Source organism: Argopecten irradians, chromosome 11 (assembly GCF_041381155.1).
Source record: "Argopecten irradians isolate NY chromosome 11, Ai_NY, whole genome shotgun sequence".
NCBI lineage: Eukaryota > Metazoa > Mollusca > Bivalvia > Pectinida > Pectinidae > Argopecten > Argopecten irradians.
In genome coordinates, this window is record NC_091144.1 from 30,803,852 (window position 1) to 30,908,048 (window position 104,197).

Below are 104,197 nucleotides of genomic sequence, written 5' to 3' on the forward strand. Positions count from 1 at the left end.
TTGCATCGCGAAAAAATTCCGTGGCACTATATCCTATATGGAATGAAGTATTGATTGTGCGAGCACCAAAGGCAAAATAAATTATTTATATTATTTTTTGTGTTAATTAGACATGTATTTACACGATTAAACACCAATTATTGTTCAAATGATGTACATCATTTATACTCTGTCGGCGGTGGAGCATCTTTAAGAAATACGTATGAAATAGACATTATGGTACGTTACATTTTATAACAACTAAGGATAGATTATTAAACGATGTAAAACAATGATACTATGTTAATACGTTATAACCGGTTTTTTTATCTAGGATCTCTTGAAAATAACGTAATTTAATTACACTTATGTTAACATTTCTAAAATGGGATAGGCATAGCGAATAGAGGCTACAACTTCACGATTTCAAACCCATTGAAATTAAAGCAAACAAAAATTATGTAAATCGATAGTTAAACAGAGATTCTAATGGCTTGGCCTAATGACGATATAGCGCTGTACTTATTTGCGGAGAGGTGGGATGCAGTTTGTTAGTCAGTAGAGTACAGGCGCTTAGCGCCGGCAAACGCAATAATTAGTTAATTGAAGATGTTTCATTTACGTTATCTGGCCTGGGTTTTACTCTTAACTGGTAAGTTTTATTTTCTATTTTTGAGTTATTTCACAGCAAAATTAATAACGTATATAGATATTTGCATTTCATGATAAACTTATTAGGGTTTTCCACTAGTGTCGGCTGGTATTAAATGTATACTATGTCTTAATCCTGATTTCATACAGTTAAAACATTTAATGAACAATTATAATGTATGTCTTTATATAAACGGTAAAGGTATCAACATTATTAATTATTATATAAAAGAATGTATAACAACTAACTCGGATTACTTTTTTAACAAATATCCGCTTTAGATTGTAACACAGTTTGAGCTGTATGAGATTCCTCAATGCACAGTACGTTTCCTAACCGTCTTTCTTTCCGGTACTGCTGGTCACATTAGAAATATATAAAATTCTTATTTTGTATTACGTATCGCCAAGTCAATACTCTGTCGTGTAGCGTCATTCTGATTAAAGTCAGTGATTTTCGTAGTAGTATACCTTTCTCTCTTTTGTTCCTATGTAAAATTATCTGCGGCCTTTCAATTTGTCGATTGGTTTTAATCTCGAATAAACCTGACGAAGGTGATGATACAATTATTAGAATTTTCAGCGAAAAGGTTGGTTTTTGTACGTTATACTCTATATGTTTTATGATTTAGGAAGTATACAGAAGTCGTACAAAGAAACTCGTATTTCACTTTGGATTTTGAAGACGAGAAGCTAGTTTTGTCACCTTTTGATATCCTGCTATCTTTACATTGCTAATTGCAAATAATTTGATGAAATCCATAGAAAATGGATAATAAATAGCTTAAACAGTTTTTGTTTTAAAATAATAAGATAAAACTTAAAATGCAGATGATACTATAACAGTAGTGTTGGAAGTTGTAAAATATGGAAGGAGGGGTCAAGATATTCTGAAAGCGTTCCGGAAAACCCGATTCCTGAATATTACATCCTAAAACGATTCCAACGCTACTGCGTATAAACAAACAAACAAATGGTTCGTGATCGTTAACGATCAATCCTGGGTTTGGCCCATGAGTTTGATACCTGAACAATAGCAGTTGACATCTAATTTTCACACCGATTTAGAAACTGTTACATTATGTATACTAAACATATATTTGGTATCGATTGCCTATATGTCGGACATGTTGATAATTAAGTGGGTTTTAGTACGTGTCAACAATTGATTAATAAAAATGTATATAAACAATTAAATAGCGTTATAATTTAGTATGCGCTCTAGCCTTACCGATACTGTTTAGTTGAACTCCTAATAACAAACAATTGTCGAATATAAGTGTTGAACATCGGGAAAATGTTCTAACCTGAATTTCAGATCAAGTTTTGATCAGATATACTGGCCAATTTGCCTGCAACTAGCAAACTGGTCCATTCAGGTTAAAAACTAACCTGACATAGAAATTCAGAAAATTATAATAATAAAAAAATCTGGCGAATTTCATGTTAGTCTGTTTCGCCTGACATTCACTAGTCTGCTCATTTCATGTATGTCCAGGTCGATTTCAGGTTAGGAAATTTTGTATTTGTAACCAAAGCCGCAAGGCACGAAATGACGTTTGCATTAAAACCTCATTACCAATCGCATTGATTTTTTAGTATTATACATGTTTCATTGAACAACGATAATTATTTTATGAAATTGCAGCTGTACGCGTGTTGTGCAATAACTAATAATTAAATGCACTAATATTTGGCGTTAATTGGACGTCGACTCGCTCCAGGATGACCCTGGCTGTTTATAGGACGTTAAAATAATCAAACAAATTATCATAATCGGGAAGTGTAAGTCCGACTATGGTTTTTTGATAACAGTATGATTTTTTTATATCTAAATTGTAAATCAATTTATCAGTTGTCACACTATGCATACTAACCATGTATTTGGTATCGATTATTGTAAAATAAGTGAAAATATAGAGTGTAGATGAATACCTGGATATTATTATATGTCGCCCTGTGATAAATGGATATGTCAATACTGTCTAGTTAGTCGATTTCGTGGACGAAAACAACTGGGCGATTTACCTTTTGGAACTTATTCGCGAGGAGTTAATTTCGCAAATTATCTGATTAGAAAGCGTCATGTTTACGACCAGACTATAATACGCATAACCATGATTTCGAAAAATATCGGGTGCTCCATCGGCAATTAAGGTAATTTAGGGCCTAACTACAAGTCATACACTATAGTAGTTCTCAGTGTGATCCCTGGCGGAGGCTGTAATTAACTTTATATAATTCAATTTTGTTTGTTACGAGCATTTTAATTGGCTTAAAAATTTACTTTATCAGCCCATAAAGGAAAAAAATGGCGTCGCCGTTTGTAACGTTGGTTCTGATTTGCTGAGATAACGGCAATGGTAATGATTTCATAGACAAAAGGGTCCCAAATGAACTTTGAATTTTGAAGAGATTATCTTAGTTAATTGAATTATAAGGATTAATTTGAATAGATTTTTTATCCGAGTGTACTCTCATCATAAACCGCTTCGCGGTTTATTTAGAGTACACTCAGATTTTTGTGATATATCTCCATAACATAACAAATATATTCAAGTTAGAATTCTTAAATACAATAATACACTATGTTGCAGAGTCAAAGGCTAGTCTTGTTGAAATGAATCTCCAATAGCAAAAACAAGTTCAAATTACCAAATGTTGTGAAATGCCTAAGGGCAAGGTATTGATGTTAGGAAGGGTATCTTCGTAAACTACAATGAAAATTTAGTTTTGACATTAAGAAAATTTCGTATTAACATCTTGAATTCACTTATTGATTTCCAAATATATTTTTTGTATTTATGAGTTGGTAGTGTCGTAAACATGAGCCCTTCGGATGAAATAATGATTAAAATACCCTCATAAAATACCCATTGAATTTTAGTATATCGTAGAAAACTATTAATGATATAAAAGTGAAATTGTCATTTTGTAAATACAGAACAATGAGAATCAATTTTTGAGCAACATTGTTTACATGCCTGTTATTAGGATTATTATAATCGGGAGTGGCAAATCCAATTGTTCTAGTCTGGTAATTGTTGAATTTAAAATGTCGAATATAGATTTAATACTTCATCGTGTGAGCACACGTTTCCATGTTTAGCCAAAGTGTAAAATACACATGTCATTAATACCAGGGACACAATCAAACATTGAATCGCGCCAATCGATTTCAATTTCGAGCGTCAGTGCTTCCGAACACTTAGCATCTACCTGATACAAAGGATGAGTCTATTTATAGATGGATATAGTATAATTGTAAAATCTTGCACCAAGAATATAATGCATGTACAAAGTGAAAGTTGGGATTTTTGTTTGTACATAAATAAAAAAATTGACACATTTCTCGATGAATTTAGTTGTGAAAAAGACAGATGGCAAATTAAAATTGATAACTTATAATTTTGAATTAATTCTTACATTCGGTAATAGTTTCGTGGTATATGTCCATTTAATTCAACAATGGACAAATAAAAGTATTTATTGTAATGCGATTTTGTAGCGGCTCTGAACTAGATCTTCGCCGACAACCAGGAAGTACAGGGTTCGTATCCCATTCTGGCTAATGCTTACTTGGACCTCTCACATCGCGGTAGTGATTTTTAGGTCATCTGACCCAAAGGGTCAGGATGACCTATAGTCATCATGCACCGTCCGTCGTCGTCCGCCGTCCGCCGTCGTGCGCCGTGCGTAAACTTTTCATTCAAACAACTTCTTCTCAATAACCGTAAGGCCCAAAGTACTCATATTTGGCCTGTAGCATACTGGGATGAAGGGCTACAAAAGTTGTGAAAATTTATGACCTTGACGTTCTTTCAAGGTCACAGGGGTCAAATAGGCTAAACTCTTTGAACGATTTTTGTTAACTAACCCAAAAGTCTAGGATACTCATATTTTGCTGGTGGCATGCTGGGATGAAGGTTTACCATAGTTATAAAAATGAATTACCTTGACTTTCTTTCAAGGTCACAGGGGTCAATTAAGCTAAAATCTTTTAACTACACCTTTTAATTAGCCGAAAGTTCCAGGGTATTCATATTTAGTCAGTAGCATGCTGAGATAAAGGGCTATCAAAGTTGTGGAAATGAATGGCCTTTACCTACTTTCAAGGTCATGAGAGTCAAATATTCCAAAATCTTGAATTTTGAACTTCTTCTCAAGTTCTACCAGTGTGATTGAGCTGAAACCTGCATGAAATGATCCTGACATGGTCCCGACCAAGTGTTGTTATATTTTATGTCGATCCAAAATCCAAGATGGCTGCCACAGATGATCCAAGATGGCTGCCACAGATGCCATCTTGAAAACACATTTTGAACTTCTTCTCAAGTTCTACCAGTGCAATTTAACTGAAACTTGAAACATGAAATGCGTATTGTTATATCTCTGGTTGATCCCATGAAACTTGAAACATGAAATGCGTATTGTTATATCTCTGGTTGATCCCAGATTGAAGATGGCTACCATGGCACCATATCTAATTATTTTCCTATACAGCTATTGCCAAGATAGTCAGATGACCGTTAAGGCCCTTGGGCCTCTTGTTCCTTATGCAGTGTTACGAATTTAAACCTTTTCTTTAAGCAAATACCATAAACAACTTTTTTTTCTTTCTGCAGGATGGTCTCATTTTACCGGTGCTTCAACGACGTAAGTCTACTCCTTTTCACTTAAGTATAGTGTTTCTCAAAACATTATAGCTATACACAAAATAAGCCTCATTCAACCAAAAGTCCCACTTATATTAAAAATAGAAAATGATATTCATTTCAGTCATTAGTCGATGTATTCGCCTTTTTTTTACCCTTTTATCATTTTGTAAAAGTTACATCAGACATCAACACAAATGTCATTCATTATCTTCATTCACTCATTCATCCATCATTATCATTATAATCATCATATCTGTCAAGACAATCATCCCTGCATTTAGTTTAATATCAACATCAATGTTATCATCATCTTGTCATCAAATGTCATCAATGTTTATATATATCATCACCCGCATCAGTATCACCCATATAAATATTGATAATTATGCAAGATCATCACTTTACACGTAAACATCAAAATTGATCTGAATCAGTTAAAATATTTCAATTGAGTTGTGCACGTAACACAGAAAAAACTTACACAGTACCAATGGAAAGAGCGGGGAAGAGAGAGAGACAGACAGTGATGGGTATAGGGGTGAAAATGATAGACAGACATTAACAAAGCAAAATTAGATTGATTGTGGCAATAGTATTCAATGTCAGGAAGATAAATATACAACAGAAGTAGGAGTACTGAGCAAATAATTTATACCTTTACAACACAATCAGTGTTTCCTATTATTTCCAGTTCTTATCAAACTTTTCTTTAGTAGCTTTTACTAGTTTATATATACGTTTGTACCTCATAATTTTCCTTGATAGTGTTAATTAAAGCATTAACATTTAAGGAGCTATGAAGATATCTCATTTTGGAAGTATAATGTTTAAAGTTAAAATGAGAATGTCATTATCTATTTTAATGTTGTTCAGATTTAGAAGTCTTTAGTAGATATGTTTCTTTATTAAAACTGAACGGAATAAATAGGGCTTCTAATAGATTTTCAAAATTATAAAGAAGGTTCTGAACCTTTTGGTATTCCCAAAGGAATGTTACAGAGAATATATAAATGATTGAAATATTAGAGAATTTGTAGGACATAATATGATGATTTACTCTAATGAAACCACTGAAGCTTAGTGTTTTAGCGATAGTGAACGGAAGTTCAAAACAAATTATTCGAAAGAAAAAAAATCAAACATCGATATTCTATTCCATTTTTTGTTTGCCTAGTTTGAATTACAATATTTTTACGAAGAAAGTTGTAAAAGTTTTTAGATCTTTGGACTTCATTAGAAATAATTTCAGGTTCATTGGAATGTAAGGATGTGCGACATTAGCATATGGGAGAGCTGAATTAGGGCAATATTTCTTGTCTGCATATAAAAAAATTTCATCAAAGGTAATGAAAGTACCAGAAACTTTATCCTTCACTAGATCTTGTATAGTATTTATAGTAATTCCATTGTTGTACCAGATACAGTATAGGGGGTCTTCATATAAAATTCATGTTTGTTAACATTTTTCTTAAAGCTGGTATGCTTTAAATGCATCAACCAAAAAACTATTACATTTATTTTGACAAACCCTACCATATTCAAGCCCAAAGTTAGCTAACAAATATATGTTTAAAGAATCACTTTCCATTTAGATGTACTAAGAATAGCTCCCTTATCCAATTGACTTTGAGAGAGTCAATGAGGCCTGACCGGGTGGGGTATGTTACCTGGTGTCTCCGGTGGCATGCTTCAGTGATATAGCACTATAAAAAGGGCAAGAGTTCAACTATACCAGAAGACACAACACGAATATACCGCAGTCTCCCAAAACACACACCGCGCATTGCATACACGCTATGCACCGCATACATTGGAAGAATCCTGACATAACCCTGGCTTTTAATAGACGTAATCTAATCAAACCCGGCCACATTATACTGATAACGCAGGGGTAATTTTTCAACGGAAGGCCAAGAGTGAGGCGGTGTCAAGGGAGACGTTAGGAAGAATGAAGTCAAGATAACATCCAAAATTTAGTTGCCTTTTACGATCATGCAATAGGGGCAGCAGATACAATTTTATCGCCCTATCTGCAAGGCAGCTGGGTTTGACAGAGATGTACCTAAATAAAATGTAATGACTGAATTATATGTATGTTCTTCCTAACTGACTTTGTTTCCAAATGCCTCCCTTGGCACCGCCTCACTTTTGGCCTTGAGATTGCAGTTTTCAGTTTTTTGTCAAAGTTTATCTTATGTAGATTAACATAGAAGTCCATTCCTAGAAGAATCTCTCTTGCTTCCACTGCAGATCTAGTTCTGAGAGAAATGTATCTGAGCTGTATTTCCGCTACCAATCCATACCACTTGAGTTTTTGAAACATTCATTTTCAGTCCTGATGCACTAGCAAAATGTCATGGTTCTTTTATAGATTCCCTCAGTGATCCCTTTTAACCATCTAGCGCCAGTGAGGTATCATCCGCGTATTGCGATAAGAGTATTGGACCGCCGTTAACATCAATTCCTTTTATTCCTTCATTACGTCGTAATTTAACTGCCAACATTTCTACGCATAGAATAAAAATATAAGGAGCGATAGGATCACCTTGACGACAACCTCTTTTAATTAGAAAGAATGAAGATAAGTTTCCACCTTGATAAGTTCTTACCGAATTTTTATACTATTTCCAAAACAAGCAAAAATATTATATTTTTTTCTATAAAAAAACAAGGGACTGAATCGTTTATTGCATGACATCATAGACAAGTCTGGCATTTTTGGCGTTACCACTTAAAAACCCGAGTCTGATCGTTATCAATTATTTCATCCAAAACTGATTGAAGTCTACGAGCTATGGTACCTGACGCTATTTAATAGACAACATTCAAGAGAGTTATTGGCCTCCAATAATTTTATGTCTAGATTAATCTCCCTTGGGAGTTCATGAGATAATACCTTGTCTTTGTGAGATAGATAAAATGTAAGAATGATACCCTGACATTTGATCGAGAGTACGACAAAATAACCTAAATATTTCCAGAAACATGTATAACTCTTCCCCAGCTTCTTCCTGTGTGATTAAACCCTCAATCTTTTGTGAATTAATATTACTTAATTTTTAACATTGAACAGTTCTAAAATGCTATTTAAAGTAAAATCTTCTATTAGATTGCTATTAGAATCATACAGCTTTTTATAATTATTTCATCCTGGTTTTTATTTAATTTCTCATCATTCAGTTGTAACTTTGGTATAGTTTTAGAAGTAAAATTCCGATTTTAGATTTAAAAAAAAATAATTGGTAGGTTTTCCCCCTTCTTTTCATCCATTTACCTCGAGATCTAATATTACTCCCTTTATTTTTATTTTCACTTATCAATTATAACTCTTTCTTTTCAAAATCTGGCTCATCTTGATCCTCTAATGTCCGATTTACCTTCTTAAGATGTTTTCTTCTGCTGTTGTTCCTATACGATGAGTATGAAATAGTGTTTTTCAAGAATTGGAATGAGAAAAATTTCGAGAAATAGCTTGTCATCAATAGTGAACTGTATACCCAGCTAACTATGTTGGATTAATTATAGACTGGAAAGCAGTACTGCATTTTTTCTCAGAAACACATTTTTTACAAGATCTGAATATTCAACGTCATGAAAGCGACTATTAATAAATACATACCCCCTTTCCATGTTTTTAAAAATTGATTTAAAAGGTATTGCAGGAAAAAGAATGATCTGAACGATAACCAGACACTATATCTATTTTATTACAGCATGAAATCAAATTTTCAAAAATAAAAAAATAAAATCATGGCGAGCTCGTCTGAAAGGTTTATTCTTCCTCCAAAAATACCTTCTAATATTGTTTTACCTTTGTCGAGCATATTGAGGGAGCATTATGGCATTTGTAATAATATTTTTTGCAAATGTTTACCGAAATCATGTTTTTATGAAGAGGTTTCATCATTGTGTTGAAGAGAATTAATCAGCAAAACAAACAAAACTCAGTTGAAAGATAGTTGTGAAACCTCGTGAACGGTATAATTTATGGTTTAAATTTCTTCTGCAAAATTATCTTTAAAACTTATAATCTTATTATAATCCTATTATTTTCGACTATGTTTAAACAGATCATCCACAACTACGCATGAGGCCACATCTCCAACAAAACAGTTTAACACAACCTCACCTGAATTACTTCAAACTACTCTAAATACAACCAGTTCAGCAACAGCTGAAGCAACTTCGATATCTACATTAGGGTTGTCAACAACGGGATCTTCAGCACCTACAACCGGAACGTTCATATCATCCGCGAGTACTCCGGCTGCAACCGACACATCAACATCACTTATCATAATGTCATCTATTTCTACAACAGAAAACAGCGGAATGGTCATCTACATTCCCTACAGGTGCCACTAATCAATATCCTTGGTGGCAACAACAAAAACACCACCAACAAGTACAGTTTTCTCAGCGTCACCAACTGCAGACTCTTTGACAACTATAGACTTGGTGGCAACAACAGGGGTATCTACAACTACAGACTTAATGTCAACAACCAGTGGATCTACAACGAAAAACTCAGTGTCAACAACAGATGGGTCTACAATACAACTTAATGTCAACAACAGGTTCTACAACTACAGACTTAATGTCAACCAACAGTGTGTCTACAACTACAGACTTAATGTCAACAACAGGTGTGTCTACAACTACAGACTTAATGTCAACAACAGGTGTGTCTACAACTACAGACTTAATGTCAACAACAGGTGTGTCTACAACAACAGATTCAATAACAACAACAACATATGTGTCTACAACTACAGACATAGTGTCTACAACTACAGACATAGTGTCAACAACAGGTGGGTCTTCAACAACAGGTGGGTCTACAACTACAGGCCCAGTGTCAACCGATGGTTCAACGAACGAGACTTCAACAATTACAGCACCTTCTATGACCATTACCGAAACTCCATCAACTACAGCGTCATCTTTGATCACCACTGATATTTTAACAACAACACAACAATCTTCGATCATCATAGACTCTACAACACAATATGTGTCAACTACAGAATCTACAACCACTCAACCATCTATGACAACAACAGAAACTCCATCAACTACACAACAATATATGACCAATTTATCAAGTACAACACTATCGATGACCACAAACGGAACTCCTACAACTACAACACCATCTATGACCACAACAGAAACTCCCTCAACTACAACACCATCTATGACCACCACTGAGACTCAAACAACTACAACACCATCAGTGACCACCACGGAAACTCCCACAACTACACAACCATTTATGAAAACCACAGATACTCCAACAACTACACAACCATCTATGACAACCACAGAACCTTCAACAACTCCACAACCATCTATGACTACCACAGAAACTCCCAAAACTACAACACCATCTATGACTACCACAGAAACTCCCACAACTACGCAACCATATATGACTACCACAAATACTCCCACAATTACACAACCCTCTATGACTACCACTGAAACTCCCACAACTACGCAACCATATATGACTACCACAAATACTCCCACAATTACACAACCCTCTATGACTACCACTGATACTCCCACAACTACACAACCTTTTATGACCACCACTGAAACTCAAACAACTACAACACCATCTATGACCACCACTGAAACTCAAACAACTACAACACCATCTATGACCACCACTGAAACTCAAACAACTACAACACCATCTATGACTACCACTGAAACTCAAACAACTACAACACCATCTATGACTACCACTGAAACTCAAACAACTACACAACCATCTATGACCACAACTGAGACTCAAACAACTACACAACCATCTATGACCACCACTGAAACTCAAACAACTACCCAACCATCTATGACCACCACTGAAACTCAAACAACTACAACACCATCTATGACCACCATTGAAACTCAAACAACTACAACACCATCTATGACTATCACTGAAACTCAAACAACTACACAACCATCTAAGACCACAACTGAGACTCAAACAACTACACAACCATCTATGACCACCACTGAAACTCAAACAACTACACAACCATCTATGACTACCACAGAAACTCTCACAACTACATTAACTACGACACCATCTTTGTCCACCACAGAACCTTCTACAACTACACAACCATCTATGACTACGACAAATACTCCCACAACTACACAACCATCTATGACCACCACAGAAACTCCCACAAGTACAACCCCATCAATGACCACCACTGAAAATTCCACAACTACAACACCATCATTGACCACCAATGAAACTCAAACAACTACAACACCATCTGTGACAACCACAGAAACTTCAACACCTACACAACCATCTATGACAACCACAGAAACTTCCACAACTAAAACACCATTTATTACCACCACTGAGACTCCTAGAACTACAACACCATCTATGACAACCACTGAGACTCCTACAACTACAACACCATCTATGACTACCACGGAAACTCCAACAACTACACAACCATCTATGACTACCACAAATACTCCCACAATTACACAACCATCTATGACTACCACAGAAACTCTCACAAGTACAACCCCATCAATGACCACCACTGAAAATTCCACAACTACAACACCATCATTGACCACCAATGAAACTCAAACAACTACAACACCATCTGTGACAACCACAGAAACTTCAACACCTACACAACCATCTATGACAACCACAGAAACTTCCACAACTAAAACACCATTTATTACCACCACTGAGACTCCTAGAACTACAACACCATCTATGACAACCACTGAGACTCCTACAACTACAACACCATCTATGACTACCACGGAAACTCCAACAACTACACAACCATCTATGACTACCACAAATACTCCCACAATTACACAACCATCTATGACTACCACAGAAACTCTCACAACTACATTAACTACAACACCATCTATGTCCACCACAGAAACTCCAACAACTACACAACCACCTATGTCCACCACAGGAACTCCCACAACTACACAACCATCTATGACCACCACAGAAACTACAACACTGTCTATGACCACCACTGAAACTCCTACAACTACCACACCATCTATGACTACCAGGGAAACTCCAACAACTACACAACCATCTATGACTACCACAAATACTCCCACAATTACACAACAATCTATGACTACCACAGAAACTCTCACAACTACATTAACTACAACACCATCTATGACTACCACAAATACTCCCACAATTACACAATCCTCTATGTCCACCACAGGAACTCCCACAACTACACAACCACCTATGTCCACCACAGGAACTCCCACAACTACACAACCATCTATGACCACCACAGAAACTACAACACTGTCTATGACCACCACTGAAACTCCCACAACTACACAACTATCTATGACAACTACAGAAACTACAACAACCACAGAACCATCGATGACCACCACTGAAACTCCCACAACAACAACACCATCTTTGACCACCACTGAAACTCCAACAACTACAACACCATCTATGACCACCACTGAAACTCCCACAACTACACAACCATCTATGACAACTACAGAAACTACAACAACCACAGAACCATCGATGACCACCACTGAAACTCCCACAACAAACAACACCATCTATGACCACCACAGAAACTCCCACAACTACACAACCATCTATGACCACCACTGAAACTCCCACAACTACAACACCATCTATGACCACCACTGAAACTCAAACAACTACAACACCATCTATGACCACCACTGAAACTCCCACAACTACAACACCATCTATGACTACCACTGAAACTCAAACAACTACACAACCATCTATGACCACCACTGAAACTCAAACAACTACAACACCATCTATGACCACCACTGAAACTCAAACAACTACAACACCATCTATGACCACCACTGAAACTCAAACAACTACAACACCATCTATGACCACCACTGAAACTCAAACAACTACACAACCATCTATGACCACCACTGAAACTCAAACAACTACACAACCATCTATGACTACCACTGAAACTCAAACAACTACAACACCATCTATGACTATCACTGAAACTCAAACAACTACACAAACCATCTATGACCACCACTGAAACTCAAACAACTACACAACCATCTATGACCACCACTGAAACTCAAACAACTACACAACCATCTATGACTACCACAGAAACTCTCACAACTACATTAACTACGACACCATCTTGTCCACCACAGAACTTCTACAACTACACAACCATCTATGACTACGACAAATACTCCACAACTACAACACCATCTATGACCACCACTGAAACTCAAACAACTACAACACCATCTATGACTACCACTGAAACTCAAACAACTACACAACCATCTATGACCACAACTGAAACTCAAACAACTACACAACCATCTATGACCACCACTGAAACTCAAACAACTACACAACCATCTATGACCACCACTGAAACTTCCACAACTACACAACCATCTATTACTACCACAGAAATTCCCACAACTACACAACCATCTATGACCACCACAGAAACTCCCAACAACTACACAACCATCTATGACCACCACTGAAACTCAAACAACTACACAACCATCTATGACTACCACAAATACTCCCACAACTACACAACCATCTATGACCACCACAGAAACTCACAACAACAACACAACACCACTCAATGACTACCACCACTGAAACTCAAACAACTACAACACCATCTATGACCACCACTGAAACTCAACAACTACACAACCATCTATGACCACCACAGAAACTCCCACAACTACAACCATCTATGACCACCACTACTTCCACAACTACAACACCATCTTGACCACCTGAAACTCAAACAACTACACACCATCTATGACACCACGAACTCACAATTACACAACCAATCTATGACCACCACTGAAACTCAAACAACTACAACAACCATCTATGATACAACCACAGAAACTACAACAACCACAGAACCATCGATGACAACCACAGAAACTACAACAACAACAACACCATCTATGACCACCACTGAAACTCCCACAACTACAACACCATCTATGACCACCACTGAAACTCCCACAACTACAACACCATCTATGACCACCACTGAAACTCCCACAACTACACAACCATCTATGACTACCACAGAAACTCACAACTACAACTACAACACCATCTATGACACCACAGAAACTCCCACAACTACACAACCATCTATGACCACCACATGAAACTCCCACAACTACACAACCATCTATGACCACCACAGAAACTCAAACAACTACACACACCATCTATGACCACCACTGAAACTCAACAACTACACAACCATCTATGACTACCACAGAAACTCCCACAACTACACAACCATCTATGACCACCACTGAAACTCAAACAACTACAACACCATCTATGACCACCACTGAAACTCAAACAACTACAACACCATCTATGACCACCACTGAAACTCAAACAACTACAACACCATCTATGACCACCACTGAAACTCAAACAACTACAACACCATCTATGACCACCACTGAAACTCAAACAACTACAACACCATCTATGACCACCACTGAAACTCAAACAACTACAACACCATCTATGACCACCACTGAAACTCAAACAACTACACAACCATCTATGACCACCACTGAAACTCAAACAACTACACAACCATCTATGACCACCACTGAAACTCAAACAACTACAACACCATCTATGACTACCACTGAATCTCAAACAACTACAACACCATCTATGACCACCACTGAAACTCAAACAACTACAACACCATCTATGACCACCACTGAAACTCCTACAACTACACAACCATCTATTACTACCACAGAAATTCCCACAACTACACAACACCATCTATGACCACCACTGAAACTCAAACAACTACAACACCATCTATTGACCACCACTGAAACTCAAACAACTACACAACCATCTATGACCACAACTGAAACTCAAACAACTACAAAACCATCTATGACCACCACTGAAACTCAAACAACTACAACACCATCTATGACCACCACTGAAACTCAAACAACTACAACACCATCTATGACTACCACTGAAACTCAAACAACTACAACACCATCTATGACCACCACTGAAACTCAAACAACTACACAACCATCTATGACCACCACTGAAACTCAAACAACTACACAACCATCTATTACTACCACAGAAATTTCCACAACTACACAACCATCTATGACCACCACTGAAACTCCCACAACTACACAACCATCTATGACTACCACTGAAACTCCCACAACTACACAACCATCTATGACCACCACTGAAACTCAAACAACTACACAACCATCTATGACCACCACTGAAACTCAAACAACTACACAACCATCTATGACCACCACTGAAACTCAAACAACTACAACACCATCTATGACTACCACTGAAACTCAAACAACTACACAACCATCTATGACCACCACTGAAACTCAAACAACTTACAACACCATCTATGACCACCACTGAAACTCCAAACAACTACAACCCACAACTACCACGAAATGACAACTACCCCACCACTATGACCACCAAAACTCAACACAACTACACAACACCATCTATGACCACCACTGAAACTCAAACAACTACACAACCATCTATGACCACCACTGAAACTCAAACAACTACAACAACCATCTATGACCACCACTGAAAACTCACAACTACACTACAACCATCTATGACCACCACTGAAACTCCAACAACTACAACAACCATCTATGACTACCACTGAAACTCCAACAACTACACAACACTATGACCACCATCTATACACAACCTATGACCACCACTGAAACTTCAAACAACTACACAACACATCTATGACCACCACTGAAACTCAAACAACTACACAACCATCTATGACCTACCACTGAAACTCAAACAACTACACAACCATCTATGACACACTGGAAAAAAAATCTCAACAACTACACAACCATCTATGACCACCACTGAAACTCAAACAACTACAACACCATCTATGACCTACCACTGAAGACTCAAACAACTACACACCATCTATGACTACCACTGAAACTCAAACAACTACACACCATCTATGACCACCACTGAAACTCAAACAACTACAAACCATCTATGACCACCACTGAAACTCAAACAACTACACACACCATCTATGACCACCACTGAAACTCAAACAACTACACAACCATCTATGACTACCACTGAAACTCCCACAACTACACACACCATCTATGACCACCACTGAAACTCAAACAATTCCTACAACACCATCTATGACTACACACTGAAACTAAACACCAACAACTAACACAACACCACTACCACTATGACTACCACTGAAACTCAAACAACTACAACACCATCTATGTACCACCACTGAAACTCCAACAACTACACAACCATCTATGACCACCACTGAAACTCAAACAACTACTACAACACCATCTATGACCACCACTGAAACTCAAACAACTACACAACCATCTATGACTACCACAGAAACTCCAACAACTACAACAACCATCTATGACCACCACTGAAACTCAACAAACACAATACTCGATGACCACCATGAAACTCCCAAACTACACCACTATGAACCACTGAAACTCCCACAACTACAACACCATCTATGTACCACCACTGAAACTCAAACAACTACACAACCATCTATGACCACCACTGAAACTCAAACAACTACACAACCATCTATGACCACCACTGAAACTCAAACAACTACAACCACCCATCTATGACCACCACTGAAACTTCACTTCACCTACAACACCATCTATGACAATCCACACTGAGGGGACTTCAACAACTACACAAACCATTTATGACCACCACTGAAACTCAAACAACTACAACACCTATCAATGACCCAACCACTGAAAAACTCAAACAACTACAACCAACCATCTATGACCACCATGAAACTCAAAAAACTACAACACCATCTATGACCACACTGACAACTAAAACAACTACAAAAACCATCTATGACCACCACTGAAACTCAAACAACTACAACACCATCTATGTGACCACCACTGACAAATCACAAAACAACGACAACACATCTATTGAACTACCACTGACAACTCAAACTACATCGACAACACCATCTATGACTACCACTGCAAACTCAAACAACTACACAACCATCTATTGACCACAACTGAGACTCAAACAAACTTACACAACCACTAAATGACCACATCACATGAAACACCACACAAAACTAAATATCTACACAACCATCTATTCTACCACAGAAAAAACACCATCAACATTACACAACTACCATCTTATCAATGACCACCATGAAACTCCTACAACATATCTACAATCTACAATGTCATCAATGTCCACATCAGAACACCAACAACTACTACATCATCAACAACCATCAGTGTCCCAACGAATCAGAACACAACCATCTACATCATCTACCAATGTCATCAATGTCCACATCAGAAAACATCAACAACATCTGACCAATATCTACAACGTCATCAATGGTCCACACTCAGAAAACAACAACATCTACCATCTTCTACCATCAATGTCCACATCAGAAACACCACAACATCTACAATATCTATACAACGTCATCAATGTCCACATCAGATGAAACTAACCAACATCATCTACAACTGAGATCTACAACGTCATCAATGTCTACATCAGAAAACAACCAACAACATCTACACCTTTCTACAATGTCATCAATTGTCCACATCAACAACACACATCATCTATGACCACCACTTCCTACAATGTCTTCAATGATTACCATCAGAAACCAACCAACAACATCACCACCATCTACAATGTCTTCACCACTGAACTCAAATCAACTACAAACCACCATGACACCACTGAAACTCACATCTTCTACAGACGTCATCAATGTCCACCTCAGAAACTCCAACAATAACTACCATCTATGTCAATCAATGACCACATCAGAATACACCAACAACATCTACAACAATCTACAACGTCATCAATGTCTACATCAGAAACACCAACATCATCACATGACTTCTACTGAATCTCAATCAATGTCTACCATCCATGACCACATCAGAAACTCAACACATCTACACACACCTTCTATGAACACATCAGATGTCCAACATCAGAACACACCAACAACATCAACATACATCAAACAATGGTCCAATCATCTGTCTACATCATAACAACCAACAACATCATCTACATCTTCTACAATGTCATCAATGTCCACATCAGAAACACCAACAACATCTACATCTTCTACAATGTCATCAATGTCCACATCAGAAACACCAACAACATCTACAACCTTCTACAATGTCATCAATGTCCACATCAGAAAACAACACATCAACTTCTACATCAATGTCTGAAACACCAACAATCATCTTCTACAATGTCATCAATGTCCACATCAGAAACACCAACAACATCTACATCTTCTACAATGTCATCAATGTCCACATCAGATAAACACCAACAACATCTACACCTTCTACAATGTCATCAATGTCCACATCAGAAACACCAACAAACATCTACATCTTCTACAATGTCATCAATGTCCACATCAGAAACACCAACAACATCTACATCTTCTACAACGTCATCAATGTCCACATCAGAAACACCAACAACATCTACATCTTCTACAAATGTCATCAATGTCCACATCAGAAACACCAACAACATCTACATCTTCTACAATGTCATCAATGTCCACATCAGAAACACCAACAACATCTACATCTTCTACAACGTCATCAATGTCTACATCAGAAACACCAACAACATCTACATCTTCTACAAGTCATCATCAATGTCCACATCAGAAACACCAACAACATCTACATCTTCTACAATGTCATCAATGTCCACATCAGAAACACCAACAACATCTACATCTCTACAACGTCATCAATGTCCACATCAGAAACACCCAACAACATCTACATCCTTCTACAATGTCATCAATGTCCACATCAGAAACACTCAACAACATCTACAACTTCTACAATGTCATCAATGTCCACATCAGAAACACCAACAACATCTACACTTCTACAACGTCATCAATGTCCACATCAGAAACACCAACAACATCTACAGCTTCTACAACGTCATCAATGTCCACATCAGAAACACCAACAACATCTACAACTTCTACAACGTCATCAATGTCCACATCAGAAACACCAACAACATCTACATCTTCTACAATGTCATCAATGTCCACATCAGAAACACCAACAACATCTACAATATCTACAACGTCATCAATGTCCACATCAGAAACACCAACAACATCTACAATCTTCTACAACGTCATCAATGTCCACATCAGAAACACCAACAACATCTACATCTACAATGTCATCAATGTCTACATCAGAAACACCAACAACATCTACACTTCTACAATGTCATCAATGTCCACATCAGAAACACCAACAACATCTAAATATCTACAATGTCATCAATGTCCACATCAGAAACACCAACAACATCTACATCTTCTACAACGTCATCAATGTCCACATCAGAAACACCAACAACATCTACATCTTCTACAACGTCATCAATGTCCACATCAGAAACACCAACAACATCTACATCTTCTACAACGTCATCAATGTCCACATCAGAAACACCAACAACATCTACAATATCTACAATGTCATCAATGTCCACATCAGAAACACAAATAACATCTACAAAATCTACAATGTCATCAATGTCCACATCAGGGACACCAACAACATCTACAACTTCTACAATGTCATCAATGTCCACATCAGAAACACCAACAACATCTACAACTTCTACAATGTCATCAATGTCCACATCAGAAACACCAACAACATCTACATCTTCTACAACGTCATCAATGTCCACATCAGAAACACCAACAACATCTACATCTTCTACAATGTCATCAATGTCCACATCAGAAACACCAACAACATCTACAGCTTCTACAATGTCATCAATGTCCACATCAGAAACACCAACAACATCTACATCTTCTACAATGTCATCAATGTCCACATCAGAAACACCAACAACATCTACAATATCTACAATGTCATCAATGTCCACATCAGAAACACCAACAACATCTACATCTTCTACAACGTCATCAATGTCTACATCAGAAACACCAACATCATCTACATCTTCTACAACGTCATCAATGTCTACATCAGAAACACCAACAACATCTACAATATCTACAATGTCATCAATGTCCACATCAGAAACACCAACAACATCTCTACATCTTCTACAATGTCATCAATGTCCACATCAGAAACACCAACAACATCTACAACTTCTACAATGTCATCAATGTCTACATCAGAAACACCAACATCATCTACATCTTCTACAACGTCATCAATGTCTACATCAGAAACACCAACAACATCTACATCTTCTACAACGTCATCAATGTCCACATCAGAAACACCAACAACATCTACAATATATCTACAATGTCATCAATGTCTACATCAGAAACACCAACAACATCTACATCTTCTACAACGTCATCAATGTCCACATCAGAAACACCAACAACATCTACATCTTCTACAATGTCATCAATGTCCACATCAGAAACACCAACAACATCTACACTATCTACAATGTCATCAATGTCCACATCAGAAACACCAACAACATCTACATCTTCTACAATGTCATCAATGTCCACATCAGAAACACCAACAACATCTACATCTTCTACAATGTCATCAATGTCCACATCAGAAACACCAACAACATCTACAATTCTACAATGTCATCAATGTCCACATCAGAAACACCAACAACATCTACATCTTCTACAACGTCATCAATGTCCACATCAGAAACACCAACAACATCTACAAAATCTACAATGTCATCAATGTCCACATCAGAAACACCAACAACATCTACATCTTCTACAACGTCATCAATGTCCACATCAGAAACACCAACAACATCTACATCTTCTACAATGTCATCAATGTCCACATCAGAAACACCAACAACATCTACAGCTTCTACAATGTCATCAATGTCCACATCAGAAACACCAACAACATCTACAACTTCTACAATCGTCATCAATGTCCACATCAGAAACACCAACAACATCTACATCTTCTACAATGTCATCAATGTCCACATCAGAAACACCAACAACATCTACATCTTCTACAATGTCATCAATGTCCACATCAGAAACACCAACAACATCTACAACTTCTACAACGTCATCAATGTCCACATCAGAAACACCAACAACATCTACATCTCTACAATGTCATCAATGTCCACATCAGAAACACCAACAACATCTACATCTTCTACAAGTCATCAATGTCCACATCAGAAACACCAACAACATCTACAATCTTCTACAATGTCATCAATGTCCACATCAGAAACACCAACAACATCTACATCTTCTACAATGTCATCAATGTCTACATCAGAAACACCAACAACATCTACATCTTCTACAACGTCATCAATGTCCACATCAGAAACACCAACAACATCTACAAAATCTACAATGTCATCAATGTCCACATCAGAAACACCACAGAAAACACCAACAACATCTACATCTTCTACAATGTCATCAATGTCCACATCAGAAACACCAACAACATCTACATCTTCTACAACGTCATCAATGTCCACATCAGAAACACCAACAACATCTACATCTTCTACAACGTCATCAATGTCCACATCAGAAACACCAACAACATCTACATCTTCTACAATGTCATCAATGTCCACATCAGAAACACCAACAACATCTACATCTTCTACAACGTCATCAATGTCCACATCAGAAACACCAACAACATCTACAACTTCTGCAACGTCATCAGTTTCCACGTCAGAAACAACATCTACACACTTCTACAACGTCATCAATGTCCACATCAGAAACACCAACAACATCTACAACTTCTACAACGTCATCAATGTCCACATCAGAAACACCAACAACATCTACAACTTCTACAATGTCATCAATGTCCACATCAGGGACACCAACAACATCTACAACTTCTACAACGTCATCAATGTCCACATCAGAAACACCAACAACATCTACAACTTCTACAATGTCATCAATGTCCACATCAGAAACACCAACAACATCTACAACTTCTACAACGTCATCAATGTCCACATCAGAAACACCAACAACATCTACAACTTCTACAACGTCATCAATGTCCACATCAGAAACACCAACAACATCTACAGCTTCTACAATGTCATCAATGTCCACATCAGAAACACCAACAACATCTACATCTTCTACAACGTCATCAATGTCCACATCAGAAACACCAACAACATCTACATCTTCTACAACGTCATCAATGTCCACATCAGAAACACCAACAACATCTACAACTTCTACAATGTCATCAATGTCTACCTCAGAAACAACATCTACACCTTCTACAACGTCAACAATATTCACATCAGAAACACCAACAACATCTACAATCATTACAACGTCATCAATGTCCACACCAGAAACACCAACAACATCCACATCTTCTAAAATGTCAACAACAGTGACATCAACAACATCTACAATGTCAACAACAGAGACATCAACAACAACTACAGGAACACATACTACTCCAATTACACTGACGTCAGATGGAACTCCCGTCACAAGTGCTCAGACATCACTAACGTCACTTACTACGACAGCATCTGCCCCGACCAGTCCAAACTTTGACAGTGGTGTGGTGTCATTACATCAGCAGACACATGTGTATGTTATAGTTATTTCTGTTATAGCACTGTTAGGATCCATATATCATTAGATAATTATGGTCTATATATTTTTATACAAGTATTCGATGACTGTGATATTGCTACACGTTTTAGCCGATATGAATTGATCATAATCTGTGCCCAGTTTTAAGAACATACTTTAACTTTAAGGAATTCCACAACTTAAATGTTCCCCACAGGGAAGCATTACAGAAGTTAAGGGACGATCTTAAGTTATTGAGCCTTCCTTAATATATGTAATGCTTGGATGTTCGTGAAATAAAACTAGGGCCTGGTGATAATTTTCTTTGATGCTATGAATACGTAGGTACCACTACAATATTATTTTTGTGACTTTCTTATAGAGTGCTATTTCGACATTTCAGACATAAGTCTGAATATGATATAATTTGGTGGACTAATTAGCATGTTTTTGTATTCAATATTTTATATAAACATTTAATGGTGAATTAGTACATCGTCCCAATTTGGCATCACAACAAAGCTGGTAAGTGCCTTGTATAATTCAAACTGTGATTGATTAATTGTTCAGTAGCTTTCAAATGTGTCATACTTAAAACCAAATCCTGTCACTTTATATTGTTAATAGAGTGAATAATTTTTATTATAAGTAGATAATACGAAAACATTTTACTCCATTAAAGGGGCTGGTCTTCATTTCCTCATAATTATGTTACTCATTTATTTGATGAAAGTAACTGACCGTATGGGAAATGTTCCGCTGAACGTAAAATGCGGTAATCAAATGTATTGTATTCTCTTAATGACTACCATGTTATTGAACATGGTCTAGAGTTAGCATTATTTACTAGAAATTAATGTGACATGTTAGGCTAAAGATGTTATCATAAATTATTACATTGTATATTATATATCAACACTTTGTTTTCCTGAACAATAAGGTATCATGTCTTCATTGTTGTTTTCACAGAAGAAATATTTCACCTTGGGTTCAGTTTCAACAATATTTCTGAACTTTAAGAAATATTTCTGACTGGAAATATTCCATAGAAAAACATTACGTAATAAGTTAAGGAAATTTTTTTAAATCTTAACTTCTGTACTTATTTAAGGCTTTTCTATGGCGAATTTGAGTCAAAGAGTTCCTTAAAGTTTAGGTGCGTTGATGAAACTTGGGCATGAAGGCTTTTTGGTGCTTAATGAATGCTAAAATATAAATGGTACAAAATATATGTACTTATAAAGGAATATTTTAACTGCTGTAAAACATTTATCTAGGCATACCATTATACCTTTGCTACTTTTATAAAACATTCAATAAAAAATGTTTGGAATGATATTACTATTTGTTCTTTCTTAGTTTGATTATTCTTGATCATATGTGGTAAATGATTTTGATCAAACATAAAAGCTTGATCTGGTTTTATCGTTTTAACATCCTGCTAACAGCCTGAATCATTTAAGGACTGCCTCCCGTGTATGCAATGTGTAGTGTGTATGAAGTGCGGGTGTGTGTTTTGGGCGACTGCGGTATATTTCGTATTGTGTCTTCTTGTATAGAGGAACTGTTGCCCTTTTTATAGTGCTATATCACTGAAGTATGCTGCCAAAGACACCAAGGCAAGCAACACACCCCCTCCGGTCACATTATATATTGACAACGGCAGACCATGCCCAGTCTTACTTCCTGTATGCTGAGCGCAAAGCAGGATCATACCTATGTACGTAAACCATACTGCAGATTATGTAATCAATGTAAGCAAAAAGTCAGGTGTATGACCATCACGCATAACCACATGTCAGGAACTACAGCGTTATAAAATAAATCAAAATCCTCTTTGCTTTTCATGAATTTGGTACACAAGCACAAGCGATACAATCATGGAATTCTTCAAATGGCATCCAGCATTAAAGTGTTATATAAACACAAATCTCCAGTTGAGAATATCCCACTGAAGCTTAAATAAATGCTCTGAAAGATATACATTGGTATTTACTGTAGCACCAAATGAACGTTTTAATTGTATATATATGGAATATATGGTATGTTTATGGCAGTATATACTGTAGATATGGAAATTTTCACGCGAGAGAAATGTACGCTATTTACACGAAGGACATTTTAGCATGACCATTTCCCAAGCGTAATGTTTGGTATATGTTGAGACTATATGTTACAAAAAGTTAAAGGGTGTAATTTACGCAAAATTAATAACAAAGCCAAATATTTACTTATGCTAATTACGAAATTAAACTCTCCAGAAATTAAACACTTGCAAAAATATCCATGTTACAGTATGATAATCTGTCACATATATTTCAGAATATTGTCTACTGTAACAGTAAGAAAACAAACAAAACATATAATACTATGAAATAAAAACATGTTCATGATAATCAAAAATAGAAACAAAAATAAAACTTTTCTTTAAAGGTTTTATTTCAACGATAAAAGATTTCCTTTTCAGGTGCATAGATGATTTCAACAAGAACTTACTAATTGTCAGGATAAAAAGATGCTATTTTCTTCAAACATCTAAATGTAATTAATTTATGCAAATCACCCCAGATTTTCCTTAATAATTCAACAATGTAGCAGTTGTCGAACCAACACAAATTTACTATTTTTTTTCTAAAAAAAAAACCCGTCTCTAGCTAGGTCTCTTAGTAACTCACAAGGAGTTGTTTTAAAGATTTTAGCCTATTTGACCCATGTGACCTTGAATGAAGATCAAGGTTATTCATTTGAACAAACTTATTAGCCCTGTATCATAGCTTGCTGCAGGCTCAATATGAGTACCCTGGGCCTTTTGGTTCTTAAGAAGAAGTTGTTTAAAGATTTTAACCTTTTTGACCCCTTTGACTTTGAAAGAAGGTCAAGGTCATTCATTTGAACAAACTTGGTAGTCCTTCATCCCAGCATGCTACATGCCAAATACAGTGCCAGGCCTTTCTGTTATTGAGAAGAAGTCGCTTGAATGAAAAGTTTACGCACTGCACACGGCGCACAATGAAGGAAGATGCATGATGAAAATAGGCCATCCTGACCCTCAGGTCAGATGACCTAAATGTAGCTAATAAGAGGTAATATTTCCATTTTGGAACTTTTTTTTTAAAGTTTCACTTTCAAATTTAGTTTTAATCAATTATTTTATGACATCTGCAGTTACGTTACTGCAAGGTTTTTTAATTCATTAACAAAAAAGACATTGTGTATTTATGGCCAATGTATAACAACAAAGACACATGGTATTTTAAAGTCATGTTGCAATCTTTGGCTTAACAAATATTACACAAAACCATTGCTAAAATCATAACTCCATTATCATACATGGGTAAAAATAAAATAAAAAATGATTCACAAGTATATATTTATAGGGTCAAATCAATGCAAATGGAGGTAATCGGGAGGTTTATACATTTACCTGTAGACAATTTTGAGGTTAATGGTGATTTTTCACAATGACTGAATGCAGGTGAAGCCAAACTAATCAAAGGAGGACAGCAAATGCATGTGTGATAATTTATAATCCATCTTCTTATGAATGTATGTGCATTATATGTATATCTACCATCATTTGATAACTAATTCTATAAGGTAATCACAAAAAACAATACAATGTACACGTAACATTTTCCCCAAACCAATAAAAAATCTACATATCAGGACAAATGTTTCTTGATCACATTTTGTGTATAAACCAGTATAAACACACATACAATGATTTAAAAATGGATTTCATTTTGAGCAACAATTATGCATAGTAATAATTACAAGTTAAAATGAAAGGTATGGAACAAGATAGTCCGTCTTTGCATATTACAGAGTTAGCTCCATTGCAGGTATGTATCCATTGTGACCTCATTATTCTATGGGAACAATTCACATTGCTTTGTCGTTTAATCGTTTATTACCTACCTGTAAGGACAGATTACTCTGTAATATGCAGATTGGAAAAGTTGGAGAGAAGGTTCAATATTTTCCTTGCTTTAGAGCACAGCTAGTTTATAGGTAGTGGAAGCTATCCATAGAATACTAGAAACTAAAAACATGGCCAAGCTGTCTCTATACACTGGATTTTACAATGTTACCATCTTACATGAGTCATTTATGATGATTCTTCAAAAGATATAAAATTTTGTCATTAGAAGAAATTAATGAAATCCTATTGTCACATTCTGCAAACATTGGTCAAGAGGTCTATGGTACAGACTCAGTTATGGGATGAATAAGGTATTACAGTTCATTAATGGAGAGTGTATAGGACTTAGTGGCCAGTCACTGTGGTGGTCAAGATATGGTCAAAACAGTTACCATATACATGTAATATATATAACACATTTACATATTACATGTTTTGTCAGGAATATGTGTCTACCAGCCATCCTATCACCTGTGCTTTTGGTTAAGCATATTAAACAATATACATGTATTAACATCAAGATATAATCTATAAATTGCAGTCAAGGTAAGTTATCTCATATTCAAACGCCAACCTCTCACATCCAAATACCAATTGGAGAAAAAAAAAGAGCAAAAACATTTTCAATATTTATATCACAAGAATGCATATCAATGTTTTCTTTTATGTGAGTATGTATATCAGTACTATCTTAATCAGTTTCAGCAATACAAATCTGTTCATACATAATTCAAATTCATGTAAAAGTAGAAATCTGCATACATTTATTGCATATTGCTTTTAGTCTTCTGGCTTTTATATATCTAATTCATACAGTGTACATGTACATGGAATATAAAGAATAAAAGGTAACGGCTGATAGTGGTCTCCATGACACATTGGTACATTGGACTAGTGCATGTATAGCTGCCAAACTTGTATATTGTTTAACAGGAAGGAGACTAATTATTAACAATCATGACATGTTCATATACTGTAAAACCTGTCCACAGAGAAAATGGGTCTTTATACACAGTTCTAATGGTGTTGATATTGGCTATTTGGAACCACTGCATGGTCTCATTAAGAAGGTGGTTTCATTGTAAATAATATACCCTACATTTGACAAAGTACTGACCAGTGTGATTTTGATATTCATTACATCATGTAGGAAAGGACTTAAAACACTTTCCCACCATGCTTATATATATTGTCAATGTCATATTTCATAAAATGCAAACAAGTAGTGTATATAATTTATAGACAAAAGAAATAAGTAAAAGTATTAGCCATTTTGTTCTTGACCTTAAACAAGTTTTACTGTCTGTACAAGAACCATGGAATGAGACACAAGTTATTACAACTTATGAAACATGTCCCTTAGTATAAGGATATAGTAATGCACATTTCAATCAAAGGCCAATTGATAATGCAAGTAAAATCAATATTCTTTATAATAAGGAAACTTTCATATACAATTTGACATATACTGACATGGGTTACATTCCAATACTGAGCTAAACTTTAAGCTACCAGTGGTCATACTAGCCATTCTGTTCTTAAAGCAGGCAAAACATGCCCACTAAAATATCAAGTTTTACGTGTGGATTTTGAAAGCAGTGTAGAAATTGAAAGCTTCGTTGTACTGAAACTGAATTACTCTTATTAAATGAGCTATGGGCAAAATTATACACAACAAAATATTATCATGGTTACAAATGATTCCTTGGCTACATGCAATGATAGAAGTTTGTATTGATGAAATCAAAATTCTCACAAGTATTTCATGCTTAACCTTATAGAAACACACAAAAAACGCTACTTTTTTCCAGTCGCCATACAATTACAGAATGCTAATTAAAGATAATGATTAATGAATACATGTATTTTCACTAGAATTATTACAGAAAGTAAATCCAATTCCAAGGCTTCTTCCTCATGCGAGTATGATATCTAATGATGATAAATTATAAAATAAAATCAATAAATTTATATTTAGAAAAAAAATGGATTTATTATTGCTAGTTATACAAATGAGAGTCAAGGTCCAGGTCATTTTTTGGGGTTTTGGATTATCTTTTTCTCTTTTGATCAGCAGAACACCAATATTCTAAAATAACATTTTAACATGTGAATTTCAAGATACCAAAACAACATGGGTAAAGTACAATTTATAGTGAATGTGACGTCATATTTTGACGTAAATTTTGTCACGTCACAATAACTGGAAATCGTTCTTTACCCCCATTGTTTTGGTATTCCAAAATCTCTGTATTGAATCAGGTAAGATTGAAAATGTAAATTATTTTGCATTTCCATTTCTTAGAGATAAAAGACCAGTTAACATGCTAGAATATGATTCACACAAATAAATGATATTTAATATATATCATTAAAAATCATTACACTATTCAGAGCATTGGTGCCATTTCAACTGTTCAATAACCTATAGATAAGATAAACAGTATATATAAATATAATGAGGTACTAATTAGGCATTAATTTCAGTGTTTTACATTCTTTTACAATGAAATAATTTGAGTTGTTGCACCTAGCCAATAGTTTAGTTTAGTTTTGACTGTGCCACTTCTAAAATTTCCCACGAAAACATTCTGTTTGTGTATGACATAATACTTGACATGCAATTCTTTTGGTCTATTGAAAATAACTTAAAACTTTTAACCAATAGTAATGAGTTTAATATAACAAAATTAATTTATATAAATACATGTATGTGAAATTTTATCAAAATCATAATAATTATTACACTTCAAATGGTTCTGTTTAATCCATGATTCAATTCTGCAACATTCTCCTAATATATTTTCTGCAGTTTATTGATCAAATACGAAATTAATGTAAAGTTCATGGAAATTTTGGATACTTCCCGAAACAAAACAAAAAATCTTTAAAGTCAGGTTAGATATAAACCAGAAAACTCATTGAATTAAATACACATCTAAGTGAACACATGTATTATTTTATCTGGTATATTGTACAACATCAACTTTATAATTTATGATATATTTGATATTTTTCATCCCAAACAAGCATATATCCTGCATTAAATAAGTATTTCTATAATAGTATCCAGATTTAATACAATGTCATTATGTAAAATTTCAACTTAGAATTTATATACTAGTATAATTAATTTTTCTTTGTTTTCATACCAACTCTGGCTTTCTGATTGGCCAATATTTCTTTTGCATATCACTATGAAAAAAAACTCTGAAGATGGCGTGAAACCTCGACGTTGTCGTGACGTCACAATAGAGACATTGACGTTGCGTATTGATTCGGAAAAAAGAATCCTTTGAAAAACCACTATAATGTTAAATTTCAACTTAGAATTTATATACTAGAATATTCTGTATTAACACCAGTAAAAGCTGTATTTGGTACATGTATTTCTATACCTTAAATATAAAAAATAAAAATCTGTTTTGTAATGTTGTATTTCATTCATGCAAAACTTTTACTTTAATTTTTCTAAATTTAACAGTAAATCTTACACATGCATTTTATTCTCCAAACTTAAAAAAAATGTATTTATATTTGATAAATGTATTTTATAAAAACGCTACTATGATTTAATATTTCCTTATCAAACAATTATCTTTTCTGTCATGTTTGCACGTCATAAAAAAAAAAAAAAACTTTCACCTTATCATTTAAATATTTTAAATCTCGGATACAGCACTTTTAACGAAACATCAGACACACTTATTCAGTAAATAATCACAATACCATCGATGGCACCTTGTAAAATTAATCTCAAAACAAACATCTATTCTGTTATGTTGTATGCCATATAAAACTTCAACCATATATTTTTTATATTTAAATCTCAGACACTGTTAACCCAACATATATTAAGACGGACTGATTCAGAAGAATTACCATAATGTCCATGGTGGCTTGTTGACAGTATTTATTGGGACTCCTGTCATGTTAACAGGGATGTTGATGATCGCACCCATTAGACGGTATCTCTGTATAGACCGCTCAATCATATATCTGGAGAAAAATAAATGAAAAAAAAAATTGAGAAATTACAATGAGGAGAAAAATCATGACGGTTAAATTATATTATTAACAAAAATTATTTCAATTTCAAATTCCAAATATTTAATAAACAAAAAAAGATATTAAAATGCCAACAGGATTAGAGATCAGATCATCCCAGCATGCAACAGGCCAAACATCAGTACTTTAAGTCTTGTGGTTATTGAGCAAATCATCTAAATGAAAAAATGTATGTGCAGTGGACAATGCACTAGGACGGACAAAGCACAATGACTATACGTCATCCTCAGTTTCCCCCTCCAAGTCATGACCTAAACATTTCACTCACATAAATGTTTGGTATATATAATTTTTTTCATTCCTATTTTATAAATAAGACAGACATTAGTAGTTAACTTACCCATCTTTACCGAGTAGAAACAATGCTGGAATATTGACTTCTCTGTCTGTTTCATCTTTTATCATATCTATTGTACTGTCATCATTGTTTTTATCGTTGTCTGTTATTATTGTAGCCACGGCACCAGCATTTTGAGCATTATAAGTTTTTGTGACAAAGGAGCAATCCCTGCAACAAAGAAAAACATGATCAATGAGACACAAGCAATGGCAATTTCAATGAGAGCTGAAGTAAAACAAAAATAAAATATATAATAATTATATTGTTATTGGTAATAGTTGTGGGACAAAGCTTTTTCAGACCAGCTCAAACTTTATCTGAAAAAGGTGTAATAGCCTACTTTGAAGGTAGTCTGGGGGCTGTAACCTTAGATATTGTCCATTGGTGATATTTGTACTACAGGATAGAACAGGGGAAATAACTCTTGTTATAATCAAAACCCAGTTTCATCAATACTCTTTACATACGCTAAATGATTATGAAGTTCATTTAACTTCAAATTCTCCATACAAAACATGTCAGGATTTTTTTTCTATTTACTTCTTTAATTCTCTCAAGATAATGAAGAATTTTTATTTAAGGAATTTAATTGTTAAATTTTAAGGAACATTGATAAGCATTAATTGGGTCATCTAAAAGACATATCAAGTACCTGATTGTACCTAAAGTGCTAGGACATATGGATACATACCCTCTTTTCAACATCACAATCCTATCTTTTACAATCTCATAGTTTTCTAACGGACTACAGCCATTGTATGGATTTCCTAATATCAGTGGCATCCGAGTATACTTTGTTTCCTGCATACAAAAAAAACATCATATTTGACACTCCAGCTTTTAATATCAATGAAAAATATAATCAGTACATGTAGCTTATTTACTTATAACTAATTCATTTTTTATCAGTATGTACGTAATTCCAGAGAGTATGAAGTGTGATAAATGACAGTATGATGAGATAATAAAGATGATGTGATGATGAATGTTGATGATGAAGATGAAGATGATGATGATAATAATTATGTTGATGATGATAAAGATGATGGTGGTGATGATGATATTGATGATGAAGATGATGTTATGATGGTGATGAGATATGGTTGTGATGATGAATCATGGAATGATGTTGGTTATGATGATGGTGATGATTGATGATGTGATGATGATGAGGATGAGGATGATATGAGTAAGATGTTTGAGAATGAGCGTGATAGTGATATTGAATGTGAATAAGAATGCAAGTATAATGTATTTATTTATTATGTGGTATATTGCACATGAAAATGAAATAATTAATTTTCTCTTTGTTACAGGCTTTCTGATTGGTCTATTTTTTTTTTCATTCCACGATGAAAAAAAATCCGAGAATGGCGCGGAATTCCCAACGTTATCATGACGTCACAATAGAAACATTGACGTTGCGTATTGATTTGGAAAAAATAATCCCCTGGAAAAAATCATTGGAATCGTACGTGTAAATGTATTTCATTTTATAAAGTAGCCTGGGAAATTAATTATAAGTATTGAAGTCACTATTTTTTAATTTCATCGGGGTATGAAATAAATTGTGTATGCAAACTTTTGTGAGAATCCGCTACACGGATTCACACAGTTTGCAAACAAAATTTATTTCATACCCCGATGAAATTAAAAAATAGTGACTTCAATGCTTAAATAAAAAATAATCTATAAAAAAAAGTCATAATCAGTAACATGTGCTGATAAAGTATACAGCTACTTTACAATACAGGTATACTACACTACACAAATGTAGCTAAGAACTTTGAATTGCTTATATACAGAACACATATGTGTTAAAAATGTTATTATGAATAACATACATTCCATATCAATTTATATCGAAAAATGAATTTTTGAAATAATTGTGTTTCCACCAAACTTACAAAAACACTTCCAAAATTTTTGGCTGGTCTTATTTTGAATAAAAATCTAATGTCTTCTGGCTCTAAAACTTCCATGAAAAGTGAATTTCCAAATATCAGATTTGTATCTGTAGTTGTTGCTACACGTATCTGATCATCAGCATCTACAACAAAAAAGAGGATATACTGAAAATACTGACCTATATAACCAGTCATAAATGTACTTGTAACATTTAATTTTATAATTAACACAATGGATACATTGTTTATGTTGAATGTTTTATAATTTACACGAATCATGACAATATCGGTCATGGGTTATTATAGCCTTATTGGTTATGGGTAACGATATCCTTTATCAGGGATCCCACTAGCTACTGTAGTGGAAAAATATATCACCTTCAGTCTGACTAACTTTTAAATGTTTACAAAAACATGGTATAAATTTGTACCTATGTAATTTAATGCCGGGATATATACCTGCATATATACTAACAAGTCATATGATAATACATCCACTGATAAGTACCACGGCAACTTACCAAAATATCGGTACATTGTACATGTAACTAGCTTGATATCAAACTGATCTAACGACTGTCCCAGTACTGTTTATCAGTTGATCACAGTGGCGATCAAGTTTGACAGTTATTTTATTAACATTTGTTCCATAGGTGTGTATTTTCGTTAATTGTATGTTTAAACTACTTATTTAATTCATACATACCTGTCAGTTTTAAAACAGTAACGATGATGGTGAGCAGACGACATGCTTTCTCTTTACAAGAAGACATCATTGAGAGTTACACACGTTTCACTGTCAAATCGCCATAAATAGAGTCATCTCCCCTATTTACCGGAATTTTCTTTAAGGTGCCGGGGCAAAATTTATGCCCCACTAAATTAGACCCACTAATACGGAAATAGTTCTTTTGCAACATCCTATTTTGCAACAGTTTTAGGTAGGCCTACAGTACTTACACTATCATGTGCTTGCTTGTCAATATTGTTTTACTAGGGATGAAAGGAAGTTAATAAATATTTTTTTATATAAATCCTTTGCACACAATTTGTACATAAATCAAAATTTAACTCAAAATTAGAGAATCAATTTTAAATATTTAATTTTGTTCACTTACAGTAAATAGCTACATTTATATATAGTCTGCATGCTTTGTCTGTCGTAGTGCGCCGTCCGCCATCCGTAAACTTTTCATTCAATCAACGTCTTAATAATTAACCGAAAGCCCAGGGACCAGATCGATCCATGCACTTTTGGGTATACTCAGTCTCTTATTGGGGATGGGTCTGCAGCATGCTGGGATGAATTTTGGCTACCAAGTTTGTTCAAATGAATAACCTTGACTTATTCAAGGTCACACTGGGTCAAAAAAAGTTTAAATCTTCAAACAACATCTTCTCAATTAATCTAAAGCCATCATGCTGGAATGACGACCAGAAGTTTGTTCAAATGAATAACCTTGATCATCCTTTAAGGTCATGGGTCAAAAAAAGCTAAAATCTTTTAATAAATAAGAGGCCCAGGATACTGACATTGGATCTTTAGCATGCTTGGATGAAGAGCTACCAAGTTTGTTCAATTGAATGACCTAGCCTTCAATCAAGGTCACAGGTCAAATATGTTACAATCATTTTTTTTTAAATATGTTATCCAATATACATTTAAATAACAATATATCTTCCTTTCGTAGAAGAACTCTCACACTTGGTTTCCATATTTCATAATTTTGTTTTAAAACATGCAAGCTTATTTTCAATCTCTCTTTATTACAAATCATTCATCCACATCCGTTTAATATAAATAAATGTATAATCAATAATCATGTAGTTGTTTTACTTAATGTTAATCTTGTCTGCGTTTTTTTTACTACAACAAAAATATATATCAAGGAGACAATTCTTTGTGAAAATGAATATAGACGGGAGACAACTCCATTTTACTTGAATTTAAATTGAAATTTGATATGATAAAAAAAAATCTTCAAGCACCTTACTAAATATGTATTTCAATTCTACTATATATTGTATTAACAGTCCGATGACCATTAAGGCCCATTGGAACTCTTGCTTTTATTTTAGCTTTCATAAGCATTCTTATAGTTATAATTATATATATCCTGTATTCAAAAATCAGTTATTGGCATAATTTTATAACTTCAAAGAATAGAGTAATGGCCCTTGTTTTTAGATCATCTGACCCGAAAGGTTACGGTCACAGGGTCACTGAATTAGCCTTTTTGACCCATGTGATCTTGAATGAAGGTCGAGGTCATTCTTTTGAACACACTTTTTAGCCCCTTCATATTATTAACTAACTAATTGTTCTGTTTTATTCTAACCAAGGTTTTGCTGAAATGGAATGTGGTTGAAGATACTTTTTTGCGTTACCATTCCTACAATCTTAGCATGGATAACAACACTTTATCGGCCTTTAGTGTGGACGAATGAACCGAAGGGTCAAGTGCTGTGTGATGGGAAAGTTTGCCACTACGTCTGTCCAATAGGCTATTTCCATTTACCATTAATGCCTAAACAGTCATGTCATCCATGGCTCACATGTCAAGATTTAGAAAATGACATCATAAAGGTCAAGGTCATTGGAACTGGAGCAGTTAAACAGGTCAATAAATAGTTCTTTTTTCTATAATTGTATTAATGCATATTATATTCTTAAGATAACTCAAATCTTTAAAATCCTATGAGGGTAAATCCACATGTTTAAACATTTAACCTCAAGAAAGTCTACTTAGTAACCCCCTTTGAAGATATTAAAGGTTGACTTTTGCATATTTTGACCTAGCTGTTCTTTTGGGTGATATAGTCAGATTTTTGACATTTTGAATATTAAAGAATTTGGACTTGCTAAAATGGCCGGGGGTTCAAAATTGGGAGTCTTCCTCCAAAATAGAGAAGGTTGGCAAGTATGAAAGTTGATAAAAAGGAATTGCAGCCTTTTTTCGCCATGGTAAGTAGGGAGTGTTATTTGTAGTCATTATACTGTAATTATAAACCATTTTCCTTCAATCAACAGGTATCCGTAGCAACATGGAAAGATCACAAGATAGCATTGAATGAGCCAATCACAAAGCAGTATTTAGATGATTACAGGTATGGACTGGATATGCTGAAACGCCTTCAAGGTCATCTAGAGGTCATCCAGTTCTTAGGGTCTTGTAATGATGTATACTTTACTCAGTACCATAAATTTGGTTCTGCTGACAAACTTGAAAATATCCTTGATGACCAAAGACATCATGATACCATGGCAACAAGATTTAACTTGTGTCTGAATTATGTGAAGATTCTTAATTTTCTACATACCAACAAACTCGGGACCTTAGTGATGTGTGATTCCAGTGACCTTGACAAAACTTTAAAACAGTACCTTATCACTGATGACCTAACCTTGGTACTGAATGACGTTGATTCTTTGGCAAAGGTAGATCACTCAACAGGAGACCTCATCAAATGTGGCCATCGTCAACTTGGGGGAGATTTTGTGGCTCCAGAACAGTTATGGCCATATGATACGGAGTTCAGAGATGAAGAAATGCCGCCATATGATGAGAAGTCTGATATATGGAAAATCCCTGATGTGTGTAGTTACTTCATTGACAGAAGTGATGCTGTGAAAATTAAACTGGATTTGTTTAGTGTTCATTCTTCTTGTAAGGAAGGGCAGGCATCATCTAGACCAAGTGCAGCAGATGTTTTACAGGAACATGAAAGAGTGTACCATCGTAATATCAAAATGACTGACACTTAATTCATATGTAATTGGATGTTGGATTAGATCGCGCACTTTTCATTCTGAAACTCTACGTTTGTCCATCGTCAGTTATGACCTCATGTATGTATGTATGATTCAAGGTTGAATTCTCTAAACTTCACTAGAGTACATTTAGTGGGCAGGAGTAGCCAACTGGTTGCTACCATCCTAGATAAGGTTTGACTTACAAATTTATAACCACTAGCCCTCAAGTATCTCTGGGTTATAAAATCGAAACCCAAGTGAAACAGATACCAAACATAGGTCAGAGGTTTTTCACTGTGTATTGTGGCTTTTCCATTCCGTCTTTGCATATTACAGACTGAGTTATAATATATAGGGTAGGTATTGATTGTTAGGTCATTGTTTTGTGAGCAAAAATCATTTCATTTTCTCTGAAAAGTATGACGTTATGCTTGCAAACACACGATGCCACAATCAATACCTACCCGCAAGGGCAGATAACTCTTTAATATGCAAATACAGGACACCAGAGTTTGGATGAAACTTAAAGACCCGGCAGACTTGTCAGTTTTCCAACTATTAGTTGTGATAAAAGTAAACTGATATGATTTTTTTTTTTTTTTTTCAGTTGGAATATTTTACATGTAGAGCTCATTGAATATATTAACAATAAAACATAGCAAAGAGAAATCAATTGCAGAGTTGTTTTTATTGAGATTCTAGGTTGTACAAAGCTGCCAATGTTTTGTCTACATAAACACAGGGCAGTACACACATAACACACATACAGTCTTCACACATACAATTTACATATGTCCTTTTACCACATACACACATATACATGTACACAGTCAAACAGAAAATTTGTCATACATTATCTATATGAAGAGAATTGATGCAACAAATATAAACTGGGTCTCAAGACCCAAAACTTCAAAAGTCAAGCAGAATACAGATTCACAAAAAAAGCTCTTTTACAATGAAATAAAAATTTCTATTAAAACAGCAAAACAAAAAGATTAAAATTCTAATTTATAAGTTTTTATCAGAAATAACATTTTGAAATCTGATAATCTTAGATTTTCATGTTAATGATTAATAATATTTTGTTAAAAATGAGATTATCAAATTTTGGACAAACTGTAATACACCATTATTAAGAACATTGTACTTATATGGATTTGAATTTCATACTGATCATAAGAATTTTCATTTAATTAATGCAGATAACACAAAAAAAATGTACAAGTAACAAAAACAAAGCTATAATATGCAGCTATTTAAGACAGATTAATGTACAAATTACAGTACAATCTTCAAACAAAATATAATAACTCAAACTTAACAAGATAAAGCTCAAAAGCATTTAGGTCTGCTTTCACATAGCACTATCTAAACATTCAGCTGTAAACAGCCCGAATCTTATATAACCCATCAACAAACAATTAATTCTGTTTGAGTTGCATTCAAAAATATCTCAGTTCGACATATGGTTCATATATTTTGCATATACCAAGGATTTATAAGTGAGAAGAATTCATCACTGTCTCTTTCACTACTAAATACCACACGAGACGCCTATGAACCGTGAATAAAAACTATTTTTCTCAACAAATATTTGTCTTATTGAGTCAAACGAAACACCAATGTAAAGTTTATTAAATTTCACGTTTAGTACTTGCTTTAAGGACGGAAGATTCAGAAGAAATGTTTTAAAATATCGTGTTAAAAATATGACAGTTCATGAAATGACTGCATGCTTCAAAAAGTAATACGGTAGCCCTCCCACCCGCTAACTACATCAAAGGCTGCGTCAGTGGATATCAAAGGAAAATTAGTGGTCGCCCAGCTGCAGCATCACAGTCATTGCACAAACGCAAAAGCTCCTGCTCCGTTCTTGTCCAAAACCCAGTGTGACTTATCCTTCTCATATACGTCCTTGATACACACAATGTAGTTTGTATGGGTATTATGCAGGTGTAAAACAGCTGGTACAGTATAACTTGTCAAAACAGACCCTTGTCTTAACTGGATCTCTATACCGGCAACAATATATGACATTTCTCTTAATTATCACTTCATGATAATTAAACCTGTACAAACCAGAAACTAGGCTTTACCTGTCAAATACGCTGGCTTCGAAAAGTTAAACTGTAGATGTAAAATATTACAGGATGTTAAAAGTCAAAAAATTCAAATTCAAATCTGGGAACTTTCTTATTTGACTGAATACAAAAAAGGTTTTAAAATATAATGCAACTTAAAATAAAACATCTATGTGATCTAAGATCAAAATCATATTATTCAAAGTCATCAAATATTTACAGGTGGTTCACACTCGGAATATCCTGATAAAATATATCAAGTCTCATGAAAAATGTTTATTATCTCCCCTGAGAAATAACTATTACCTCCCCTGAAATATTTATTATCTCCCCTAAATTCAGATTTTTTTCCCTTTCTGTCTCATATGTAACAAATGACCCTCACACTGTCATTGATCTTAATAAAACTTGAAGATTTGTGGCCTATATAACATGTCCATTTGGTTATTTTTTATAGCAGTTATATGAATGTATTGCAAAATTTGAAATCAAATGTTCATATCATAGGTAAACAGGCCCTTTTTTGTATGGTATCTAATAATGTTTTTCCTAGATGAGAGCGTATAGTCAAGTTTGAGGTTTTTAAAATTAGCCAGCATATTTTAGGCACCTGTCAAAAGACAGATTTTTTTCTCTTAAAACTTTGATGGAGTGTAATACAGTAACAACATATTTGTCTCTAAAAATCTTAAACAATAGATAAAGAAGCAAAATATGAAATCATTTTTGAATCCAAAGGAGCACTGGGACTTTAACTGGTACATACTTTCAACAGTAGCATGTATACTTAAATGTTACAGACATTATTCATTGATATACACCAACCATTGGTTGGGAATCAATGTCTGGTGTGTGTTAGGAATCTAAAAGAAAATGGTTTGTAAGGATCGTTTTGAAATCAATTAATATTTATCAATAATTCCTTGCACTCAAACAGACACACACACATATATATATATATATAGACACATAATCATAACACGAAAGTACGTACAAACTCACCCATGCTGTCTAGAAAAATATCTATGATATGAAGACAAAATAGGAGTTTAACTCCAAGGTGTGAAACAAATAAATGTTAATGAAACTTGCATATCATAACAACACAAGTCACAAACTATAGACCACACTTGAAAATTGATTAATTTGAAAACAAAACAAATAAAACAGTCTTAGAAAAATACACAGCTTTCTATGATTTCTTTGCTGATTCATGAAAAACCTAATCAAATACGGTAAATGACAGATTCATGGTTTTGTTTCTTCTTTTTAAAATCGAAAAACACAAAATATTGGAATATAAAACATGTCTGCATTTGGAGATCAAATATGTTGTATTTTATTAAAGCATCATAAGGGTAAATGAGATTATCTACCTTTAATTTTCAGTAATGAGATTCAAGTTTAAAATGCCCAAAATATTAAAATAAAGTTTAAATCTGTTAAAAGGTTGCAAAAACTTTTCAGGTTTGACAATAAGATCAAGATGTCATAAAAATCTGAGTGTGCTTAGCGTATAAACTCCGAAATGCCCACTAGCTGGTATACAATGTATTTATTTCCAATATATATAGATTTGAATAAAAATAATGTTAGTAGTGTTTTAAAAAACATTAAAAACAACTGTACATATGTATGGAAATTTGAATCGTAATTTACCAATCAATTATATGGTAATTGAATTGTATGTAAGATGAAGATTTAAATTGAAATATAAAAAGTCTAGTATTTTATATTAAAGTGTATAGTTGGGCAAAAAAGCCAATCTACTTATGCGCATTGGCCTTCCGAAATTCCTTACATATCAAAACGGTGTTGTCCAGTTTTGACCATTGAAATTATGGAAAAGCCCTGTGTAAATTAAGCACAGTTCTAAAAATAAATTCTCCCAAGTCTTCAAAAGTGAGGCTGCATGGAAATGTTAACATTAACATAGAAAGCTGGTAAGACATTTTAGAATTCCTATAATATAAATTCTTTTCTTTGTAAGCGAAGCGATTTTGATGGAATATTCATGGTTAGCAGAGGAAAAAAGATCAAAATTATTAAAGCATTGATGTCACTATTTTCTAATTTAATATGAAAACAAGGATAAATTTATTATATAAACCATCATATTTCATTGTTTTCATATTTGTGGTTTCATAACAACCACAAAAACAATGAAAAACTACACAGTGAAAAGTTCATATTAAACAGTACGACCAATAAATCTTTCTTCTACTGTAATTACCTCCCCTGAAAAAAAACACAGCTTTTCATTATTATTTTATAGACTTTGATACAACATAAGCAAGGATACAAATTTTGCATGAACATTTCAGGAATAAACAATTGATACAATATTATTTCAGTATTTTGATAGCATATATACATTGTTTACCATAGAAGAAACATATACAACAACAGCTACACAAAATTCAATTTCATGCTGTTGAATATTTGTAGAATGTACACATTTACATCAACAAAAACATATACATGTACTAATACATTTTTTTGTATACTTTTCATGCAAAAAGATGTACATTCATATTTTATTCTGTCTAGAAAGGTTTTTACTCTCGCCTTGTCCAAACAGAGCATGGATATCACAGTTTGAAACATGAAATTCTCATTCTAAATCTCCCGAAAAACAACATGCGTTTCTGTGTTTCTTGGAAAAGATTCCTTCACTATCCTTTAACATGAAAATAAATAACAAATAAATGAAGACACTGACTTGGTGCATTACAGCTTGGATATATATCACACATGATGGATTTTAAAACCTTTAATGTATATTGTTCCAAGCTAATTCTTTGCTCTGATATTCATCTCCAGCTAAAATATTTCTGTGGTAATATGGATTTAAATAATAATTCAAGAACACAACCTGCAACGAATGTATAGTAATATGATTAAAACTAGAGATAAACAAAGTATGTACAGTAACTGTACTGATGACGATAATGCATGAAAATGAATTTTTAAAAAATTGAAACGTGATAATAGGGATTTGTTATTGATATGAGAAAAAAAAGAGAAGAAAAATAATTAAGCTATGAAATAATCAAATTTCTGAATTTTTGAAATGAATGCATTGAAAATAAATAACAAAAGAGTTTTCTAATGACAGCAAGATACTTAAAACACAGTACAATGTACTTGTTATGTGAAAGATAACTCTCTACTGACAACAATATCATAGTTATCTCCCTTGGCAAGGAATTTAACAAGAGGCCCATTGGCCTTAACCGTCACCTGATTATCAAACTCATCTGAGATATCAAATGTTAGTCTACATACAAAGTTTCATTAAGCTCAGTTCATGTTTAGTCAAGTTATCGTATTAACAAGGTACAATGATAATTATAAGCGCAAAGGGCAATAACTCCGTAAATTAACATCAAATCAAGCTAATTTTCGATTCTGTACCATATCTTACCAATGTCAGTATAAATATAAAGTTTCATTAAACTCAGTTCATATTTACTCATGTTATAGTGTTCACAAGGAAATGTTAACGGACGTTGCATGATGACATACAAAAGACTATCGCAATAGGTCACCATGACCTATGGTCAGGTGACCTAAAAACTCCAATATGAGTACATTTTACTTTGCTGATCCCAGAAAAATACAGTAAAACAGATAATGAACACACTCATGCTGAATTCATGATTATATAGCAGTATACTTTTCATTCGCCGAAAAGGTTCATGTAAGGCATTTGCAATATCTGGTATGTCTGTAATGAACTAGGCTTAAATCACAGTCATTATATTAGTTCAGAAAGGTTCGTTTTAACCATATTTTACAGTAGTGATAATTTTTCTTTTTATTCTTATTTTTTACTTTGTGACCCAAAAGTTAATGAATTCAACTTGTACAGCAGTTTTGAGATTCCAAAATAATATGGACATAAATTACAATTTACCATCAATTTGTCCCACCTTTCAGCGATTGTGACATCATTTTTGACATGCTTTTTCACCATCATAATCACCGAATGGTTGGGACTAATCAATGGTAAACTGAACTTTACCCATATCATTTTGGGATCTCGAAACACCCATATTGAATTATGACTCCAGGTTCTTTTTATTTGAAACAGGGACCAGCAAAGTGAAAAGTAATCATCAATACATTGTCCCAGGCTGGGATTACATTTAAGTTTCATAAAAAAATATTTTACTGTACAAGTATCACACAAATGGATGGATGAAGGGAAGAACAAATATCGCACCAATGGATACAGAAGTTATTGCATAGGCAAGCAAATACATTAATATAATACAAAAGTCTTTACACTAAATCAAGGCTAACATCAACAATTCACGGAGTTAGAACGTTGGCCGGCTGTCATCATCACTAATGTAGGATTGTGAGCTGTAACAGATAAGGAAAAGTATTGAATATAAAAAAAAATTATCGGTAGCCAAAGTGATTTTTTTTTTATAAAATCTGCAAAGCATAAGTCAAGTAATGAATGTTTAAATATATTGCTAACTGATGTGGCAAAATGCCTGCTACCACCCACAGAATTCATTTTTATGTGTATTTTTTTACTTTGGCAGTTAGCTGCAATAGACACTAAAACACTAAGTCAGTCTTCAGCACAAGATCACTTGGGGACTTAAGGAAAATATTTCAATTTTCACATAGCTAGGCTACAGTGGTCTGTAATTACATTCCTGCCATTGGAATGTTTTTGGTGACTGCAATGTACACAATCCAACCACAAACTAACATAAGTAATACATCTGGTGATATTACATATGTACAGTATAGTTCTTCAAAATTAAGAAAACTTCAAATCATAATAAATTAAGATTGAGGTCAAAAGTTCTACATCAGTTCTATGTAAAAATTTAAGTGAAAAAATACCGTATTCCAGAGTACTTTAGCTAGTTATTTTCACATGGATGATATTTTCGTGATTTTGCGTAACATTGTGCATGCTATCACCATGAACATTTTATCCATGAAATATTAAGAAAAGGTTGAATCATACATATGCTGAGAGCCAGATCAAAGACATTAAAAAAATAATTAAAAATAAATTTTCTCGATTTTTAGTAAAATTCACGAAAATTTTGCCCATGCAGCTTGAATAACCAGCTATACTAGAATAAATGAAAAGGGTGCTACATTTGTTCCCATTTGGAAAGGATCTAATTATCAATCATAACAAGAAATGCTCATTTTTGGAATTTATAGTTAAAATTCTGTTAAAAATTTCAATGTACCAGGACCTTTATTAAAATGACCAAAAAGAAAAAGCCTAAGATGTCCTTGACAAAAAAAATGCATGTTTTTGAACCTGAGCCTAGACATCTGAAAAGAATATTTCTTCAAAATGGGAAAACTGTTGCAATTAAAGGTAGAAATAATATAAGGCAATAATCAATGTGTTAAGTAAAACCAATCCACTTTTACTTACCCTGTTGATTACAAGGGACTACCGGATTACCTCCCCTTACCAATATGCTGCCCACTGGTTTTCACTTGGAAGGTCTAGTAGTATAATAATTTGATAAATCAATTAAAAATGGGGGAGTTGGTCACAATAATCAGTTTTAAATAAAATTTTGTATCTCATTGTGATTCTTAATGAAGGAGAAACTTCAGTTTTTAATATCAATTTTAAGTGATCACGAGGATTTTTCACTTTCATTTGACAATTCATGAATTTTATTGAAAGGTTCTTACTTGTTTGGGAAAACAGGCCATTTGTACAATTTTGTACATGGATGAAGGGGAACTTCAGCCGTTTTTTGATTATACAGTTTGACTGGTTGGACTTATTTGTTGGTTTATGAATTAAAGACGAATCTGGTGAATGTCTGGCTGTTTTCAGGTGAGCCTCGCCAAAGCCCTCACATGCCTGTATCAAAAACTGTAGGTCCGTCAGGATTTATACTTAAAATAATGGCTTTAACAAACAGTCAAACTGGTTGTTCTGAGTAAACAAAAATGGCCTTGTTTACCTTCTGGAAATTTAGCATAAAACACAGACTGGAATAATGTAAAGGGGGGTAATCCAGCAGAAAATTTTTATAATTAAATACATACCTGAACTTATCATAATATTATTGTCCCCATCAGGGCTTTCAAATATATTTTCTCCACCACCCATAAAATCTTCATCGTCGTCATCATCGACTTCCAATACTGTCATTCCCTGCTGGCGATTCATGATCAGGGAGTAACGAGCATCCTGTTTATGTTTTCTGGAATTAAAAGGAAAACTCTATTATAATCATTCAACTTCTACTATTTCCTGCGGTAACCAAAATAAATAGGGTAAATGAGAAACTGACCGGTCTGTACTGGGGTATATGCCTCATTGGTCAAGGCCTCATAGGTTCAGGCACATCACCTGCGCCCAAATTCAAAGACATTCCTTTACTGAAGAAAATTCCTTAACATGAGATTTCCCATGGGGAAGCATTACAGAAGTTCCAAAATTTTTCCTTTAACATCTGCAACACCTTCATTCCTATGGAGAATTTTCAGATAAGGAATTCCATAAAGTTAAGGAATGCTTGTGAAACCAGGCCCTGAAATGTTCTCAAAGCCATATGTTACTCGACTTCCATTTTACTGCATATGGTAAGTATACTAGAAATCTAAAAATGACTATCAATCTACAGGCAAAGGACAAAAGTATTTGTAATTGTTATTCTTTTCCTATATGTATAATGTGTTTCTAATTCTTTTTTATTTTACTTTTCTTGATCTCATCTATTGACATATTTCAACTTACTTAAGTTTACATATAGAAAATTGTCTTCACTATCAGCTCATAATATTTACATAATTTTGCTTTAGTGCCTACCTTTTTACATAAACAATGATGACAGCCACCAAAGCTCCGAGAGCGATTACTATAACAGGTACGATTATATACACAGCCACAGGGACCGAGGCTTTGGACGTCTCTTCTGAGGAATGTACATGTGACACAGTGGAAACTGGAACTGTGGGTAATGATGCAGGAACCCATGATGTTATATTCCCTGTACAGAGAGATAGAGAACTTAAAGTAGGTGTGACACAGATGATATAGGGACTCATGTGGATATGTTACATGAACTAATGATGATACCGTGTCAAAGTGAAAATACCAGTTATATTTGTATATACCATTATAATTACCTTAATTTTCAATCTGCAGTCTATGGGTGTATTTATAATTTTGATATTATCATCAAATGCAAAGATACAACTCGTCTACATGCAAAGCAATTATTGCGGAATCAAACATCATTGTATCATGACCTGGTTGAAATGGATCACTTCTCCAAACTGAACCCTCTCTAAACGTAACAAATACCCATGTAACTTGTATATTCTGTTTAGAGAATTTCACTCTCCATATACATATATAAGAAGCTTACAGTATAAATCATATCAGTGTATAGCTACTATCAAATGATGGAACAAGTATTTAAAAGTGCATGAATTCTTGGGTTTACATACATATTATACTCTGCAACACAATATGGCCTCTTCTTGTCAGACATACTGTATTAACGATAATTAGTGCCCTCCCTCTATAAGCACCTCCCCCTCTTTTTGAACTGGAGTTGATAACAAGTGCCCCCATACCCTGTAGATTTTTTAATCACCCTAGGCACTAATTACAGCAAATACAGTAATATCTATTTCACATTTGATCATCCCTACCTTTGATAATTTCTACATTTTGAATGCCAATTGCATCATCTGCTGTAATCAACTGGAATCGGATCTGACTTAAACTGACTTTCTGCTGAAGTTCTTTCACGACCTGAAACGATAAATAGCAATAATGCTCATATTTAACAGCTTATAATTTCTTACTTAAGTTATCAAAAGCTATGCTCCATCGCCGACAGAGCATAAATGATATTAATCACTTGAACAATAATTGGTGTTTAATCGTGTATATATATGTCTAATTAACACAAAAAATATTATAAAATAATCTATTTTGCCTTTGGTGCATGAGCAATCAATATCTAATTACATATAGGATATAGTGCCACGGATTTTTTTCGGGATGCAATTAATTATTTTTTGTAACTTTAACTTGAAGTGAAACTAGAAGCTCAAACTTTTCAATGGTGGTAATGGTGTATAAAGTAAGTAACTTTTGTAACTGAAGAAAAATACTAAATCGTCTGCTCGTGTTTTTGATAGTGAAAAAATGTCATTTGTCAGCGGTGGAGCATCTTAAGTTATCAAAGGCTATGACCATTAAAAATATCATATTCTTATAAACCTGAACAATAGTGACAGCATTAATCATTTGACTTTGTGTTTGAGACTCACCTGTTCCACAGTCAGTCCACCGTGCTGGTTGGGTAGTATGGTAAGGTCTGCTATAGTAGGTCGTATCTGTGGTATGGACACCATCAATCTGTTGGACTGTACATACAGAAGCTGAACACAAAGGAAAAATTATTATACATTTATAACTCTACATCATCATCTACACGTACATACAGTGTACTGTATAATCATAATATTTCAACTTCATCTGCTAACTGATTTTGTTATGACAAAGCATTGATTAAATTCAATTCGATCATCTTCACATGAGAGATGACTCAATAATCTAAATGCAATCCTCTCATGCAGTCGTATAGCTAATTTACATTTAAACTTAATACAATCAAGGAATCAAAAATAAGAATTCTGTCACTTTATTTTAATAGGGCTAAGATTTAACAAGAGGCCCAAAGGGCCTTAACGGTCATCTGACTACCTTGACAATAGTAAAATTAATTATATTTGGTGTCACTTTGTCAGGATCATGTCAGGATCATTTTCAATTTCTTTCAACAAATTTTATTTCAAACAAGAGGCCCAAGGGCCTTTAAATATAGGAAATTAATTAGACATAGTGTCATGGTAGTCATCTTCGATTTGGGATCAACCAGATATGTAACAATACTTTGTCTGGACCATGTCAGGATCATTTCATGCAAGTTTCAGCCAAATCCCTTCGGTAGAACTTGAGAATAAGTTCAAAATGTGTTTTCAAGATGGCGGCTGTGACGGCCATCTTGGATTTTGGATTGACCCGAAAAATAACAACACTTTGTCTGGACCATGTCAGGATCATTTCATGCAAGTTTCAGCCAAATCCCACTGGAAGAACTTGAGAAGAAGTTCAAAATGTGTTTTCAAGATGGCGGCTGTGGCGGCCATCTTTGATTTCGGATCGACCCGAAAAATAACAACACTTTGTCGGGACCATGTCAGGATCATTTCATGCAAGTTTCAGCCAAATCCCACTGGTAGAACTTGAGAAGAAGTTCAAAATGTGTTTTCAAGATGGCGGCTGTGGTGGCCATCTTGGATTTCTGTTCGACCCGAAAAATAACAACACTTTGTCGGGACCATGTCAGGATCATTTCATCCAAGTTTCAGCCAAATCGCACCGGTAGAACTTGAGAAGAAGTTTAAAATGTGTGTTTTCAAGATGGCGGCTGTGGCGGCCATCTTGGATTTCGGATCGACCCGAAAAATAACAACACTTTGTCGGGACCATCTCAGGATCATTTCAGGTAAGTTTCAGCTCAATCCCACTGGTCAAACTTGAGAAGAAGTTCAAAATGTGAAAAGTTAACGCACGGCGGACGGCGCACGGCGGACGGCGCACGACGACGGACGAAACATGATGACTATAGGTCATCCTGACCCTTCGGGTCAGATGACCTAAAAATTCTGATATTCACAAATCAATAAATTCTTCAAAATGTGTTTGAACTCAGCAAGAAGAAATGTGGAAAATGCAAGAAATTTTAACTCCAGAAGAAAATAAAACGTTTATTTTGAAAACTTACCTCTGATAATTTAAGACAGATAAGCTGTGATGTGGTATACCGCCAGTCAAAGCTTCCGGTACTGAAGTGGTCAATGTTGGGTGTAAAATGGAGGCGGACTATAGTTATATTGTCTGCAAGGAAAAGATAAATTTTAAAATTTTCAGGGGAAATAACTCCAATCAGAGGAAATGGAAATAACTCGATCCAAACAGGGGAAATACCTCCAATCAGGGGAAAGGGAGATAACTCCAAACAGGGGGAAGGGAGGTAACTCCAAACAAGGGAAATAATTCAAAATCAGGTGGGATTTTTTTTTGCAGAAGAAGGTATAAATTAATCAAGGTGACCATTACGTAATCTAATGTTTAATTAACATAAGTGGCATTTATATTACATTTGTTTTAGAGGTACATGTAGCTGTTTGAAATATTATAATGTTTTGACTGTACTTACTGTAAACTTTGATGGGATAGGTTGTTATAACAGAGCTGACCGCGTTGACCGCCTGGACTGTAACATTGTACTCGCCAGTCTTATTATACCGATGGCTGACTGTAGTACCCCAGGTTAGGTAGGGATGAGCTCCTTCAGGCTGTCAAACATTTACAACTTTATCATTAGATGAATCAAAGATAACAAAAGATGGTATTATATCAATTACTGTATAAAGTCAAACCTGGTCTATACAGGATACTAAAGGGAGATATATATATTAATTGGATTATTTCCCAGCTATGTCAGGTACTGCTACAGCATATAACTATGTAACTTCACATTTTGCATATGAAAGATAGCAAGATTATGATATCATAGATCTATGTAGAAGAAATTGCCTCATTTCATCATGCAGTGGGACAGGGCTAGTATTTAAAATTGATTTATAGCCTGTATAGTATTTATAACCTCTTTCACAGTATAGTACTTATAGGTTATTTTACTGTATAGTATTTATACATTATTTCTTAGGCTGTAAAGTAATTATAATTCATTTATTAGCCTGTCTTATTGATACTTATATCTGCTGTACTGACCTCATCTCCATATCGCCAGACATAATGTGTGGGTCCAAAGTCCGTCTGGTTCCTGCTACAACACAGTGTCACATTGAACTGGGTCAATCTTCCGACCTCAGCTCCCCAAGGAGCTAAAGCAAGCACTGCAGTTATATTGGCTGCAAATACATATAAAGAAGATGATTCTGAATAGAATGGCACAAAAGATTAATTCATTTCATTGAGATTACCACATTGATAAACTGACTAAAATGACGAAAAATTCAGGTAGCAAGAGAAAAATGTTTTTTATTTGAAATCCATTTTAATTTTCTATCACAGGGAATTTTAATAAATGCTTATTTATATCATCACAATCAGCTGGTTTGTAGATTCATAAGTACAAAGAAACACACCTTCTACCGAGATCAGAACTCGACAAACGGCACTGCCGTTACTGTTCGTAGCAATCACTGTCACATTGAATTCCCCAGGCTTGTTGAATCTATGGTACTTCCTAGTAGCATTAGCTAGTCCAGTGTTGACATCACGACGACCAGTATCACTAAATGACCATGTATAGGTAGTTGCTAGCTTTGATCCCTGAAAATCACATGCAACATAAATCTTAATGTCTGCAGCATAAAGCTCTGCCATTTAATAATTACAGGGATGTGATATCCTATAAGAAATCCTCCCACTAATGCTTAAAAGAGTTTTTTTATGTATCAGATCACATCTGGCATAATTTGTTTCTACTAAATATTGTTTAATGACAGGAAATCACTGAAAAAATCATATCTAAAATAATATTTTACCTTTGTGATAGGTTTTAAATAAAAGAAGAAAATTGAAATATTTTAGCATTACATTATCTTCCTACGGCATCTATGGTCTATATAGATGCCAGAGCTTTGCAGACAATCTTCATAATGCGCGCTAGCACATTATGAGATGATTGTCTGCAAAACTATGGCATCTATATAGACCATAGACGCCATAGGAAGATAGTTTAATGCTTATATTTACATTATCAACTCATTTTAGGGTCACTGCATTAACATTGTTTAAGCTGGACCAGGAAAACTGTTTATCAACGACGGTTTTATTCACAAGATGTAACAGTCATTTTGACGGGCAATCAGTTGACGTCACCACGTCAACATTAGTGACGTCATAATGGTCACGTTTTGGGTGTCAGTTATGCCGTCATATACTTCACTTTGCCTTGGTTAGTTTATATAGTAGAAGTGACAAGGAAATGTAAATACAGTATATAAAACTGAAAATTATTGAATCTATTGAAACAACCTTGTAACTTGCAAAGAAAACCTGGATCATTGATCATGGTGAGAACCTCTCTCCTGATAGTTAACAGTCCTGAAAAGTATGTGAAATATAATAATTTAATAAATATTGGTCCATTCTTTAAAAAGTTTTCAAAAGCATTAATCTTGCAAACGTTTACAAGTGATTCCTTACTGATTTTTGTGTGAGTGTGAAGGTGGCTGTGGTACCCAAGGCAACAGTAGTTTTAGGGGTGAAGAGCATCAAGCCCCGGGGTGAGGCTACAGGACATGGGGTGGGGATCGGCTGGTACATAGGGGATGTGGACAGACCCCCAGTACATTTGTTAGAGGCAATTAATCGATACCTGGAAATATACAATGAATATTAATAATTAATATATCAAACAACATGTTATGAATAGAAAAGAATATCCATTATCGTATTAGAGGTCTATTTAAAAATGAAAAATCGGACAGATATAACAAGACATGTATAATCATAAACTGCCAAACTTACTCAATAAAGACCATCAAAGTGATAAACATAAATATTATTTATGACGAAATGCTCGTTATACACAATTAAGCCAAATGTTAAAATTGACCAATTGAAAAGTGGACTTATTAAGCAGATGTTTCATATACAGACATGGCCAGAGTTTGTTCAGTTATGATCACTTACAAAAGTAATTTGTGATGCGATATCTTTCATATTCATATCTGTAAGTCTTCCAAGGCCTAAAATAATAATCCTTTGGCTATATTGTAAATAAAACATACCCTCGGGTTTTGTTATACATCTCTCCTTCGTGACAGTGCCAGTGGATACTAGAATGGTCGTACCAGCTTGTTGGGGAACAACCTCCTGTGATAGTCTTCTCATATCCATAGTCACTGCAAGAGGTCAAGAGTCAATATGAGGTCAGTAATCAGCATGAGGTCAAGAATCAACATGAGCTCAAGGACAACATGAGGTCAAGAATCAACATGAGGTTAAGGACAACAACATGATGTCAAGGATCACATGAGGTCAAGAATCAGTATTAGGTCAAGGATCAACATGAGGTCAAGAATCAGTATGAGGTCAAGAATCATGCATAAGTTTAAGAATAAGATGAGGTCAAGTTTCATCATGTGGTCAATAATTAGCATGAGGTCAAAAGTGATAGGAGGTCAAGAATCAACATGAATTTAAGAATCAACATGGGGTCAAGAATCAACATGAGGTGAAGATTCAACATGAGGTGAAGGATCAACATGAGGTGAAGATTCAACATGAGGTGAAGGATCAACATGAGGTGAAGATTCAACATGAGGTGAAGGATCAACATGAGGTAAAGATTCAACATGAGGTGAAGATTCAACATGAGGTGAAGATTCAACATGAGGTGAAGATTCAACATGAGGTGAAGATTCAACATGAGGTAAAGATTCAACATGAGGTGAAGGATCAACATGAGGTAAAGGATCAACATGAGGTGAAGATTCAACATGAGGTGAAGATTCAACATGAGGTGAAGATTCAACATGAGGTGAAGGATCACACGAGGACAAGAATTTACAAATTTGTTTATGGTCACTGTGGTAGAAGTGTATAATTAGAACTACCGTATATATGTAGACAAAATACAATATAGAATTTGAGCTTTTGGTTATGTCCAATTTGAGGTCAGCCCATACTTACCATTCAAAATCAGAAGGTCTACAGAGACAGATGGAACCTGGTCTGGTGCGGACATAGCTTGGTCCATTGAAACATTTTGAGAACTGATTTCGTCGTTCATATGTGACTGCTTCACCCAGAATGCAATTGTCTTGAGAAATCTGTAAAAAATAATATGAATTCAAATGCTGAGGAACATACAAAGTTCTACATAAATATACTATTTGAAAAAAAAATTACTCAGTTCTGTACGCTCTCATAGCTTTTCATGCAACATGGAGGTTTCAAGATCCCAGAATGATGTTGCTAAAAGTATGATTTACCATTGATTAGTCCCACCTTCCGGTGATTATGACATCACAATAATCTGTCAATTGATGATGTAATAATCAGCGTAAGGTGGGACTAATCGACGGTACATTGTACATTATCCATGTCGTTTTTGGATCTCAAAACTTATATTTTGTCATATTTCAGAGATGATCAAAATCACTGATCGTCAAAGCTGTAAATCATAAGAGAAAACCAAACATTGTTGCAACCACTGTAGTACCAGTAGGACTGTATGGCTTATCATTAAATGCTGAAACAAATTTCCAAGTTTTCTAAATGGATGGAAATTTCTCCAATAACATCTTACTGGGATATATCTAACAACCTACATTTGACCCCGGACTCCAGTCTAAATAGTCGGTCTGTTCACACTCTCTGGTCAGTATTCGGGAAAAGTCCAGTTTGACCATCAGTCTGCCTTTATCGTCTCCCAGCCTTCCAAATACACTGTAGATCACAATATTATATGGACTTTATATTATATTGTATTCTAGTCTTCCAAAAACACTGTAGATTACAATATTAATATGGATGTTATATTATATTGTATCCTAGCCTTCCAAATACACTGTAGATCACAATATTAATATGGATGTTATATTGAATTCTAGTCTTCCAAATACACTGTAGATCACAATACATGTATTTATATGGACATTATATTGTATTGTATTCTATAGCCTTCCAAATACACTGTAGATCACAATATTAATATGGACGTTATATTGAATTCTAGTCTTCCAAATACAATGCAGATCACAATATTTACATGGACGTTATATTATATTGTATCCTAGCCGTCCAAATACAATGCAGACCACAATATTTACATGGACGTTATATTGTATTTTTATTCTAGGCGTCCAAATACAATGCAGATCACAATATTTACATGGACATTATATTGTATTTTATTCTAGCCGTCCAAATACAATGCAGATCACAATATTAATATGGACGTTATATTATATTGTATCCTAGCCGTCCAAATACAATGCAGATCACAATATTTACAAGGACGTTACATTATATTGTATTCTAGTCTTCCATATACACTGTAGATCACAATATTTACATGGACATTATATTGTATTGTATTCTAGCCTTCCATATACAATGCAGATCACAATATTTACATGGACATTATATTATATTGTATCCTAGCCTTCCAAATACACTGTAGATCACAATATTTACATGGACGCTATATTGTATTGTATTCTAGTCTTCCAAATACACTGTAGATCACAATATTTACATGGACGTTATATTATATTGTATCCTAGCCTTCCAAATACAATGCAGATCACAATATTTACATGGATGTTATATTGTATTGTATCCTAGTTTTACACAGACTATACCATAAACAACATATAACAGATTGGTTGCTGTAAACATGGATATTTTTTTACATAAGGATTTTTCACTTAATGATTTGTGCATTTTTAATGAAACCATTCACATATCTTGTTTGGAAAAATCTTTACGGTATATTGCTAAATATCCCTTGTTTTTAACAAAGGGGCATAACTCTCCAAAAGGTGGAGGTATCTTATTCCAATATAGATTATGTATATCTACAATGTATAAAGATTATTGGCATAAAGTTTTGTTGCAATCCATTTAGTAGTTTAGGAGGAGTAGTCAGTCGATCAATGCATCTACAGAGAGACAGAGAACAACCTGAATCAAGTATAATCCCCGCCCCTCCCGCAACTTCGTTGCTGGGGTATAAAAACAAACAAGACCCATACTTAAGAATTTGACCCAATAAGCGTCCATGTCTCTATAAGCGCCCTTCCTTTTTTTTGAGGTCTAATTTCAACTGTCCAGGCATAAGACCAAAACTATCAAAACTGTGTAGGTTTGCAATGATTTTGTCTTATTAAGCACCTTTTCATTTTTTCAATTTTTTAAGACCCTGGGCATTCATTGGGTCGAATACGGTACTACATATAAATGAAATAACAGTTGTTAGTATATATTTGCCTACCTGACCACCAGGGTTGTGATGTCAGGACTGTTCAGTATACCATCTACGTAGATTTTATTGTCTGCAAACTCATGTTCCTGCCAGGTGGCTCCTTCGTCACTTGAGAAGCTATAACATACAATTTCAAATAGAAACTGCTTCAGGTTGACGAATATCATTTTAAAACAGCCTAAATTTGTATTTTGAACTCATCTATTTTATCTCAATTTTCTAACCTTTGAATATGTTTTAAATTTTCATTACCTTTGAACTTTCAAAATTCATACCTGTCCATTTTTGTTTGTCAAACAGTTTGCATGCAATTATCCTGAAGATAGTTTAACATTGTACACACTACATGTACTTCTAAAACATATTAAAGAATCCGATGGGTGGACGAAGTAGGCAGAATAAAGATTTATGTTGACAATAAGTCATCAAACTACCACATAGGTATTTGGTAATACAATGTTAAAGTGAGTACCCCTAAAGTAAATAGAGAAGAGGAGCCCACTCACTGAATAACATTGGTCAGTTCTTTATTACTGTACTGGATAGCAGTTATAGCTCCGCCGTGGTCAATAATGTTCATCCTGTACTGACCGTTCAGTGATGGCTGAAACACAAAGTAATATTCAATATACAAATTTTAATTAATGATCTTGAAATTTTATCTTTACAGCGTATGGAAAATTTAATGTCCATGCAAATGGTTTAGTGAAGTTAAGTCTTAAAGCAAACAGACAATAAGGAATACATTAGTCTGTCCAAACTTATGTAAAGAAGTAATAATAAGGAATCAACAATGATAACGTCATATGTTTTTGTCCTTGGTACGACAACTAGAAATACGAAATTTTATTGAATAACGCTACCAATGTATACCATGGCATTGAATTGTGTAAAATTACGGGAAAAAAATGAAGTGTTTCTGCAGTTATCATTTCAAAAGGATGCCTAAAGCTATGTTACCTTGGACCAGGTGAGCCCAGCATCCCTTCTAACAAACAGCTGCGCCTAGTCTTACCTTAGACCAGGTGAGCCCAGCATCCCTACTAACAAACAGCTGTGCCTCGTCATGTTTGAGACTGTTACCGATGGAGCCGTGGGCAAAGATCAGCCAGGGGGCGCCCTCCTCTGTTTCTATCTGTGGTGTCATGTAGTACTCATGACTGTATGTCAGGTGGATGTGCAGGCTACAGAACTGTCGAGAGATTTGGTTATCAGCTATAAGGTGATGGCATCAATTTCAAATTAATTCCACCAAGGATTTGGAAATGACAGCTTCAAACTTAATGAAGTGTAACAAACGCAAAATTTGACCCAAAGTTTGATTTTTCATTAAATTCTTCAGATACAATTTTCTTATATATTTTAGTTCAGAAGTCCACCGCTGACAGAGCATAAATGATATTCATCATTTGAACAATAATTGGTGTTTAATTATGTATATATATGTCTAATTAACACAAAAAATAATATAAAATAATTTATTTTGCCCTTGGTGCATGTGCAATCAGTACTTCATTCCATATAGGATATAGTGCCACGGATTTTTTTCTGGATGCAATTAATTATTTTTCATACTTAATTTGAATTAAAATTAGAAGCTCAAACTTTTCAATGGTGGTAATTGTGTAAAGTAAGTAACTTTTGTAACTGAATAAAAATACCAAATCATCTGCTCCTGTTTTAGATAGTGGAAAAATACCATTTGTCAGCGGTGGAGTATCTTTAATCGTTTTCTGAAGCTTGGTCGAATGAAACATTTTACGAACTGATTTCATCTTTCATATGTGAACACAATTTCATCAAAAGGGAATTAACACTTTCATCATTTACATACATTTGGGTCAGCACAATTGGATTTCTGATCCTTGGTGACTTCTATTGGAACCCAGTTTCCTCCCTTGTCAAAGGATATTAATGTTTTCATGACTGTAGTATTTCCTATGGTTCCGTACTGGTTTGCAATGTATCGGCCTTTGATTCCTTTAACCTGGAAAACCAAAGAAGAATTGATTGTTTAACTTTAGACAGTACATGTTATAAGGTCAACAGTTCAAACAAAAGAATGAAATGTACTGTCAAACTTGCCTATAAATATCAACAGGAAGCCAGGAAAAATGGTCTTTGTATCCAAGTGGTCTTTACACACAGTTCAAATTCTGTTGAAATTGACCATTTGGGACACCAAGCAGGTGATCTTAATACAGAGGTGGTCACTAAGGCAGGCTTAACATTATTACATTGAATGTAATATCAAAATATATTAAAATGATATTGAAACTAATCTGAGCATTGTTGACCAGGCAGCACTCAGTACCTGGCAACTGCCCCACATGAGATTCAAACTTGTGACCCAGAGGTGGAGGGCTTATTGTAACATATCAAAACATCTTAACCACTCAACAATGGCCACCGTGACCCCTAAAATATTCAGATTTTTAGCTGTAAATGATATAGAGCCATGTACACAACCATTAAGGAAGCATACAAATAAAGAAGCACCACAAAAATGAGTCGACTTGCAGTATGTTTTCACTTTGTTTTTGACTTTCACATCTTTACCTTATAAACATCCACTTCCAAGTACCCTGGTTCCACATCTGCGACCACCTTCTCCAGCGATGGTACATAAAACTGACCAGTGACGTCCGACAGGTACAAGGTCACCATGTTCTCCTTGTGGTCAGCGGCTATAAATACCTGATTGTCTGATGTCTCAATGATGTCAAAATCCTGTAAAATACAAAAAAATGTAGGGTGATACACATTGTTGATCTGCTACATCCAAAGGAAACATTCAATGTTTGATAATGGAATATGTCTTAAATTGTGCCTATCTGCTAATCATTCCCTGTCTTTTTTATGTTATTCATTATATCTAGACTGATATTTAGTTGATTAGAGCAGGGGATAGGGATGAAAACGAATTGTGTGGAATAAAAATCAGTTGAATAATAAATGATAAAGTAGACATGAGTGAGAGATAGGGATATGGGAGGTGGAATAAGGGCTATTAAGAGAAGGGTAGAGAAAGGGATTGGAGGATGGGGTAAAGGATGGGGTAGAGGATGGGGTAGAAGATGGGGTAGAGGATGGAAATAGAGGATGGGGTAAAGGACAGGAATGGAGTAGAGGATGGGGTAGAGAATGGGAAAGAGAATGGGAATAGGGGATGGGGTAGAGGATTGGGTAGATAATAGGGTAGAGTATGGGAATGGGGGATGGGTTAGAGGATGGGAATGGGGGTGAATAATAAATGATAAAGCAGACATGAGTGAGAGATAGGGATATGGGAGGTGGAATAAGGGCTATTAAGAGAAGGGTAGAGAAAGGGATTGGAGGATGGGGTAAAGAATGGGGTAGAGGATGGAATAGGAGGATAGGGTAGAGGATGGAATTGGAGGATGGGTTAGAGGACAGGGTAGAGGATGGGGTAGAGGATGGAATTGGAGGATGGGTTAGAGGATGGGATAGAGTATGGGGTAGAGGATGGAATTGGAGGATGGGTTAGAGGGCAGGGTAGAGGATGGGGTAGAGGGAATTGGAGGATGGGTTAGATAGGGATGAAAACGAATTGTGTGGAATAAAAATCAGTTGAATAATAAATGATAAAGCAGACATGAGTGAGAGATAGGGATATGGGAGGTGGAATAAGGGCTATTAAGAGAAGGGTAGAGAAAGGGATTGGAGGATGGGGTAAAGGATGGGGTAGAGGATGGAATAGGAGGATGGGGTAGAGGATGGAATTGGAGGATGGGTTAGAGGACATGGTAGAGGAGGGTAAAGGGGTAGAGGATGGATGAGGATGGAATGGAAAGGAAGGTGGATAGAGGATGGGAGGGATGGGGGTAGAGAATGGGATAGGGGATGGGTAGAGGATAGGGTAGAGAATGGGTAGAGTATGGGAATGGCGGATGGGTTAGAGGATGGGAATGGGGGTGAATAATAAATGATAAAGAGACATGAGTGAGAGATAAGGATATGGGAGTGGAATAAGGGCTATTAAGAGAAGGGAAGAGAAAGGATTGGAGATGGGGTAGAGGATGGGTAGGATGGAATAGAGGATGGGTAGAGGATGGGATGGGTGAACTATGAGGATGGTGAGATGAAAGGGATGAGAGAAGGGTAGAGGATGGAAATTGGAGGATGGGTAAAGGACGGATGAGGTGGTGAGGATGGGTAAGGGGATAGAGATGGGTAGAGGATGGAATTGGAGGATGGGATAGGGGGGTTAGAGGATGGGGATGAGGATGGGTAGAGGAATGGAGATGGGTTAGAGGATGGGATAGAGGATGGATTAGAGGATGGGAAGGGGTTGGTTAGAGGATGGGGTAGAGGATGGGGTAGAGATGGAAATGGAGGATGGGGTAAAGGACAGGAAGAGGATGGGTAGAGGATGGTAGAGGGGAAGAGAATGGGATAGGGATGGGTAAAATTGGGTAGAGATGGGGTATGGGAATGGGGGATGGGTTAGAGGATGGGAATGGGGGTTGGCTTAGAGGATGGGAATGGGGGTTGGCTTAGAGGATGGGGTAGAGGATGGGGTAGAGAATGGGGTAGAGGATGGGGTAGAGAATGAGGTAGAGAATGGGTTAGAGGATGGGAATGGGGGTTGGCTTAGAGGATGGGGTAGAGGATGGGACTGGAGGATGGGGTAGAGGATGGGGTAGAGGATGAGGTAGATGATAATGTGTGGAGATAGAGCGTAGAGGAAGGAAAGAAATGAAAGGGGGCACATGGGTGAAAGTTTTTTTATCATCAAATCCTATTTCAAGAGGCCAAAAGGTAGGCATATGTTGTAAATCAAGATCTAAAATACTGTATACATATCCTTACCTTGGGGTGGACATTTAATGGAAAGTAAGCCTTCCTGAAAGGTCCTCTCTTGTAGGAAACATACAAGTCATGGCTGGTATAACTGGATTTCTGGAAAGATTCAGCAAGCATGTTCACATTTAGTCACAGATAATAATTTGTAATAAGACATGGCAAGACTACTTTAAACATCCATTATGATAAACCTGCACAATCCTATAAATTTGATGATTTCATCTGTTAAAGTCCATCTCTAAATAAACCTACCTGTGCTAATCTGTCATCTAATAAATCCATCTTATAATGTTAGAATCCTTTCTATCAAATCTACCTTCAATTGAATCCATTTGATTTTTTTATCATTTAACTTGCCAAACCTGAGAGGACTCTATGCTTATGAACCTACCTGTACAAATATATATTCATTGAGGACTTTGAGTGAATTAAAGTTGATCTTTCCCACGCTTTTATCAGGAGTATTGTCTATACATGTTGGGGCTATACAGGAAATGTACTCCGAGTTCATGTCCTCTGAAAATTATAGGAGCACAATTAACAATTATATACCTCTGTCATACTTTTGTGATCTTTCACATACATACATGTAGGCTATCATGATTATGTTATCTTTGTACACACATTAATATTTTTCATGTAATACTTAAATGTTCTTAAGTTAATGTTCTGAAATGACAGAAGATTATAAAGATTGGATTTTGAAGTTTCTCTACAATTCCTCCCAATCCTTCAGAATGTTCCCTTTGGGTTGGTCCCTTCAGCGGGTTAATTCCTTACCCATGACATTTTGGTATTCCATGTGTACTGTTAAAGGGTTTTCATCCTCGCCTTCCACTGCCCTTCAAATATACATAAATACCATTAATTCTCTCTATCAGTCCACTAGCTGCCATACATTTGGTACATTACAAAGAGTTATCTACCCTTGTACAGTGTGGGGTCCCTTTCTATACTTGTACAGTCTGGGGTCTCTTTCCATACATATATAACTGCTCTTTACAATGGGAAGTCTGAGTATTTCCCTTATACAACATTCATTTCAGTTCTAGGGTTCCTTTCTACAACACATTACACAGAGTTATCTGCCCTTGTAAAAAGTATTGATTTTGATATATAAGGTCAAAATTTCTTCACAAAATTTCACAATATCTGACCAATAACAAAAAGTCTCAAAAGGGCATTTAAATTTGTTGTCAATCGATTTGCTTACTAAACTGCAGTAATATAATGATAGACCATCACAATCTTAAAGGTTAATTAAGAATTTGTACAAGGTTTGATTAAGATGCAAAATTAACATCCTCGTAATTATATATATTACATATTCTAATGTATTCAAATGACAGAAACTTAAACAAGTTAATTGATGTTAAAATATCCATGTTTACATCTATACATTCATATACATTCAGTAAATATTATTAAAATTTAAAGTGTGTACATTTGTCAGTTGCTATTCAAGTTTCCGGGAGCTGTATGCAAATGATGTTACAAAATATACAAAATCTTTATCTGAATACAGGAGCTTAAGAATCTCCAAGATAAATTTCAGAATCTGTTTTTAAACAAAAGCGATTGTGTGATAATCGATGTAAATGATCACTTGATACCACAAAATAAACAAACAGTAATTTGCATATTTCTTTACCACTCCAATGGTGACGATAGATCAATTAAACAAAACTGCGTAGAAACAGAGCAGTTTAAGAATCCTAAAAAACCTTAAAAATGAAACAGTAATAAAATGTTCTTCCGACTTAAATTTGATATCAGGTTAATTCAATTCACACATCAACAATCCCCAGGGCATTAGCAATTCTTTTTGCATAATTAACAATACTATGAAGTGAAATTGCAAAAATCATTAATTTATTACCAGTAAATCTGCATTGCCACATCTTCCTTCAAAAGTGTCCATGTTTTTCCAAAGTCAGATGAAACATACAGCTATAAATCAAAACAGAGAGACATATTACTCGTAAATTTATTTTTATATTCATTATAATTAAAATAAAATATGTCTATTTGTGATTGATCATTTAATTTATTAGGTCTTATACAAGATGTGTTAAATGAAATATAACTATAAGACATGACAATAATATAGTTATACTGTACAAGGCTTGATTATACTTAAATTAACATAGAAAATTGAATGTAGAAGTTAGCATAAGCTGTTAGTGTCTGGAGTTATCTCCCTTTATAAATCCGTCTGGAAGCAAAATTTCAATAAATTATTAGCTATCAAATATAATTTGAAATAATTGATTTGTGTAATTGCTTCACTTAAATGATCAGACATTTGTATAAATATGTGAATTAATAAATCTAAATGACAAAGACACAATGATTATAAAAGAATATACTTCTGATGTCTTTATACGGAATGGGATGGGACATCAGTAAATACTACATACCATTCCATCACAAGGACATAAAAATACTTGACAGAAATGTTAAGACCTACACTTGCATCAGGATTTCAACAAAAATAAAAATATTATAAAAGATAAAGCCATTTATTGAATTACACTGCAGTACGGTATTGTATTCCTCATCACATTTGGCCACACACTGTGACAGACAACCGTTGATATATGCACATATTTATATATGCACCTGCAACTGTTAATCAATCCTGTTACATTAGTGTCATTAGCTAATGTAACACAGTAGCTGCCCATATTGGGGTTGTGACACCGTGGTCTGAAAAGCATTCCTAATGGTAAGGCAATAAAGACACCGAGCAATGGACTGCATGGTGCCACAAGTCCTTTCATGAACTGTGTTTAAGAAACTGCCTGTAATATCTGGAAAGTTTAGCATAGGCTTTTAATGAATTTTTACAGAGGGATATTTTTTTTTTGTGTCGCAAAATCTAATAGATCCACCCTTCACGTGTACATGTTGCTACCATATTTGACCCAATCAGCGCCCTGGGACTTTAAACAAATTGAAAAAATAAAAAGGTGCTTAATGAGACAAAATTATTGCAAATGCATACAGTTTTGTGTAGTTTTGGTCTTTATCTATGCCCAGGCAATTGAAATTGAGGCCTCAAAAAGAGGGGTGCTTTCTATGGACATGGGCTATAACTGGGTCAAATACGGTATTAAATCTTCTGTACAATTAAACTTATTACCTATAGATAAAGATATTTGATCAATATGTAACTAAAATCATATCCATATACAGTCAAACTTGCCTTATCATCCACCCTCTGTATAAAATACACCTGTTTAATAAATACAACTATTTTCTCAGGGTACAAAATGGTCAACTTTTAATACAATTTGACTTGTGTATGATGCTCACTTTACCATTTTAATTGGTCTCTTGGTGGTATTTATTAGACCATTGATTTCAATTGGTTTAATTAGCTCATTCCTTCCCTCATTTAAAATGACATTCACCTTTACCATGGTGTTATATTTACTGACCCCATATGTGACCTTCACCTTTACCATGGTGTTATATTTCCTGACCCTCTGTGTGACCTTCACCTTTGCCATGGTGTTATATTTACTGACCCTTTATGTGACCTTCACCTTTACCATTGACCCTTTATGTGACCTTCACCTTTACCATGGTGTTATATTTACTGACCCCATATGTGACCTTCACCTTTACCATGGTGTTATATTTACTGACCCTATATGTGACCTTCACCTTTACCATTGTGTTATATTTACTGACCCTATATGTGACCTTCACCTTTACCATTGTGTTATATTTACTGACCCTATATGTGACCTTCACCTTTACCATTGTGTTATATTTACTGACCCTATATGTGACCTTCACCTTTACCATTGTGTTATATTTACTGACCCTATATGTGACCTTCACCTTTACCATTGTGTTATATTTACTGACCTATATGTGACCTTCACCTTTACCATTGTGTTATATTTACTGACCCTATATGTGACCTTCACCTTTACCATTGTGTTATATTTACTGACCCTATATGTGACCTTCACCTTTACCATTGTGTTATATTTACTGACCCTATATGTGACCTTCACCTTTACCATTGTGTTATATTTACTGACCCTATATGTGACCTTCATCTTTACCATTGTGTTATATTTACTGACCCTATATGTGACCTTCACCTTTACCATTGTGTTATATTTACTGACCCTATATGTGACCTTCACCTTTACCATTGTGTTATATTTACTGACCCTATGTGATCTTCACCTTTACCATTGTGTTATATTTACTGACCCTCACCTTTACCATCTGTGTGACCTTCACCTTTACCATTGTGTTATATTTACTGACCCTATATGTGACCTTCACCTTTACCATTGTGTTATATTTACTGACCCTATGTGATCTTCACCTTTACCATTGTGTTATATTTACTGACCTATATGTGACCTTCATCTTTACCATTGTGTTATATTTACTGACCCTATATGTGACCTTCACCTTTACCATAATGTTATATTTACATTCAGAGTGTTTTATCACTATATGAATCAACCAACTGACAAAAACAAACAATAACTTTTATTTTCATAAATTATTCTAATGTAAGTATATGGATTGAATGGAAAAATACATTCAATCCCTATGTATTTGCTGACCCTATATGTGACCTTCACCTTTACCAAGGTTATTTATTTACTAACCCTATATGTCATGATTGTGTACCCTAGGACCCAGTTTTCCAGGGTTGGATGCATATACAACTTTTCAGGCTCAAATCCGATTTGTGACGTGGTCCATGTCCTCCCCTCATCTTCTGAGATATAAAGCAGTGGTTGCATTTGGTCTGTTAATATTATCTGAAAAGATAAACAACAACAACATTAACCTCAATTAAATCACTAAATTCATATAAATAACACACAAAAAATCTCTTTTTCCCCCAAGGTTATATATAGTATAATCAACCATCTTAAAAGGAAAATACCAAATGGTACATTCAAAACATAATGTAGAATTAACTCTACAAATTTTATTACCTTTTTTTTTATTTCATGATCAATCAATATCAATCAATACTTTAACACATATGTTTCAATGTGCATTCAACATAGAAAATGTTGTAGAAGAAAAGCATAATTTTTTTGCAGTTCTGATCACTTTTGTTTATCAAAACTATACTTTCAGTGTCTTTTAACTTGTAGAGGTAAACAGTATATTGTGATTTTGATCCTATTAACAAAATAACATATTTTCTAGGATGGGTTTATTATCAAATAAAAAATATTTTGTGTAACATATGTAACATAAAAATCAATAATCACATTCATCATCAGATACATCAGGTCATAACTAGCACTAAATTATTGATGCCTGTCACAGGGTTCAGGGAGTATAGGTTTGGCTTCCCATAGCAAGAATAATGGATCAGGTGATTGTTATAGTGGTTCCAAACAGGTGATCGTACGAGTATCGCGTGAATACTTTGGTGAAAATGTCATCACAATCAAATGTCAATCTACATTTCGGTAACACCTGAAATAAGGTGTAAAAATGAGATAAGATCAGAATTCAGTACAGCGTAAATTCTTCATCAGCTGTTATTGATATCATCTGTATCATCAATTATCTTTTGTTCACATCGAAAGGAATAAGAAATAATTTATGTATCAAAGATATTTAAACTTATACACTGTAAATCAATATATAAATATACAGAAACTGACTACAGTAAAACCTCTCTATTTAGACCACTTGAGGGTCGGGGTAAAAGTAGTCTTTATACCAGGTGGTCTTAATACTGAGGTGCATCAAATTGACTTCTTATCTGTAAGAATAGTAGCTGTAGTTCATTACTGAGGGTTTTATTTCCTAACAAGTATGACAACGAAAATGAGATTTTATGTCACCTGTCCAAACTTAGCGGTATTGGGATTTTTACAAGAGTATCACGTATATTCTTTAAAATCTTGAAATCTTCGATCCAAAATTTGGACCTTAATTGTGGCAAATTAGTGTGATTAAATAAGTATACAGTAAGTTAAAATACATATAGAATGATTATCAAACAAAATGTTACATTATTGAACTGAATGATAGACTTAAATTGAAATTTTGAGATTGTTAAGCATGGGAATGTTTATGATATAAAATAGCTGTTACAAGTAATAACACCAAGACAATACATGATCACTATAGTGACCTTGACCTACAATTACAAGCCTGTTAGAAGTTATGTATCCTTCCACATCCCCAGGCTTTCAGTTGTTGTTTTTTGGGACAAAGGCAATTACATATGACAAGACAAATATGATGATCTTTTTTTTACTTCTGCATCGTTAGTTTGATTAAGGCTGTATCCATTTATAACTGACTTAGAGGACACCCTCAGGTGACAAGGACAGTAGACCTATCAAAATGTCTGTACCATCAACAGGATGAAGATGTTTTTAACTGTAAAAATATGTTTAAGATGAATTTGATGCAAACCAAGGGTATGTGTAGAATTTGCAGGTCAACAATTTTCTCCAAATTACGATAATAAGGAAAAGGGGACATAACTTTACAATAAATCTTATTCCAATTCATTGGTGCAGGGTGAAGTGTCATTGTATAATATTTAACAAAATTCTAACAAAATTGATAAAGATTGAAAGATCAATGGTCTGAACTATGACCAGGATTATATAGTGCTAAAGATTAGCAGTCATATATATCAGTCAATTAAAGAAGGCAGATCCAAAATCTCACTACGGATGTTGCTGGTAAGTTTGTGATGTCCAAAGTTCATGGTATCTTGTTTTGATATAAATAACATTACATAAATCTACACTGTATAAAGATAATTGCTACCATTTTTCACTGAAATTCCTCCATTAGTTAAGGAGTAGTAGTAGTTTATCGATTATTGTGTCTTCAGATAGACAGACAGACAACCTGAATCCAGAATATCTCCACGCTCTTACTTTGTTGCATGGAATATTGGAGTAGAAGATATTCATAATCCATGTCTCCTTGGCTTTATTTTGATAGCTTTCATAACAGATTCCCATGAAGATTTAAAAATAACAATATTGATGTTAAAATTAGTACTTTCGCTATGCATTGCATGTAAAGGTTTTGCCTAGACCTTCTTTAATCTTCCAGAGGGGAATACAGTCTGGCCTGTAGATCACATAATTACTTGGTAACAATAATGTCATCTCCTTATTTATAGTAAAGATGACACATACTTAAGTATTTCTTTAATTTCAACATTTTTAAGAAGTTCACTTGTATAAAAAGCATAGCTACTGACTCACTTTCTACATCATTATGTAAATACACATACAATAAAATATATCACTCAGGGAGCAAATATATCACTCGAAAAGATACATCAAGTTATCATTTTTGTCTCTGATGTTACCCATTTTAATTAGCTAAAGTAATTATTTTGATCTATCAGTCAGGTAATGAAATCACTGATATTTAATGTCATATGGCCTAATACAAAATGTTTAAATGATGAATTAGATCACATTACCGAAAAAAAATATTATTAATTACAATGTGCACTCTTCTATCTAATTTGAAAGTTAAATGCTTTAGATGTGGAAACAATATCTTGAATAGTTTGTAAACGATTTACCATATTCGACCCAATAAGTGCCCCTCCCCATTTTTGATTTTGAGATTAACAACTCCCCATTTTTGATTTTGAGATTAACAACTCAAACAAAACTTAATTTATTGCAAAATAAAACTTATCTTTTGAATTTTCCGTAAAAGTGAATTTTATCTGTTCCACAGTCAATTTCCTACATATGGTGTTCATCCCGGGGATATCTGGAGTTATTGAACAGAAGCTTTTGTCTGAAGGATGATGGTAAAGTCATCAATGCCCAATCAACAGAGTAATACCTATTGCCACAATGCCTTGTGTTGCTGGTGACAATATCAGTAAGTAAACTACTAATACACTACCAAGACTGGAATGGCTCATAATGACAAGAATGAAAGAGTTGAAATCACATATTCAGACTCTAAAATCTCCAAGTACCAATCTGATAGCCCATAACAAACTTTTGTGAAGGCATATAATCAAATGCTTAACTATGAAAGAAGAATGTAAAATCAGTGGATAGTTTTTATCTGAATTTTTATGCGTTTGCTCTTTATTTGAATCTAACATTTCACAATTTAAGTTTTTATTGAATTATTACTTAGCTTTTTAAATTGACCCATGAGATATACTATCTTTTATCTTGCAACTGGGTGATTTTTAGTATAACTTGGTAAGTTAACAGTGAGGACAATGCATGTGTCATATCTGCAGGTATTTAGGGAACAGACAATTTACATACATGATTAATTAATTATTATGACTAATACAGAGTTGATTAGAAGGACACCTTACAATGTACCTGTTAAAACAATGAAATTCAGTAGAAGTTTTCTCTTTCCATCTCCCAGTGATCCAAAAAAGATTTATTTTATAAACATTGAAGTAAAGTCACACCCTAACATTCATAAGAATTAAATATGTTGTTTAGATTGACATCAACAATATTAAAGATGGCTTCTTGCTTGAGCTAAATTGGCATAGCAGTAAATAAAACACAATGTTTGTAAACATTGCAATAGATTACCTCTCAGGTAATTTCCTTGATAAAGAGCCATTTTAATAGATTAACTAGTGATGATTTCCTTTATGATATCTTATAAAACACAATAAACTTACTTTCATAAGAACTGAAAAAGAAACAAAATTACAGTAACAACTTAAGTCAAAACTTAAGTTATTTCTATTATGTAATCTTTGTTAATAGTTTGTTAATTTTGTTGAATTTGTTTTGAATCTGTTATTAAGTGCATCCACATTACTTAATACATTAGCTTTAGTGGGGCCTAGGCAACCTACGGAATATTCTATTACCCTTATGTATTTTAAACAATGGAAAACTTTATTTTTCAGTTTATTCGTTTTCTTATTTGTTTATATTTCTTACCTTATTTTTATTGACAGGAGATTTGTAAATAAACTGAATGACAGCATTTGATGAAAAGTTGATCCGGGTGAAACTTGTCCCATAATCTTCAGATCTGTGAAAGACAATATATGACATGGTTAACAACTCTGTGAAAGACAAAATATGACAGGGTCAACAACTCTGTAAAAGGCAAAATATGACAGGGTTAACAACTCTGTAAAAGGCAAAATGTGACAGGGTTAACGACAAAATATGACAGGGTTAACAACTCTGTGAAAGACAAAATAAAGGTAACAACTCTGTGAAAGACAAAATGCGTTAAAATTGAAAATGACAGGGTTAACAACTCTGTGAAAGACAAAATATGACAGGGTTAACAACTCTGTGAAAGACAAAATATGACATGGTTAACAACTCTGTGAAAGACAAAATATGACAGGGTTAACAACTCTGTGAAAGACAAAATATGACAGGGTTAACAACTCTGTGAAAGACAAAATATGACATGGTTAACAACTCTGTGAAAGACAAAATATGACAGGGTTAACAACTCTGTGAAAGACAAAATATGACAGGGTTAACAACTCTGACATGAGGGTTAACAACTCTGTGAAAGACAAAATATGACATGGTTAACAACTCTGTGAAAGACAAAATATGACATGGTTAACAACTCTGTGAAAGACAAAATATGACATGGTTAACAACTCTGTGAAAGACAAAATATGACAGGGTTAACAACTCTGTGAAAGACAAAATATGACATGGTTAACAACTCTGTGAAAGACAAAATATGACAGGGTTAACAACTCTGTGAAAGACAAAATATGACAGGTTAACAACTCTGTGAAAGACAAAATATGACATGGGTTAACAACTCTGTGAAAGACAAAATATGACATGGTTAACAACTCTGTGAAAGACAAAATATGACATGGTTAACAACTCTGTGAAAGACAAAATATGACAGGGTTAACAACTCTGTGAAAGACAAAATATGACAGGGTTAACAACTCTGTGAAAGACAAAATATGACAGGGTTAACAACTCTGTGAAAGACAAAATATGACATGGTTAACAACTCTGTGAAAGACAAAATATGACAGGGTTAACAACTCTGTGAAAGACAAAATATGACAGGGTTAACAACTCTGTGAAAGACAAAATATGACATGGTTAACAACTCTGTGAAAGACAAAATATGACAGGGTTAACAACTCTGTGAAAGACAAAATATGACAGGGTTAACAACTCTGTGAAAGACAAAATATGACAGGGTTAACAACTCTGTGAAAGACAAAATATGACAGGGTTAACAACTCTGTGAAAGACAAAATGATGACAGGGTAAACAACTCTGTGAAAGACAAAATATGACAGGGTTCAACTCTGTGAAAGACAAAATATGACAGGGTTAACAACTCTGTGAAAGACAAAAATGACATGGTTAACAACTCTGTGAAAGACAAAATAATGACATGGTTAACAACTCTGTGAAAGACAAAATATTTGACATGTTAACAACTCTGTGAAAGACAAAATATGACATGGTTAACAACTCTGTGAAAGACAAAATATGACAGGGTTAACAACTCTGTGAAAGACAAAATATGACATGGTTAACAACTCTGTGAAAGACAAATATGACATGGTTAACAACTCTGTGGTGACAGGGTTAACAACTCTGTGAAAGACAATATATGACATGTTAACAACTCTGTGAAAGACAAATATATGACAGGGTTAACAACTCTGTGAAAGACAAAATATGGACAGGGTTAACAACTCTGTAGAAAGACAATAATGACAAGGTTAACAACTGTGAAAGACAAAATATGACAGGGTTAACAACTCTGTGAAAGGCAAAATATGACATGGTTAACAACTCTGTGAAAGACAAAAATTTGACATGGGTTAACAACTCTGTGAAAGGCAAAATATGACATGGTTAACAACTCTGTGAAAGACAAAATATGACAGGGTTAACAACTCTGTAAAAGACAAAATATGACAGGGTTAACAACTCTGTAAAAGACAAAATGTGACAGGGTTAACAACTCTGTGAAAGACAAAATATGACAGGGTTAACAACTCTGTAAAAGACAAAATATGACAGGGTTAACAACTCTGTGTAAGACAAAATGTGACAGGGTTAACAACTCTGTGAAAGACAAAATATGACATGGTTAACAACTCTGTGTAAGACAAAATGTTGACAGGGTTCAACAAATCTGTGAAAGACAAAATATGGACAGGGTTAACAACTCTGTGTAAAGACAAAATATGACAGGGTTAACAACTCTGTGAAAGACAAAATTTGACATCTTAACAACTCTGTGAAAGGCAAAATATGACATGGTTAACAACTCTGTGAAAGACAAAATATGGACAGGGTTAACAACTCTGTAAAAGACAAAATATGACAGGGTTAACAACTCTGTAAAAGGCAAAATGTGACATGGGGGTTAACAACTCTGTGAAAGACAAAAATATGACAGGGGTTAAAAGCTGTCTCTGTAAAAGACAAAATATGACAGGGTTAACAACTCTGTGTAAGACAAAATGTGACAGGGTTAACAACTCTGTGAAAGACAAAATATGACAGGGTTAACAACTCTGTGTAAGACAAAATGTGACAGGGTTAACAACTCTGTGTAAGACAAAATATGACAGGGTTAACAACTGTGTAAAAGGAAAAATATGACAGGGTTAATAACTCTGTGAAAGACAAAATTTGACAGGGTTAAAAACTCTGTCAAAGACAAAATTTGACAACATTAATAATAATATTATTTTAAATTAAACACATCTCTTTCTTCAGATCCATTCCATATAAACTGCATTTGATCAATCAATAAAATATTTTATAATAAAACTAATAAGTTGTGTTTGGTCTCTATATGCTTGTTATACATTACAATGCAATGATAACTTGTAACACTTGTAAACCTTTCGTTGAGTAATGTATATATAGCAGTGAGCAACCCACTAACACATATAGAATTAATGAAATGGATTTAATAATAGGAATTTGAACCTACCTACCGAAAATTGGTTTAATTATTCCAATTAGTGTCATACGTAACATTCAAACAGACTTTTGAAGAATATGCAGCCCACATTCAAAACTGAGACTAATTTTTGTTATTAATGTAAACTTCATCAATTGGAATACATACAATAAAGCATATCGTTTTGATATTTCAATACAATAATATTATTAAATAGGCATATATGTCATAAACTTACTAGGGTAATTACACTTGAATAAGATAATACATTTCTTACTATAATATATCATAAAGATTAAAGAAAAAGTTACAGGATGTGTCTGAAATATAACTACATTATTAGTTTTACACTATTAATTTGATGCATTAATGAATGTAAAACATTAAATACTGGTGTTTAAAGCATATTGATAACAAATTTATCATTAATGAAATCTATTATAAAGTAAATTATGAACATACATTACACAAAATGAATGAGCGTTCATTAATTAACGAGAATGCTTAATGATCTTTGAGTATATCAAAGACTTTTAAAATTAATTACATATAATTGGAAAGGATGTAAATGGGTGTAGCCTGATGTCCAATCCCTTTGATGAATATCAATAAAATCTTGTTGAAATTGAAAGTCAATGATATGAGAAAACATGTAAATGCTACCATTCTCTCAAATATTAAAATTGTAACAGAGCCAGAATAGTGTGCTGCCATCCGGGCTCGAACCTACAACCCCGGACTTACTGGTCCTCTGCTCTCCCAACTAAAGGGAAATTCCCACTCATGTGAAGCTGTAGAATCGTATACGTATCACAAGGTACAATTAAAACCTGCTACAATATTAGCACTGAAATGTGCCTTGGTGGCTTTTGTTTCTATGGCATGGTAAAGGTTTCAAACTAACAGGATATAAATGTTAGTACTTAGAGGGAGATAAACACTAGTCCTTAAAAGGAGATAAACGCTAGTACTTAGAACTTGATAAACGCTAGTACTTAGAGGGAGATAAACGCTAGTACTTAGAGGGAGTTAAACTCTAGTACTTAGAGGGAGTTAAACGCTAGTACTTGGAGCGATATATACACCAGTACTTTGAGGGAGATAAAATAAAACACTAGAACTTAAAGGAAGATAAACACCAGTTCTTTGAGGGAGATGAATATAACACTAGTTACTTAGAGGGAGATATACACCAGTACTGTATACATAAAGGATATAACACCTAGTACTTAAGAGGGAGTTAAATACTAGTTCTTAAAATGGAGATTTAAATGCTAGTTACTTAGAGGGAGATAAACGCTTCATACTTAGAGGGAGTTAAACTACGCTAGTACTTAGAGCGATAGAATATACACCAGTACTTTGAGGAGATAAATATAAACACTAGTACTTAAAGGAAGATAAACACTAGTTCTTAGAGGGAGATAAACACTAGTACTTAGAGGGAGATATATACACCAGTACTTAAAAGGATCTAACCGCTAGTACTTAGAGCGATATATACACCAGTACTTTGAGGGAGATGAATATAAACACTAGTTCTTAGAGGGAGATAAACACCAGTACTTAAAGGGAGATAAATATAAACACTAGTTAGTACTTAGAGGAGATAAAGACTAGTACTTAGAGGGAGATATACACCAGTACTTTGAGGGAGATAAATATAAACACTAGTTCTTAGAGGGAAGATATACACCAGTACTTAAAGGAAAGATAAACACTAGTTCTTAGAGGGAGATAAACACCAGTACTTAAAGGGAGATAAATATAAACACTAGTACTTAAAGGAAGATAAACACTAGTACTTAGAGGGAGATAAACACCAGTACTTAAAGGGAGATAAATATAAACACTAGTACTTAAAGGGAGATAAATATAAAACAGTAGTACTTATAGGGAGATAAACACTAGTTCTTAGAGGGAGATAAACACTAGTTCTTAGAGGGATATATACACCAGTACTTTGAGGGAGATAAATATAAACACTAGTACTTAGAGGCAGATAAACACTAATTCTTAGAGGGATATATACACCAGTACTTAAAGGGAGATAAATATAAACACTAGTACTTAGAGGGAGATAAACACTAGTTCTTAGAGGATGTATACACCAGTACAAAAGGGAGATAAACGCTAGTACTAAGAGGGAGATAAAATGCTAGTACTTAGAGCGAGATAAACACTAGTACTTAGAGGGAAGATAATCCCTATTTATACTTAAAGGGAAAGTAACCAGGACTTAAGAGAGAGAAAAACTGTGGCACTTAGAGAGAGACAAACACTTGTATTTCCAGATAAGTGCTAGTGCTTAGAGGGAGATAAACTCTAGTACTTCTAGATGAACACTAGTACTTAGAGGGAGATAAACGCTAGTACTTAGAGAGATAACTGCTAGTTCTTAGAGAGAGATATACACTAGTACATAAAAGGAGATAAACACTCGTACTTAGAGGGAGATAAATGCTATTTCATAAAAGGAGATAAACACTCGTACTTAGAGGGAGATAAATGCTAGTTCTAAGAGGGAGATATACACCAGTATATAAAGGGAGATAATAATCCTCGAACTTAATTAAAATTCACCATTATATGTTCTCCACATACAAATAGTAACAGCAGAGCTATAGTTTTATCAACAGTCAGAGATTTCCATCCGTTAAGTAATCCAAAGTCATGTATCAAGGTCCTGTACAATCTCTATATCTCGAGCTCCTGCTGATTTGACAAGTGTTACAACAACAGATACAAATTCCTACCTACATCTTACAAGGTCAGTCCATTCCCCTAATCTATAGTAGAACATGTTTACCATTACCCTATCTGATAAAACTAGAGATTGATACCATACACTTGTATATAAAACAACCATAAAATCACTGTGAAGATATTTCTTTCTACATGTGCACTTTCTAAATTGTTTGAAGGCATAAAATTCTCTCCATCGCTTTCATTCAGGCTTACCGCTGAGTGTTTGCAGTCCAAGAGCAATCGTAGAATGAAAAGGAGTCCACATTATGCATATTGCCTTTTACTAGTTGGTATATATTACATGACATTATATATCATGTGTATTCAGGTATTTCCTTAAATGATACGGTACCAGACTATTATCAATTAGGCTGTTAAAGACAACAAGAGCTGTTGGAGAACAGCAAAGCTCGCCTATTCAGAAGAAGTTGATGTTCAAGTATTTACTATTTAGACATGGAAATATGACAAATTAACAGACTCAAAAATGTATTATCACGTTCAGCATCCATACACATTAGGAAAATAAAATCATAAACATTTATGATGACTTAAGCTTAAACAATTGACAAAATAGAAACTTGCTCAAAAACTTTAACATGGAAATATGACAAATTAACAGACTCAAAACCGCCCTAAAGGGCCCCAAATTGGTTGTATTATCACGTTCAGCATCCATACTCATTAGGAAAATAAAATCATAAACATTTATGATGACTTAAGCTTAAACAATAGACAAAATAGAAACTTGCTCAAAAACTTTAACATGGAAATATGACAAATTAACAGACTCAAAACCCCACCTAAAGGGCCCCAAATTGGTTGTATTATCAGTTCGCATCCCTACCATTAGGAAAATAAAATCATAAACATTTATGATGACTTAAGCTTAAACAATAGACAAAATGAAACTTGCTCAAAAAACTTTAACATGGAAAATGACAAATTAACAGACTCAAAAAAAAAACAAATCATAAACATTTATGATGACTTAAGCTTAAACAATTGACGAAACAGAAACTTGCTCAAAAACTTTAACGTGAAATGGGACGCCAACGCTGACGCCGACGCCAATGCCGACACTGGGGTGACAACATTAGCTCCCCCTATTCTTCGAATAGGCGAGCTAAAAATAAACATTGATATGAAAAGAGGATCAATCATAATGTAGATTATTGTCTTGTATTTTTTTACACAAACGGAATCTAAACATTTACAAAATATAAGTTTAAAGATGCTCCACCGCTGACAAATGGTATTTTTTCACTATAAAAAACAGGAGCAGACGATTTAGTATTTTTCTTCTGTTACAAAAGTTACTTACTTTACACCATTAACACCATTGAAAAGTTTGAGCTTCTAATTTTACTTCAAGTTAAAAATATGAAAAATAATTAATTGCATCCCGAAAAAATTCCGTGACACTATATCCTATATGGAATTAAGTACTGATTGCGCATGCACTAAAGGCGAAATAAATTATTTTATATTATTTTTTGTGTTAATTAGGCATATATGTACACGATTAAACACCAATTATTGTTCAAATGATTAATATCATTTATGCTCTGTCGGCGGTGGAGCATCTTTAAGCATAGACAAGAATCTGATGTAAAAATTCCTGTACGGCAGTCAGGTCACTATCATTAAAGGTTCTGTACCTAAATTTAGTCCAGAATATGACATCAACATGTCATCTATACAGACAAGATAATCTATTTACCATTTATTTATAGACCAAAACATGCACAAATGGCTTTAACATGTATATCATCGTTAACTTGATGACCTATGCTATTAATAGATTAGGTAGGGAGGGTTGGCAAGTTAGCTCCGTCTAATCCATAAACATCAACTGTACAGCAATAACTGGCAGAGTCACATAGGTGGTTAGAATGTTACATTACTCATTGAGACATATTTTTCAATTTTTATCCAGAATTTTGAAGTAAGGTTTAAGCACACAGATAGGTGTTCTAGAGATCAGTTTTATAGTATATAGCACCAAATGGAGTTAATGACCTCTGTTTAATATGTGTCCTTTTATAGTATGGTAAAATTGGTACCAATAGAATCGCATCTGTCCTTTATAGACAGGAGTCCTTGTATACAGAAGACAATTTCATGGTAAATTGTACCAAATAGAATCGAATCTGTCCTTTATAGACAGGTGTCCTTTATACAGAAGACAATTTCATGGTAAATTGTACCAAATAGAATCGAATCTGTCCTTTATAGACAGGTGTCCTTTATACAGAAGACAATTTCATGGTAAATTGTACCAAATAGAATAATCGAATCTGTCCTTTATAGACAGGTGTCCTTTATACAGAAGACAATTTCATGGTAAATTGTACCAAATAGAATCGAATCTGTCCTTTATAGACAGGTGTCCTTTATACAGAAGGACAATTTCATGGTAAATTGTACCAAATAAATCGAATCTGTCTTTATAGACAGGTTAATGTTTCATGGTCAAATAGTACCAGAATCGAATCTGACAATTACATGACAGAATTTTCATGGTAAATTTGTACCAAATAGAATCGAATCTGTCCTTTAATAGACAGGTGTCCTTTATACAGAAGACCATTTCATGTAAATTGTACCAAATAGAATCGACGGTGGGGTCCTTTATACAGAAACTGGTCCTGTTATAACAGGTTGTCCTTTATACAGAAGACAAATTCATGGTAAATTGTACCAAATAGAATCGAATCTGAATAGACTGGTGTCCTTTATACAGAAGACAAATTTCATGGTAAATTGTACCTAATAGCAATCGAACTGTCCTTTATATATAGACAGGCGGGTCCTTTATACAGAAGACCAATTATCATGGTAAATTGGTAAAACCAAATAGGAATCGAATTCTGTCCATTAGATAGACAGGTGTCCTTTATACAGAAGACAATTTCATGGTAAATTGTACCAAATAGAATCGAATCTGTCCTTTATAGACAGGTGTCCTTTATACAGAAGACAATTTCATGGTAAATTGTACCAAATAGAATCAAATCTGTCCTTTATAGACAGGTGTCCTTTATACAGAAGACAATTTCATGGAAATTGTAGATCAATCGTCCTTTATAAATCCTGTAGACAGGTGTCCTTTAAAGAAGACAATTTCAAATACCAAATAGAATCAAATCTGTCCTTTATAGACAGGTGTCCTTTATACAGAAGACAATTTCATGGTAAATTGTGCCAAATAGAATCAAATCTGTCCTTTATAGACAGGTGTCCTTTATACAGAGGTCAATTACATATGGAGTAGATGAGTTTGTTCTTTATAGACAATTTAAATGTCTTTTTATAGATCCATAGGTCCATTATAGAAGGCTAACTGATTATAGAAGGCTAACTGACTATCCAATTTAGCATATTTATCAAAGAAAAAAGGACTGACCCCTGAATGAATATCAAAGATGAAATATATTCACAAATTAAACAAACTTTAACAGATTCTTCATCTAAAACCATGACCCCAAAACTGTAGTGAAATCAATTCAACTAATAATACTAATGAGGAATTAATTAATAGAGAAAATTGTATGATGACAGACTTCTAAACATCTTCCTTATAAACATTATAAACAGGACATCATTTTAGAAGGAAACAAAGTGTAAATGTTTTTTACTCCAATCATCGAACATATATATCATTACACATATAATAGGCCTGGACTTAATGTACTTTAAGTCACAGATGAGATTTATTTTTAGATCTAATCTATAGGGTCATTAGCACAGCACAGGACACCAGGCAAGACCTATGTAGGTCAGTGGGTTAATTCATTAGCACCCACTCTCAATGAGATTCCACAATCGTGGATCTCCACGCCTAGTACTACTGTACTCCAGACTCTTATACAAGTGTCATTTATGGTCATTCAATCCATTACATGGAGCATTAAAATATATACATGTTTTGAGTCCAAGGACAAATGATAACTCCTCCTCTAGATCTATGGAATTGAAAAGAATCAAGCTTTGATTCTCATTTGATTTGAGAAGACAGCTACAGGTTTGATACATCATAAACGATAATGATAACAAATTGTTATTAGGCCATCAAACATATAGAATTAAGACATCTCAATCCTTTGAAAATCAAATCTTGGTCCAGTCAATATTAAAATGACAATGTAATTGAAAATGTTAAGGATATCTTAGAACTTTCTGAATTGCTACTGACCATTGAGCAGTGGTCATCAGGGAACATCCACGGGTTACTTACATACACATGACTTTTTATGTTATATCATATATGTTACGGCATTTGCTCTAATTTTAACATTGAAATAGATACACGTGTGTGTGAGAACAAAAGGCATGGCCATCAGTCATTAATTAACACAGCAGACAGGTTTGGAATTAGATAGTTTGGTTATTGGTTCCTCCCCCCCTCCCCCCTCCCCACTTCGTATAAGATGAAACATTAAAGATACCATAGTCAGGATTTAATCACTGAGTCTACTGTATAACATGAAATATCTTACCTCCAGAGCGTCGAGTCCTCCACAAAACCATATAAATGTGTGGCTCTTGTCAGTAAAAATACAACCTGTAAAATAAAAACAAGACTTATAAGTATCAATCACATAACTTAATGGAAATATTAGAATAAATTTTAATTTTGTCTCTATATATAAACAGTAGAAATCAGGCTTGGATGTGACGTTTCCGAAAACAATCATGTGATGTCATACACTGTAGAAGACATTGTCAAGACCTTCAGACGACATTGAGAACACTTCCAGATGACATTATGAACACTTTCAGATGACATTGTGAACACTTTCAGATGACATTGCGAACATTTTTCAGACGACATTGTGAACATTTTCAGACAACATTGTGAACATCTTTCTTTGAAAATGTGAATATGTTTAGATGACATTATGAACATCTTACGATGACATTTTTATATCTTTCGATGACATTGTGAGTATGTTTAGATGACATTGTGAACATCTTTATATGACATTGTGAATATCTTTATATGACATTGTCAGTCAACACATTCAGATGACATTGTGAACATCTTTAGATGACATTGTGAGCATCTTTAGTGATTACAATGTGAACGTCTTTAGATGACATTGTGAGCATGTTTAGATGATATTGTGAACATCTTTAGATGACATTGTGAATATCTTTATATGACATTGGTCAACATATTGAGATGACATTGTGAACATCTTAGATGACAATGTGAACATCTTGTGAATACAATGTGAACGTCTTTATGACATTGTGAGCATGTTTAGATGATATTGTGAACATCTTTATATGACATTGTGAATTCTTTATAGATATTGTCACATTCAGATGACATTGTGAACATCTTTAGATGACAATGTGACACATCTTCAGATGACAATGTGAACATCTTTAGATGACATTGTGAGCATGTTTATTGTGAACATCTTTAGATGACATTGAAACTGTGTTTAGATGACACTGGGAACTTGATGATTCTTGAGATGACATTGTGAACATCTTTAGATGACAATGTGAACATCTTCAGATTACAATGTGAATCGTCTTTAGATGATAATTTGAATGTCTTTAGATGACATTGTGAGCATGTTTAGATGACATTGTGAACATCTTTAGATGACATTGTGAACATGTTTAGATGACATTGTGAACATGTTTAGATGACATTGTGAGCATGTTTAAATGACATTATGAACACCTTTAGATGACATTGTGAACATCTTAGATGACATTGTGAGCATGTTTAGATAACATTGTGCACATATTTAGATGACATTGTGAACATCTTTATATGACATTGTGAACAAGTGAACGTCTTTAGATGAAATTGTGAGCACGTTTAGACGACATTGTGAACATTTTTCAGACGACATTGTGAACATTTTTCAGAAGACATTGTGAACATGTTTAAATGACATTGTGAACATTTTTCAGACGACATTGTGAACATTTTTCAGAAGACATTGTGAACATGTTTAAACGACATTGTGAACATTTTTCAGACGACATTGTGAACATTTTTCAGAGAAGACATAGTGAACATGTTTAAATGACATTGTAAACATCTTTAAATGACACTGACAACATATTTAGATGACATTGTGTTTGCAGAAACTACCACAGTATGTGCCTTGGATGTTATTTGTGAGTATATTTATAGATACATGCTATATTTCCACCACACAAGGTTCTGTCATATAACACATACTGCACTGAGTTACATCAACCTTAACCATGTACATACATACTGCAAATAATAGAATAGAAAATAAAACACTAAACTAAATAAAGAACCAAATTACGCAAAAATAACCCAACATAGAGAAAATAATATTAAATACTATGTGCATAGTGAAAATCCATATCTAACAGTACATTACTGAATACAGTATTGGAAATCATAATTCATATTATAACAGGAAAGGGTAAGATGTAGTCAGACATGAGTTTGGACCCAGGACTTCAGGCTCTGAACACCAACTAGATGCTCTACTGACAAGTGTTTGAACCCAGGACCTCAGGCTCTGAACACTAACTAGGTGCTCTACTGACAAGTGTTTGAACCCAGGACCTCAGGCTCTGAACACTAACTAGGTGCTCTACTGACAGGCGTTTGGACCCAGGACCTCAGGCTCTGAACACTAACTAGGTGCTCTACTGACAGGCGTTTGAACCCAGGACCTCAGGCTCTGAACACTAACTAGGTGCTCTACTGACAGGCGTTTGGACCCAGGACCTCAGGCTCTGAACACTAACTAGGTGCTCTACTGACAGGCGTTTGGACCCAGGACCTCAGGCTCTGAACACTAACTAGGTGCTCTACTGACAGGCCTTTGGACCCAGGACCTCAGGCTCTGAACACTAACTAGATGCTCTACTGACAGGCGTTTGGACCCAGGACCACAGGCTCTGAACACTAACTAGACGCTCTACTGACAGGCATTTGAACCCAGGACCGCAGGCTCTGAACACTAACTAGATGCTCTACTGACAGACATTTGTACCCAGAATCCCAGGCTCTGAACACTAACTAGATGCTCTACTGACAAGTGTTTGAAACCAGGACCTCAGGCTCTGAACACTAACTAGATGCTCTACTGACAAGTGTTTGAACCCAGGACCTCAGGCTCTGAACACTAACTAGGTCCTCTACTGACAGGCATTTGGACCCAGGACCTCAGGCTCTGAACACTAACTAGGTGCTCTACTGACAGGCGTTTGGACCCAGGACCTCAGGCTCTGAACTCTAACTAGGTGCTCTACTGACAGGCATTTGGACCCAGGCCCTCAGGCTCTGAACACTAACTAGGTGCTCTACTGACAGGCGTTTGGACCCAGGACCTCAGGCTCTGAACACTAACTAGGTGCTCTACTGACAGGTGTTTGGACCCAGGACCTCAGGCTCTGAACACTACCTAGATGCTCTACTGACAGGCGTTTGAACCCAGGACCCCAGGCTCTGAACACTAACTAGACACTCTACTGACAGGCATTTGAACCCAGGGACCGCAGGCTCTGAACACTAACTAGATGCTCTACTGACAGACATTTGTACCCAGAATCCCAGGCTCTGAACACTAACTAGATGCTCTACTGACAGGCATTTGGACCCAGGACCCAAGGCTCTGAACACTAACTAGATACTCTACTGACAGGCGTTTGGACACAGGACTCCAGACTCTGAACACTAACTAGATGCTCTACTGACAGACGTTTGAACCCAGGTCCCCAGGCTCTGAATACTAACTAGATGTTCTACTGACAGGCATTTGGACCCAGGACCCCAGGTTCTGAACACTAACTAGATGCTCTACTGACAGGCTTTTGAACCCAGGACCTCAGGCTCTGAACACTAACTAGATGCTCTACTGACAGGCGTTTGGACCCAGGACCCCAGGCTCTGAACACTAACTAGGTGCTCTACTGACAGGCGTTTGAACCCAGGACCCCAGGCTCTGAATACTAACTAGATGTTCTACTGACAAGTGTTTGGACCCAGGACCTCAGGCTCTGAACACTACCTAGATGCTCTACTGACAGGCCTTTGGACCCAGGACCTAAGGCTCTGAACACTAACTAGATGCTCTACTGACAAGTGTTTGAACCTAGGACCACAGGCTCTGAACACTAACTAGACGCTCTACTGACAGGCGTTTGAACCTAGGACCACAGGCTCTGAACACTAACTAGATGCTCTACTGACAAGTGTTTGGACCAGGACCTCAGGCTCTGAACACTAACTAGATACTCTAACTGACAGGCGTTTGAACCCAGGAACCCAGACTCTGAACACTAACTAGATGCTCTACTGACAGGCGTTTGAACCCAGGACCACAGGCTCTGAACACTAACTAGACACTCTACTGATTGAGCTACCTGGACACTGATAATCAATCCAGTCAAATTCCACTCTATTTCTCCCTCTTTTCTTCATGTCTTCACCCTGATGACACCCTTCTCACATCTTCGAAAATCTCCCTGCTAAACATACTCAAGATTCTTGAAACACCAGGAATTGACAAATTTGCCAATTTTGCAGCAGAAGAGGAGAAAGTGTAGTGGCCAGAAAAGGTGTTTGAGCCCAGGACCTTCAAACATTAGGTCTATTAATTGAGAAACATTTGCCCGGACCCCAATGACCAACCTAGTTAAAACCATATTGTTGCGCACTAAAATGTACTGTTACTTTGATGTAAATTCATATTTTACATATGGTTATAAAGTTGAAAGCATTGTTATTGATATGAAGTTGCACAAATTCTTTTTATTCATGTAAATATAGGATTATATTTACACTTGCTATGCTTGGTCACTATACGCTAATACTACGCCGAATTTGTATTAACATTACTGCATTGGTAACACTTGAACTATTTGAAACTTGCGTAAGGAAATTGTTCTGCAATGGCACAGTATAAGGAACGACCTTTTGTGTTAAAACAAAGATCCATGGCTTTGTTTACTTCTTGATGCTACCATTACGTGGTATATTGTGTGTCTTTCTTGTAATTTTGGAAACTATGTAAATCAATAAAATACATGTGTTTATATATTTTATATATGACTTCATATCAATTTGTTAATATGAAACACAATTGTATTATAGCAAACGGACAAATATCACCGTACCGGGGCGACGTGCTTTCATTTTGCATTGTTAAAAATATGATTGGGTGTCATAGGTATAACATATACATCACATTAGCTTCTATTGTAACACTGGTGTTTTGACAAATTCGGAAAATTTCAAATGTGTGTAAGCAGTGCGCTCAAGCCTCGCATCGCTGCACAATAACGGTCACACGAGTTCCCACATGTGGCCGAGAACAAATACTTTATGTTATTACGCTATATATGAACTTTTTTTGCAAAATTTAATACCTACTTAAAGTTCTGATCTGATTAAATAAAATTATCTCTGAAATTCACTTTGTTTGTCATGTTTATTTTACACTAAAATATTGAACTTTTTTGTCGTCGCGGATGAATAATTCTACCTTACGTGCAGCGTCATCATTCTCTGTTCAATTGAGTAAGCTCCTCCCACTTTTGACCGACTTTTATTGAATAATTATGTCACTTTCAAATGACGATTTTATTGCATAAAAATATAAATAAAAAGTAGTGTGAGTGTAAATATAGGGATTGGATTTCGTTTTTATGTTAACCATGCTTGTATGGAGCAATTCCTCTAAAAAATATAATCAATATGTAAATGCTATAGGTACCTTTCTTAAAGTTAGTACTTCAGAGCATTACTAACAGTGATTGAATGTCTGCACCATGAAACGTGACAGTACACTTTGAGTAAGTTACATATGGTAGGTAAAATGCTCTCATATACTTGTTTTGTTTGTTTCTATATTGATATGACAAAGGTCATGACCTTCAAGTTCCAAGGTCACGTAACTTCAAATGCGGTTACTGTTCCCCTTGACATTTTTTCCCAGCTGTAAACACAATTGTCACTGATGTAGAGAGGAAATCCAGTTTACAAACACACAACAGGATTATATGTACATCTGTAAGGATGCTATAATGAAAGAATACAGTAGCTTACATAATGAAACACAAATTACAGATTTTTCTATCATGATTTTTTTTTAGTCAGCTAAATAACTTACAATAAGAAATTGTTAGAATTGTATCATAACTATACATTGTATTATAACATACACGTGATTATTTTTGTGAAAAAAAAAATCACTTGTTTCCCTTAATAAGTGATAATGTAGGTATTGAATTATCAATTTGTATTACCTCGTATATCTTGATTTTGTTATTTTCTCTGGAGTTTGTAAAGGATATCCAATTCTAGGGCTCTTATTGTTCTATTCCTCATATCACATAGAACAAAATAAAGGTGTAGAATAAAGATGGCTGGAGTTTCTAATCTCCAACACTGAAATGGCTATAGTCATTTTATACACACAGCTTATATGTGCCATATTCTAAATCTTTACCATTTTGAAATCTACCTGTAGCTTTAAATCACATTTCAGGATATTTCAAGACAGATACATACAGACATAGTCTACACAGAACATTTCTTTACCATTCATCATGGAAGGAAGAGTTAAAACATATAAATCATAAGCAGAGAAGAGTACGCCAACATGGTATATGATTAATAATCAATGAGTTTTTCGATAATCAATCACAGGGTATGATCTTGCTAGTTGATCACTAATGGCGATACAGTTGAGTAAAGAATGGCCAGGTGGAATATTTATTAGATACAGGTAACATAACACATGACAAATACATGATATATAGCTGTATATAAAGCTGTTTGGATTAAAGACCCAAGATTTCATTTCCTGCAGACAGTCAATCTACTCCGGATAGATTAATCCATAAATTGAGTCGGACTGTCCACCCACCTGTACTATACATTGTAAGATGGAAGCAAACGTCAGCTCTCCTGACAGTCTTAAAAACAACCCTATGTTAATGGGAGATCAATTTACAAAGCACAGATGTATGGATCGAATAAATCAAGGAAAGAATATAAAAATTTTAAGAAACTCCCAATGACTATTATGGAAACAGTATGATCTAGTTTGATGAGGGCTTTGTCATGGTTCCCCAACTTTGTGATTTGACCCAGCGATCTGCAATCGGAGAAAGGTTTCCGTGGAAACAGAAGAGTCACTCTCCTGAAACACCTGGTCCTATTACTGTGTACATTTCAGGGGTCAAATAAATATTTTTGTAACATTTCTATAAAAATATTTCTATATGTAAACAGTTAGTTAGACACTGTTTCCAGACAATCGTAATTCCAAACACATGTACTATTTATGTATATATATTTTCACACAAACAATACATACATAAAACATGTATTTACTCTAATAGAGTCAGTAGGTGTATATATATATACAGGAAGCTCGTTTTTACTCTCCATTCCTAATTCCTCTCTCCTCCCCTCCCCCCTCCCCATTCCCCACATTTACTGACCGAATTATCATTTCCTGGTGTTTTATACAACCGCACTTGTATCAATGTGGGACCCAAATACTGCCAAAATATACGCAATATCTGAGAGCAATTATTTCATATATTGCCTTATGTAACAAAGTCATGAATGAATAGCATTAATGACTGTAAAGTCTTTATTAATTAAATTTCACATAAATCAAATTGTAAATGAATTCATTGTCATGTAAATGCACATTAAGTGACACTGATGTTTTGGAAATGGGTGCAGAATTTATACACTACTCAATATAATATTCCTAGATTAAAATTCATTAATGAAAGTAATTGGCAATGTCAATCTCGTACAAATATCATGAACGATTATGTAATCCTACAGGTTGAGAAGCTATGGGAATTAATTTTTTGTATCTTTTTACTTTAAAAATGATACAAAAGAAGATAAATACACTTCTGTGTATATCAAACATTCATGAAATTTTGCTAAAATTAAGAATTCTTGAAGGACCATGACCCCTTGTCTAGAATCAAATTCATATGACATCATCAAGGTCAGAAACTCATTTATGGTCAATTATGTCCAAAGCATCTCTTTTTTTCATGAATAATGGTAATGAAAATTTCATATCCAAAGATTCCAAAGCATAAAAGCCTATTTTGTAAGATAAGAAAATTTGTGCATGGGTGTTTGCAATTCTCTCAATGTAAATGAAGTAGCATATGGATCAAAGGAGAGCATACTGATTATCTCATCTTTTTCTAACAAAATTTTCATACAAAGATAACAAAATGAAAAAAATACTTTCATGAAATTATTATCTCCCCTTGTTTTAAATAAATTTTCACACATACTGTATTCAACCCAATAAGGACCCACATCCCTTTAAGTGTCCCTCTGCTTTTTGAGGCATCCATTTCACTTATACCTCTAATCAAACACAGATTGAAAATATGAAAAACAGTGTGGGTGTCCTTATTGATTTATTTTGCAAATTAACCTATGGCTAATTAATTTGTGTGATAATCTTATGAAAGGCTTGTCCAAGTTTGGTTCTATAAAGCACCCCTTTACTTGTTCCATTTTTTAAGCGCCCTGGGCACTTATTGGGTTGCGTACGGTATGTTGAAATTATGAAACTTTCTCACAAAATATTGAGTCTTTGAATTAATATTAAGCATACGTAAACAAATGTCAGGCATCAAAATTATTACTCTGATGATCATCAGTTATTTTTTTTCAAAAATGAGATTAGATTTGACTAAAATTGACGGTTTGTCTCACGTCAATTGAATAGCTCAGGTACTACACATGACTTTACATTTTGTATGCTACAACATTGCTCCGACATTGAATACGCACACGTGCGTGTGCAAGCACGAGGTGTGACTTAGACATACCACAAGACAATTGGTCACTTAGTGAATAAATCAAAATATACCATAGTAAGGACGTTTAGGTAACCTGCAGGCACATACAATTCACACAGGTTCAAACAACAACATCTGCATATCTGTGTATATATACATGCATGGGATTTTAAGTAGAGCAAATTTACAAACACTGATACACAGCCAAGACATTATACAAAGGTCTATTGTATTGTATTTTATTGCTTATTTCTACCAATTCCTTGACCTACTGGAAACTCAACAGACTGCATCTTCAATCAAAACATTTCGAAAATGTGGAGTTTTGCCAAACTTGATCAAAATGTTCTTATGCAAGCTTAATTAATTCACTGTTCAAAAGGAATAATGTCTTTGTTTCCGGCAACATTCAGCCCTCCCAAGCCTCTTTCTGATTTATAGGTGTCCATTTTATAGCACTAAGTGGTGGGTCGTCATATAATGACATAGAAAGATCAACCCAGGTTAACCCTGCTGTATAAATCAAAAGTATCACAGCTTCTGAAGATCTTATTGTACAGCAGGCCATCAAGTCAAAGTACATCATTTATAACAAGAGCATTAAAATAAACTGGTGACCATTTTTATTTTAATTGGTACGACTTAACAGCAAAGGCAAAAACATATTTTTGTAGAAACTTAATTTTGAGTTTTCCAGTCTATCAACTTCTTTAAAGGCTCACAGTAATTAACAATTTTGGGATTTACACTTGAAAAATCTGTATTGTATATGTACTTGCAGTTGATACTTTTTAGTGGCAATAAATTTCTGCGAACTTTAAATGTATACCAAATTAAAACGCATAACAAAACAAGTTGGTTTAGAGCTGTAAAAAGGAGGTTGATATGAGAATTGCTGACAATTTATATTTTGAATGACATGACATAATGAATTCACATTGAGGTAATCAGAACATAGTATATGGCAGCCATGACCAACTTTTACAACAAAACAAGTCAATAGACAGGGATGAGAAAATGCTGACCTTAAGTTCAGATCGAATTATTTTTCTAACTATGCTAAGCTTCCGATGAAATGATTTTGTTATGTTTTAGTTTAACCAGTAAGCGTGGGATCTCCATACATCACTAGCCTTAACAAGCATTGCTGTGTCAGTGTCCGTAAAACAAAAATAATCATCGTCTTACTATTTCTGCAGCTGTTGGATTCAAGGCTACAAATGTCACTCAAATTCCCTCCAAGGTGGTTTCTGATTTTTACTGATTATCAGCCATTAGTGAAGGTCATCATGAAGAAAATATTCTTACAGCCATTGTGGTAGTCCAGACTTCATGTTAGTTAATCCCATAGTAGTTATTGTCCAGAAGACAGTATGATCAGCATGTATTTTGATACAGGATTACTCCCCTTGCCTAAGTTATCCCCCCTTATCAGATTATACCCTCCTGTCTAAATGATCTTTCCTGTAAAGATTATCCGTCCTTTATTGGTTTTCTCCCTTGTCTAGATTAAAACTATATAATCAGGCATAGGATGGTCGAACACAAAAATAACTAAATCATTTTATTGATAATAACATCACAGAATAGTGGCCTGCCATATACTCATATCACCATCAAAACACGTCCAGCATATATCTACAACTGAGCATTACACTTATTAATGAGGTTACTTAATTATTATACTTATCTCCCCTGACCTGAAACTCAGCATCAGGCAGCCTTACTGCTTCTATGGAGGTCTAGAGACGGATACCCAAGCTGACATAATTGCTTGCTTTAATCTCTCAAATCTATATCATATCTACAGCATATATTCTGCCAGATTATCTACATCAAGTATCCACGGTTGAGAGATAATCTTCCGCAAGAACATTTATGTTAATGACATGTTCAACTTGGCAATATGGATTTGGATTTGGCATGGTTTTTTTTATGATTTTATTTTTGAAACCCGGTAATTGAATTTCTGTTTGATATCTGAAAACCTTAAATCAGATGCCTTGAATATTAATCCAAAAAAGATTTAATAACTGGCTATGTAATGCGGATTAATGCTTATCTTCATTATCAGTTAATCTATCTGGTAAGTAATTTTAACAAAATTAATTCCTGCTCAGGACCTGCTATCAAAACCTCAGGAGCTGGTACAAATTTCAATCCCAGTGGTATTATGCTATATAAATATATTGAAAAATCAACAGACGTCTATGCCTTCATTAAACATTAGCACTTTCTGAAACCGATAACACTAATGCTTAACAAAGGTTTCTTCATTATAGTTTTTTTCAATACAGTAGAAATTTATATTTTTCTATAAAACAATATATGCACCATTGATTGGAAATTAGCTCCGGTCCATAAACCTCATGTTAAAATATGATACAGATATTATCTATAATCCTACCTCACTTTCATTTACATTTTGATCACATGACATTGAATAAGTTAGATATCTCCCCAGAATTTGGAGGCGAGGGAAAAAAAAAAACCTACGGGAAATAGCCCCTCAGGGAAATAACCCCTAGGAAATAACCCCTCAGGAAAATAACCCCAGGGAAATAATCCCTTGGAACCTCTGCTCGTGACTAGAAATGAACGTCGTCTGCACATTAACCACCAATGGTAATACTGTTGCTTATTTTTTGCAGTCCGACAAATTTAGCAACGTTGTTGGGAAATATCTTTTTGAGTTATTTAAAGTTATATGTGCCGTATTTTTCATAGTCATGAATCAAGAAGAGCTTTTAATATGTTATTCAACTCCAAAAGTTACCAACATTTTGAGAATTACAATACTTTCATTGTATAGGTTTTAATTTTACAAGTACACAAGTACAAAAAGGACTGAAAATGATTTTTGGCAGTACTGCCAAAAATCATTATATTAACATCTTCAGTGTAATGAATTGAGTACATACGGTCAGACCATGAAGCCATCTTGTTGTCCACAATTTAATTACACATTTTTACAGTATTATTAGTAATTGTTAAGTGATTTCTGAAGGTATATTTCCATCTAAACATGTATAAGGCATAAAAACAAGAATTTCACAGTGCATAACCTATGTGTTTCTAACTAACGTTATAAGGCATTATATAGGTTTGTCTGTTACATTTGAATGATTTTCACAGCTTTATTCATTAAAACTTATGGTTTTAAATATATAATTGAAGAAAATATTGCATGTCCAAATTTTTGACCAGTTACGGCACATATAACTTTAACTAAACAAATAATAAATTTATGAAATCATTTGAATTTTGTTTGGTATAATAGAATAATTATGTTCCTATGTTGGGATACATCTAGAATTGTCTCCCTGGAAGATATATTTTCTTTCGGGCTTCGCCCTTGAGAAAGGACCATAATGTATACCGGTAATATTGTATTTTTCTTAAAGATTAATGTAAAATCTGGGCATTAATATATCTATGCATTATATTAAATGTACATGTATGGTCATTCTATTTTAAAACTGAATATGTAAGTATATCCTAATATTTTTTTTTTACCTCTGTAAAACAACCCATACCCCATCCCCCCCCCCCCCCCCCAAAAAAAAAAAAAAAAAAAAAAATGTATTTTGATTGTTGCCACTTGCTACTTATACAAGTGTGGATTGGACTCCACCCTGGCGACCCGCTGGTTCACATATGACAGATGAGGCTGAAAATGGTAGGTTTACAAACAGCTGGCCAACAGATGTATAAACTTCTCTTGTGTCATTGTAATAGGTACAGTATGTATCCTAATAAATAACCAACGAAACATGTCATTATACTAGGTACAGTATGTATCCTAATAAATAACCCACAAAACATGTCAATACTAGGTACAGTATGTATCCTAATAAATAACCCACAAAACATGTCAATATACTAGGTACAGTATGTATCCTAATAAATAACCCACAAAACATGTCAATATACTAGGTACAGTATGTATACAGTAAGTATGTATTCTAATAAATAACCCACAAAACATGTCAATATACTAGGTACTGTATGTATCCTAATAAATAACCCACAAAACTGTCAATATACTAGGTACATATGTATCCTAATAAATAACCCACAAAACATGTCAATATACTAGGTACTGTATGTATCCTAATAAATAACCCACAAAACTGTCAATATACTAGGTACAGTATGTATCCTAATAAATAACCCACAAAACATGTCAATATACTAGGTACTGTATGTATCCTAATAAATAACCACAAAACATGTCAATATACTAGGTACAGTATGTATCCTAATAAATAACCCACAAAACATGTCAATATACTAGGTACAGTATGTATCCTAATAAATAACCCACAAAACATGTCAATATACTAGGTACAGTATGTATCCTAATAAATAACCCACAAAACATGTCAATATACTAGGTACAGTATGTATCCTAATAAATAACCCACAAAACATGTCAATATACTAGGTACAGTAAGTATCCTAATAAATAACCCACAAAACATGTCAATATACTAGGTACTGTATGTATCCTAATATAAATAACCCACAAAACATGTCAATATACTAGGTACTGTATGTATCCTAATAAATAACCCACAAAACATGTCAATATACTAGGTACAGTATGTATCCTAATATATAACCCACAAAACATGTCAATATACTAGGTACAGTATGTATCCTAATAAATAACCCAAAACATGTCAATATACTAGGTACTGTATGTATCCTAATATAAATAACCCAAAACATGTCAATATACTAGGTACTGTATGTATCCTAATATATAACCCAAAAACATGTCAATATACTAGGTACAGTATGTATCCTAATAAATAACCCACAAAACATGTCAATATACTAGGTACTGTATGTATCCTAATAAATAACCCACAAAACATGTCAATATACTAGGTACAGTATGTATCCTAATAAATAACCCACAAAACATGTCAATATACAGGTAGTAGTACATGTATGTATCCTAATAAATAACCCAGAAAACATGTCAATATACTAGGTACTGTATGTATCCTAATAAATAACCCACAAAACATGTCAATATACTAGGTACTGTATGTATCCTAATAAATAACCCAAAAACATGTCAATATACTAGGTACAGTATGTATCCTAATAAATAACCCACAAAACATGTCATATATATACTAGGTACAAGTATGTATACTAATAAATAACCCAAAAACATGTCAATATACTAGGTACTGTATGTATCCTAATAAATAACCCACAAAACATGTCATTATACTAGGTACAGTATGTATCCTAATAAATAACCCACAAAACATGTCAATATACTAGGTACTGTATGTATCCTAATAAATAAATAACCAACAAAAACATGTCAATATACTAGGTACAGTATGTATCCTAATAAATAACCCAACAAAACGTGTCAATATACTAGGTACAGTATGTATCCTAATAAATAACCCACAAAACGTGTCAATATACTAGGTACTGTATGTATCCTAATAAATAACCCACAAAACATGTCAATATACTAGGTACAGTATGTATCCTAATAAATAACCCACAAAACATGTCAATATACTAGGTACTGTATGTATCCTAATAAATAACCCACAAAACATGTCAATATACTAGGTACAGTATGTATCCTAATAAATAACCCACAAAACATGTCAATATACTAGGTACAGTATGTATCCTAATAAATAACCCACAAAACATGTCATTATACTAGGTACTGTATGTATCCTAATAAATAACCCACAAAACATGTCAATATACTAGGTACTGTATGTATCCTAATAAATAACCCACAAAACATGTCAATATACTAGGTACTGTATGTATCCTAATAAATAACCCACAAAACATGTCAATATACTAGGTACAGTATGTATCCTAATAAATAACCCACAAAACATGTCATATATACTAGGTACTGTATGTATCCTAATAAATAACCCACAAAACGTCATAACTAGGTACAAGTACAATAATAAACAAAACATGTCAATATACTAGGTACTGTATGTATCCTAATAAATAACCCACAAAACATGTCAATATACTAGGTACTGTATGTATCCTAATAAATAACCCACAAAACATGTCATTATACTAGGTACAGTATGTATCCTAATAAATAACCTACAAAACATGTCAATATACTAGGTACAGTATGTATCCTAATAAATAACCCACAAAACATGTCAATATACTAGGTACAGTATGTATCCTAATAAATAACCCACAAAACATGTCATTATACTAGGTACTACGTACATATCCTAATAAATAACCCACAAAACATGTCATTATACTAGGTACAGTATGTATCCTAATAAATAACCCACAAAACATGTCATTATACTAGTACGTATGTACTAATAAATCAGTAATGTATTATATAAATAACCCACAAAACATGTCAATATACTAGGTACTGTAAGTATCCTAATAAATAACCCACAAAACATGTCATTATACTAGGTACTGTACATATCCAAATAAATAACCCACAAAACATGTCAATATACTAGGTACTGTACATATCCTAATACAAACCCACACTAGGTGCTGTATTATCCTAATAAATACCCAAAAAACATGTCATTATACTAGGTACTGTATGTATCCTAATAAATAACCCAAAAAACATGTCATTATACTAGGTACTGTACGTATATCCTAAAACCTGTCAAAAATCGTTTTACTATTGACTAAGAATCTCTATACTTTATTATACATGTACTGTATATAATCTACATATGTCTTTATATATCTTTATTGTCAAAACTTATAATCTCTATAAGTTCCATAAATCTCACCATTCATGAACATACAATTGTGTAATCAATGAAGCACAAGCAGCATATGCATATAAATACAGTCAAACTTATATATACAGACCGCTCAAGGGAGACAACCAACCAGGTGTTTATATAAACAGATGGTCTCTGTATATACACAAGTCAGAATTCACAAATGAATTCTAAGTTCAAACATGCAACTGCACACATTCCCAAAATTTGTACATGTATTCATATGGCTTAAGATTTAAATATTTTCATTTCAAGAGAATGGTTACCGTTATTTGTATATCTTCAGACATATTCATTTCACTTAGATAAATAAAAACAATATTTCAACTTGTTTTGGGATATAAACTTGTATAGGGACCTCTAAAATTGATAATGGTGGATTAAAATTGTTTTATCACCTATTCACATCCAGGGTCATTTGAGGAATTGCTAGATGGATGAACTAAGTTTGATGAAAACAAAGAACCCACAGAAAAACCATCAACCTACAGTCAAACTAGCAATAACAACTCCCTCACTTGGGTTTCAAACTTACAACCCAGAAGTGGAGGACAACTGACATTATTTTGAAACACCTTAACCACTAGGCCACCATACACCAGGAGAAGACAGTCACCTGTATGCAGTACTAGCATGAATTACTAGTACAAGTACATCCTCAATTTTACTTAAGTATCTTCTAAGAATCTCTATACTTTATTATACATGTACTGTATATAATCTACATATGTCTCTATATATCTTTATTGTCAAAACTTATAATCTCTATAAGTTCCACAAATCTCACTATTCATGAACAAGCATATAAATACAGTCAAACTTATATATACTTTTGAAAACATGACATTATGCTCTAGAGCAATATTTAACATACATGTATTTTCGAGCTTCCCCATTTAATTACCAGGGTAATGCAATTTTTTTTATGTATCCAACATTATTACATGACCTGTTTCATATGATAAAAACCACAATGGATTGTAACTAAATCACTCGTGATATCAAAGACTGTAAATTAAAGCTTCACTACTACCTGCTTTCAATACAATGTTTTAAATGCATTGTTAGCTTAACCTGCATTTCTAATCTGTGCTGATAATAAGTTTAGTTTTTCTATATCTCAAAAAAGAATATATACATTTATAAACAAAGAATGTATTTGCCTAAATGTAAATCTAATCAAAGTAGTGAAAATATCTTCCATTACTAATTAACAAAAGTGTCCTCTATGATAAATCAGTTAAATTACCATAAATAAAAGCACTGTCATCTTGAATATTGTATTATATCGTAAATAAGTCATTCAAATGAGTTAACATTTTAGATATTGTTAATATTAATTGCAATTAGAATTTCAAAGTGTTTTAATTGACTTTAATAAGAATGAATGATTAAAATATACAATGTTAAATAATTTACATAAATTTTAAATGTATGGTTCTGTATCTTTATTTCAATAGGAAATAATTACTTTTACTTAATGATTTGAAAATGATATTTGAATCGACAAGTCTTAAATTAAAAAAAAAACTATGGAATTAATATTAAGCATGTTTAACTTAAAAGTTATTAGATTTACCTGGTAATCTCCAAATATCTCTTCTAAAAATATCTTAAAAGAATCAATATATATAACATGTTCATTAACACAACAAATTAATTAGTACTAATTATAGTAGTTATAAATGTTTGCCAGATATGGGCATGCTAAGGTGCTAGAAAAAAACCACCTTGATACACATTAAACATTAACTTAAGGCTAATGTATGTATGTGTAGGTCTTTAAACCTGGCTATAAATACACTGAAACAAACAAAAACATTTATATTAAAGTAGCTTCAGGCTTTGGGGATAAACAATAAGTGTTTAGGGACAACCCCACCGTGCATACATTCCGTCTGACGTAGTTCGACCACGTCTCTGGTACTTTTCCATGCGGCATGTGTGAACTTTAATAACATACAAGAACTAGACTATAGGCGCTAATCCAAAACATACCACTTGTAGATAAAAAAAAAATCTCAACTCATGGGAAAATTTACCGTTGAATTACATTTAAAGTGGCCAGAATTTGAAAGCACATCTTTAGACCGAAATAGCACGTGTAAAATTAAGATACTTCTTCGTGTGTAACCAATGTTTACATTAAAACTAATATAGTGTACTACAAATAGTTACAAAATACACATCATGTTTTGTGAATGATCTCGACGCCAGAACATTGACAATGTAAACAAATGGGATGTACTTACACTACTGTTCCTCCCCGACCAGGACACAACTGCTTGGGAGTGAGAATCGTCCGGAATGTAAAAAGTTGATGAAATTAGTGTATTGGACCCATCGCCTGTTGAAGTCCCGTTACGTGTAAGGCTTCGGCGCTGTCTAATCGCAAGGTCCTTGTTTCGTTTAAATCTATCAAGATTCAACTCGGACATGGGTTTCCAATCCAAAACTGAAAAGTATTCATCTTTATCTTGAAGTTTGTGTAAATTTATCTTCGCATGTACAATATTATTGACACAATCACCTAAAACAAGGAGGAAAGCCACAAACACGAGTGTGTTTTGGTCGTCCATATCTGGAGTAGTACACTGTTTCGCGGTAAAGCTCGGGACTCCACATGATTGGTTACATTTGATATGCAAAAATCTGGATTCATGTCATGTGATCAACATTGCATCATACATCTCCATTCATAACTTTGAAGAGTTTTTCCATTGTTAAATCAAACGAATTAACGTCACTATTGGAATCCCATTATAATTTATTTGTAGATAACTGGATTTGAATAAATGTTCCCAGTCTTTTAACACTAAGATAGATCCTAATTTATCTTTTAGAAATTAAATTAAATTTTATAGTTACCCCCGTATCGGCCTCAAGCACTGCTAGGTCAGTGGGCCGAACTGCTAGCCAAAATATTTCGTCATCATTGTGTACAAATATTGTTATAAAAGAAGACGTCAAGGGCACGATTAATAGGGCTACTACTTCGATAGCACGTGTGTAACGGATTTTAATGTTTATATATTGGTAATAACATATATAATCTGCTATTACTCAATAGAGAAACACCACGTTTTTTATCATAATCGGATCAATGAAAAGAATAATTTAATTATTATAAAAATATGAAAGAAATTATTTGTTGTAGCGGTTAATTATATATATATTACAATTATCCTCCCAAATATAATCGATACAAAAAAATGGAATATATACTAGTAGTTTAAAAAAAATACACACACACATTTTTGTGATTGTAAGAACACCTGTTATTCGCGTCTTTGAATTCGCAGTATGCAATTCTTCACACAGAAAAATGATATCAATTTCATGTAAATGTAGAAATATTTTGCCTAATTTCCTTTCGGTCCTTGTTGGAACGGCGTGGTCTATCATGTGTGATTGATGCACAATTAATCAAGTTAGTGTATGGACTGGACTATCTTCATGATAGCACAGGATATCGTCTGCAGATAGTCTGTCTATATATCTATAGTTGCCATGGAAATCGGATCGCCTTGTGTATCGTTACATGTGCATTATATAGGTTCAAAAAAAAAACCACTCACCAAGTAAACAAACATCAGTCCGATATATATATATATATGTATATGTGGGCGAGTCAGGTGCGCGTTTCGTTCTATTTTCATCACAATTATACAAAACAGACGTGTTTGCACCATTGGGAATTCGACCAACAGAGAAGAATGGAATCAAACGCAGAAACACATTCTGAATGACTGACAGGTACATGTCTGGAACAAAAACTGCTACGGAAAGATAACATTATATGTAATTGCCCCTTATGTAACTTAGTGGGAAATGATGATATTCATAACATGGGATGGGACACAAATACTAGTATGTTTCTACATGCGAAGACGATACGTGTAATAAATTATGTCACAGTATCAGCATTTTCTATAATAATAAAAATCTATGGAAGGTGAATTCTTCTTTTTTTATTAATACCAGCAATGCTCTGCTTCCTGGCCATTTCTACCTTTGTTTAAAGGATGTAAAAAGGTATAAATCTATTATTTCAAGGCCGATGTTAAAATTGGCAAAGTCACTATAAATATTATTATAGTTTTGTAATTACAATTGTACTTTGTTAGTGCAGTGCACACGCGTTCTGCTTCCTGAACTGTCGGAATGTCAAAAACTAGGCATACGTCCAAGGTATTGACTGGCGACCGTGCCAGATATTGTACGTCATACGTCACAACACCGTATTAGGGAATGCCAAAGAAGTTTATATTTAAAATTATAATATGTTATGTTATAGGTTATTTTATTAGCAAAAGTCTAATAAATGCATCCAGTCAAACGACGTCGTTTTGATACCTTTCTAAAGACGACATCGTTATCAGATTGCAGCTAGTCAACCTTGGTAGTGTCGTTTACGGCGAGAATTGAAGTCTCGTCCATTTTTATTGTTTATATAGCAAATAGTATAACTTTTTACACTGATAATTCATTCTGATTACTTGTAGGAATCAAAATAGCGAGCGATAAGCAAACATGGTGCACGAGTTCGAATTTAATACATGACAGCACTATAGCACAAGTGAATACGCATGTAATTATCCGTAGAGTAGTGCTAGCACAAGGAGACACCTCGCGTGCGAATATACAGCAGTCTTCCGAACACACGCGTAATACGTAAGAATACCAATAGTTGTTGAAAAAGCGATGCAGACATAAAATTTTAAATCTAACATAAAATGTTACGCCATGGAGTCATGACATCACTAGAAAATCCTATGTACAAATGTATAATATTGTTCAAAATACATTTTTTCGTGAACAGACATAGGGTAACAAGCTATCTGGCCTACAGTATTGATTAAACGGTACAATATGAAAGAAATATAAGTTGGTTGATAGCTTAAATTCTTGGTATGTTGCATTGCGAGTGCAAACTCGGTGGAGTTTTCTCCCTTCAGACTTCATTATCCAAAGTATCTTCAAAGTGGTATTTCTCTCTTTGCAATAAGTTATATCCACTGGTGTTCTGTTTTGTGGTGAAACCAAACAATGTCTGGTAAAGAACTTATTAAATTTGATTCGTTAATAGAGTAATCGTAATTAGCACAGGGTTTTGGCACGAATTTGGCAATCGAAATTAGCACAGGGCTAGAACTAATTAACAACCAACTGTCAATATATGGTAATCGAAAGCAACCAATGACCAATACTTATGTATTATAATGAACACATATTTATATATTTAGTCCTGGTCATTGGTTGGTATTCGTGCCCAGGTCCATGTGGAAATAAGTACCTTATTCATGATACTCATAATTCACTAGGCTACATAAAGTTCACGATCATATTCTAGATACGGAAATCTGATGAAATGAGAGTACTTCTGCTACCGCTATACAAATGTACTAACGGTACTTTGGTTACCCGGTGAAGTGTAGCGATAAGGTAAATAACGAGGTAAATACAAAACCCAGATCAAGCTTATAATATTTAATCCCCATAGAGTACGTTATACTGCCAGGGTCAACAGGGCACAGAAGAATGATTCACGTGGGGTTTTCCTTTTAAGACAATCTAAAGGATTGGTACCTGGGTACAGGAACACTCTTGATCGACATGATATGTTTTGACCGAAGCGTGTCTGGGACACAGAGTGTTAGGTCGCTTAGGAGAACGAAATACACGGTAATAGAACAATTGGTTTAAAAGGACAGACATAGAATTCTTTGAGATTTCATTTGGGTGGGTGGGGATCTAATTCAATTGTGAGGTTTTCCAGACAAGACAACCGCACATAGGCCACAAGGCTCCCTCCTGAATTGAGGGAACTTTGATTTCAAAACACAATTTAAAATGCTTGGATATTTTCGCAATAACAAGCTACGATGATCTCGTGCGTGCAAGGTCAAATTTCAAATGTTATATGAAAAGAGCTTGCAATTACATGACAATTGACGTCACAACGACGTAAAGTTTATCCGCTAGAATTATTTTTCGGCAAAGAATAGATAATATCAAACATTGAAAAATGAATTTCACAAAGGACATCCAATACCCTAAGCTTAGCGTCAACCATAAAATATCTATATTATGCGCTTTGAAATACACATGAAGGGAAAACAAATTACAAGGGAATAAATTTAAAACTTTACATAAGCACAGATGTTGTATATGATAATGCAAATCTTAAATCCGTTTCCGGTTCACGAATAATTTCGTTTATTGGCTAGTAAATTGTACATGTATCTGTGTTTACCTGTGATTTATCACGTGCTAATCGTCTGCTTCGTCATGACTCCGGGAATCCAGAATTTAATTACTTTCAATCAAGGGATAGTGAGTTCTCCGGGAACCTCGATGTCCTTTGTAAACATTTCATGGGAATATTGCTATATTAAATTAAAAAGTCCATTCATCACGTTGCCCATTAGGATATGTCATTATGTACGTACAATGGTTACCAGCGATGCCTGACGTGTTGCATTATCAATAATACGCATCGTTGGAAATGAATGTCGTTTTCTAATGTTGCATCATGCAATTGTAGAAATGATATTGGATGTTCTTTTTTTTTTCTTTTTACAGACATCGTATCAATTATTTAGTGTTTCGCTGTGGGAAAATCACATTTCCAAAAACGTATTGTATCTATGTTTTTGATAATGGTTTAGTATAATACATCTTAACGCCGTAACGTTGACTTTAGAATATAAATGCAATGGTTGTTATGACAATTATATCGATTCTACACATCATTCACGGTACATGTCCAGCTCGCACGTGCTGATCACGGTCTAGACTGCTGATATTGCATCATCATTCGTGATGGTACAGATGTACTAAAATGAGTTCACTTTTGTTCATGCCATTAGTTTTATTGTCCATTATGTGTAGCCATACACTTTTTTTGTGAAATCGATTGATGATATGTGTTGCTGTTTGGGTGTCAAATCATATCGGATTTTAGATGTCCCTAAACTTTTCGACACATAAGGAAACATCTGCAAGCATCAAAACTTGAAAAAAACGCACCAGAAATAATGCACTAATATGACCTTTGACTTTAAGGTTAAAATTACAATAATTGATATATATAAATATATCGGACCTTGACTGATCTCTACATGTATATGGAAAAGTTCATGAATACTTGAACATTTTATCATCGGTTCGACAACGATCGTGAATTCACGTGGTTACTAAGGCGGTATCATTGTTCCAACTATATTACCATTACATACATCGCCTTAAAGAGCGTGGAAGGAGAATACTTTTAGATAATTATTGAACTTTTCTTCCTATTTCATTCTTCACGAAGATGTTCAAAACCAGTCCCAGCACTCCATCAGCTTAGTATGTTTAAAGATCATCAGCGTGAATCATGAAAACATACATTATGGAATGATTTTACGTAATTCTTTCCCTGGAAACCTAAGGCGGACTTCTAATAACAGCCATATGGTAGAATGGTCAATGAGATATAGGATCATATTCCCATACCTTAGATCGAGTCCCTGTGGAATTGGAACGCGATCGCTTGAATGTTGAGACGATGACGTGTTTCATACATTTTGTGGTTCGTTATGACGCACGTGTGAATCACGTGACGAAGGCATGCCGCACATTTACTTTTGTTGAAATGCCATCATATTTGTAAAGGCATTTGTGCGTGAAGATCTCTTCAATAATGTTGAATGAGTTCTCTTGATTTCCGCAGTTTCTTGACATCCCGCCATACCACGAGAGATTAACCCTTCACAGGAGCTGTGTGAATAACGCTGCATGACGTAATATAGTAGGTCGATGCGTTTTACAGATGCAACTCCGTCAGACAAAAAATTGTTGTGACTGAACTTCAATCAAATATTTCGATATTCAAGGCCATTTTTACTCCCAAGATATAACTGCACTGAATGTACATAGTAGCACGGGGATCTGAGAATTAGTTACAGTAAATATCATGGACCCACCAGAGTGCCATAGACCAGTTTTAGACGAATGGGTCTAGATGAAAATTCAATGGTTCTTTACTGAGCACCATGTAGAATACGATTTATCTATTCCTAATCTAGACATCTAAAACGTCTAAAAATGGTCTATGGACGCCCTGTTGGTCGTGAACGAGCATATTAATCGTACGTAGTATCCAAGAATCTAACTTTCATTAACAATACATCATTTAATCGAATTCTCTTATAAGACAAGCTGATCCTTCCTCCAATACAAGCGTAACGTAAATTATGTTTCTGTTTTAATACTTCTAATCTAAGTTATTGATGAAGAACCTGGTAATACTTACCAATTAAATATATCGATTGTTGTCATAAACTACTTTGATGCTTCCATATTGAACAATTAAGTCAATAAGATAAAAAGATTTCAAAATGGCTTCCACACTGGACCGGAAGACGAAAAGACGAAAATTAAGTATGTAAATTTTCGGTCTGGGCGAAAAGACGAAAAGACGAAATTTAAGGTTTGTTAATTTTCTTCTTTTCGGGGAGAAAAGACGAAAAAGTGAAATTTAAGGTTGTCAATTTTCCTCTTTTCGGAGCGAAAAGACGAGATTTTTGAAGGCGAAAAGACGAGAATCAAAGTCGCTAATTAGCGTGCATCACTTTCGTCTTTTCGTGTTTTATTTTTCGTCTTTTCGAGATACAGATATGATTGAATTTCCTCTTTTCGGGACGAAAAGAAGAAATGGCACAAATCAGCCACCGTAAGTATGGATCATGTCCAACACCAATCGGATCTCATCGGAGACATTTCTTGTCATCTTCGGAAATATATTCCTAAGATTGACGGAAATTACTCCGCGATGTCGCGATTGCTCGAGACCTCTCAGATCCTTATCAATTGTGACATCTCGGAGTAATTTCCTTCAATCTTCAGAAATATTTCCGAAGATTACCGGAAATTTCTCCGAGGGGTTCCGACATCTAACAGCAAGCAGAGACCAACCAAGGGACATGGAAAATTGGTCTGCATAGCCAAATGGTCTTTTTACAGATTAAATGGAGTTGTAATGTGTTTTTTTGGGCCAAAGAGGGTGGTCTTATTAGACAGGTATTCTTAATGCAGAGGGGGTCTCTAGAACAGGTTCTTTTCTTCTGTATATATATATATAGTCACCGTCATCATTTCTCCAAGCAAAGGATGTTTGTATAAAATATAATATATCTCACAAAAACAGCCTGGGTTGAAACGTTCACCAACTTCGCTAGAGTGCATAGTCAATATTCGGAAGAGGAATGTATGGATGCAACAAAATGTATCTCTGGTGAATGCGAGGTTTAAGACTTGGCACGGATCACTATGTGCACTACAAAAGAGATTGGAACATATACAAAGTCATTGTGATAAAACTATCAATGAAATTGTTACATCGACACTTCCCCATGTAGTGGTACGCACCATACCTGGTGGACATGCACATATTTCGATAATCATTACATTTAGTCATAGCAAGAGATCACAGAGGCACGCGCATTGGGTATAAATGCCAACCAACTTTGCCAAGGATGGATTCAGTATAAGTTAGTATATCCATCCTCGATACTCCAGTGGTTACTATCACTGACGTTATATATACACGTCATTGATAGTAACCATTTGAGTATCGATGAAGAAGTATGACTGAATTTGGCTTTCAACTTATCTCAAAATGTATATGTATTCGTATATGTGCAAATCAATTCAAGATGACGGACTGTCAGCCATATTAAAAACACGACCAACCCTACAATGAAATATGCAAAACTAGAGAACAAAAGAAACATGC

At 34.4% G+C, this 104,197-nt stretch overlaps 11 protein-coding genes across 12 annotated transcripts; 9 read left to right on the forward strand and 2 right to left on the reverse strand.

Moving 5' to 3' along the window:
- The first annotated feature begins 9,852 nt into the window (after positions 1-9,852).
- On the forward strand, positions 9,853-12,966 carry LOC138334557 (mucin-2-like). The gene has a single exon (XM_069283209.1). The coding sequence runs from the start codon at positions 9,853-9,855 to the stop codon at positions 12,964-12,966; it is 3,114 nt and encodes a 1,037-aa protein (XP_069139310.1).
- A 25-nt stretch (positions 12,967-12,991) lies between these two features.
- LOC138334558 (mucin-13-like) lies at positions 12,992-13,396 on the forward strand. The gene has a single exon (XM_069283210.1). It carries the CDS (start codon positions 12,992-12,994, stop codon positions 13,394-13,396), a length of 405 nt encoding a protein of 134 aa, XP_069139311.1.
- A 25-nt stretch (positions 13,397-13,421) lies between these two features.
- LOC138334559 (mucin-13-like) lies at positions 13,422-13,871 on the forward strand. The gene has a single exon (XM_069283211.1). It carries the CDS (start codon positions 13,422-13,424, stop codon positions 13,869-13,871), a length of 450 nt encoding a protein of 149 aa, XP_069139312.1.
- A 330-nt stretch (positions 13,872-14,201) lies between these two features.
- On the forward strand, positions 14,202-14,534 carry LOC138334560 (mucin-13-like). Its single transcript, XM_069283212.1, has one exon. It carries the CDS (start codon positions 14,202-14,204, stop codon positions 14,532-14,534), a length of 333 nt encoding a protein of 110 aa, XP_069139313.1.
- A 103-nt stretch (positions 14,535-14,637) lies between these two features.
- LOC138334561 (mucin-13-like) lies at positions 14,638-15,189 on the forward strand. The gene has a single exon (XM_069283213.1). The coding sequence runs from the start codon at positions 14,638-14,640 to the stop codon at positions 15,187-15,189; it is 552 nt and encodes a 183-aa protein (XP_069139314.1).
- A 75-nt stretch (positions 15,190-15,264) lies between these two features.
- LOC138334562 (mucin-13-like) lies at positions 15,265-15,825 on the forward strand. Its single transcript, XM_069283214.1, has one exon. It carries the CDS (start codon positions 15,265-15,267, stop codon positions 15,823-15,825), a length of 561 nt encoding a protein of 186 aa, XP_069139315.1.
- Positions 15,826-18,529: 2,704 nt separating this feature from the next.
- LOC138334563 (putative uncharacterized protein DDB_G0277255) lies at positions 18,530-19,834 on the forward strand. Its single transcript, XM_069283216.1, has one exon. It carries the CDS (start codon positions 18,530-18,532, stop codon positions 19,832-19,834), a length of 1,305 nt encoding a protein of 434 aa, XP_069139317.1.
- A 9-nt stretch (positions 19,835-19,843) lies between these two features.
- On the forward strand, positions 19,844-24,499 carry LOC138334564 (mucin-5AC-like). The gene is made up of 3 exons (XM_069283217.1): positions 19,844-21,684; positions 21,807-22,206; positions 22,266-24,499. The coding sequence occupies exons 1-3, from the start codon at positions 19,844-19,846 to the stop codon at positions 23,226-23,228; spliced, it is 3,204 nt and encodes a 1,067-aa protein (XP_069139318.1). The 3' UTR covers positions 23,229-24,499.
- Positions 24,500-25,578: 1,079 nt separating this feature from the next.
- LOC138335287 (protease-associated domain-containing protein 1-like) lies at positions 25,579-34,286 on the reverse strand. The gene is made up of 5 exons (XM_069284306.1): positions 34,105-34,286; positions 33,399-33,541; positions 32,183-32,292; positions 31,492-31,659; positions 25,579-31,082 (listed from the first exon to the last, which is right to left on the reverse strand). The coding sequence occupies exons 1-5, from the start codon at positions 34,172-34,174 to the stop codon at positions 30,962-30,964; spliced, it is 612 nt and encodes a 203-aa protein (XP_069140407.1). The 5' UTR covers positions 34,175-34,286; the 3' UTR covers positions 25,579-30,961.
- LOC138335286 (protein O-mannose kinase-like) lies at positions 34,259-37,825 on the forward strand. Its single transcript, XM_069284305.1, has 3 exons — positions 34,259-34,339; positions 35,742-36,018; positions 36,430-37,825. Exons 2-3 carry the CDS (start codon positions 35,758-35,760, stop codon positions 37,162-37,164), a joined length of 996 nt encoding a protein of 331 aa, XP_069140406.1. The 5' UTR covers positions 34,259-34,339; positions 35,742-35,757; the 3' UTR covers positions 37,165-37,825.
- Positions 37,826-40,930: 3,105 nt separating this feature from the next.
- LOC138335285 (VPS10 domain-containing receptor SorCS1-like) lies at positions 40,931-97,457 on the reverse strand. 2 transcript variants are annotated; one of them, XM_069284304.1, is made up of 27 exons: positions 96,669-97,457; positions 79,306-79,370; positions 69,064-69,157; positions 64,777-64,932; positions 62,010-62,080; positions 60,911-60,972; positions 60,522-60,646; positions 60,137-60,226; positions 57,863-58,033; positions 57,138-57,290; positions 56,319-56,495; positions 55,810-55,907; positions 55,313-55,420; positions 53,646-53,763; positions 53,005-53,144; positions 52,101-52,214; positions 51,514-51,685; positions 50,448-50,634; positions 50,071-50,210; positions 49,493-49,631; positions 49,058-49,170; positions 47,538-47,648; positions 46,911-47,013; positions 46,060-46,240; positions 45,294-45,451; positions 44,662-44,735; positions 40,931-43,607 (listed from the first exon to the last, which is right to left on the reverse strand). In XM_069284304.1, exons 1-26 carry the CDS (start codon positions 96,993-96,995, stop codon positions 44,698-44,700), a joined length of 3,411 nt encoding a protein of 1,136 aa, XP_069140405.1. In that variant the 5' UTR covers positions 96,996-97,457; the 3' UTR covers positions 40,931-43,607; positions 44,662-44,697. The 2 variants fall into 2 exon arrangements, with proteins under 2 accessions (XP_069140405.1, XP_069140404.1); XM_069284303.1 differs by lacking the exon at positions 44,662-44,735 and having other exon boundaries at positions 96,669-97,456.
- Between the last annotated feature and the right edge of the window lie 6,740 nt (positions 97,458-104,197).

Excerpts from the sequence above, each read along its gene's own strand:
- LOC138334557 (XM_069283209.1), top strand. The coding sequence starts at position 9,853 with ATGTCAACAACAGGTTCTACAACTACAGACTTAATGTCAACCAACAGT.
- LOC138334558 (XM_069283210.1), top strand. The coding sequence starts at position 12,992 with ATGACCACCACTGAAACTCAAACAACTACAACACCATCTATGACCACC.
- LOC138334559 (XM_069283211.1), top strand. The coding sequence starts at position 13,422 with ATGACCACCACTGAAACTCAAACAACTACACAACCATCTATGACTACC.
- LOC138334560 (XM_069283212.1), top strand. The coding sequence starts at position 14,202 with ATGACCACCACTGAAACTCAAACAACTACAACAACCATCTATGATACA.
- LOC138334561 (XM_069283213.1), top strand. The coding sequence starts at position 14,638 with ATGACTACCACAGAAACTCCCACAACTACACAACCATCTATGACCACC.
- LOC138334562 (XM_069283214.1), top strand. The coding sequence starts at position 15,265 with ATGACCACAACTGAAACTCAAACAACTACAAAACCATCTATGACCACC.
- LOC138334563 (XM_069283216.1), top strand. The coding sequence starts at position 18,530 with ATGGTCCAATCATCTGTCTACATCATAACAACCAACAACATCATCTAC.
- LOC138334564 (XM_069283217.1), top strand. The coding sequence starts at position 19,844 with ATGTCATCAATGTCCACATCAGAAACACCAACAACATCTACATCTTCT. Across the intron at positions 21,685-21,806 it reads AACATCTACATCTCTACAAT|AAACACCAACAACATCTACA; the intron begins GTCATCAATGTC and ends TGTCCACATCAG. Across the intron at positions 22,207-22,265 it reads ACATCTACATCTTCTACAAC|TTTCCACGTCAGAAACAACA; the intron begins GTCATCAATGTC and ends CAACGTCATCAG.
- LOC138335287 (XM_069284306.1), bottom strand. The coding sequence starts at position 34,174 with ATGATGTCTTCTTGTAAAGAGAAAGCATGTCGTCTGCTCACCATCATC. Across the intron at positions 31,660-32,182 it reads ATTGTGATGTTGAAAAGAGG|GGATTGCTCCTTTGTCACAA; the intron begins GTATGTATCCAT and ends TCTTTGTTGCAG. Across the intron at positions 31,083-31,491 it reads TTTCTACTCGGTAAAGATGG|ATATATGATTGAGCGGTCTA; the intron begins GTAAGTTAACTA and ends ATTTTTCTCCAG.
- LOC138335286 (XM_069284305.1), top strand. The coding sequence starts at position 35,758 with ATGTGGTTGAAGATACTTTTTTGCGTTACCATTCCTACAATCTTAGCA. Across the intron at positions 36,019-36,429 it reads GAACTGGAGCAGTTAAACAG|GTATCCGTAGCAACATGGAA; the intron begins GTCAATAAATAG and ends TTCAATCAACAG.
- LOC138335285 (XM_069284303.1), bottom strand. The coding sequence starts at position 96,995 with ATGGACGACCAAAACACACTCGTGTTTGTGGCTTTCCTCCTTGTTTTA. Across the intron at positions 56,496-57,137 it reads CCAATTGTGCTGACCCAAAT|TTCTGTAGCCTGCACATCCA; the intron begins GTATGTAAATGA and ends ATCTCTCGACAG. Across the intron at positions 50,211-50,447 it reads AGTTCTGATCTCGGTAGAAG|CCAATATAACTGCAGTGCTT; the intron begins GTGTGTTTCTTT and ends ATGTATTTGCAG.